Source organism: Salvia hispanica, unplaced genomic scaffold (genome assembly GCF_023119035.1).
Source record: "Salvia hispanica cultivar TCC Black 2014 unplaced genomic scaffold, UniMelb_Shisp_WGS_1.0 HiC_scaffold_588, whole genome shotgun sequence".
NCBI classification, from domain to species: domain Eukaryota; kingdom Viridiplantae; phylum Streptophyta; class Magnoliopsida; order Lamiales; family Lamiaceae; genus Salvia; species Salvia hispanica.
The window spans coordinates 1-112,000 of NW_025952342.1; the positions used below are offsets into that span (position 1 = coordinate 1).

The window sequence follows — 112,000 nt, forward strand, 5'->3', positions numbered from 1 at the left end:
TGAATTTCATTAATGATATGCTTTCCCTGTATTTGCAACAGCTTTTCGTTTATGTGGAGTTCTGATTGTAGTTTTTATAGTGTTTGAGTTCAATTTTTTTGTTGTTGGAGCATATTAGGTTTTGGAGCTTCACAGATTTGAGTTAATTGGAATAGAAGCAAAAGAAGTATATCTGTTTTTGAAAATATGATGCTTCTCACAGGCAGAAATTGCAAAATTAGTCAACATTTGAATATCTATAAGAGGCAGAGCGTTGCCTTGTTTTGTTCCTCAATTGAGATGGGCACAGAGATTGAAAGAGTTGTTAGAATGATCAGTGACCATCCTTTTCCCGATCAACCGCTTCGTCCCACCTTACAGCGCCAAATTCCCCCAACTGCCTTGTCAACCCCGTTTGTTGAACACGTGCTAGGTAGCTTGTTTGGTGCGCATACGAATGGCCTGAAAGCATATGAATTTTTCAAATATTGCCTTGATTGTAAGCTCTACGTTCCTAGTTCCGGTGCATTTGACAAAACATTGCATATTCTTGCACGTATGCGCTACCTTCACAAAGCGTGGGAGTTATTAGAGAGTATCAGGCGGAGCCACCCTTCCCTGCTCACGCTCAAGTCAATGAGCATAATGTTGTCCAGAATAGCGAAATCCCAGTCCTATGAAGTCACCATAGAAGCATTTGAGAAGATGGAGAAGGATATATTTCGAGGAAAGAAATTTGGCACAAATGAGTTTAATGTGCTTCTTCGAGCATTCTGCACCCAGCGTCAAATGAAAGAAGCGCGATCTGTTTTCCACAAGATGCATCCTCGGTTTCCTCCCAACACCAAGACCATGAATATTTTGCTGCTGGGATTTAAAGAATCCGGTGATATTACTGCAGTGGAATTGTTCCATCATGAGATGATCCGGAGGGGTTTTAAGCCAAACAGTGTTACGTATAATATCAGAATTGATGCGTACTGCAAGAAAGGGTGTTTAGGCGATGCTCTAAGACTTCTTGAAGAAATGGAACGTGCAGGTTTCTCTCCCTCGTTAGAAACAATAACCACGTTAATTCATGGAGCTGGGGTGGCTCGTAATATCTCAAAGGCTAAGCACTTATTTGAGGAAATTCTTAGAAGATCTCTACAGCCAGACACTGGGGCTTATAATGCTTTGTTGAGTTCTCTCGTCAGAACAAGGGATGTGCACGCCGCAGCACAATTAATGGAAGAGATGGAGACGAGAAACATTGAGCATGACAATGTCACTTATCATAACATGTTTTTGGGATTAATGAGATCAGATGGTATTGATGGTGTTTCTGCACTTTATACAAAGATGGTTAAGAAGAATTTCGTGCCAAAGACCCGGACAGTTGTTATGCTGATGAAGTTTTTCTGCCAGAATAGCCAGGTTGACCTGGGATTGGACTTGTGGAATTACTTGGTTGAGAAAGGGCACTGTCCTCACAGCCATTCACTAGACCTCCTGGTTACAGCTCTTTGCGCCCGAGGGAGAGTGGAAGAATCCATTGCTTGCTCTAAGCAGATGCTAGAAAGAGGTAGACTTGTGAGCGAGCGAGTGTTTCAAATGTTGGAGAGGTTTTTGGTGGAGATGGGGGAGTCAGAGAAATTAGAGGAATTGGAGTGTTTGATACAGAAGTTGAAGCAGTTGTTACCTTCAAGTCCTGCAGATAATATGAATGATCGAATATGATCAAGTTCGAACTTTGTCTGGAAGAACCTACTATTTTTCCAGAATTTTAGAAAGCAGAGGTAGCCATTCCCTCCAAAAGAACCGCCTCAGTTAACCCGGGATGGAGGCTTGCAGAACGTTCGAAAGAACAGGTAACCATTCCCCCCCAACAGAAGCACCTCAGTTAACCCGGGACGGAGGGAGTATCTGGGGAATAATGTGCAGTGATTAGTAGCTAGTTCTTTGTGACATATTAATGAGTAGAAGGGGTTGGGACATTACACCCCATTGCTTATGATATGCTTGGTCTCAACAATTTGGAAAACACTTAATATACATGTGTTTAAGTGACCCCATTGCTTATGACATGTATCTTTGTATTGGCAATGTTCAGTTAATGATCCTCGATATATATATTTCGACAATTTTGGAATTCTTTTCACATGTCACAGTGATGGAAAAACATTCCAATGAATCCATTTTTTTTTTTTTCTTTTTTCTCTCTCTCAAAATCACAATAATATTAGTAGTAGTACTACTTAGTAAAATAATATTCTAGAAAATAAAAAATTGTAAAAATAGAGACACCTAAATAGTTGAATCGAACAAAGTCAACTTGGAGGGGTGTTCGGTTGGCAAGACTAAATCTCACGATTAAATATGTATCATGTTTAGTTCATAAGATTAGTGGGCAACTGTGCTTAACTATTTGTACTATGATTTTGTTCGCATAAATACAGTACTAGCTTGATATAAAACATAAAAAATTAACATACTCCTACTACTAATACAGAAAACGGCGTCGTTTAACAATCTGTCATCAATCATATCGTCAGTTGTGAGTCGAGACACAATATTAATAGAGAAAAAGTCATGAATTCAATGGAATATGGGATTGTGAATAATTGTGATGATGTATACGGCACATACCATGTTCCCTCCCACAGTGGATCCATCAAAAACACCATAACCGCCGATGAGTGATCTGATCACCCTCTGATATTTTGTTGATGGAGACAGAAATCATTTATGACGAGAATAAAGAGAGATTGAATGTTGATGGTTTGATCAAATGGTAGAATCGCTCGCTCCACGGCCACGTGTCACCTTAGAAGCTCCATGAGATAGCCCTCAATTTTCCCTCCACTGCTGCCTCATCCTCATCCCATCCCTATCCACACACACTAATACTATTGCGTGTTTTCTGTGTCACCTTTTTCCAGTCTTCCTCGAATCGCGGTCCAACTATACCAGATAATATTGGGGGACGTGTGGATATTTTAAAATAGGAGGGGGGCGTTGAGTAGGGGAGTGGACTAATTCAGAGATTCAGAGATACGTATAGATTGGTTGTGCTGCGATGGATCACGAGGCGGATGCTTACCGGACGGATTTGATGACCATAACGCGCTATGTTTTGAACGAGCAGTCCAAGCACCCGGAATCGCGCGGAGACTTCACCATCTTGCTCAGTCATATTGTTCTCGGCTGCAAGTTCGTTTGCACTGCCGTTAACAAGGTCTCATCTCCATTTCTCTTCTTTCCTTTCCTTAATTCAGATATGGGGATATTCGCTGAAATTGGGTAGTGAATTCAGGTGATGATGAATTTGTGTACAGATATTCGGTTTTTTTTATGACCATGAGATCCATTCTCATAGAAGATTTGTGTTCCTAAATCTTCACCTAGCTGTTCTGTTTCAGCATTGTAGTTTCTTAGTGTTATAGCAATTTTTGTTCACGTATTTCACAGATAGTGAATCTGATTTTGACTAGAGTCACGTTAAAGATGAACATACGTGTTTGTGAAATCTGTTTTACATGATGATGATCGGTTTGAAACCTTCTGAATTTCATTTTATCCAGAGAACAACAAAGATGCTTAATTGATTGTTATTTGGAAAAATATATCCTCTGTTTGAATGGGAACCAGGAAATAATGTAATGCCTCATTACATCTAAACTATTGATATTGTGGTTTACAGGCTGGTTTGGCCAAGCTCATAGGACTTGCAGGAGAGACCAATGTGCAGGTAAATTTTGGCAGCAATCCTCTCGATGTGTATTACTTATAAGCTTGGTATACTATAGTCGTGTTACCACTTGTTATAAGATGAGTTGAGCTTGTCGTTTTTGTTCACAAAGGGTGAAGAACAGAAGAAACTGGATGTGCTCTCGAATGAAGTCTTTATCAAGGCGTTAGTCAGCAGTGGCCGAACTGTATGTTACTGTTGAATGTTTTTCAGTCTTGAAATATTCATGTAATTGTTTATGCTTATAAATGTGTGAATCACTGGCAGTGCATCCTTGTCTCCGAAGAGGATGAAGAGGCAACATTTGTGGAACCAGCCCTGCGTGGAAAGTGCGTACCTACACTCTAACTAAAAGATACTCCTTGTCTGTTACCATACATTGTGGTGATGTTCACTTTGAAAATGCAGGTACTGTGTTGTGTTTGACCCATTGGATGGATCATCCAACATCGACTGTGGTGTTTCTATTGGAACTGTATGATCTTGGCTACTAGTCTTGGAGAATTGTGTGTAGTATACATGATATTTTGTTAATTGTTATGGTGATGCTCTTATAGATCTTTGGGATTTATGCAATCAAAGACGGAGTTGACCCAAAGATAGAAGATGTCTTGCAGCCTGGGAAGAATATGGTAGCTGCGGGATACTGCATGTATGGAAGCTCTTGCACGGTATACATGTTATATGTTTGATATGTAAACGAAGATAGAGAGACTATTGTTTTGCATGATGAATTCTTAGCCACACCCTTGCTCTTAATGTACAGCTTGTTCTTAGTACTGGAAAGGGAGTTAATGGGTTCACACTCGATCCATCTCTTGGAGAATTCATATTGACTCACCCAGATATTAAGGTCAACATCTCCCCATGTTTGCTCAGTTTTAAGCAGTTTTGCACTTCTCATATGCTTATCTTCTTGCATGAGCACCATTAACATACTCCGTTCTAAAAATTTACTAGTACTTCGTATGGTTAACTCATTTTTGTGTCTGACTTCCATACAATACTTAGGGATGAATTTGCATTTTTAATGTTTCACAACTTTCATTTCTTCGGCAATTAACTTGATGCAGATTCCCAAGAAAGGAAAAATTTATTCTGTCAACGAAGGAAATGCCAAGAACTGGGATGGAGCAACAGCAAAGTATGTATGATTTTAGGTGTTAATTTCGTGTTGTATTCGATATATGTATCGTTCTATTTTGTGAACTCCAGGTATGTGGAAAAATGCAAATATCCCCAAGATGGATCGCCAGCAAAATCTCTGAGATACATTGGAAGGTAAATGAAAACTTAAGTCTGCTGATGATGTAAGGAAACAACTTATGTTCGTGTTTGAATATTCATCGCGTATTCTGGTTTTCAGCATGGTAGCTGATGTCCACCGCACTTTGCTCTATGGAGGCATCTTTTTGTACCCAGCTGATAAGAAAAGCCCAAATGGGAAACTACGGTATAAAGCTTGTTTAAAATGTAATCACTGATCAAAAAAGCATAAACTTATCTGGACAATTGTGTGAAACAGGGTACTCTACGAAGTCTTCCCTATGTCATATCTGATGGAACAAGCCGGTGGACAGGCATTTACAGGGAAACAACGGGTAAGATGTCTGCGTTTTCTTCATGGATCAAATCTCATATTCAGCGTCATACTTGTAATTTTGGTTTTGGTTATGTTTGGATTCGGGGTATGGTTTGTGACTTGCAGTAGAGAACAGACAGTTTGAAACAAGATTTCCTCTGAGCATCGATGTGTTTATTACAGGCTCTCGACTTGCTTCCTACGAAGATACACGAACGTTCACCCATATTCCTAGGTAGCTATGACGATGTTGAGGAGATCAAAGCATTGTACGCTGCTGAAGGGCAAAAATAATGAAGTTGTAATATCCTTATCAATTAATGAGTATGAAGATAACTCATATATGTAGTGATACATAATATTCTTTAAAATATACTACTACTAATTTCATTTGGCTCCTTTATACACAATGCCATGCAGCTCGTGTTTCAATATATTGTGTACTACTCCCTCCGTTCCCTAATGCGGAGGCAAAACTCACGCAGATTAAGAAAAATTGGTTAGGTGAGTTAAGAAAGAGGAGAATATAGTGGAAAAGAAAAAGATGAAAGATGAAGATAGAAAAAGTAAGAGAAAGAAGGTGAAAAAAAGTGTTGATTTTACTAAAAGAAAGACTTATACTAGGAACAGACGGGAAAAAAAACACCTATTCTTATGGGAAGGAAGTATAAGTTATTGCTATATGATAGTCATAAAGAGATGTCAATACAATCTAGAACCGTGAGAATCCGAATAATATGCTAATTTTAGAATTTGAAAATTTTTTAATAATGAGATTCCTTAGATTGCCTGCAATTCAAGTAAAACTGACAAACACTTATTTTTACAACGGGTTCTTGGCTACACAAATTTCAAGTCTTTTTTTAAAAATTGAAAAAAAAAAATTTAAATTAAATATCACCCTTTGTATATTATTAGTTTAAAAAAAGGGTTAAATTTTAAATTTTAATCCATTATATTTAAAAAAAAAAAATTAAATTTTTAAATTTTTTTCCCTAAACGGTAGAAGTTTATGTAAAAATCTTTTAAATAACTCAAGATTAATCAATTTGTTTTAAAATTTTTTTCCCATTTATTCCTTCTTTTTTCCCCCCTTTTTTTCCCTTTTTTCCCCCCTTTTCTCTTTTAATGAACAGACACAAAAAAGGAAAGAGAAAATTAAATTTTAATAAAAAGAGAAATAAATAGACAAAAATGGTTTTTAATTGAGGATTTTTTTTAATAAAAAAAATTTAAAATTTTAATAAAAAAATTTGCTCAAATAAATAATATCAAAGTTAATAAATTTAAAAAAATTTTTAAATAATGGAACCCCAAAAACAAAATTTTAATTAAAAAAAAAGTTCCTCTAATAATTAATATCCTATCCCTCTTATATTTTTCTCCCTCCTCTAAAAAAAAATTTTATTTTTTTTTAATTTTATCCGTTTTTCCATAATAAATTTTTTCCGTTTGCAGAAGGGATAATTTTCCCATTCATTACTCACTTTTATCTAAAATTAATAAGAAATTAATCCATTTTTAAAACTTTTTAATTTAAATTTTTTTTTTTTTAAAATTGGCCTTTAAAAAAATTTAAATTCCAAAATTTTCTAACTATCGCCAATCATGATTGGTACAAAAAAAGGGAAAAAAAAGTTCTTTTTTTTTTTTTTTTTTGATGACAAAAAATATTTTTTATTCGTGTAAATCTTTCCACATGTCGGGGAAAAAAAGGGGCCCGCTTTTTAAAATATCCCAAAATCTACAAAACGGGCCGAGCCCAAACTCTCCAACACCGACCCGCCAACTGCCACATGCTCCGCCGCTAACCGCTACTGTGGGGGCCCCCCAAATTAGTGAAATTCTCAATTCGACCCCTTTTTTCTCCCTTCCCAAACCCCCCAAATCCTTCAAAACTTTTCGCCCCCCTTTTCTCTCACCCAATCCAAAATGAGGACGTCGACCCCCAAACCGGGAAAATTTTGCCTACAATCCGGGTCGGGGCCCACCTGGGCCAGATTTCCGACGCCCCGACCCGGGCGCCCTTCCACCGCCGCGCCCACTCCGAGACCTTCTTCCGCTTCCCCGACCTCGACGACATCCTCGTCGACGGCGTCCTCGCCGACCTCAACCTCGAAACGCCGCCGTCTATGCAGGCGCCGCAGCAGCAGCAGAAGAGGAACGACGGGCTGGCTCATCTGCGGAGCCTCTCGGTGGACGCGGATTTCTTCGAGGGGCTTGTGCTGGACGGTCCGCCGTCGGCTGAGGCGGCGCCGCCTGGGCCGCGGCACAGGCATAGCAACTCCATGGACGACTACTCCAGTGCGACGTCGTCGTGCGAGGTCGATTCGAACGCGAAGAAGTCTATTGCTGCGGATAGGCTGGCGGAGCTCGCCCTGATTGACCCTAAGAGAGCCAAAAAGGTTTTTTTTTGACCCGATTTTTGCAAGCGTTGACTCGATTTTGGTGATGATTTATCTTGATCGATTGTTTGTCCCCCTATTTAGGGTTATGTTTCTGCTTTGCCTTGTGGTGTTGATGGTTTTAGATTTTGTGTTGAGAACTATGTTACTGTGATAGTATGTGGTTTGTGTGAATTGTGTATATACTCTCTCTTGTTGGAGGTGTATTGGAGTATTGATTTAGAGGGCTGCTGTATGTGCAGGATATTGGCGAATAGACAATCTGCTGCGCGATCGAAAGAGAGAAAAACGCGCTACACGGGTGAGCTGGAAAGGAAAGTTCAAACCCTGCAAAGTGAGGCCACCACGCTCTCAGCTAAGATCACATTGTTGCAGGTATGTGGATTGCTGTATTTTCGTGTGACAACTTGGAAATGATTCTGCTCACGAGCTATATATGTCATGTGGTTTAAAAATTTTAGCTTAAAAAACCTGTGAATTACTGTGAAATGTGAATTATGGTGATACTCCATTTGACTAGAGAGTTGACTGAAAATGGCATTGTGCTGCTGAAATGAAGGATAGAACTAAAAGGTTTGACACTGCTAGTTTTCTATGTTCAATGATTAGTTGCTAGCAAAAATATGACTAAGAAATAAGTAGGTTGTAAAATCTTCAAGAGCAGGGGGAATTGGCACTTCTCCGAGTGTCTTAACGTGAGGCTTCTTGTGAGAATGATGAGCTTTCTTTCCTTACTATCCTTCAACCACTAGTAGATAGGGGACATAAGATGTGAAAATGCACAAGAGGATTATAGGGAGATAGATACCTACGAATATGGGCTTCTTGAGACCGTTTGGTTAGTGATTTTGATAAGATTAAACTTTTCGGTGCAATTAGTCCCTTGTATGTGAAGGACTATAGAGCATATTGGTGCATGGTCTGTAATTCTCCTATATTTTTAGGACCTTAACTTTTTGCATTAAATGTTCTAAATAAGATCTCCTTCCACTTAGGAGTCCCAGTCTACCACTTTTGGATGTCCCACTTATAATAGTGCCCTACATTTTACTAACTTTTTTCTTCTCACATTCATTATAAACTAATATATAAAAGTAGGACTCACATTCAACTATCTTTTTTCACTAACTTTCCTTTATATTTCTTAAAACCACGTCTTGAACTCAAATGAGACTCTTAAAGTGGTACGGGGGAGTAGTATATGATATATTTCTAATGATTCATTTCATGCTATTGTTAGGATGAGAAGTGCTTCATTAATTGTTTTGTCAAATTAATAAGTTGTTATCCTTTGTTTAATATATTTGGACATTGGCACCTAATATCATGAAACTTTCAAAGTTGGGTTTTTTCCACATTTCTTTAAGCATACCCTCCAAATTTGTTCTTCAATCTATTAATATAGTCGGAATTTTTCATTGGTGGGAAATAAACTCGGGGTAAAGTTCGTGAAGTTCGGGGAAAAAACCCAACCTTTTGAAAGTTCCATGATATTAGGTGTCAATATCCCAATATATTTAAAGGCATCATAGCAAGGAACTTTGGCTGGGGCTGTTATGGTGAAACAAACTATTGTTGTGACTTCAGTTTCAGTTTTCTACAATGCTTTCGAATTATTTAGTCATATGCAACTGCAGTGTGTTGGGAAATGCACTCTAGTGTGTGTAAGACCTTAACCAAGAAATGAATAAGTTGGTTGAACAATACAACAGCTGTCGCTTTACTAAGAATGTAATTGGTACGATGCAGAGGGACACAAGTGCGTTGACAGCTGAGAACAAGGAACTGAAACTGAAGCTGCAGGCCATGGAACAGCAAGCACACCTCAGAGATGGTAAGCGTTTTTATCACTTGTTACCTCGTCTCACGATTCTTTATCTGATTTAAGCATGTTTTCTGTGTGCATCGATTCTAGCTCTGAATGAAGCCTTGAGGAATGAACTGCAGTGGCTCAAGATTGCAGCCGGCCAAATGCATGGCTCCAATGGGAGCAGCAGAGGGGCATCCTCCCCATTTTCACCACCCCAGCCTCCAACGCAAAATTATTATGCGCAGCAGCAGCACACAAGCCCCAACAACGCAAACGGAGGGTTGATGATGCCTCTGAGGCATAGTCATTTGTCAAAGAGAAGTATATTATCCGTTGTATATAAACATCTGTGTAAATGTAGTATCTACATACATGCTATTGAATGGCTATCATGTGTCATATGACCACTTACGAAATGTTCTTTGCCAGAATATGTAGCTCGTATACATAAAAAATATCCACATTACACATTATTTGAAATAAATTTAGTCTCATTCAGCTGGGATGTTAATTGGGTTGAACTCGTTTGATTTCGGATTAGTAGTCTTATCAGGCTTAGGTTAATTTTTCATTAAGGAAAACAAAGTCAGAAATTTTCGATTCTAATCAAGAGTTGATCCCTTAACTATTTTACTAGTGTAACATCACTGCCATACAATAACATATATTGTCGCTGCATATTGGAAATTCTATAACAACCACTTCAAATACTTCTGCTCAAAAACACAATCTTCTTCATTCTTATTACAAACATGACGTGATACATATTTCTAAAGAGAAGAGTTTCGACACAGAAATCAACTAAATCCTCTCAACTACAGATACATCACTTGTGAAGATCGCAACAACAGTTGTAGGTCCCAATATCTGTTGCTAGACAAGGCGGGCGAACTTTTTCGTCTTTATACCAAATCGATCGCCCTTGAATTAATTCATTCAGGAAGTAATCCAGCTTCTCAATGGTCACATTTGGCATCACAACAATATGTGCCATGTTCCTCTCACGGCAAGTTGCCAACGGCGAACAAATTCTTCATCTCGAGGCCGTTCAAACACTACAGTACTGCTCAGCTCGTTGAGCATGGCACTGATCCCTGCATCCCTGAGTCGGTCTTTCAAATAGTGAGCGTTTCTGAGGCACTTTTGGACTTCTTTTGGAATCCTTTGTAGCCTTTTCTGTTTAGAGTGTACCACAAGAAGATTGGAGCATGACCATTCCGGCTTCCCATGATTGTTGCATCTCTAGATGCAAGATATTCTACATTGCTTGAGAGAGCATTTATGTGTTTCAGCCGCGTTATTTGCACTCCACAGGGCATTGGGCATCCCACAAACTTGTGGCCTGAAACACTAACACTTCCAATTGGCTTCTTGAATGAAACTTTCGGTGCCTGAACAAGAATAGACTACTTAGTAAGAGCATTTCTAGAGAAAATGCTTACACCTAATATCAACCCAATCATAAAACTATAGCATGATGAAGAAACGGAAGCATAAAGAAATAGAAGCAAGGAGCTACAGTCAGTTCACACTTAAAATTGATTGGATTCAATTATTTCACTTCTTATGGATAGGAAAAATATACAGAATGAACAGGAACAGCAGAGTTGGCAAACCTTTTTAACAAATGGCATCATTAGACCAAACAAAGCACCATCGCAATGAATGTAGAATCTATCATGTGAAAATCCACATTCTTCAAGGGTTTTTATAACAAGATCGAGGTCATCAACAGCCCCTTTAACTGTGGTTCCTGCAATTTGGATTGTAAGGCAGAAAACATGAGACTATGCTGCTGAATATGTCGATAGCTTATGGTACATAAGCATGTGCTACTTCCAGTTTAACGATAGAGAAGAAAGTTACCTATATTCACATTAATGATCGCTGGCTTATTCTTGTTCTGAAGCAGCTGTTCTTTAAAATCTGCACAGTCAATCTCTCCAGTGACCAAAGTCGCAACTTTTACGCACTCCATTCTGTACATTCTTGCTGCTTTGAAGACGGAGTAATGGGACTCCTTTGATCCGTACAAAACTCCATCAGGGAAAACTTCTCTTCTGTTTAATGTATCAATCAACTAATGTTAGAATATGTTCATTCCTACCAAAGAAACCCCTATGAATAAAATGATAGACTCGAAGAGAAAAGCAAAGAACATACCCAACAAGGATCCCGTGAAGATTACCCTCAGTTCCACAGTTTGTGATGTATCCCCAGTAGTCATCCTTCTCAATTTCCCACAGGCGGGCAAACCAATCCTAAAACACCCACTTCAAACTGTCTAGAGTGCACACCGTAATTGCTCTCAATGAAGGGATCTCCAAGATTGTTAATAGAGAAATGCTGCAGCTGACCAAGAGCACCATAATCAAAGTCCAGATTGTATGGATATCCTGTGTAAAAAGAAACAAATTGGTGACCAGCAGAATTAACATAGTAACACAGGTAACTTATCCAGCTTATAATTTGCCAATTCTATGTACCAGTCCTGTTGAACTTCTTCTAGAAAGTTCAAATGAACACAAAACAGAGTTAACCAGAATCAAAACATAAAAGGATTAAAAAATATAGCAACTGAAAATCAGTAACTATTTCAAAAGCAGCACCACCAAAGAACACTAATTTGAACCGTCCATTTCAATAAACAAGTGAAACAAGAAATTTAGACGACAAATACAAACACTAATTAGAACGATTCACCTTTCAATAAAATAGTGTACGAAATTGACGGTAAAAAAACATACTAGCATAAATCATTATATTTCAAAGTTAACAGCACCAAAAGCAGATCAGAGATCGAGCAATCATACCTAAATGGTGCTTAGTCCTTTCCACGAGCGTCTTGCGGTACCTCGCCAACACACTGGCCATGTACGCATCCTTATCGCCGGTAGATTCGTCGTCGGCGTCGGGCTCCGTCACCTCAAAGCACGTGGTGTGCACGTTCTTCCCCAAAACGATCTCTCTCGTGATCTCCAGATCTACACCGTCCGACGGCACCGGCTCGGGATCAAAGGCTAGCTCTCCTGCCGCCGTCATCCGATCCGAAGCCTTTCCGTTAACCAAAGATCCGTTGGACGCCATCGCTGCCTCCAGTCCAACGCTGCTCCCAACCATGCTGCTCGAGGTAGGAAAAATGCTCCGAAAATTAAGGAAAAATTTAGAAATATATGGAACCAAAATTAGAGAAAATGCGGTAATAATTGAATACCTGAAATGCAGAAATGCGAGCAAATGCTTGGAAACAGCGCGAAAAGCGGGCAAAAGAGGCGGCGGAAATTGAGAGGAGAAGGAAGGTGAAGAAGAGTTAGCTTTGCAGGCTTGGATACTATATATAGCCAGCGCTGTTTAGGTAAGATGTGCCAACAAAAAAATCTGGTTCATAATTTTATTATAAATTATTGTTAAAATTAGTTAATTGCGACTCAAAATCTGATACTCGTATTTATTGTTGAATATTGAATTAAACATATATTGGGCTTGTAGTAAGAGTACCTAATTTTTATCAATTATTCATACCAAGCACACATATGAACACTAGTTAAAAAAATGTTGTATCTAATTTTGGCCTAATCTCATTTATCAAACACACATCCATATGTACTAGATAGGAAGAGTTAATTTGATAGTATAGTATTTTTCTAATTTTCTAATCCGAAAGTAACGCTTAATTTGATAGTAATGAATATTAATTAAATCAAACACAATAATTTCTCCCATCCCACGTGTATATCATGTGTTAGATATTTGAATAGAGACCCCTTGAGGTTACCAATGGCCATTTCCCTATTCACTCACGTCTCATTCCGTTAATTGCCTTAAAACTTGTAAATTTTCGGTTTAATTTCAAATAATTCCCATAATTTTGTAATCTAAATACCATGTTTGAATTACCTGTAACCGCCTAAATTATAATGATAATTTTCTAAAAAGGAAAATTATACTACAAAAAATAAAATAAAACAATACGAGCACCATGTATCCATCAGCAACACAAGAGTCCACGTCATAGACACACGATTTTTGGTTGATGATAAGGAAGACAGGAAAATATCAGACAGATCATGAAGGTAAGATTTGCGATTTAACGATTCCAAAAAGAATTTAATGTGGTCGTTTAAAATTTTAAATAAAGATTATATTTAGGAGTAGTAGTAGACTAGTAGTAGTAGTATATCATTTGAGAGGCAATTATTGGGCGCATCACGTGGTTGGGTCCATGTTGGATTTGAATATTCCAGAAGATCCACGTGGCGGATACCTTCAGATTCAAGTGGGCCCCAATTGAATCACGAGCGGATACTCTATTCTCTGCATCCCAACACTTGGCCTTTTTTTTATTACAGCTGGATGGGGACGAAAATATACTCTACCGAAAACAAAATTGTTTGAAAAATGATAAAATCTCTGACAATCGGAATGGGCCGCTTTAGCACAACACATTTCCCATTAGCCCATTAGAATATTGGCCCAGTTGGCCTACTGTGCTTTTGTTTTCCAGTTATTTAAATGTTGCACTCAGACTATTTTTTTTAATTAAAGTGGTACTATAAAAGTTCCAACTTTTGTAAAAGTTGATCTCTTCTTTGATTCTTATCGTAACTCGTAAACATGTTCTTTATTCTATCTTTAAGTTGATTTGATAATGCTTACCAGTGTTTTTCAGTAATTTTATTATTTTTTAGACTTGCTATTTTGATCTATATTATTGAAAATGGTGTTACCAACGACTCAAATGTTGTAATCAAGATTCAAACGATGTGAGAATTTACGTGGTTTGATCTAGAAACAGTCTATATCCACGGACAAGCGAAAGTGATTTATTTAGAATACAAACTAGCTATATAATCAACAGGGCAAGCTCTCAAGCTCAGCTACTCAATCGAAGATCTGAGCTTGATTTTTGTAAATCACTCTCTTAGCTAGCTAGCATGGATTGTGTGTGTATCACTCTAAACCTCCCTTTTCCTCAAAGTGTTCTTAAAACATTTCATAAACAAGAAAGAGGAAACCGGCTGAAGATTGATGGGCTGATCACTTAAGAGGACTTGAGTTAAATGGGCCTTTTACAGACTGGGCTTTGATTGATTCAGCCACACATTCCCAACAACTCCTTTCGTCCATAAAAGATTACTAAATTTATCATATTTAGATTCCATAGATAATTAACCAAAATATCTTTCATTTACACTAGTAGTGCATATGTTATCACATGATTTGACGATGGAAAATATCTTAAACATGTTGTATCTCTTAACGATGATAAAAATCGGCAACTATTTAAAAAAAAAAATTCGTTGTGTAATTGGATTGATGTGCATGACCTGTTAGGCTATTACCAAGTGCCAACAACCACTGACCTTTCAATATATATTATAAATAATTAAATAAAGTATTTGGTTCTGAAGTTTGAATATTAAATATTTAAGCTCCATTTGCATTATTAAATGTTTCAACAGAATTAAATGCAATGAATCATAAAATAAACAAGGCAACAAAATACATACGACAATTTAGTTTGACTAAAAATTAGCCCAATTGTCGACCAATTCCACGACGCCCAAATCAAAGCGAGTGAATTGGTCTCTCTCCGCCGCGACGAAAGATTCTGCTGCTTCTGCTTCCGCCGCCGATCCGCCATGGATTCCTCCCCATTCAACAATCTACCCCAAGACACCCTCCACCAGATCTTCTGCCACCTCCCCCTCCGCCAAATCGCCGCCGCCAAGTGCGTCTGCAAAGCCCTCCGCGCCGCTCTCTCCTCCGCCTCCTTCCACCACCTCCTCCACACCCAATCCCGCTCCCTCCCCCTCCTCGCCCTCAAGACCTCCCACCGCCACGTCTCCCCCTCCCTCACCCTCCACTCCTTCGACCCCGCCGCCAATCACTGGCTCAAATTCTCCCTCTCCTTCCTCCCCTTCGCCGCCCTCCACCCCATCACCTCCTCCAACGGCCTCCTCTACCTCTGGGCCTCCTCCCCCAAAATCCCCAAAAAGCCCTCGTCGTATGCAACCCCTCACCGCCCGCTTCAAAACCCTCCCCCAGCTCGGCTCCGCCTGGTCCCGCCACGGCGCCGTCCTTGCCGGCTCCCTCAGCGCCGTCCTCGTCCTCACCGAGCTCGCCGTTCTCTACTACTCCGAAAATGGAAACCCTAATTTCACCCCCAATTGGCTCAAATTCTCCTCCAATTTACCCTCCAAACCCCGCAGCCCTGTCTTGGTCTCCGATTTCATCCTAACCCTATGCGACGTGGGGTCTCCGTGGAGGTCGCAGTGGGCGATGTTCAAGGGAAGGATTGTGGATACGGACAAGGCAATGCAGTGGGTGAGGCTGGAGAGGCGCGAGTGGGGGACATTTTCGACATTTTGAAGCGGCCGCGGCTCGTCAAGGCCGGGAGCGATCGCAAGGTCTACATGGTGGGAGGGCTGAAGAGCTCCTACGCCTGCAGAGCGCGTGCACGACCATCTTGGTACTGAGGCTGGACTTGGACACCTTGGAGTGGGAGGAGGCGGGGCGAATGCCGTTGGAGATGTATAGGTGTTTCGTGGAGAGTAGTAAGTTCAAGGTGTTTGGTGGGGGCAATAGGGTGTGTTTCTCGGCTAAGAGGGTCGGGAGGTTGGCGCTCTGGGAGGAGTTTGGGGATGGCAAAACGCCTGGCGTTGGGTGGATGGCGTGCCTGGGAGCGGAGATGTCCTCTCCCGTGGATTCGTGTTTGAGGCCAGGCTTGATGCTGTTTTGTAGGTCAGAAAGATTTTCACTTTCTTTCTAATCTTGCTATGCTATACATGATTATGATGATTTGGAATATTGAATGTCTTGAATACAATGTGTTGTAGTATTACCAATGTTATTGTTTATGATCATGTTTATTTTATTTATGGGATATGCTAGGGGCTTGAATTTCTTGTGTTGAATGTTGGCTGTTGAGGGTTGGAACTACAAATGTGTTTTTGCTTAGTGCTTGTGTATGGGATTCAGATTTTAGCTGTAAGTTTGGTAAAACGACAGTTATTATTGTTGAGGAAGCGGTTGGTTTGTTTTTTGCTCGGAGATGGATATGTCAAGCTTATTTTTATGTTCTTTTTCCCTATAGATGGTTCATAATTCTAGGCACGAATTTCGTTGATACCTGTCTAGTACTTATGGATCCATTTGGATTTTATGTTCGTTTTCCCTGTAAATGGTTTAGAGTTATAGGAACGGAACTGGTTGGCTCTGTCTAGATAATTATCTGTGTAGAACTTATGGATCCATTTGATGATTTTATGTTCTTTTTCCCTATAAATAGTTATAGAGTTCTAGGAATGAAACTGGTTGGCTTTGTCTATATGATTATCTGTCTAGAACTTATGGATCATTTGATTGTTTTATGTTCGTTTTCCCTATAGATGGTTAAGAACTATAGGAACGAATATGGTTGGTTCTGTCTAGATGATTTTCTGTTTTGAACTTATGGATCCATCCGGATGATTTTGATCGACTCAGTCAAGGTCATACGATCATGCTTTTATAACTAATGGAACCATTCTTAAGATACATCAAGAGTCGAGCCCTTTTGAGTTACTAATAGCATAGTGTTTGGTTCCAATTCTCACTGAAGTGGCATTGGTTTTTGTTGCACGAAATGTGCATTCCGTGCTATAATGGTTATGGGTTCGCTTGTGTTTTGTTTTCTCACTTGAATAATGGAGTTCTAAACTGTGTGCTTTTGATTATGTACATTGTAATTGTCCCTTTATTTTCCTCATAAAAATCACTCCACAGTCCCTAGAAATTGCATAAGTAAAAGAAATAGAATAGGGAGATAGAAAATGAGTAACTTATGGTACCTCGGCCTCTTTAGACCTCTCTATAGAATCTACCTATTTTGTTTCAAAGCTTGTATATTTAGTACTAGTATACTACTAGTAGTTCATAGAATTGGAGAAACTACTACAAGGGTATCTAAGTTTGGCTATTCAATAGTTATGAGTTACTATGATATAAAAAAATTGTCCAAAATGGGCTCGGGTGAAGCTGCCATCATGTTATATATAGGAAAGATAAAAGTATATAGCATAACATTTTCTACGAGTCTTGAACAAAAGCTTATGGCAACACAAATTAAATTCTAAGTGCATGTTTGGTAGGCATGTTAAATTAGCACAAGATAAATTAGGATGAGCTTTAAGATAAGGATATGCTATCTCACTCTTTTGGGCTGATAAATAATCCATCCTTTTGAACTTATTCGCTTTGAGCCTCCTGGCGATATGGGCTTTATGGCCTAAACTGGACCTTATTTTATCTACCAAACAACCAAATAACCCATATCTCATACTCCCTCGTCCCATGAAATAGCCATATTTCCTTTTTCGTCTGCCTCATACAAATACTATATTCATTTATGGCAACTATTTTCTCCTTCTCTTTTACTTTACTATTTGTGGGCACCACTATTCACTACATAATTTTAAGTATTTTTCTCTTTTTCTCTTATTTTTCCAATTACATATTAAAACTGTGTAATCCCAAATGGCCTATTTCTATGGAACGAGGAAGTATATATTGGCCTTATCTATGCTACTCCCTCCGTCCCATGTTAATGAGTCATTTTTTCTATTTTGGGAAGTTCCAAGTTAAATGAGTCATTTCTATTTTTGGGAAAAGTAATTTTCCATCTCTCTTACATTATTCTTTCTACATCTCTTACTTTATTCTCTTACTTTTTTCACCATCCATTTAATACACTATTCTTAAACTCCGTGAAAAGAAAAGTCTCTACTAACAAGGAACTAAGGAGTACTAAACAAGGACCAAGTATATTGGTCCAACCCCATATCAATGGCACATCAGTATTTGTCATGTCAACTTTAATTTATTGTTTAAATATCCCAAATTAACTTATCGATCAAAGTAATTTAGATATAGAACACTATTTATTACGCTCTGATACCAGACTGCTGGATATGTGGGCCGCAACAAGTTAGGGCCCAATCCAAAACAGCATAAGCCAACACATTAGTGACACATTGGTAACTGTCTCGGTTCCAATATTATTTTGTATATTTATATCCTATTTTTATTGCATCATTTCACATTATATTTATCATACCTGAAAGTGAGGTTATTATTTTTAATATTATTATTATTGATAAAAAAAGTACTAATAGTATACTATTACTTTCTTGAATTAAAGTATTTTCTTTTAGGAAAGGCACAATTCTCTTTAAGTGCACACGACCTAGAGTTGGATCCACTCACGTGGATAAAAATAATTCTCCAATCAAATAGTTAGATCAAGTCTTCTTTGAACAATACTCCGTATTATATTTAGCGTGACAATTGGTGTATCGGTATAATACTAGTATTATTTTGACTTATTGTGTTAGAGCTATAACTTTATTGTGATGGCGTGATTAAGGACACCAACTATTGTGTCACTGATATGAGAATAATATTATTAATCTCTCATTCGATTGCTTTGGTAATTTGTGGCATGATATAATCCAGGACAAGTAAACATTGAATAATGACAAAGAGAAATTGTTTGGTTGGGAAAGATAATTTTTAAATAAATATGAGCATATAATTACAAATTTATTCTAATACTTTTATTTTTTCTTTTTCCTTGATTTGAAGCTAAGATTATTTTTGTTAGAGGGGTGGCTATGACTTCTTATCTATGAGTTTTAATCTCATGAATTGAATATAATACATGTTTTATCATGAACTCAGATCATCCAAATCAAACGGCTCCTATGGGAAAATTGTCCTGAGATTTATCACATTTTTGAAGATGATCAATAATGTTTCTTGTATACCTTCTAAATGACTTGAACCATCAACCAATTAAATTGATGAAAAGTGTTTTATCAACTAAATTGCACTTCATTGTTGAGATTTATCATCATAAGACTAGATCATATTTTGAATTCAAATTCAAATCTTGAACACATGTTTATAATTACAAGGACAAATAGCTTAATTGTAAGTATAAAATCTGTTTCATCCAAGTATAAAAAATATGGAATTACATCTACAACTTTCTTTTGCAAGAAAAAAGATACGTCACTTAGTTATGCAAGAAAATGACACGGAAAATACCCAATATTAATTAATTTATAGGTAGGATATTCAAAATCTGTAAATAAAATACATAAAACTTTAACAGATATATCATTTTCTCCCAATAATGTAACCGAATATATTCTCAGTCCTCTCACATTCTATATTAGCTTATTGACAATGTTTATTTCCTAACAAATGCTTTTATAAAGAAATTATACCTTTCTAAATATAAATGTACTTACTTATTCTTCGTATTTAATACCCATTTCCCGAAGTCACTTTTACTACTGTGAATCTGTGATAAAGAAGTAATGATGAAACAATTTTTATTTGATTTTCAATACATGGCATATTATTATTATTATTATTATTATTATTATTATTATTATTATTATTATTATTATTATTATATGAGTAAAGTAAAGAGTAAATGGAAATTTGACGAGGATTCATGAATCCAAATTTGAATAATGATATGACTTAAGGTAGCCTTTTACTATAGGAATGACGATCAAATATGTAAATAAAACTTTTTTTCCCTCACTATCAACCTATGTCACCTTAGCCTAATTTCAAACCACTAGATGTAGAATCTTCATAGGACCCATATTTAGCACAACAAATTTTGGGGCTTTTCCCCCTTTTTCTAATTTTTAATCCAATCAATGTCACATTGGAAGGGACTCTATCCAATTGCCATTATTTTATTTAATTAATGAGGGGGAGAATACAATTCATCCGTAAAATTTGTTTCTCCAAATTCTGACCAAATTTTATTGACAGCATGAGAAAAAAAACCTAAAAAAAATTTTAATTGCTTGAATATCAACATTGAATAATTGTCTTAGTTTCGACTCCAAATTTTTCCAAAACATTATAGAATAGATGTAATTATTAACACATTTATGTGTCATAGTGTACCCGAAACCGAAATTTTTCCCCCCAATATTAACCACTCACCCAGATTAACACACAAAAAATTTTTAAATTTTTTTGAATTTCATTGATATTCTAAGAGTTGAAATTGTATATTTTTTTACATAGTTTGTGAATTAGTATTGCATAAAAAACATGGATTTACTTAGCTAATGTTAAAAATTGTTGAAAACCATATGAAAAAATAGAATAATGTATCATATTTTCTTTATACTTTTATACTTCGCCATAAAAAATAGACAAATTTTATCATTTTGAATTGTCCCCCAAAAATTTAAAGTTTAATTTTAAAAAAAAATTTTAAAAACCAACACTAACAATACAAATCATTCAAAAGGAAACCCTTATGGTCCATAACACTACTTACACTATTTTTTTTCTTTCTTATCTTTTTCCCACTTTATCAAATGTTTTAAAAACCCCAAACCCCAAATTTTATCTATTTTTTTGCAAAAAAAGGGAAGAAAAATATATAGATGATGTCATGGTGGGGCAATATTTAATTTTTTAATTTGGATAGAAAAAAAATGATGCCCTAGCACGATTATTAGTCGCCAATATATTAAGTTTAACGCAAAAAAAAAGTGTCGAGACTTGTCGACGTCATATTTTAACTTGAAAGCTACATTTCACTTGCACTAGACAACAATAAATATTACTACCATAACCCAAAATTTTAAACATAGCCTTTTATTAAAAAAACATGATAATGTTATAATTAAGAAACAAAAAAATGATCACCACGTTAACTAATGAAACCATCGGAAGATAAAAGAGTGAGATAAAATAAATTTATTTAACTAGTTGGGTTACAAACCATCCTACACCAATATAAGATTGGGCCCAAATTTTTAAATTAAACCCCGTCTTAAGCCTTTTAGGGGATCCAAAAATAAACTTTTATGCCCCCAACCTTTCCAACAAATCAAATTAACGCCCACCTATTTTTCCTTTTAGCCTGCCCATGATGACTCAAGTTTAGTTGGATATGACCCGTTTTCTTTTACAAAACAATTTTTCTCAAACAAGAAACAACGTTTAACCGCCCCCCCTCACTTCCCAAAGAAGTATGTCGTGGAGAGGGTCACCATCCAACCCCCGCCCAAAGGTCATCTTTTCAAAGGGGGGTACTAATTGGTTGATGGATACCCGAGGTGGTATGTATTTTTGAATCATTCACTTGTCCAACGAATGCAGGTTAGTTTTTTTTGCTCAAAGGCAAGAGGTTGCGCGAATGATGTCATGGAAAAGGGGTTCTGGGGTATGCGATCGCGCTTGGGGAAAGGAAACCCCTTAAAATTTCTTTTTTCAAATCTTGTATCAACCCATATCATGTATGCCCTCATTATCAGGGATAACAGAAGGCCGGGGATGAATGAAGGACCAATTGGGGGCGATTTTTTTACGTTTGGGCCAGTTTTGGGAGCCCAAGAGCCCCCCTGGGGGTTTACCGCCCAATTAATGAGGTTCTTCGGGGGGTTACTACAATGCGTGAGGGAAAAGCCCATGGAAACCCCCGATATGGTCAGAAATTTGGTTCCATAATCGTTGAAGCTTGTTTTTGCCTTTTTTAAAAAAATTTTTTTCTCGGGGACTTTTTTTTAAGATCATGCATATTTTTAATATTGGTGTTTGAATCTTTTTATTTTGCTATTTTTATTTATTTTATAACCCAAAATTTAAAAAAAAAAACAAAAAAAAAATGGGGAAATATATTTGTAATGTTCCCCGGTACACATCCAAACCCACATTATTAGATATTGATGCGGACAAAACGCTCAGAATTTTTTTAGGGGTTTTTTAAAAGACTATACTAATAAAGTTGGGTAATCTATATATATGCATGCATCTGTTACTCTTTTCAACGTGGTACTATATTTTTGCATCCCCACAATGTTAGTTGGGGCAAATTTTGGAACTAACTTTAATTCAGATATTGGGACTAAAATTTTGAAATGGTAAAAAGGGAAAAAAATGGAGAGACGAATTTACAGGTGCGGTGAAAAAGGGAAAAAAATAGAGTTTTTTGTGATAAAACGATTTATACACGTGTCGTTGGTGTGTATATATATTAGCAAGTATTTACTATCCCTTGTTACATATCCATAAGCCTATCCACTCTCATACCCATTTTCTCCCAAACCCCACCCCCTCCCCTTTTCTCTCACACACAAACACACACTGTGGTCAGTCTTTCACCAGTCTTTGTCCAAAACCAAAAAATGACATTCCCCAAACTTGAAGCCAAAAACCTTTGGGAAAAACGTAGAACAGTAATCATCCGACAAATCCTGTCTCTGCTACAGTAATGGCTCATCAATTTACCCAAATTCACCCAATCCCTACCTCTTCTTTTTAGATTCTACCAACCCAACCGTTGGGAAAAAAAATACCGTTTCCGATGGAATTCGCGGAGGAAGAGGGGGGAGCTCCTCCGCCTGGAGCTACCACGCCCCCGCAAACAACGATGTCATCAGGAATGATGTTTACAATCCCTTTTTTCAATGGAAATGAGGAGGCGATTAGTAATCCTCATTTTTTTCCCCCTTTTTGGAAGCTCATTTAATCGCCTTCCACAAGGTTTCTTCTTTAAAGTGTATGTATAATACTATCAGATTTCTTAAAACTATCTTCTTCTTTTTTTTGCATTAATCATAATTTGAGTTCGAATAATTCATTTCCCGTTTTGGGGGTTTTGGATTTCAGTTGTATATGGGAGTGTCATTCTTCTAGACTTTGATGTTCTTTTCCATTTTGGGTTGTATACATATTGTTTATATTGAGCTTCACACTTTCCAGATGCTTGGCTATTTAATTGGGGAGCCATTTTTCATTTAGGGGGGAAGGGGGATAGAAATTTCAGTTTGTGTGATTTTTTATAGTTTGATGCTCTGTTCCCCTTTTTTGGGATTTATATTTAAGGTCGGGGGTTTTGTAGTTTATCTTGGGTTTAACATATACCTGTTTTGTTTGATTGTATGATATGTTCTCTTAGTTGCTGTTATGTCCAATCTGGTGCTGTGACTTTGATGATTTGATATTATTATGTGTTTCAGTTATGGACTGGATATCAATATGGAAAAAAGTTGAAGATGTGTTGTTACATCGGGTTTTAGTGCCGAGGATCCTGACAATCAACCTGTTTTCCACATTCGTTTTCTAGAGGACATTTGGATTCTTTATTACCACTTCCAAAGAGTATTTGTAAGTGTTTGTGCATCCTCAGGATGTAACATTAATGGCTCTAGGTTTTGATGTTATTTGAAGCTTTGGGTGCTGATTTTTAAATTGATTGACACAGAAAGAAGGGAATGGGGGGGGCAAGGAAACTATTAGTGATTATAGAAAAAAACTCATAAAAAAGTCAGAATGAATTTTGCTTCTTCTTGATATTTTATGTTTTTCCAGTGACTTATTATTTTTTTAAATTGAGAACTAAAGACAGATTTATATTTTGCTTGCTTTCCCTAACCGAGCAGAAAAAATTTTAAAAGATGGGAATTGTATCTGGTACATTTTTTTAACCAGATACAAATTTTTATCATTTTGTTCCTCAGAAAGGGGGGGTTATCTGTGTTTCGATTTTTTTTGATAACTAGTCTGCAGAGTGTTCAAGGATAGTACGTTTGCCGCAACTACTGCTTTATTGCCAATATCTTTATCATTCATGAGGACATTGGTCCACATCTCTCAAATTTGAGCCGTTTATCTGCACTAATTTAGTAATTTGTCAGCATTTCATTCATGATATGTATCTAATGTATAATCATTTTTTTACACTGAATAGAATTTTTGCACTAGAGATGATGATTTTGAGGGAGAACAGATTTCAAGTGCTCTCCTGCCTCATTTCAAGATGATAGTGTCAATAATGGCGTCCTCCTGTCAAATGATAGGTAAGTGAGATTTTGGGTCCGTTGGTAATGATTTGATTATAGATTCTTTTTCCCGGTAAAGGCATGATCTTCCAGTATAATTTGCTTGGGAACAGGAATTCTGGGGTGACAACGAGACTTTTTCTAAGCTTGAGGATCTGAATCTGGATGTTAGGAAGAATTCCAATGATGTAAACAAGGAAATTTCTCTTGAAGATTTTGCACTAAGGTAGTTTTGCAATCCCATTCATGATTTTTTCACTTCCACTTTTAGACTCTCAAAGAGATGAAACTTGCATTAGCATTTGGGATATTGTAGGAGTTAATGTAGACTTCCACCCATTGCTCGGTTATTTGATGGAGGGACAAATTGATCTAGATTGGAAACTTATGTTAAATGCATGGAGCTCGCTTTTAAGAATTACAGTGGTCAAACATAAATAGGGCTCGTTTTTGTTCAGCTGAATCTAGAATTCACTTGAAAACCATGACCTGGATCCAACTCAAGATCATATGAGATGGTTTAGGACCAATAGTTCGTGAGTTACTATTATCATTAATATACCAGGAAGATATGTAAAATAGATTCTTTCTTTTCCATCACTTTGATGAGCATTTCTTCAAGTCAACTAAGTGGTAATAGGATGAATCCATGTGCATTGCAGGGAGGAAGCATCACTCTTACCAATTCATGAGATAATATTTTCAACTCTTGACAAGCCAAAATTTTCTCAGTCAGGTAAAATTACAGGGTTATTGCTAAATATTCTTTAATTTTACCCCAACTATTTATTTTCTTGTGCCCAGCTATCTGCTTTGCTCTCTGATGCTGGACTAAATATCCGCGAAGCTCATGTTTTTTCAACAACAGATGGCTACTCCTTAGACGTATTTGTGTTCGATGGATGGCATTCTGAGGTATCTTGCTTAAGAGCTTGTGAGATGTGGCATATTTTATGTTGTGGGTTTTTTTTAACTTCTGCAATACTATGATTAGGATACAGAAGGTTTATACAACATGATGAGAAAAGCAATTGCTGAGAGTGAGGTAATTATTATATTGTTTTCCCATAACAACACTTTGAAAGTTGATATGTTTAAATTCAGTGCCATTCTTCAGTATGTTATCATGCATTGGCTCTTACGGTTTACTCTTCATATGGTCATCTAATTATTATACAAGAATAGCATTATTGTTAATGGCTAGTGGAAAATGTTGCCTCACAAATCCCTGCTTTCAATTATAAAGGGGATCGTGGTCTGGTTCTTCGCGATCTCAGTCAATTTTGGAGGAAGCTATTGCTGCACAGAGAAATTCGGAGGATTGGGAAATCGATTGGAGATTGCTGAAGATAGGGAGAAAATTGCAGCTGGATTTTGTGGAGATCTGTTAGTTCAATGCTGCTGCTCATTAGAATTTGTTGATTTATGTTAGCCCATTTTTTTCCTAGTGCTTATGTCTCTAGTATTCTCATTGACAAGTTATCGTGGAGTATACCTTTGCGAAGCCGTTGCTGTGAAGGTCCTAAAATCTGAGCATTTGAATAACTCCCTGCAGGCAGAGTTTGAGCAGGAAGTTGCTATTCTAAGGTGGTTCTAGTGTGTTTTTACAAAACCAGGGATCTTTATCCTAAATCTGCATTTAAATCCCTTTTATTGGAATGCAGACAGGTACAGCATGACAATGTTGTGCGTTTCATTGGTGCTTGCACAAAGCTGCCACATTTATACATAGTGACAGGTAAAGTGCTTTCAAGAAGAGTAGAGTGGCATACTTTAACTAGCTAGCTTTGCTCAATATTTTCGTTTCTATAACCATACTCTTCAGGGAGTTGAGTTTGCTAAATGGCTTCTTAACATATCTTGTTAAATTTACTTGGCATTCTTGTATTGATGGCTGAGTTTCCCCTAAGATTTATTTGTCTCAATATCATTTCTAGAGTACATGCCCGGAGGGAGCCTTTACGAGTATTTGCATGAGAATCATTCTGCATTTAAGCTCCCGCAGTTGCTGAAGTTCGCAATTGACATCTGCAAAGGAATGGAGTACCTACATCATAAGAATGTTATTCACAGGGATCTGAAGACTGCAAATTTGCTTATGGATACTTCCAATGTGAGTTATTCATAAGAAATTAAAACTTTCAACCTTTTGTTTTTAAGCCCTTTTCCTATCTCTAGAGCCATGATTTGTTGATCTGTGCGATAATTTGTTTCAAGGTTGTTAAAGTGGCAGATTTTGGAGTTGCGCGGTTCCAGAACAATGGTGGGGTTATGACAGCAGAGACCGGAACATACCGATGGATGGCCCCAGAGGTACAAGAAAACACATACATGTGGCTTGACTTGGGTATTTATTTTATGTCTCTTTGATTTTCTCTTTCATTATATAGGTGATAAACCATCAACCATATGACCAAAAAGCAGATGTGTTCAGTTTTGCCATTGTTCTTTGGGAGCTTGTTACAGCCAAGGTGATGTTAAATTGTTGTTTGTATAAGCTTTCTAACTACTTGTGAAGAATTTTCAATAAACAAGTTCAAGGGCAAGGCTTTATTCATCCTTGCTTCCTTTTCTTTCCGTTACAGGTACCTTATGATAACATGACTCCTCTACAAGCTGCCTTGGGAGTGAGACAGGTCCGTTTCTGTGACATGCTATTGAATTGATCGAACATAGGAATATTGAATTCTCATTCAACAATGGCCTAATCCTTAGGCTTTGATTCTAATGTGCGTAGTTCAGTACTGACTTGGTGTTTCTTATACACTTGCTAGGGTCTTCGACCAGAACTCCCGATAAATGCACACCCCAAAATACTAAGCCTGATGCAGAGATGCTGGGAAGCCATTCCTAGCAAACGCCCTTCGTTCAGTGAGATCAGAAGTGAGATGGAGGCGCTCCAGCAAGAAGTAAATGTATGCGCTTATAAATTCATTCAACAAAACGACCTCATTGGTGAATAACGTGTTGCCAAATTTGCAGGATGCTCGAGATGCTGCACCTAATGGCCCCTGACATCTATCTACAATTGACACGGTTTGATACTATCTAAAGAGTAAGTGCTTCTTTAATTTTCCACATACTAAGGTAAATGCCCCTGATATATATTTATACATGGAACTGACACTCTTTGGGAACTTTGGGATAAGCATAAGTAAATTTGTAATATAAATCAAGTAGTTGGTATGATGCAGTTTTGGATAGGAAGCTAACACCAATTTCACTACCTGTAAACAAAGTGAGTGTTTTCCACTGTTTGAGGAATGCAAATCTCTCACAATATAGATTTCACAAACACTATTCATATCTATATTTGTTTTATTTTACTATTGAATATGGTTTATGTCCAATTTGAATGATGGATGAAACACCCCATATGAATCTGTGGTGATGGATGTGTGTAGTAATTTTTTCTACTACTATAGAAAGAAAATAGCAAATTCAATCTAATTTTGAATGTTGAATTAGATCCAATCTTCAAAGTACTATTTAATAACGTTTTAATTTTCCATTTGTTGCACAAGTTTAGATATATATTTAACATAAAAATTTAAAAATAATTTGAGAGCTTTCGAACATATTGTTTGAGTTGTCCGTGTATTGTCAATTTCAGCGTCAGATGTCTATTGCAATTTTTACTTGTCACAACAAAAGATCAATATTTGGGATTTAAAGTGCAACTATCTTTTATGGCAGAGCTTTTATGCTCAAAATTTTAAATATTTACTATGTTTACACTATTGATTTAGTACACACGTAAAATGATTTTTTATGGCGTGCACGCATGCAATGATAAATTCTCTTGGATTTTTAAATTGAGCTACACACTATTATAATTTCACTCAATCACGTACAATCGCACGTTACGTTCGCTAGTACAAAAAATTACTTATAGGAATGCAACATCAACTTTATCCTTTTCAAGTAGTCAAACTTTCCTAATTTCCCAAATAGTGAAGGCTTTTACTCTTCAATGAAATGACACGAAATCAAGAATTCATAATTCTAGTTTGGGTAAAAAATAGTAATCTATATAAGGCCCACATGGAATTTAAGGCAATTGGAAAATGTTTTGAATTTCAAAATGTAAGGGTTGTCTTTGGATAGTAACAATTTAACCATACGTCTTTGGTTGCAAATAGACGAATAGGAAATTAAAGATGATAGCTGCTCTTTCTTCTTTACTTACCCCAAAATTTTCGATAGCACAAATGCAACCAAGTTGTTAGGATATTTCTCCATCTTAACTAAAAAATTTAAAACTATACTAAAACATTAACAAATTAAATTAGAGAAGATATTGGAAACAAATTAACAAGTCTTCTCAATGAATTTTATTTTGTAATTATAATATCCCAATTTGTTTAGATTTTTTTAACTGCACATGTACTCTTAACACATTTTTTATTGTTATTACCGAAATAATTATGAATGTATAGTTATAACATTCTTGATATATCGTATAAACACATACTCATTGTGTCATTTTAAAACTCGTTAGTCAATAAAATTGTTTTGTAATTGTAATATCCACGGGATTTCTCTTTCTTGTGGAATAAGAATAACTTTATTTCAAAATAGTTAGTCAATAAAATTGACAATCCGAAGTTATACTACTATAAATTTCAACACGGTTATATTTGTATATTTATACATATTTGTTATTTAGTCTTTTTTCTCCATGAACATTAATTGTCATGCAATAGGTCCACGTAGTCGATGTAGACTGTAGTCCAAATATTTAATATTTTACCAAACAAACTATTACTATTATTCAACATACACTACAAATTACTCCTATTGATTATGACTCAAATTAACTCCTGCAACAAGTCTTTTAGCTGGACTTTAATGTCTCGTCGCTTACTGGTAATATTGTGAGCTTAGTTAGTCATCACATCTAACTTCCATAAATCTTTGCTTCTTCAATGGCGTAACTAGGGGTGACAAATCGTGCGTGTTGTGTATGGTGCTCGTGTCGGCCATGATGACAAGCGATCGGCTCATTACCGATAACGACACGAAACTCATGATTTTGCCACCCCTAGATTGGATTGAATGAACTATTGAAACGATGTACAGACGAAATCACGAGCCGCTACCCTCCGCATTTTCACGAACAATTTTATTACCTAGACACATTAACAACACGAACCACTTCCGGGTCAACACGTACACGATAACAACTTACATACACGACACAACACGATAACAAAACAATAACTAATAATATTATAATATATTAATATTATTTCTAATATGAAAATTTTAATTTTAATTTTAAATTTTTTAAATTTTTAAAATAAAATAAAAATAAAATTAATATTATATATACTTAACGTGTAACACGAACACGACACGAACACGACGACGAAATCAATATTATAGTATGTCGCTAACGATGTAACCACGAACACGACCATTTTGAAATTTTAAGTGTCCTTATCGATGTCGACACGATGAAGACTTTCTACGAACTCAATAAGCTTTGATACATACCCATTAATTTCGTGCGGGTTCGTGTCGTGTTATCGTGTCGTGCCTTAAAATTATTCAGCCCTTAGCGTAACGCTTTCAACATCACATCACTTATAGTTCTGCATACTTTGAGAAGTTCCAAGAAGGATCTTGGAAAGAATGACTCATTTTACTATTTTAGAACAATCGCGGGTTAAAATTTTCTTTATTTTTTATTTTTTCATTTTATGATACAGCAAATTCAAATTCCATTAAATCACTATACTCATATTCTATTATCAGAACTTAAATATAAAAGTAGAGATCCTCATTCCATTAACTTTTTATAGCCATTTTTCTTTATTCACAGAGTCACAATTTCTTAAAACTCGTGATGAGTCAAAACATATCTTTAAATCGAAATGGATGAAGAGTATTATACATCATAAAAATATCAATTACAATTGTTTAAAAAATAGACAGGAACATCTTTTAGAGGTCCACGAACTTTGCCAAAGTATCATTTTAAGTCCGTGAACTTTAGAAAATATCATTTTTAGGTCCGTCAACTACTGAAGTTAATATCATTTAAAGTATTTTTGAACTTTTACTGGACGAAAATACTCTTAATGCCTTCAAAGGGCAATTTGGACAATTCTTTCGCCACTCGTTTTGCATCAAAGACCTAGATAAAGTCCAACAATTTTTTCTACTACTATTTAATTCAATTGCCATCCAAATTGAATTTAAATATAATTAAATTTGCCGTAAAGAAATCTGTGTTAGTTTTTCAATTATTAGATGACCAATTATTCAGGGATAGTGAATTGTCAGACTTGATTTTTTATTTTATTTTTTTCAATCTAAACTGCATTTTAAGAACTTACGTACTATAGGTGATTTGTCAATTACATTTGGTTTATTTGTATTGAAATTAGATAGCTATTAATTTGGATTGTCATTCGGAGTATTAATTATATGAATTTCAGAATGGAGATTAATTACCATCCAAATTGAATTTAAAGCCTATAAAAAATTGCCATTAAAAATTGTTGGACTCTAAAAAGTCTCTGACGGCCAAGAATGAGTGGCGAAAAAATTGTCCAAATTGCCCTTTGAAGGCCTTAAGGGCATTTTCGTTCGGAAAAAGTTCAAAATACCTCATAATCGATATTAACTTATAGTTGACGGATCTAAAATGATATTTTCAAAATTCACGTGAGCCTGTGAATGATACTTTAGCAAAGTTCGTGGATCTAAAAAAAATGTTTCTTTCAAATATGCGTTATTGTGGATATGACAAATCTTTGGCTATTTTGTTGTTTGTACGGATGTAGTCACTATATCAGTGCCTTCGGCAATTTTTGCTTTTGTATTTTGTCTAGTTTGTTGTTTTACCATCGATTCCTTGGTTCTCCATAGACATATTTTACTGAGTAACTTTTGTTACATAAAAGAGTAATTATAGTCCCAATTCTTTTACTCATTTTCTAGTTTACAATGTCATTTATTAATTTTGAATAAAAAACAAGACCTTAGTTAGCTACATTTGGTTTTTTGAATTACAATTGACTGTGGTACATAGGAAGTTAAAACAATTGCAACGACATTGTTTAAAGTGGCCGGATCAGCTTTAATTTAATTGAAAATATATTAGAAAAAATGCAACGGCGATGACCGACCGTGTAGTTTATATCAACTTTAATTTAATTAAAAATTGACTGATCGATCTTGTTATTACACTGATTTTAAAAGTCATGTTATAAACTAGACAATGCGTAAAAATGATATTGTTATATTGAATTAATCTTCAATATAGTATTCCTTAATTGCTTTGAATATTCAATATGATGGGTGTAGAAGGTTTACAAGTGGATTTGAACTAATGAGAGGTGAATATTTCTTCTTTTTGATCGTGTGACAAATTTCACCCTGCTTTCGAGAATTGAATTAAGTACTCCCGTATATTTAAAAGGTTTTCATCGGCAACTAAAAACAATGTGCTGTAAAATTGTAACACCCGTACATTTAATTTATGGGTAAGTAATCGTACTTTTCATGAAAGTTACATAATAGTACGATTAATTACCCATAAATTAAATGTACGGGTGTTACAATTTTTATGGGTAACTTTCATGAAAAAAAAATCCCTAATATGTAACTTTCATGAAAAAAAATCCCTGAAAATAACATCCATGCATGCCTTTTAACAGCCGTTATGTAATTAACTAGGAACCGTCATCTATATATAGTTCGAGAATAAAATTCCAAGTTACATTTATGCTTAGTAAATTCATCTAAATTAACTAGGAACCCTCATATAAATTACATCGATGGTCCTTATTTAATAGGAGTAGTAGGATAAAATTATTTTTATATGAGCCAGACCCTATAATACTAAGTAACTAGAAAAAAGATGACATGAAATTATATTTATTCAGGAATATGATCATGCATGAAAAACATTACAATAACAACAGCTCACACAAAAGAAACACACCATGCAACAACACTACATTACATATGAAATAAAAAGTGTCCCTTATTTTCACAAAACATATTAAGTAAAATTCCAATGTATCTCCCTCACTGCCTAGTAGTGAGGCGGCGGTGGGGACTTGTACTTGTAAACTGGTGGTGGTGGCGGAGGGGATTTGTATTTGTAAACCGGTGGTGGCGGTGGTGGAGGGGACTTGTATTTGTAAACTGGTGGTGGTGGTGGTGGAGGGGACTTGTAAACGTATGGTTTCTTCGGAGGTGGTGGAGGAGGAGGTGATTTGTACTCATAGTGCTTCTTTGGTGGTGGTGATTTGTATTCGTATTGCTTCTTAGGAGGCGGTGGAGGTGGTGGTGATTTGTACTCGTAGTGTTTTTTAGGACGCGGTGGTGGAGGAGGTGATTTGTATACGTAGGGTTTCTTGGGAGGTGGCGGTGGAGGAGGTGATTTGTAGTAGTAGGGTTTCTTTGGCGGTGGTGGAGGTGGTGGTGATTTGTAGACGTAGGGTTTCTTTGGAGGCGGGGGCGAGTATTTCTTCACCGGTGGCGGTGGAGAAGCATACTTATAATCATCGGCTGTGGTTTGGGAAGGGAAGCTAATTAGAGACACTAATACCACTAAAAGAGTGGTGATTAGTGAGGCCATTCTCTTCTCCATTTTTAATTTGGTTGTAATGAAATTTAACTTAGATTTCACCTCTTTAAATAGATTTAGATTTCACCTCTTTAACTCAAGCCTACGTCAATAAATTGCCTACATAACATACATTTTTCAACATTTGGAAAAAAGTACTACTACATATTTTAATATTAATCGGTGTGGAATGACTTAGTATACAAATTAAACAGGGAAACATTAATTCTATGGGTTTTTTTCTCACACGCATCAAAATCAACCGGCAACTTTGTCAACAATTAGCAATAATTGGAAATCTTGGGGTAGATCTTGATTAATTTAGGCTGATGTTTTTTTTTTTTACAGTTTAGAATTGTTCAAACGTCTTTTTAAATCAAGTAATTTGTTATGCAGGAAAAAAAAAAACATAATAATTGAAATTATGCTAATCGTGAACTATTCATAAAATTTAGTGGTATTTTATTTTGTTAAGTTTCTCTTGATATGAAGTAAATTATATATTCTTCGTTAATAACACTCCAATAATTTCTTGTTTGATCATTTTTGAATCAAAGCACGTAATATATCAACAACCAAGATATATAGTTGGTATTTGACAAAATAAGTAATATGAGTATTAAAACATAAGTTAAATATCGATTTGTTTACGTTGCGCATAGGTAACAAAATAAGCTTGGATTTAGAATTGATAAAAAACAACACAGAAAGAAAAAACTCACAAACTTTAGTAATTAATCATATAAAATCAATTAAACTAAGTAAGTACGTACATATGAACTTGAATTGATCATAATATTATAAATAACAAAACTAATTAACTGTAGTTATCCTACTTGCCAGTTTTATAGTGTCGTCCACTTTCAAAATTGCTGGTAGTTGACAGAATAAGTAATAGGAGTATTAAAACTTAAATTTTAAATATTAAATTGTTTGCGTTGTGTAGGTAATATATTAAGTTTGGATTTTAGAATTCGATAAAGAATAAAATTTGAATAAAAAACTCAACAAACTTGATTAATTATCATAAATTCAGTAAAACTAATTTTTGTGCCTGAATATTTTATTAAAATAAAATAAAAACTAGTAGTACTTAATAATATTCCTAGACGGTAAAATTATTAACTATGTATATACAGTATGATATTGATATGGGATACTATAATATTAAAAATAGTAGTACCAAGATTTTTTTTTTCTCTATATAAACGTACCTGTAGTGCTGGTGACTTGAAGTCAACAAAGAATACCTAATCTCAGTAGAATAATTCAATTTGTTAAAGGTGCAGTCTATTTACGTACCTTTATTTCTGTCATGTAATTTAATGCATTTTTATTTTCGCTATATATTTTTTTGAATTTTAATTTTACTAATTCTTATCTCATCTAGAATATTTTTGTTCGGTGGCATCAAAGCTTGACTACGATAATTATTAATCAAAATTTCCGAGATCAAAGTAATGTATTTGAAAGTGTAAATTACTGTCATAAAGATAATTTGAGAAGCTTTGCAACTTGTATGTTTTATAATAGGAACCGTTTATATTGGAATCTTTAAATTTTATCAAAATTCATTTCGCTGTGTCTGATTATTTATTAATCATAGGTAGTAAAACTGGCTATATTATCATGATCCAATCAGAAGCTAGTTGCCCAAATAATTTCTTCTTCTCGATATAATTGAGTCAATTGACACTTTCAATTAAAATAGTTGTGTCAGCAGACAATTTCAGCAAGGTCACTTTTCTAATTGACAATTTCCTTAATTAGGTACGCATTCTATTAATTTATTTTGGGAAAAGGAGGGAAAATAAAACTCGCACTTATACTTAATTTTGAGTTCCACCTTTATTTTATCTCCTTATCTTTAAACAAGAAATTTCATTGGTTTTTGTTTGATGTTTCTTATTTTCACTCCCATAAGAACAAATTATATGGAGTAGTATATAATTTTTTCTCTACGAATAAGAGAGGAGATCAAACTGTATATTTGTAGACGTTTTATTTCATTAATTTTAGTCCATGATTTTCATTTCATTGGGAGAATATGTTGTTAAAATATATAAAAAACTTTTTGTGTTTGTTCTATTTACTTGTATTCATATAAAATAATTGAAACTTTGTGATGGATCCATGAAATGAAATATGAAAAGTTAGAAATGAAAATAGAAATGTAAAGTTACCAATGACACACATCCACACCCACACAATGACATCCAACCAACTCGTAGATTTTCATGATCAAAGAGCTAAAACTGTTTCGATATCTTAAAATAGAAATTAGTACTTCGTGTATATTTATTCAATAGAATAAAATTATCTTGGAAACACTTTAATGATTATTTTAAAGTGGATGGGTAAACTACTCTGTATTGATATTTGTTTTATATTATATAGCACTATTCAGGAGTATCTAATTTTCAGTCAATAATTTCCCACCGTTAGTTTTCATATCCTCCAATTTAAATCATCTTGTATTTATTTAGCCAATTGATATTTCATTATTGTCGTACTTTTGGGAAATATCCTTATTAGCTTCTTTGATAACAATAATCCAAGCTAATTTTCAGTTAATTTTAAACTTATGTACCTTCTTATTCTTTAAATTTTTTATTTTATATTTACTTGTCTCACTTCAATTTTGCATCATTTGATAGTATTATATTTATAATTAGCTAGATCTCACAGTTTATTAACACATTCCATAATTTACTACATTTGTTATAAAACTAGTAGTAATATATAAAATGGATACTCATATTAATTTTATTAATTTGTTTGCTAACTATTCTTCATATGTGTAGCATGTATCGATTCAAATTGGACATTTAATGCGAGGAAGTAATTTGTATGGAGTACTACTATTTAATTTATTTATCCCTTATTTGTTTTCCACTTGATGACCAAGGAGGGGACTGCTCATTCTATCAGGAAATTTTATTATTTCCACGTGTACAAGTGGACTGAGTAATTTAAAGAATAAATTAAACGTTGACGATGTGTTCATTAACAAGCCATGAAGCCATAATAATGATATTATGGAGCCGGCTTGCAAACAAGCCACTTGAATCAAATTTTAACAAAAATTCTAGTGTATGTAAAGAAGCTTATATATTAATGAAACCAGTTTAGTCTATATATTTATTACTCCATGAAAGTAACGTAATTCAATATTTATGTTATTTGTCAATTTTTTAAATATATTTCAAATATATATAAAATTTAAAATTCCTATAAATTAGATTTTTGATTTATTAATAGCTGTGGACTTAGTACTACTACTACTTAATAGACAAAATTTGAAGTTCTGTTTATTTCATCACTGCTAGTAATATATATGGAGCAACTTTTTTTACGATATACGGTACGTATGTAAACTGTAATCCACTAAAATCAGAAGAAAAGGCTTCGTAATATTGAAAATTGTGAATTAACTTTATACTCGTCTTCCACCGATATATCTGTTATTCTAATGTCTAATATTTTCATCATTATAATTTAGCTTCGTATATTTATGGATTAGACGTTTATTAATTTTCACTGATCAGTACTATTTAATACTAATAGAAATCGATTTAATAGAGAGAGAGAGAGAGGGGGGGGATTGAGAAAAGTAGAAAAGGAACACCTTTTATAGAATTGATGAACAATATAGCAAAATATGAAATTACAGAAAGATGGGAACATTTTGCGCTAAACATCAAACAAACACACAAAATAAAATCTGGAAAGAGCGTCTGCCTTTGGCTTATTTTCTAATAATATAATTTTCCTCATTTAATTTTTCTTCTCCTCATGCATGGATCCATCTCTTTCAGTCCACAGCCACGTTGTCTTATTCAGACATTCCCATTTCCTGCATAGGTAATAAATTAATCCTTTCTTAAAACATCAGCTTTTTTAAAGATATACTCTATTATCTTAATTTATGGTAAAAGCAACTTACATTGGAAATGCGCTGATCAGTAGTGGTGAGGAGGAGGTGGAGATGAGTAGTAGTATGGCTTGTGCTCCGGCGGAGGAGGAGATTTGTACTTGTAGACCGGGGTTGGCGGTGGTGGTGACTTGTATTTGTATACAGGTGTTGGTGGTGGTGGTGATTTGTACTTGTAAACTGGAGTTGGTGGAGGAGGAGACTTGTATTTGTACACTGGGGTTGGGGGTGGGGGTGACTTGTACTTGTAGACGGGTGTTGGTGGAGGAGGGGACTTGTACTTGTAGACTGGAGTTGGGGGAGGAGGAGACTTGTACTTGTACACCGGGGTTGGGGGTGGGGGTGACTTGTACTTGTAAACTGGGGTTGGTGGTGGTGGTGATTTGTATTTGTACACCGGAGTTGGTGGAGGAGGAGACTTGTATTTGTACACTGGGGTTGGGGGTGGGGGTGACTTGTACTTGTAGACGGGTGTTGGTGGAGGAGGGGACTTGTACTTGTAGACTGGAGTTGGGGGAGGAGGAGACTTGTACTTGTACACCGGGGTTGGGGGTGGGGGTGACTTGTACTTGTAAACTGGGGTTGGTGGTGGTGGTGATTTGTATTTGTACACCGGAGTTGGGGGTGGTGGTGATTTGTACTTGTACACGGGTGTTGGTGGGGGAGGAGATTTGTACTTGTACACGGGTGTTGGTGGTGGTGGTGACTTGTACACGTAAGGGTGCTTAGGTGGCGGTGGGGATGAGTAGTGGTATGGAGGTGGAGGGGAGTGCACTGGCGGTGGCGGGGACGAGTAGTGGTAAGGAGGCGGGGGAGAGTGCACTGGTGGCGGTGGGGACGAGTAGTGGTATGGTGGTGGGGGAGAGTGCACCGGCGGTGGCGGGGATGAGTAGTGGTATGGTGGTGGAGGAGAAGTGTAGTAGTAGTTAGCATTGGCTATTGCCGGCAAGAAGATGGCAAGAGCTGCCACCACCAAAGTGGTGGTGAGAGAAGAAGCCATTTTTGCCTTTGTTCCCATCTTTAGGATTTTGGAGTTTGTTGGTGTTTCTACTTCACCACTTCCACCCCTTTTTATAGCTTCGGTTTAACCATTGTTAATTTTATTTTTATTAGGTGAATTGAGAAAATCTGGGTGATACTTTATTTAATTGTTTAAGTTAATTTATTGATTGGCTGTCGATAAATTATTTTATAAATTGACTAGGAATAGTTTATGAAAGTTCCTTGCGTTTGTTTGTTAGTTAGTGACATTTCCAATAATTCACACGGAAAAGTCTTCACATTCTTCTTTTTATACATATATCACTTGCTCTATTTTATTTTCTTTATTATGCATATTCGGAGTATGTACTAGTACTACTATATTATGAGATTAGATATTCATAGTTGAGCATATACATCGTTGAAAATAAAATTGAAGGGAAATTTGGCTGATCATGTAATTTAACTAAATATGTGGGAAGGGGGACCAAATTGCCAGTGGGTCGTGCTATTCATATTTGCAGGAATTTTCTCCATGGAATAATGAGAAAAAAGTTTAAATTTAAACAGCTTTGTACTTCCATTTCTTTTTATCAATATTAATTAGCGGAATAATTCATTTCGGGATTATTCTCAAAATCATCCTTGCTTAAAAGATATGTATATTGATAATTATAACCCTATACTAATTTTTAGTATTGTCATAGAGCAATCAATATACTAGCTATATATTGAGTGAAATTGATCATATATAGATTTAACATCATGGAACACAATCTTGTTTCTTATTCCCAAGATAATCCACAAGACAATATAGAATATGAAAATCCAAATTTTCTTATTAAATCCTCTAAAAGGAGTATCACACCAGGGTTAAAAAAAAACACGTCATCGGCTCTTTGGGTATGCAAAAGGACATACCCAATCGATTACAGCACTAATATCATAATCTGCTAGAAGGTCCACACCTGAAGAATAAATGTTCAATGGTCTCTGGTTCTTCTTTGCAAAAGGCACATCATACAATAACAAAATTCGGAAAACAGTAAAATGACGTTCTCGGAGTGTTCAGTTCTACCCTTTAACCTGTTTTGCAAGTCACGTGCGAATTTAAAGTAATTTAGAGTGTTCAGTTCTATTCTTTAACCTGTTTTGCATGTCACTTGCGAATTTGAAGTGATTTTAAGGTTGTAACCTTTTCAACTTCGTCGACTCGAAAAACTAATTACAAATTGATTAGTTGGTCATATAGGTCCTATGGATAATTGGGATGCTTGGAATCTTGAATGCCGGTTAATATTATATTCTCACACTTTCATGACATTCGATTTAACTAAGATATAAGGCTATTGATCAATATTGATATCATTACAAAGATTAGGTGTATTATGTACCAAATCATATTAAGCTTCTCACTCCCGCAATAAAATAATAATAAGGTCAAAGCTTGATTAATAAACTACGCTTACAATAATAACCGAACATATCCCATGCTTGACTAATTAATCATAAAATAGTAGAATAGCGTTTGATAATGTATTGAATGTTCTACTGCAATTTATATTATATACGTAATTAAGTCTTACATAGTGAAAATATTTTGACTGTGACGCATATTTGGAATTCATGGGTGAAATTTCCACATATGACAGAACTGATATGCTAGCTAATTAGTTGTAGATTAAATGATTAAATAAACAAGGTGATGTATTGAATGACGTTGAAAGCAGCCCTTTTTTTCTAATTAGAAGAATGCAAATGATATTAGAGTAGGAAAACAGTTTCACTAAAACAATCAATTTTATCGACAGATCATTTTTTACGATAAATCGCAAAAATCCATTAGCTTTTTATCAACAGATTATTCGGTCAGCAAAATTCTACCCTGTAATAGTTAATACAGTGTCCGATTGGTGCCAACATATTATCAACAGAAATTTCCATTGGCAAATTTCATATAATCATATTTTAAAAAGTTTAATTGAGGAAATATATTTCCCTCACTAAACTCAAAGGTGAATTTGACGCGAAACATAAACACTAGCGTTTGTCGGAGATCTGTTAGAAAGTTTACCAATAGACAATCTGTCGAACACTGAAAAATGTATATGATTGAATGGTTGAAAAAAGGACATTGAAGAAGATTTGTGTGTTAGGTTCTAATTTACGAAATAAATGGTGTAATTGTGTTTTTAATTGGAATATTTGCACGTTCATCCAAAAACATCCCTTTTTGTAACATGATTGCATTCAATAGTCAATGCTTATTAGATCATGTATGCACGTTAAATTTAATTTTATGAGAGCAAGATATTTTTCTAATTAAATGTGATAATCCTAAGAAGAGGGTGTGTGAGTTGTAAAAAAAATATCTTCATACTATTCTGTAAAAGAATTAGGGCACTTAATAAGCTCACATGGATCTTTTTAATTTGAGAAGATTTTCTAAATTTGAAAAGATTTATGTAAATTATGTGTGTGTAATATTATTTATTTGTAGTCATTTGTTGATATCATACAGAATATACAAACTTCATACTGCGTAGTTTGTTGTAATGTGGTACTCCTACAATGGAAATAGCATAGTAATATTACAAAAGCAATTACTTCACCTTACTTAAATACTATGTCTGCATATGAAAATGGGAAAACTTAAATCATAATATTTCGTTTAGTAAACCCACACTCTACCAATTTACCAATAATACTCAATAATGATAATGTTTTTTCGAATTTTAATTCGATTGTATACTATGCATACATGGTAGATCTCGTGTGAATAGAGGGGGTTTGCTCTTAAGCCATTATTTTTGACCAATTTTAATAGTATTCATTTTCACTAATTAACTAGCCGCTGATTGTAATTCAGATATGTACGCTACAAAAAGTTTATCTATTAAAGAACACAAAAAATTGAGACGCAATTACTTGCGTTTGAAAATTTTAAAAATAACAATAATTTAGGACGCAACAGAAAGCATTTCTAAACTAATAACAATTTAATTTAACATTTTTCTTTTTATGATGCTTCTATTTGCGTTCTCTAATTTTAGTTGGGAGACTAACAATAAAAGTATTTTTTTAAGCGTTTGGGGTATATTTGAAAACACGAATTAACGTTCTTAATAGCATTTAAAACGTCCTTAACGATATTTTCTGTTGTGGTGATAAATTGTTTAAGATTTAAAAAATAATTCATTCTCATTTATCAATGTGACTGATTGTTTATAGTTGGAGTTTACAATTATTAGAATTGAATTTGATTTCTGCATTGACTGATTACATTAATTACGCTTGATTTAATTTCTTCATGTTTCTTTGCTTTGATCCAACACAAATATCAGTCTACATTCATTCTTTAAAATAATCTTAGTAACATAACATAAATCAGAACAATTAAGTAGTACAAGTGCACGAGATCTTTCGACAGCTAATCGATACTCCAGGATCGAGGCATTAGTCATCTACTTCAGGTAGATAAGATAAGTGAGAGTGCACGATCTGTTGCTGCCTAAGCATTTATATCAATAGAGCTTTGGCTCTCGTCTTGTAAAAAAAGAAAAGAAAAAAAAGTAGTATAAGGGCACCATAATTAAATATGTAATTAGCAGTGTATTGCTGAAGAAGTAATTGATTAGTGAATTGAAGATGAAAGCGAAAGATCCAAACATCGACTTTTTAGCAGTATATGTGTATGTAGAGCTGTAATTAAGACAAAATATGAAAACATTAAAGTAATTAAACATCAATCACTTTTACAAGGATTAACACGAAATTTAATTTCCTCCGTTTGACAAAATAAAGCATCCAAGAAAAAAGGACATTGATTCTTGTACAAGTAATAAAGCATCATCGACCGACAGGCTCTTCAATTTAATTTAGATTCTGCATTCTTTTTTAGTACTTAATTGATATTGGATCCAATAAAACTTCTAAATATGCCATTATAAAAAATTTTAAAAATTTATATGAACACGATGTATATATTTTACTTGCCTCATTGTGCTTGTATTGTCACTCCACTTGAATCTATATATATCGATAACTAATTGTTGAAATTCAGTCAAATTCTAATTAGATAATGAAATTTGGTAAAATTCTCTCATATCATAGTACGTTTAAAAAAATTGTATTGTAAATGATGAAGTGATAAAATTAAAATTTAGTCAAATTCTAATTAGATAATGAAATTTGGTAAAATTCTCTCATACACGTTAAAAAAATTGAATTGTAAATGATGAAGTGACAAAATTATTTAACTATCCAACAACTAATTACGAGCAAACGTAGAAGTGTACAATTTTGGCGACGTGAATGAAATAGTGGTACAAATGTGTTAATGTCTCAATATAAATAACTAAATGACGTTACAAAATAAAAACTATGCTGTAATAAATAAATAAATTCATTTCTCCACACTATAATAACCTATATGTTGTCGGTTGTCTCCTCCATGCTCCATGTTGCTACCTACCCACCGCTTCACTGACGGACCCAGGTGGGGTCGGGTGGGGTCGGTCGACCCCACCGTCGTCCGCCGAGAGCTGCCGGAGACTCCATTAAAGGACCTTCGATGCGCAACTCAACCTTCGACCCTCGGAGCTCCGCCTTGACGCCAAGAGACATAGCTCCACCGCAATTCTTCATCTTTTGAAATAAAAGAGAGAGATAGGTGAGAATAACAAAGAGATGGAGAGGAAGAGGGAGGGGTTGCCACTGTGGAAAGGAGCGATGGTGAAAAAGTGTTCTAAAGTAATTCTTACTTTTGAATGAAATGGGCTGAATAATTGAGTCTACTCTTAAAAGTGATAGTTATAGATTAATTAGAGTAATTATAATTATAATTATAATTATAATTATAATGTTCATTTTATTAATGACAATTTCATCATATTTTTTATTTATTTATTTTTTTGTAAAATTATTGATAAATATCAATAAGATTATTAGTTTTAAAATTAAAGATAACTTAAAAAATTAAGTCAGAAAATAAACTATTTAAAGTAAATATTGTCTTAAAAAATAATTATTTAAATATCATATTTATTATTATTTTCTAGTGTATTCGATCCCACGAGTTTTAATTCCTGCATCCGTCATTGCACCGCTTTCATGAATTTTTTTTTCTATCAACGCAACTTCAATTTTCTTAGATTTGGATGAAGGAAAATTGGAAAATTTTAAAGTTCAAATTTATCATTTAAAATTATCAAAAGTTGTAAAATAAATTGAAAAATAACTTAGTTTTTGTGATTTTATACTTAACTCAGTTTTTAATAATATCAGCGTTAGATTGCCTTAATTAAATATTTATATTTCTAGATGCAAGGATAAAGACTATGGAAGCCCTAAAGCCGTAATTGACTATTTAGGGTAAGTTAGGCAAATGTTTAATTAGAGATATCATAACTTTACATGATAAATTAAATTGAAATTGCAAAAGTTGAAAGAGAAAGAAAAGGATGGATGATCCACCAAATCCACTTTTTTTCACGAATTCATGAAGTGATTTCACACGTACTCCATTTTTTTCATTTTAAAGTACAATTAAATGATGGGAGAGTACTCGTAATTTTTTTTTTTCAAAAAATTGAAATTGATGATGATAATGATGAGTACTTTAGCGAGTAATGATTTTATGTCGAATAAAAAATGATTTTTCACATTAAATCCCTAAAATCTGTACATCATTAGAATTACAAGTTGAAGATCATTACTATATCTTTAAGACAAATTATATAAGATGTGAGCCATGTAGTAGACAGTATGTATATTGCCCATAAATCGTCCAAGTTCAATCATTTTTTTTATCAATCTGAGAATTTTAAAAGATACTAGTAGTCAACTAGTATATCATAATTTTCACATTAATATTGTTTAAACAGCTGAGCATTTTATCTAGTATACTTATTTTTGCACTTATCACATCATACATAACTCCCCCATATCCAAGATTAGAAGACATTTAAGAAAAAAGTATCAAAATTATGATATAATCAATCATTGTTGAAACTTATGAAAATGATTAAATATTGAATAACTTAATGATTTTCTGATTGCCTAAATATTATTTATGACATTAGAATGGTCAGTCTAAAATTATAAACTTTCCAAATACTATTGATGAGATGGTTGTCCTCTTAATTACCATTTGTTAGTCCACCTTCAGTTCTCTTATTTATTCACAAGTTAAAGAATTAATTAAAGACTTCTCTAACAAACATGACAATATTAGTAAATAATTGCAAATATTCGAGTTGTGTTTTAGCATAACATGGGCGATGATAAACTTAAATCGTGGAGATGGAATACTGTTTAATGGTAATTTTATACTATAAATTGCGGAAAATTGGTCGACATTGAGAGCGACCAAATTCAAGGTTTGTTAGGTGCAAAAAAGGAGCTATCATCAATGATGTAGTTTGTCTCTCTATATAATTCAACTAATTAACACATTTAAATAGCTAATTAACCTACTAGCAAGATTATATTTAAAATTCGAATTTTAAGGAGTATTTGAATTCAACTATGCGTGCATACCTTTGTATAAACATTTTTTTCACATATTACTATCATATAAGTCGAGATTGAGGGCATCCGCGTCACGCCCCCCTTGAACGTAATGCTCGTAGAACGCGTTGCAAGCTCTTGGGGTACGGGCACTTAGGCATCACTAATGCAATTAATAAAAATTTTAGAAATGAGATCCGTGAATGAAAACATCATTATCATGAAAAATGAGATCCATGAATGAATACATTATTATCTCATAGTACTTTAATTAGTGTTTTTTTTATTATAGGCTCTCTCAATTTTACTAATAAAATAAAACTGCGTAAAATCTTATGCTGAATAGAAAATGTTTCATCTAAAGTGGGACATAGTACTTAAATAATGTCGATTTTAATGTAATAGACCATCATTTTCAATCAAGTATTAAGAATTTTCGTCTTGTTTTGCAGCCTGGAAATTTTCATTGACCTTAAGGTTTAATTAATTTTGTCACAATTATTTATATCGGCGAAACAAAAAAGAAAATAGAGGTAAGTATATTTTCTTTTTTATTGAATATATTTGCTCTCAGTGGTTTCCACGTACTCTAAGAAAATAGACAGATTTTATTTTTTTGTCACTGAATATGATATATTGCATTTAAAGATGGAAGGATAATGTCTAATTATTGTTGCATATGCGTTGAAGTTACCTAATTTTTTTTGAATATGATTGATTAATATCATGTGGGGCTTATGATGAGACTTTAATTTATAGGTATTAACTTTATTAATTATATAAAATAAATAGGGTTTTAATTGTTGTAAAATTTATAAAATTAATGATGTTAATGATAATTTTTAAGTTATCTGTATCACACTAAATATTTAAAACAAAAACAAATAGTATCAATATGAACTTGCGGATATTGCTAGCTCACATAGTATTGCCTAATACTCCATTAATCTATAATTATATACGGAGTATTACAGAAAATTAATTTTTCTCGTTCTAATATTATCCTATAATTATATACGGTGTACTTGGATGTAATTTAATTATATTATGTTAGTACATAGTAATTTACTTTTTCTCCACAATCCGCTAATATCCCTTTTTTATGTTTGAGACTCATTAAATTTCAGAAGCATGCATCTATTGAAAAAATTATAGTAATGAATTATTATGAACTTTTTGATGGTCCAAACAATGGAAGAAAATAAATCTCTAGATTTTACCTCTAACTTTACACATTGGAAAAGTAACAAAGCGCCTTACTTTTTTATTTTTCTGCATGCAGGTTAATTAGAATAATTGTGTACTACTTGAGACTTCTAAGTCTTAAACTGTTTCTGATTGATTGACGAGTAGTACATGATAATTTTCAACAATTTACTAATAATTGGTGATTACTGATTAGGTATATTCAAAGGCTAGTTGATTATTACTCGATTTTGTTGATGATGAAAGCACCTAATAAAAAAAATATAAACATTATTAAAAATATAATTGTTTTAATTCATGTTCAAACGCATCGTTAATCATGATCAGTCATGTAGAGACTTAATATTGTGATTTGTATCTATAAATATGTCACGGAATATGTCTACAATATGGACGACAGTATAAATGGAACTATTTATATATTTTATTTCATATTTATCCTCCACAATTCAAAATCTAGGTAAAACATAATATTTCAGGTCATTATAGAAGAACTACTCCAATTTACTCTTTAAATTAGTACTCCATATAAATGGTCTTACATTAATGTAAGACGAAAACATCAAGAATATTCGCTTAATTTACTCTTTAGTTATTATTAAAATCGGGAAATATCTTTACAGTTATAATTCTTTACTAATATATATAGAGTAGTGATATAGGACAATCACTACTTAAATACGTAATTAAAGAACACAAATTTAGTTCACTATAAAAGCAATTTAGTTCACTAGCTATAAGACATTTTTGTTCACAACCCAATTTTGAAAACACAAAGTGAACCAAAATGCCATTATAGTGAACTAAATATGTCACGGAGTAAATATTTCACTATAAATTATAATGAACTAAATCTCTCTTATAGTGAACAAAAACAATTATTATAGTGAACTAAATCCGTGTTAGTTATGCATTTAAGATTAGTTATACTTTTATCTATCTCGTATATATTTTATTCTAATTAAAATATCTTCCAAAGTCAGTAGATCTACTCATCTACTTACCATACCGCGTGCTATACATAAAATTAAAATTAATAAAACAACATCATTTCTTTAAAACAATAAAATAAACTACTACTAGTCATCTTGAAAGAAATAGATACAAACTTTCTTATAACAATAAATCATGTAGTATGTATTTTTTAAAAGTGTTTCATGTCTGATTTGATTCCTTCCAAAGTCTATGATTAATTACACGAATATTTCAAGTGTGGGAAGCCACCACCAACATGCAGATCATACACATTTCCTCACAATTTCCCCTCGTCAAAAATATGGAATATGTCACTGAGATTCTGCATTGTATTAATTATTATCATACTATAAACATAACAATATATATTAATAACAAATGTTTTTAAGACTCTCGAACACGTAGTAATCTCTATGTGACTCAAATCTTCGATCTAGAGGAAAAACGTATTACCATGACTGAGTTGTGCTTCGTTGCTAATTCATTTAGTTGCTATTATTCCATAAGTTTGCCTAGCAAATTAGCCAGCGTGAAATTATTTGTTTCTAGGATCCAAGTTGAGAAATTTAATTCAATTTTTGAATATCTATTTCTTAAGGCAATTATTTTGTATATTATAAAAAAATAGAAAACCCGAATTTAGAATGTGACAATCACGTTGGTATCGTATTCCAATGTGCATTGCAGTTGAGAGGAGACTTCAGACTTGTAGGTTGTAGCCACATTCTAATAAATCGTAATTAAATAATTAATAAGTTAAATTGTTAATGAATTAAGTAAATGATTTGAGAGGTTATCACATTTGGTCCTTTTTATTTAAGAAAAATGTTCCTCACCCTTTTCTATATTTCAACCTTCCAAACTGTGCTTATTTATCCAAAAATTACTCCATTTTTTTTCTAGGTACAGGGAATAATATGTTTCTGCTAAAGAGAACAGTGCCGACTTTACCCACATAAATGACTATTGATCCAAATCCATTTGGATTAATGGGTTTGAAACAGTTGGATTTGATGAGATTATCAATTTAGGTAAAGATTTTATTATTTCTTCCTGTTTTTAGGCCTATTAATTTGGATTCGGATTTTAATGAGCTTTACATTGAATTTAGCCCAAATGTAGAGATGTACATATTACATATTGGGCCACACAATTCTTTGAATATTCTTGATTTTTGTGTAATTGATTTCAGACTCAATTAGGGTCAAGTCCATTGCTATCTGGTAAATAGGTTGTTAGATAACGTTAAGTTGTGTGTTGTTTATTTATTTCTGATTTTTGGGGTTCATGAAATCTATACATTGATCGTATTGTTATTTAATTTTGTCCCGAACTGGTTGGTTATTGGTATATAATGCTACTTTGTTGCTTATCAATTTTAGGCACTAAAAAATGTTTATACAAAAAGGGCTAATTATTTTGTGACAAATAGTCAAAAATTAATTTGGTAATTTTCTATTTGTTTTGATCTTTTAGCTACTGAAATTCTCAGATAATGTTACTACATTACTTGTTAGAACATGTGACCCATTTGGCAAGTCGTCACTGCTATATATCGCAATTAATGGGATAACGATAGGTTGTTGGTAAGTAATTCACTCCTATATTTAATTATATTACACAACTGATCGACATTATTTTAGAATATAGTGAAATGATTTTTATATTTATTTTTTTCAATGGAGATAATATTTTATTTTAACGTATTTTGGCTAGCTATTTTTCGGATGCCTAAATAATATATATAGTCCTAAATATAATAAACTAAGTGGTGACAGACATATATAACAACATTTGATTTGATTGAGATTTTAGAATATAAACTTTTATTATTAAAAATGTAACAGCATCGCATGAACTGTACGTTGCATGTGTCGTATTAATTCATATACATGTAAAATTAATATCTACTATTGTAATTAAATACTATCATAATTGCGTGACAGCTTAAGTGGCATGAGCACAACATAGATGTAAATATTTGGGGCAATAATTGTACGTGGATGGAATAAATGGGACAATAAATGTACCAAGGATTATATGTGCATAGATTAACAAAAGTATTTTAATAATTTTTTAAAAGGAGAAAAAAATTTAATTTATTTACTTACACCTCCGGAGGCTAAGGTTGTTGGACTAAAGGATGATAGTGTTCGGAGTTTCCTTTAGCCCAGATAAATGTGCAAATATGTGATGACTTGCTTAAAGTTAGAAGATGAATGTTATATAGAAGAACCAATTAGCTATGTGGCATTTTTTGCATCTTCTTCCATTTTGCAAGTTTTTACTTTGAAGATTCTGATGAGGGTTTATTTTGTTTTAACTCTTATGTTTTGTTTGGAGGGTATCTCTTTTGGACTTGTTCGTTTGGCTACATTCTGATTAGTTTTGTTTGGTTTGCTTTGATTTTTCATCACCGTATCTTTGTTCTTGTACGTCTAATCTTTTACTAAATTTCGTTTTTCTTTGATTATCGTCTTCAAAATGGAAGGAGACTCTCTTTTTTATAAAAGAAATGTCTAATATGGAGTAGTTAATTAACCAATAGATAATTCGTTTGCATATTTAGGAAAGCACACTTACACAAATAAACATAGTGGGGCAATATAGTTGGTAATGTCATTTCAAAAATCCCTTTCGAACTTTAAAATTTGGCTTCTTTCTCCAACAAAGTTAGTCTTTGTGTATGTCTTTAGATTGCTTTCTTCTTTACATTTCTTTACTTTTTCTCTTTCTTTTTCATCACATATAGACATATAGTGTTATTTTGTCTCTGGTTTTCTGTTTATTAATCATTTCGGCTATTTTTCGCACTTTATATATATAGCTCTCTTTCATTACTCATGCACAAATCACAATGATTGCAGAAACACAAGGCAAAGGCGGCTTTCAAATGAGGGATAATTATATAATGACAACTATGATTGCCTTATGCTATCATTTACTTAAATCCCTTTCCCATTATATTGACATGTAACTTTTCATCATTATATTTTTATATAATATACTTGAACAGTTGAATGTGTTTAGTAATTTTCTATCGTGAAAAATAGAAAGTAGAAATACCATAAAGATTGAATTGAATGTGGAAAATCATTTCATTCGTAATGAAATTAAATGCATTTGAAATAGTAATTTAAAATGAAATTTCACTGTTCATGGGTTTCAGACCGGCGATCTATGCACTATACTCATCAAGTGAAGAGACACATCATACATCAACCTTATATTTTCACAATTAAAGAATATCTTTTTAAGTTTCTATAAATGCAACACATTAAAAATATAAATTTTATTTTTATTAGCTAGTCTCTTAATAATTGATTTTATGCGTTTGTTTGTGGATTTTATATGTTTGTTTGTCATTCGTTGATATCATCAATAGATTGATCCGGTACAAACCTTTTCCCTACGTATGTAAATTATAGTAGTAATACACAATGTGGTATGATATAGATTTATATAATGTACGGAATAATTTATAAAATGCATATTTTGATAAAGATTGTAAATGATTACATATGAAAAGAAAAATTTTATTTATCTTCTACAATATCAGTTCTTAACTTCTTATATTCACGAATAACTATGAATTATAATAACATACTAGTAGTATTTATCTTGAAGAGAATATAAGTTGGAAAAACAACGTTAAGTCCATTTATTTTAATATAACTATCACACACAGGAAGTATTATTATGTTCCTCAGTTCCACTTTATATGTACGTATTATGCTTTAAAAGCGTCGATATATATACTTCTATTAATAAATAAAAACCAAAGATAATATTTTTATTCCGAAAGCTGCATTTTCTTGTTCTATGATTATTCTTTTTCTCAAGCAATTAGTTAGTGGCTACACTTTTGTATTCGAGTACTTTAAAATTTATGTCAAAAGTTACAAACTCCCTTTATTTGGTCCAACACTTTTGTGAGATGGTTTTTCCCATTTCATGAACAAAAGTGAGTGCTCTAATTAACCTCCTCGAGTTCAAATATTCATCAGATGTAACCAACAAGGTCAAACAAAAAAATCAGTGTCACACTGACAATCCATAAGTTAAAAAATCAACGGCAAGATAATAACCACAAAGTAAAAATCAACATAAGTTTTGGACATCCCAGATAGGGCATGATACAATATAACACATAGGGATCCAAATCGCTTGTCAAAATCTCTAAAGGTGTACTACACCAAGAGAAAATACATGTCTTCGGTTTATTAGAAAGACATATGGATATATTCCATCGTTTGAAACAAGAGTACCGAGAGTTTTTGATATATTTTAAAGGGAAAGAGATGTTCGATAGTTTCGGTTCCTCCTTGCACAACACACATCAATCATCATCAATTATATCCGAAATACTCCATACATTTGTAGCATGTTTTTAGTATTGAGTCTTCCTTGAAAATAAACTACATTTGAAGTTCCCTCGTGGTATCTATGCAAATTTTTCTAGTGTGGTAAAGAACTAATGATCCCCCGATAGCAGTTAGCATGCAAAATGACGTAGTAGGAGATGAAGAAAATAACACCAAGTTTATCATCACATCAAATCCCGCATCAGCATTTTTAATTCATAATTTTAAAAGTTGGAAGAGAGGATGGTGGAGATTGTAACTTTAATCTGGCCATCAATACATAGAATATTCATATTTGGATATCCTAAAAGTGACTGTGATATCTTTAATTTAAAAGTTGCATTGAAGAGTATCTGAAAAACCATTAGTAAAAAAATTTGATATTTAACCTTTTTACCACAGATTATTCACACGAAGTCATTTCCTTGGTGATTTACTACTATAATTATAGTATATCTAAAAACATTTCAAAATCAGATATTTCGACTATTCCAAAAATTGAGAAATAAAATTCAAATATAAATATATTAAATAAATTAATAAAATCAAATCAAAAATAAAAAGTCAACCAAATATGCGGCTTAGATTTCATAGCATTTAAAGAATATTGGAACTTCCTGTCTTCAAGAAGTTCACATTATAGGCCCTATCTGAAGAATGGTGTTTTATAGCTACGCTGTTCCCCCACCTACCAAATCCTAACACTCTGACACAATTGTTTAATCATGTTCATAATATTATGTGGCATTTTCAATATTAACTTCTTGTTCACAATTTTAGGAACTTTGCCAAGTTCATTCATATCTAGTGCATTTGATTTGAATTTATACCATATGAGAAAGTCATTTTATGTTTGGGTACAGTTCATACTATTAGATGCATAATTTGTTTTTTAAAACAAAATTTTCCTTAATTTAACTTGTGAGTGTGTTTAGTGTAATTTTTGTTTTCGTCATTTTCTTCAAATATAATTGATAGAATAGTGTTTATGTTGGAATCTATGCCCGGTCAATGGACTTTGACCAATTATAATTTTCAACGGACATTTAATTTTGTGAAATTAAATGATATAGCGTCGATCTACGTTCGGAGTAGATGACCGTGTATATTCATTTTCTCAAATCCGATTCCGTGAGTGAGAAATAAGGGATTAAAGTTGTGCAAAATTGCAAACTTAATGAGCTATGATATAAGCTTAGGAATAATTAAGAGAGTTAATTATCCCACATTGGAAGTTACAACCTTATTAAACTAGTATTTAATAAGAAGGATTATTACATGGAATAATTGTAGATGGACTAAGATGGGCTAGAGCCCACATGCGCGCCCCTCCTCCTGTAGCCTCGCGCCCTTGTCCTTGTCCTTCTAGCCGTCTTTGGGCTTAGTTGTGGCTTGGCCCAAGGCTAGTGGGTCTAGTTCTTTTAGACCACCACCGTTTCACGTCGCGAGCCAAGCGGGATGCCACCCCGTCGCATGACGCGGTAAGCCAACGTGGCTGACACGTGATAGTCCACGCATGAACGAATCTAGAAGCTTTAGATTCGACTCTCACTTCCGTAACGCTTTGTAACGCTACGTAACCGACGACGCTACGGTCAGCATGACAAATTATAGGCCCTATCCTCGAAGAATAGTGTTTTATATGCTACAACATTATAGGCCCTAAGCCATTCTAGCATTCTACACTCATAAACTAGAATCCACACTTTGCATCATACACTCTCTCCTCTCTCTCGCATTGTTCTTCCGTCGAAGCTCGCCTCTCCTCCATCCAACGCGGAGCTCGTTGATAGCGGTGCGCTTCACCGAGACGCAGCCGTTTTATCTTTGGGGACGAAACGCCAATCCGAAGAGCACTAGGGCGTATCTCGTCTTGCGGAAAGAGGCCTCCTCGACTCGCTAAATTCCTTTTCGCTTACTTGTTTCAATCTTCCTTGGTAATTTCGATTCAGTTAGTTCTTTGTATTCCTTCTTTTGGGTTGTATTACACCCGTTATATCTTGTAAATCCGAAACCAACTGTTTATACACGACTTCAATGTTCCTATATTTCTAGGGGTGGTGTGGTGCGATTGTTGGACCTTCTGAGAAGTGATGGCGGAAGTAAATGGTGTAAGGGAGGCAATGAAGCTCACATGGTCTTGAGGCTCTAACACGATAATTTCAAATATTACATGTTTCTATCTATGTAAACTAACAATGCAAATTGACAGACAACCGATCAAAAGGATCAACAATCCTAGATATGCTCTTAGAAATTCAAAAATATTGTTTATAGATCTTCTCTTTGTAGATGAGAACATGCAACACAAATCTTCTAGCCACTTCCTTTATTTTAGGTTTGAATAATGTGTCTACAACATTCTATCAGATCCTAAGTTTATGAAAAAAAAAAATGTCACAATTAAAAAAAAAAAAAAAGAGATGAGAGATTGAAAGCCTGCAAGGGAGTAGGAGCATCAATTTTTGTGGGTGCAATACTACCCTACTTATAGAATATTGATGAGCTTGGACTATAGATCTGAGGAGATTTTAGACTCGACCTTCTTTAATGATTTATAATTTATAAATTGAGCTCAATTGAACTAAAGTTCATTAAGACATTAATGTTAATATAGTATTTAATATTGACTTACTTTCAAAACTGAATTTCCAATAATCTAGACTCTTTTTGATTTACTTCATTTATCATGTTTAAGATAGGGCGGGGGAAAATATCGAAATACCGAAATGTTGGCCTTATCGTAGAAAAAATACCAAAAATATCAATTTTTGGTATACGTGACTTTCGTGACGTAATGATACCTACCGAAAGATTCCTGTAAGGTAAACGTGAATTTTAAAATACCGTGGTATACCGGTGCATACCGAAAATTAAGATATATACCGTAAACTAAGGTATATACCACAAAAATATAAATACAATTATATATAAAATATATTTTATATATTTTTAAAGTATAAAATCTATTGTGAAATATACATATAATTATGAATAAATTATATTTAATAATATTCTAAAAACTCGATTTTCTATTTTAATTGATGTTGAAAGTCGTATACCGCAAAGTAAGGTATACCAAACTTCAAGAAGTATACGAAAATGAGGATGATATCGGCATGAAAATTCGTCATACCAAAATAAGGTATACCGAAGTTCGGTATACCGAAAACTTTGGTAAGATAAATACATGACTTTTTCGATACCGTATTATCGGTAAGGTATACGTATGGTGGTTTCGGTAAGATATACCGTACTTCCCACCCTAGTTTAAGATATTCTATATCTATTAATTTTTTCTAAGAGTATTAAGCTTTTGAAGTTTTGATTATTATATTACATTCCATGTTTCCAACTAACTATGCTTCGTGTAATAAATTTGTTTCCAAAACATCTATTGTAGATATTATAAACTCTATTGTACTGCGATACGATTCTACAAAGTATTCTCTCCGTTTCACTCAAGGTGTCCACATTCTTGAGTGACTGAGATTTTAGAAGAGTGTTAAGTGAATAGTAGGGAGAAAAAGACAGTTGAATATTTTAATAAAGAGAGAGGAGAGGTGATTTATTTCCAACATAGAAAGTTTTGACGCCTTGAAGAGGACAAACTAAAATGAAAGTGATATCTTGTATTGACAAAGGAGTAATAATATTAGCCTTTCTCAATACTCTACTATCTAATATACCAAGAATATTGGGTTACAAAAATCTACGCTCTAATATATCATAGTAGTGCATAATCAGACTATATATTTAAGATTATTTATATAGATTTTAGAAATAAGGTATTGATAAAAAAAAAAACTAAATTTATCTAGATGTCAAGTCTCAACCATTTCATAAAAAATGAAAGTATGAGATTAATTAATAACATGGAGATCATGTTGAGATCCATTTAGTTCATATAAGGGGTATGTATAAAATAAAATAATATAAAAATGACCTCCGTGTTATGAACGAAGTCGATTTAAAATCATTTGATTGGTATCTAAAAATGATATAGTTTGTGTTTTGTTATTTAGTTATGCATTAGTATTTGTTTTTTTTTAACACCATGTATCCTTTAGAAATAAATATTAAATAATTCAATTTAATGATATACCACCAATATCGATGAAATTAAAATAACTAAAAAACATTTGTTGATTACAATTTAGGAATCAAATTGCAATTTATAGTTTGCCCCAACACTCTACAATGCTACCACGTTTGAGACCGCACCGTCCGGCATGCCTGATTTTATGCCACAAATGCGGTCCTAGGACCCTTGCATCCCACAATGCACAAGGTTGGAACCCACCGCAAATTTTGAGGTTTAGCCCCATTAATTTGGAGCTTGTGTTACTACTGTCTTTAAGCAAAATTATATGTGAGGGCAAAATTAGTACGTACGATTTCCTTCTTTAAATCTACTAATCCAAAAATATTAAGGAGTCGTTTGCTTTCTGTGAAATAGGGAGTTAGTGAATTTTATCCGTGGATTGCATGTGTTTGGTTTTCCATCATTTATTACTCATTGGCACAAGAATTGGGAGTAGGTCCGTGGTAATTGTATAGATAGTTGTTGTTTACATATCTTAGAGTGAGGCTCCGATGTGTAAATTGTCTCGTTCTCCACACCCAACAAAGAAGCTAAAATTCTTATTTTATCCCTTAATTATTGTCTTCACCATTACATTCGTTGTTTAGCTTCTTCAACGCTGCTTTCCTTCTTCGACCATTGATTATTCACCAACACTTTTTCATCGGCGTTGAAAATTTGGAATTCGAAAATTCTTTTCTTTGCTCCACATCAATTTGAGGTCAGTTCCTACTCCACGAGAATTTTGAGTTCGTAAAATTTCAAAATTTCGAGATCCGTAAAATTGATTGGATTGTTTATGTTACAAAATTTGTCATGCAATATGGACCACAGATTATTCACCAACATTTCTTCATCGGCGTTGAAGATCTGAAATTCAAAATTCATTTATTGTTCCACATCAATTTCAGGTCAGTTCCTACTCCATGAGAATTTGGAGTTATGTAAAATTTAGAGATATGTAAAATTTCAAAATTTTGGTTGTAAAACAAAACCATCTAACCTACATGTCCATATGCACGTGATGGTAATAACCAAACCAGGAACTACCAGGATGACAAAACTACCCAAATAAAATGAAGAACAAAATGTGGAAACGGCTGAACAGGAAGCCGAGAAGCACTTACTCAAGGGTTTGCAGTGACTTGCAATTTTCTCTATAGTTTGTTGAAGGTAGTGAGAACAAGAATGAGAGAATTCCCTTTTATATTTTGACTCCTAGAGCGTGAAAGGTTATAAGCATCGTTTCCTGAATCGAAGGAAGACAAATTCGTCATTGTAATAATTTATCAGTTATTAAACATGTCAAACCAAACATGTGCTGCTGTAATACATAATTTAGTTCATGGAAACCAAACAGCTGACGCGAAAAATGGAACAATAGTTTGGTCAATTATTTTTACTGCCATTGTCTTAACTTATAATTGGGTTTCACCAAAATCAAACGACTCCTAAGTCAAAGAAAAAAATAAACTCAACTAACTCACAAACTTGACACTTTGGATGTGTGCAAAATCAGCGTCATGACGTTCGACTTGTCCACGCAATTTCTCCGAATGTGATTTTCATTCATTTATTCGTTTTAGAAATTTAGGTGCTGTCCTTCTAGATCATTTATATTTATTTCCATTTTTTAATCATGATTGATGTCAAATTTCTGACTATTATTCATTGACAACAGAAGTTCGAAACCGACCCTCAACCGTCAGAATTGATTGATCTATTAATATTATTAATTACTACTAATTCATCTTCGAATCAATCTATTTAGGGCATTAGCAATAAGGATCCTTCTCCGGAGCCCATCTCAAAGCCTATCTCTGCCAACGTTAGTAGACTCATCCTAGAGCCTATCTCCATACAATGAAGAGCCCATTCTAGCTAGAGCCTATCTAATTTCATTTCAAAAACAAAAAAAAAAAAGCATAAATATCTAAATAATATAAATAAATCACATAATAAATTCATTCTTCAAGTATTACAATATTGGAAAGCGAAATACAACGAGAAACGAATTTAAATAAAAATTGTGGGTGAAATTAAACATTTGGACAATGATGGGGTTGCTCGCCGACGTTGGAATCCGAATCCGAATTCGAATTGTGGGTGAAATTAAATATTTCTAGTGAGAAAAATTGTGAAGTAAAGCATGTGAGTGTGTGAAATGAAGAGGATTAAGGTATTTATATAGAAGAAGAAAATTAAAAAATTAATTAAAAACAAGGAAAATCGGTTCCGCCATCGGCTCGAGCCTCCGCAATGAAGCTCACTTCCCAATAGTGACCCATGGGAGACGATGGGGTCCCGATCTATCAGCTCTGGGGATTGCCCCCGGTGCTAATGCTTATAGCCCACTTGATATTAGTGAAAAGAAACATATGTAAATAAATTGTGGAGCTATGAAATATCCGTTACAAGTTAAAAGTATGGAAAACATGAATATGAATCTTTGATATTGATAAAATTTGACATATGGTGTTTCTTATTTCAAAATTCAAATCATGATTGGCCTACTAATTAAGTAAATGTTTATTATCTAAAGGATAGCACTTGACAGTTAAAAATCAAATCCCGGACTGGTCAAATAAAGGAATTTTTAAAAATTTTGACACATAAGTAAGACAAGAATTTTTAATTTGGGAAACATAATCAAATGTAGTAAGGTCTACTGAATATTTCACATCCAACTAACATTAGGCATACATTCTTAGGAAAAAAACCTAATAGAATAAGGTCATATAATTTTAATTTTGGTAAAAAGATCAACTTTATCCAATTATTGTGGCATTTATTTAAAAATCTAAGCAATTACTATTAGTATTCATTTTGAATAAAATGTTCTGTAATAAAATTTGGTGGTGGGAGTATCATTGTTTTGATTAAAAATACATTCCTTAATGTCTATATGACAATCGTGTGTGGTGTGAAATTTCAAATAAAAATGTTGGAACGTATATTTTCAATTGCTAGAAAGATATCTTGAACATTGGAAATTTTTATGGGATAATTTATTTTTTAAAAAACAATTGATATTAAATGATTATCCAAATAATCCTATTAATTTTTATTACAAACAAATTAATAATTTTAGCGTAATAAATAGGATCACTTTTCATTAAAATTCCTAAATTTATTATCAATCGTAATAAAAGTTAAAAAAAAAAAGAGTTAAGAGAGATGCAGGAAAGCAGTGGTACATCTTCCCACATATGATCAGAGCTTAAATTTCTCGATTCTCAGGCAAAGTTTTGGAATTGCTGCGTTTCTCCCTCTGCTTTTTCCTCATCTTTGACTCATATCTCTCTCTCTCTCTCTACGCCAACATTTATTTCTCATTTCCTTTTATAGTTTTATTCTCTTCACACGTCATCTTCACCGGCTTAATTCCGGCGGTGGACGGAGTTTTCCGTATCGCCGACTTACTCAATCGGACTCCGTCGGGAGGAGGTAAGACTTATTTTGACTTCGGAGAAACTGAGGAGCGTTGTTTTTGGGGGAAAAGTTATCCAGATCTGCAGGAGAGAGAAGGCGAGGGTTTTATTGTTGGATCGTTGAAGGCTTTGCTTTACTTAATTCGGAGGGGGAGGTAGGGAAGTTGGTTGGCGGTGTGGATGGTAGTGCGCGGAGGAGGAAGAGGTGGCGGAGTGGTGGCATGATAATGAGTGGAGTCGGATGGTGGTGGCGGTGGTGCTGGTGTGGAGGTGAGTGCTTCACATGGAATGGCAGATCTTGTTAGCTATAGTAATGCCGACCGTGACATCGAGCAGGTATACTTGCTCTTTCATTTGTCTATCTACCTCTGTATTTATCGTGCTTTTGTTCAGGAGGTGTGATTCTTAGGGTAATTCGTGTTTTGCTTCATATTTTGGCGATCAAAGTTGATTTGTTTTGTTAATGCGTTTTAGGAGAATTCTGTTTGTTTGCCAGTTAATTGATAATTTACGTGCATAATTACATATATGTAAATGCGTGTGTGTGTGTATTTAATTTAGCAATTGAGTTTGTTCTATTCTTTTGCACATCCGTCTTTAGCATTTGTTGATAATTTAAAACACGTGGCTCCAAAGTTGGAATGTGATATTTCTGTATGCGAATGTGCAGTTCTGAGCAGGGCTTTTCTTCATACACGGATAGGCTTAATTCGGAGCACTTAATCTTGTTTTTATTTGCAGTGGATGTCATATTCCAGTAGAGATTTCGAGTCTTATCTATATTCTTGCGTTTGAGGTGTCACTTCTTGTACTTTTTTTTGTTCTTTCTGAATGTTTGGTCATTCTCACATTATAAAATCTGACAAACCATTTAACATGTGGGTAACTGAGTATAACTTGAGTATTTGCTTTTCATACCCTCTCTCGTTTCCTGTCACTCTCTCCTCCCCAATTTTTGATCTGTTGGAGAAAAATGTGATTAATGTCTGGATTTAAACCTGGAAGTGCTAAACGTAATGGTTGGGGAGTAAGGGAAACCTTTGGTAGGATGGTCACAGTATTTCCTCCTCAGTACATCACCCTCCATTTCTTAACATCTATGCTTCTCAATTCACACTGAATTTGGCTGGTTAATTGTTGATTTAGAGTGTTCTGAAACTTGCATAGTCAAGCTCTATAATGTGTTTGTTTAAATGCCGATATATGTTTTGACAATTCATTTTCACTTTGTGTAGGCGTTGGTGGCTCTAAAGAAGGGAGCTCAACTACTTAAATATGGCCGTAAGGGAAAGCCAAATGCTATCCGTTTAGACTATCCAGCGTAAGACTAACATGCCTTATAAAGCCTTATCCTACTTTTTACTACCTTATATGATCTTGCAAGATTTGCTTTGCCATTATCATGTCTGCAGTTGCAAATCTTTTTTTTCTTTTTTATGGAGTTGAGTTTCTTTGTGAATTGATTATTATATCTAGGCATCATTAATGCTATAAAAGAGGACAAGTGGTGCTTGATTCTTACTTTGCTTACCGTTGCTTGTGCTTTAATATTGCATTCAGTGCAAAGAAGTTGCATTGTTCTAAGCTTACATTTGTCTTGCCTTTCAACTTTCTTTTTATGAGTTTGCAATTCTGATATTCAGGACTGATATATGTTTAGGTATGTAATCCATAGTACTCCATCCGTCCCTCTGTAGTAGAGGCGTTTCTTTACGGCACGAGATTTAAGAAAACTTGTGTTAAGTGAGTTAAGTAAATGAATGATAAAGTAGGAAAGGAAAAAGGTAGAGAGATGAAGAGAGAATAAAGTAAGAGAGAAGAAAAGTTGTTGCTTTTTGCCAAAAAAGAAACGACTCACTACAGTGGGACAACCCAAAAAGGAATACGACTCAGCCACAGAGGGAGTATTTGGTATCACATATAGATGTAGTTAATTACAAGTACATATTTTAAAGATCTGCATTTCACGCTCATGTTTGCAGTTTTTGCTTTGAATTGTTGTTCGAGGTTTGCTGCTATCTCATTCCTTTCTGGGATATTGCATATAGTTGATCTGTTAGCCATTCTTTGTAGTAAACTCTCAAGCTTCATTTGGCAAAAAGCAATTTTCTGGAACATTACAAAATACATTGAGTAAACTGGTTATAATTGGAATAATAGCATAATTTGTTGATATGTCTACACCTTTGTATCTAGCTTTACATACAAGCCTACACTTCTGAAGAATCAGGACTGCCTGTTGCCCCATGCTTTGAATGGAGTGTGGATCTATCTTGTTCATCTGTTAGCTCATGTTGATTGCATATCTTAATATCAAGTACCACTTGTAAAAGTGTCTTAGCATCATATACTTAAGTAAAGGGAATCATAAATTTAAAACAAACTGATAATAAAACAAAATTGATCTAAGCTGAGATCATACAATAATTGCAGCAATTAATTAAAACCACTTTTAAGTATGACCATCTAAAAATTAATATCAGAAATATATCAAGCGAGTTAAAACTTGTTTCCCTCAAAGAACTGTGATTTGAAATTTAAGATTGCTTATATCGTTGGTGGTTGATAAAACTCCTAATGGACTTCAGGGTGGCCTGTACTGTAATTTGAAATCTCAAGGATGGAGTCCTCACATTACTATCACCCTCTCTCATAGACAATTTGTGAAATTTCATTGAAGTTGAAATATTGTAGTCGTTCTGTTAAAGCCCACCAGAATTCATCATATTTCAAAGATTAGTTGTAAAGTGGAGAGACGGGATGTTATATTTAACTGTTATATTGGTTACCAAAATAGTTCAAGATTTTTCAACATTACTCCCTTTTACAAAGTCTATTATTCTTGTGCTATTTACTTCCATTTTAATGGTTGTTAACTTTTTGCAGGACTAAACAACATTAATTTGGATTTCTAGTAGTGGTGATAGGAGTTTGAAGTTAGCTTCAGTTTCAAGGATTATCCCGGGACAAAGAACTGTAATATTTTAAGGAATTTGTTTCACTCCATTAATCTGCTTTATCTTGCTTGTATTCATTTTGGTTCCTTTATTACTGATTGTGTTTTCCCCATATGTTGGATATTTTATCTACATTTTGATTTTAGAGATTGCCTTGAACTTGTTCTCCAGGCTGTTTTTCAAAGATATCTACGCCCTGAAAAGGAGTACTTATCCTTTTCTCTCATATATAACAACGGGAAAAGATCTCGACCTGGTTAGTGATGAGCTAAAATTCCTTGATTCTTTTTAAGTGGGCTGTTTGCTCATTTTATTGCATATTACTCCACTAGATCTGCAAGGATAAAGTTGAGGCAGAAAATTGGATAGCTGGACTCAAGGCATTGATAACATCAGGACAAGCTGGGCGCTCAAAAATTGATGGCTGGGGTGATGGAGGCCTCTACTTTGATGTGAGTTTTACAACCTTGTATGATCACTTTGTCGTCCTCCACTGCTGTTATTTGCTTAGTTTTAGCACCAGCTTTCTTGCTTCGTCCAGTTATTGGTTTCAGTATTGATTTATATTATCTATCTCGCCATTTGAAACAGTTAACAAATGATTTGTACATCTGTGACAAACTTTTCTTGAAAAACACCTTTTTAACTAGAATTTTCTTGAACCTAGTTTCAAGTTGGTATTTGTAATTATCTGGGAACTTAGTCTTGGATTCACAAGTACTATAAGAAAGATTGCCGTGAAGATATATGATAATTGTCAAAGCCACTCTTGGTGGAGTATGAGTCAAAAAGGAATTGATTGCAAGAACTGCAGAAGTAACCTTTCCTTGATGAAGTGCTTGACTGATGACTTTTGGTGACTAGCTTTCATTTGTTAGTTTCTGATGGGTAGCTGATTTAATTTTGTGGCTGATGACTCTTAGGTTCTCTACTACACTGCATTTTCCAAGTAACAACTTATCATTTCGAGATAGATTCATCCTCTTCCAACTTGATATATTGCTCATATTCAAATTCATCGATATACCATCTATCTTCAACTTAATATAGTTGCTAATATTCAAATTCATCCAAGTGAAATGTGATTAGTTATATGGTGCCATTTCTGAACCTGTTTCAAATTTTCAATCATATTCATTGACTAAATGTTTCCAGGAAAATAGAGATTTGACGTCAAATAGTCCAAGTAACAGTTCTGTAAGTGCTACACGGGAAGTTAGCTCACCTGAGGCTTCCGTTAGTTCAAACATAATTGCTTCTCCTAAGAGCTATCGACCTGATAATTTTGTCTATTCAGAAAGGTCACATGTAGCTTTGGATCAAACAAATATGCAAGTGAAAGGATCTGGATCAGATGCTTTTAAGTTAGTGTATCTAGTGCCCCAAGCACATCAAGTCATGGTTCTGGCACCAGATGATTGTGATGCACTAGGGGATGTGTATATTTGGGGTGAAGTTATATGTGATAATGTTATCAGGTTGGGCCGAGAAGAATGCTAGTTCAATTAGTACCAGAGCTGACGTTCTTCTACCCAGGCCATTGGAATCAAATGTAGTTCTGGATGTGCATTATATAGCATGTGGGGTACGACATGCTGCTCTGGTCACTAGGCAGGGTGAAGTCTTCAGCTGGGGTGAAGAATCTGGTGGGAGGCTTGGTCATGGAGTCAGGAAAGATGTCACTGAACCTGTCTAGTGGAATCATTAACTTTTGCAGCGTTGATTTTGTCGCATGTGGTGAGTTTCACACTTGTGCAGTTACAATGGCTGGTGAACTTTACACGTGGGGTGATGGTACACATTATGCGGGCTTTGGGTCACGGCACTGATGTCAGCCATTGGATACCAAAGAGAATTGCTGGCCCTCTTGAGGCTTCAAATTGCAACTGTGACATGTGGTCCATGGCATACTGCATTGATATCATCAACTGGACAGCTTTTCACTTTTGGAGATGGAACTTTTGGTGTCTTGGGCCATGGCAATAGAGAAAATGTTTCATACCCAAGAGAGGTTGAATCTCTAGCAGGTTTGAGGACGATTGCTGTTGCATGTGGAGTGTGGCATACTGCTGCCGTGGTTGAAGTGATTGTAACCAGTCCAGTGCAAGTTTTTCATCTGGAAAATTGTTCACTTGGGAGATGGTGACAAAACCGCCTTGGACATGGTGATAAAGAACCAAGACTGAAACCTACCTGTGTGCCTGCACTTATTGATTACAATTTTCACAAAATCGCCTGTGGGCACAGTTTAACTGTTGGCCTGACTACATCCGGGCGTGTTTTCACAATGGGAAGTACTGTGTATGGTCAACTTGGAAATCCTCAGTCCGATGGAAAGGTACCTTGTTTGGTGGAAGACAAGCTTGCAGCTGAATCTGTTGAGGAAATCTCTTGCGGTGCATATCATGTGGCTGTGTTGACATCCAAAACGAGGTTTACACTTGGGGCAAAGGAGCTAATGGGAGGTTGGGCCTTGGTGATATGGAAGACAGGAAAGCACCCACTCTAGTTGAAGCTTTAAAGGATAGACATGTTAAATTTATTGCTTGTGGCTCAAATTATACAGCTGCCATATGTCTTCATAAATGGGTCTCTAGTGCTGAACAGTCCCAGTGCTCCGCTTGTAGACAAGCTTTTGGCTTCACAAGAAAGAGACATAATTGCTACAACTGTGGATTAGTTCATTGCCATTCTTGTCAGTTCCAGAAAAGCACTACGGGCTGCATTATCACCCAATCCCAGTAAACCATATCGTGTGTGTGATTCATGTTTTGTGAAGCTATCTAAGGTGGCAGAAGCTGGAGAACAACCGGAGAAATTCTGGACCACGGCTTTCAGGAGAAAACAAGGATAGACTGGACAAGGCTGACCTTAGATAGCAAGTGCCATGCCATCTAACTTCTGATTTGATCAAACAATTGGATACAAAAGCAGCTAAACAAGGAAGAAAAGCTGATACATTCTCTTTAGGTCGCTCCTTCAAGTATCTTTATCGCAGCTGCGAGATGCTGTTATGTCTACTGCTGTTGATGTACGTCGAACTGTTCCTAAGCCAATTCTCACAACCCGAGTGTTAGTTCAAGGTCTGTATCACCTTTTCGAGGAAGCCTAGCCCCCAAGGTCTGCAACACCAGTTCCACTACATCAGGTTTATCTTTCTCCAAGAGCATCACTGATAGTCTAAAGAAGACAAATGAGCTTCTGAATCAGGAAGTGCATAAGTTACGGGGGCAGGTATATCACTAAATTCAGTCTGTCCCTTTTTTTTTGTTCTAAGGTAATTGGGTGAGTTACTGGGTTCCTAATTTTTGTTATCATAAACTTGTTCAGGTAGAAATCCTTAAAAACCGGTGTGAATTGCAAGAACTGGAGCTCCAGCAATCAGCCAAAAAGCTCAGGAAGCAATGGCATTAGCTGCAGACGAATCTGCTAAATGTAAAGCTGCAAAAGAAGTATCAAATCACTTGCAGCACAGGTTATGGTTTTTGGTCTTACGTGCTTATGCTTACTTACATATATTTGTCAATTTCTTTATCCAAGTTATTGTTACTCCTTATGTAAGGAGTCAAAATACAATATGTTCTCTTAATAAATTGACTTGCAACCTACGAATTTTTTTCTACATGTGGGTCATTATGAAAAGTATCTGATTGTGTTCGTCACATGGTGGATCATTACATATCTGATTACTTTATGTTAGCTCTTTTGTAACATGGTGGGTCATTAGATACCTGATTTGTCACATGATGAGTCAAGTTCTGTTTTGTTTTTCTGTCTGATGTTTCTAAAGAAATTTTTATTAACTGCCAATTCATTTGTTGTTGATTTGAGCAATTTTGTATGTCCAGCTTAAAGATATGGCAGAAAGGTTGCCGCCTGGGCTTATGACCCTGAAAGTCTCAAACTAGTTTACTTGCCAAATGGTTCGGAATCAAATGGTGTACACTATTCGGTGCAAACGGAGAAAGGAACTCAAGATCAGATGATATCAACAGCTATACTCTGCTTCTCACCTGACACAGACCAGGTGTGCAAATGGAGTGCAAGGTCCATCTCAATTGCTCCGAGATCCTACTGGAAGCATTGGAAGTGTCTTAGATGCTCAAAGACTTGAACATGGCTCCTCAAATGGAACAAATGACGCTGGTTGCTCGACTTCCTAATGGTGGGGAGCTCTTCATTCCTACAGGAGCAGCGTGTCTGAAAGTCTCGATGGGCAAGAATCAACAACTAACAGTGAAGCTGGCTCAAAATCTAGAAACTTAGCAGTCCCAGGCAATGCCAGCCAAATCGAAGCTGAATGGATTGAACAGTACGAACCGGGTGTGTATATAACACTGGTAGCCCTTCGAGATGGAACAAGAGATCTCAAGCGTGTACGCTCGTGTATTTGCTGCCCTCTCGCTTGTTCTAATCGATATCTCCTTCTTCGGATCTGATATGGATTTGTTTGCGTATAAAGCCGGAGGAGATTTGGGGAACACCAAGCGGAGATGTGGTGGTCGGACAACCGAGAAAAGGTTTACGAAATACAATGTGAGAGGATCGGACAAGTCATCGGTTAGTGGGCAGGTGGCTCGTAGGTCGGAGGGAGGTCTTTCACCTTCTTCGCAGATGTAGGTAATAACAGAGGCTATTTAGAGGAAACAGACATCCGATTTTGGCCCTTTCGCACATTCCTCGCCCTTTACTTTTATTCTTTGTTATTTATTTTGTATGTATTTAAATGTTTTGGTCGATTTCCTCTGCAAGGGAAAGGGCATCCACCTGTTTTTATGCTCATATTTTGTATATATCAAACCCTCAAGTTATTCTAATTTTGTTTTATTAGTATGATATTTTTAATTAGAAATTAGGATAAATAAATATATACCATTACAAATGATTATAAAATAAGAATGCAAATGTGAAATGAGATAGTGATAATGTTATGGATGTTCACTTATACTTGGAATGTGTAGACTTTGTTGTTTTAATAGTTTAACATGTTCACTATCCTCGTTTAGTGACTAATCTTTCTTTGATAGAATACGACGTGGGTCGATTAAATTCATTACATTAGATTTTGCACTATTTCGATCAACAATATTATAATTTATATAGATATATAGAATCTAATTTTGGAGCCATTGTTGGGGAAGGCCACAGGCATGTATCTGTGTTATCTGTTTCCTAATTTTATTTATTTGTTCCATTACATTAGATGTCAATGCGATAACAACAAAGTGTACTTTTGTTAAATGATATGATCCAAATCCACTCAACCATTACCAAAGATGATCATAATTCCCAAGTATGTTATACTCTCTCTGTCTCGCTAATAAAACACTTTCTTAGCTAAGCAGATTTTAAAGTTATTGGCTAAGTTTTAAATTTGGGAGAGAAAAGAGTGTGTGTAAGTATTAAAATAGAAAGAAAAGAAAGATGAATTTTTAAATAGGAGTGAGGAAAAGTGGTTGGATGTATTAATTGGAGAGAAAAATTACCAAATAAATGAAATATGTCATCTTAAATTTGGGAAACAAATTAAAAAGAAAAAGCATTACGGTAATGGACAGGAGTAGTATTTGATTTTGCCGAGTCATGTCTTATATAAGCACTTATACAAAACAAAGTCGTGACTATCTAACATTCTTAATAAGAAACATACTAAAAGACCTTGCTTTGAAGATAAACTAGAGATGCTTAAGAAAAGGAAACTAATCAATACAGTATGTCTAGTGCCATAAAATGGCATACATGCCATGACGAAAATGAAATACTATTATTATGCAATTGAACGACTTCTTTCATATTTCTATATTAATAAATTTAAACACAAGCTAACAACAAATCCGTTGTAGTCTAGTTGGTTAGGGTACTCGGCTCTCACCCGAGAGACCCGGGTTCAAGTCCCGGCAACGGAAACTTTTTAGAATTAATAAATTTTAATTAGCCCTCATTTAGTAATGGATTAACTAGTTAACATGCATCTAAATAATTTCAAGAATTGTTTGCAGTAAATCCCCTAATATTAATAGTGTCCCAAATTTCTTCTTAGGAGTAGTTTTTTTAAAAAATTAATTACTAGAATACCGCACTAAAAATTAAAATAATTTTAGAAAGATTTTACTCTTTTTAAGATTTTTTATATATTAAAGTAGCAATGATATGATACGAGTAAGAAGCAATACTCATGTTGCAATTTTTATTATAAAAACTAGAATACTGCCCTAAAAATTAAAATATTTTATAAAGATGAAAACTAAAATATAGACTAAAAATTAAAATATTTTTATAAAGTTTTCCCGTTTTAAAACTTTTTATCTATAAAAGAACCATTGATATGAGAAAGCACATAAACTCGGTCATAGTTTTTATCGAATGGGACATTTTTGTAGTAGGCAAATTTTCTCAAACTATCATCTTGGTCCGTAATATTTGAAAATTATCTTTTGAGAATTAACTTCAACTTAATATCATTTGAGTATTTTCCTTTTATTTTTTGGACAAAAATCCCTATGAATATGAAAGGTAATTTAGTATATTTACTTTCTCTTGTCCTTTAAAAAATATTTAATTTCTTTCAAGAACAAGTTTAAAGGGATTTGCTATTTCTAGGACTCCACTTAGACAGCCAAGCAGGTGCATACAAATGTTTAACACCAAAGGAAACACACCCAATAGATTCACAAGAGTTTAAATGGGTTAAACTGAAAGCCTATCTAACACCAGAACCCTAGCAAGACGATTTTTCAGCTTGCAATCACTCGTTCCCGAGAGTGCATGGGTACTCTTTAATTAAGATTTTATTTGTTTTTATAAAAATTTTTGATAGTCTTCTATTTTAAAATTGAAAAATAATACTCCATCACTTTTGTACTTTTATATAATGAATCATGGTAGGTTAAGTAAATGGATGAGTGGATCCGGTTTGGTTAAGCCCCGGGGAAAATATTTTGAGCCGGGTCGGTTTAGATCCATACCGATCAGATGGCACCCAGTGGCAGGCGCGCTCCTATTTATCAAAGGCCTTCAATTAATTGTATCAAAATACACGCATGTCTCATACATGGTGTGTCTAATTTCTAAATATATACACTTGTAATCTATACAACCAAGAGTATCTCATGGTATTACATCGACAAAATTCCACCTAAAATAAATATACTTATAAATGTGATCAAGCATAGGAGTCCACATATGTAAAGAGCATCGCACGCTTTGATTAATTAATTTAAGCGTGTTAATGTCAAACCAATGAAGCATGTGCGATAATTAATAATGGTTTAATTTGATGACGATTTTCTACGTATAGTTGACACTTTCATCTACCTCATACAATTATTGAAACCAATCCCCATATATATTATTTTACACAATTAATCAATTACTCTGTATTTGATTTTTTATTTTTAAGATGTATAATTAGGGAACAAATGGACCACGGGTTCTGATATAAATTACAAGTAATTAATTCAAAAGTAACGCACCGGCAGCAAAACTAAGTTCGACATATTATAATTTTATTTGTTAATCTTATAACTGTCTTTATTTAGTTATTATAATATTCTTGAGAGCATAATTTTATGATCAAATTAATAGTGCCTTTTTATAGGTTGACCGAATTGGGACTTATTAACAAAATTAGATAGAATATGGTTTAATCATTTAAAGTGTTTAGCCATCAATATCAGTTGATTAGTTTCAGAAAAAATAATAGGAAACTTTAATTGACCTTCCATAAACAAATTTAAATGGGAAAACTTGAAGATTTCAACCAACGAGCGTTGACTTAAAAGCTAGACACAGACAATGTTGAATAGTTTGAGGATTTGGTAAGAATGTTTGAAATTATAGAGATGGATGGCATGTGACTTGGAAAGGGCGAACACCTTTTCATTTTATTTTAGGGTGTTGTATCTTTTCATTCATCTCATGGTGATCTTTTGATTCAAATTTACAAATATTGTACTAATATATTGTGTACTCATCTTTTTCTTCATTAAAATTTTTCCAAATTTTTTGGTCAAATAAATTTAATGTTTTTTTTGGAAAGTTGATTTTACAATATTATCATTCTTTTCTTTTTGAAAATTTTTAAATTTAAAAACAAATAAAATGACCCCCTAAATACTTTATATAAACATTTTTTTGAAACCCCTTTTTTGGGAATAAAACCCCCCAATTTTTTTGGGTCACTTCCAAGGGGCCAAAACCAATTGAAATTGGGGGGGAATTATATCTCTTAAAATTTCCCCTTTTTTGATGGGGGGCGGGTTTGAAACCCCAAACAAACCTCCCCTAAAACCCAAGGCCCCGGACCAAACCCGAAGTTTTTAAAACCCCCTCTCTCATTGGGGGGGGGTTTGAACTCAAAAAACCTTCCCTCAAACCAGGTTCATTTCCCCGAGTTTTTCCCAAGACCCAAACCCCGGAATATTGCGGACAATATCAAACTAATGTTCGGCCGATTGTCCTAACAAGTGGTATGGGCCCCCATGTGGTTTTGGGGTTAAGCCCGCACGGATTTTTTTTTTGGGTCACCCCAAAAGGCCTCAAACAAATTTGGGTTAGCGAAAATTATAGGCCCCTTTTAACTTCCCTATCTCACCCAATGTGGGAGGGTTTTGAAACCCCCAACATATATCAAGATTAAAGGGTACTCACTACTCATGCTACAATTTTCCCCTAGCTACATGATGACGTTGTTTTGCAACTTTGGACGATAATATTGCTCGGTTTGATATAATTGTCGATTATCAAAAATCATTTCTCCCATAATAGTTTAATCTTTAAATTTCTTTTTTGGGGCATATATCACCCCTATAAAGGGGAACTTAATTTTTTTTTGCAAAAACAACACATCTCATCTCTTTTTTCTTTTTTTGTTTTTATTTTTTTCCCCTCTTACGTTATTTTCTTTAAATTTATTTTCTAAACCCAACTTTTCTTATCACAATTTTCATAAATTCTATGTCAAAAGAAAGTCTTTATTATAGAGGAATGGATGGAGTACTATTTTTTCGTTTTTTTTCGTGAATTTTAGTTCTTGATGCTTATATTGCTTATCAATGCTGCGAATTTTAGTCATAATGTGACCATAGATTGAATTTATCATTTTCCATATTTCAATCAATGTGATTTTATTTTGAAATGAAGAGACTATTGCTAAATAGTAGTACAAAACTACAACAAAGTTTATTAGAGTTTTTGATGCTTTTGTGGGTGATATTTCATCGTTTGGATTTTCATTTAATATTGCTTTGAAATAATTGAAAATATGGTCCAACTTGAAATTTTTTTAAGTTGTGGTAGAAAAGATAAGGATAGAATGATGAATGGGAAAATTTGGTATTTCAAAACGACAAACAAGTTTAGTACACAGTTGGGAGACGTTTTCTCAATTGTTTTAAAATTTACGTCTCTTTTTTTGTCAATTCTTTCCAACATTTCAAAAAAAAGTTAAAGACCCAAATTATTAATTTAGTTACAAATTCCTTTCAGAAATTATTTGTTACATATTCATTCCCTATTTAAATTGTCACTTTTTTCTAAAGTCTCATTACACAGTTTAAAACAATAATTGTTTCCCGGGAATGCAATATTGATTTTAGTTTTCCCCGCGTTTTCTAATTATCAAACTTTTTTTTTTAATAATTGGCTGCCAGAAAACTTTTAAACCTCAATATTAGTAATCAAATATTTTCATGAGATTTTTTAGGAACTTTTACTTTTCGACAACCTTTCTTAATAAAATTTCTCAAGATTTCACATTTAAAGTATATTTGACTCATAAAATGGTAAAATAGAAAAATTGGTCTTTTTACTAATTTTTACCACAACAAAAACATTTTTCAATTCCCCAAGCAATGAATGCAATTTAATAGTACTACTAAAATGTACCTTAAAATTCAATAATAACGAATCTTGTGTGAAAGCAACAGACTCTAACACGAAATATATGAAATCAAAATTTAATGGCTTTGTATGATTATCACCAGAAATTCTAAAACAAAAAAAATTTATAGCTAGAGATATAGTTACATCTTCATGCAATAATGTAGTTTTAGGAGAATCAAAACATGCAACAATCAAAATCAACATATACTATAAAATTTTTTTCTCCTAAAAAAAAGAAAAAAATTCTATTACAATCAGTATAGGTCTCACAACTTTGGCCTGAAATTGATAGATCAAAAAAAGAAAAAAAAATTGACTCCTAAAATTATCATCTCTCATAAAAATTTATACATATACCTCCAAGACTTCACGGAAGGCCCCCTTCGCCTTCCAAGCCGATGCTATTGTGCCTTTTGGGGGTGGGGCTATAGGCACGCCCGGTGAAAAACCCTAGAAATCCTCCGGTGAGGCGCCGTTGGGGCCTCACTTTGAGAAATTGTGTGTGCCTTGCTCCATTTGCATCATCAATACTAAAAAAGATGCATAACACTAGTATGATTATTGGTATTGCTTGGGCTTCCTTTTCCCCATCTTCACAACAAGAAAATCTTAGGATTGGAGAGAGTGGGATGGATAAGAGAAGAGAGAGAGGGGGAAAGGTTTAAAAAGGGGAGGTGATGTGTGCAGTTGAAATACTAGTGTAATGTGGTGTTAGTTGGAGGAGGGGGGTTTTTCTAGTTGATGTTTGAAATAAATAGAGTTGTTCCATTTATTCACTAAAAGACATGAGGGTAACTTGTGTCTGAAGAATATGTGGGCATGGAAGAACACAAGGGAGAGGTGTAGGCATGGGGCTTTGACTCCTTATTTTTTTGCACTAACTTTGGGGTTTTAACACCCTAGTTAATTAACCCTCTTTTAAGTTTTAACTCATATATATTGTAATACTCCATAATTCAACATCCCACATCAATTCTGTAATATAATATATGTAGAATAAATAAAACTAAATGAATTCTATCTGATCTGAAGCCTAATGGCTCGAAATAGTGGCGTATAGCCTAAAATCTGACTGGGGGGCTCAAGATTCAGAGTGGTAGCCCCTGACCCGGTGGCATGGGAAAGGAGCTAGCTGCAAGATGGGCTAGAGTAAGTAATGAAATTAAGGTATCCATAAAGAATAGTATAAGGAAGAGGAAAGTGAGGATTTGGATGTTTGAACGGGTCTTGGGGAAAAGTTAATTGGGTGAAATTAAATATGGTAACATGGAAAATGGAACAAGATTGCATACATACATGAGGAAAAAGAGGCGCAGTGTTGCATGGTTAGGTGGCCATGTGGGCCCCATTTGGCCGACTACTAGTTGCTCTGACAAGGCAAATTGTCAGATATGCCCCTTTGAATATTTACAATTATGCTATTTTCTTCTTCTAAAAGTTCAAGAAATGTATCTACTTCAATATTGCATTTATGATGAACGACCTTTTCTATTTGGGAAACAATTTGCTAAAATTGTCGGCTAAATTTATTTTTATTTTTCTTTGCTTTATCTCTAGCTTAAGGTGGGTGGGTGTCAGTGTTGCCGGGTTCATATTTAACCCAACATTTTTGGGTTGGTTTTCCATAAGCTTTGGGTTCAAAATTAATGACTTTCTAATTTTTTTTTTATATTTTGTGTTTATAAATAAACATAATATGATATTAAAATAGAATATAGAACAATAAGTAATTATTAACAAGTGAAAGAGAGAATATTTGTATTTAAATTTATTTAAAAATGAAATATTTACAAATTAATACCTCTTTGTCCGAAAAAAGGGACACATGTAAGACTTTTTGTTTTAATGTAGAATTTGGGAAAGTAAGAGAGAAAAGAAAAAGTAAGAGAAAAATAGTGTTAGTGAATGGGATCCTATTATTAAAGAGAAAGAGAAAAAAGTAAAGAGATAGTAGTGTTAGTGAAATGTGGAGTTCATATTATTAGTAAGAGAAAAGATAAAAAAGTAAGAGATGAGTGATGTTATTAGAATGTGAGGTCCATATTATTGGTAAGAGAGAAGGGGGAAAATGTGCTCTATTAGACAACTTCTCTCTTACTTTTTAGAGAGAATGGGAAAAATAGAACACTTTTAAAAAAAATTAAAAGTTTTCAACAACTTTTTTCTTATTTTTTTTCCACTCTTTTACTATAAATGAGAATATGGTGACATAATATTAATTAAAAATTTTCAAGCCCTTCCATTCCATGTGATGCACCGATTACGTAGATTTATTATCTTAAACCCCACTAATTTATTGACATTTCACAAAAGAAACACAAACCACTTCTCTTAAATAAGGTTGGCTTGACACAATCTCATTAAAATGAATTAGTGACCTCCAATTTAGATGTGACATTTCAATCACGGAAATATTTATTTTGTCTGAAAGGTCAATCAAGAAAATATTATGTGTGAATTATCAAGGATATAAGCATTCATATATGAGATAATCATAGGTGACATAAGACAGACACTATTAGACAATCGACCCACTCAAAAATTTTACTACATAAATAAGAAAAAAAAGTTTTTACATTACTAAGCATTTATAAATAAATGGCTATTCTTTGTATGAATGAGGAAATCAGTGATCGCAATATGAAATACTTTTTAGATGATGAGCGAAATAATATGCCGTTATTTAAAAGGCGTGATGAGATTCGCACTTAAAATCTCATCTTATAATTACTCAATCCACGTCTACATCATCTTAATATATGAGCAATTTATAATTTGACTTTAATGATATAGTAATTTTTTTATGGCACTTTCACACTGAATACTTCTTAATGTGGTTCAACACTAACAATACTATAAAAGTCACAATTTGTTTAACAATAGCAATAGTGGCAACTTTAAATTTATTTAAAAGGTAAAATATGCTAGATTTATCTATTAAAAAAAAAAAAAGCTTTGCGTGGGAATGCTTGCCTAGTTTTATTGTTCTTTAAAATATATTGCTATTGATATCATTTTGTACCCACAATATAATCGCCTCACAATCTATGCATGTGATTTTTATTTTTTTTTCACATATAAGACATTTTTTAATTAAGTTAAATCAAATAAAGAAGATTTTTGTTTAAGGATATTATCTAGTATCAAATGCGGAGTTAGGAAATAGAAATTCATAGCACGCCAATTTTCAATATGGAATTGAGCTACAAATGTGACATGATCACTCTAAAAGAAGTACTACCACTACTACTTATTTTTATCTTTACAATAAAGAAAATATTTGAATCTTTTCATCTAAACAAAAGAAAATATATCTATATGTAAAAACAAGTTACGAGAGACCTACTCAACTACTATCTTTTATAATGGAAGAATTATCGACGATAAGGACTCAAAAAAGTGACTACTTTCGTTTTTTCAAAGTGCTACTTTTCACATAAAAGAAAGCATGCCATCTTTGGCATTTCTCTGAATTATGGACACAAAATTGAAGCCATTTTTTAAGCTTTATGAGATTAAGATAAATGTGGACAAAATTCTAAAACATAAGAGACAACAGAGAGAGAAACAATAGGAGTAATAAAATGGTGTATATAAATACCAATAGAAAAACAATAATTTTTTGCATCGATTGTTCACTGTATTTTCTACTTTTGAATATTAATTGTGCTGTTTTACGTCGTTGAATGGACTCTTTTGCAGACAATTATAAATATACCAATAATTTATAGTTTAGTATTTTCGTAACTTTTTTAGGTACATTATAATCTAAATTAGTATTTTTTTTTTAATTTTCGTTTTTTGAGATTGCTTCTTTCAAGAATATTGAAATATCCTATCTAGTGGAAGACAAATATGTGTATATTTAATTATTTATTGAGTTTATATGTATATTTTGAAGTTAAATCAGCTTATTAGGAATTTAAATGTTATTGAGTCCATTGACTTTAATTTCTGAGTCTCAAACTAAATATTTTTAGCAATAGTGTCGAAGAGGTCCGTTATTTGATCTAAACGCTATTTCACATTTATCAAACACTCCCCAAAATATAAATTTTGTCAATTAATGGTAATAGAGTTAATATATATGGACCACAAATATTGATCTCTCTTCAAAAGAGGTCGAAATTCATTTACCCATTCCAAATAAAAGAAAACAAGAAAATAATAGTAATGCTAAAGGTTGATTTTGGATATATATTGGGCCTGGGCCACAGGATACCAAATACTTGGGCTGAACGTCACTTTCCATTAATCAGCTCAGCTTTGAAATTATTGCACTATATGACGTATTATTTTGAGGGGAAAATAATTTTATTAAAATGTTTGGATTATCAAAAACAAGTTCATAATTAAGACTGAATTGGATTGCGATAACTAATGATTAATTTTGTGAAGGAGAAAGCCAAGACTCATAAGTCAAGGGCTCAAGGCTAGTCCTTTGCAGTATTATTCTGAGATTAAATATCTTATCGATCATTCATAAATGTTAGTGTAATAAAGAGTCTTTATGACAATAATTTATAAAACTCAATTCTGTCTAAATCCACCAAGAAAACTAGCGTGCGTGTGGCAAAATTCATTACATGGTTATGACATTAATTGGAAATGTTTATGACAACAATTATAGCAATTAAATATATGCTATTTAAATATTTCTCCGTCCGTGAAAGTATGAATAAATTCTTTATTAGTATATTTTTTTTAAAAAGTATGAACTATTTAATTGTGGATTACAAATACAGTATTACCTTTATACATGATTTTATTTACAAATTGTACCATTACACTACACTATTAGATATTAGACCATCTCCAATGATAAACTAAAACCTAAAATGAGATAGGTATTTAGCTCTAATAGTACTAAAAATCAATCCTATTTTTGGTTTTTGAGAAAAAAAATACCTATCTTTAGGTTTACACTAAACCAATACCTAAAAATTTTTTAAATTTTGTGAGTAAAAAAAGCATAATATAGAGAATATTCTTTTAAGTTTGAGTTTAGTGTAAATGGTTGGAGTAAAATCAATATTTAGTGTGAGATTTACACTAAAATGAGTTTGAGTTTAGTGGAATGGTTGGGGATGCTCTAAGGAGATTGCAGTCAACGGCGGAATGTGCTAATATGTTGGAGACAATTGATCGGCGGCGAGATTGAAGGAGAGAGAGAGAGAGAGAGAGAGAGAGAGAGAGGAGGGACCTGGAGGGAGGGAGGGAGGAGGGAGGGAGGGAGGGAGGGAGGGAGGGAGGGAGGGAGGGAGGGGAGGGAGAGAGAGAGAGAGAGAGAGAGAGAGAGAGAGAGAGAGAGAGAGAGAGAGAGAGAGAGAGAGAGAGAGAGAGAGAGAGAGAGAGAGAGAGAGAGAGAGAGAGAGAGAGAGAGAGAGAGAGAGAGAGAGAGAGAGAGAGAGAGAGAGAGAGAGAGAGAGAGAGAGAGAGAGAGAGAGAGAGAGAGAGAGAGAGAGAGAGAGAGAGAGAGAGAGAGAGAGAGAGAGAGAGAGAGAGAGAGAGAGAGAGAGAGAGAGAGAGAGAGAGAGAGAGAGAGAGAGAGAGAGAGAGAGAGAGAGAGAGAGAGAGAGAGAGAGAGAGAGAGAGAGAGAGAGAGAGAGAGAGAGAGAGAGAGAGAGAGAGAGAGAGAGAGAGAGAGAGAGAGAGAGAGAGAGAGAGAGAGAGAGAGAGAGAGAGAGAGAGAGAGAGAGAGAGAGAGAGAGAGAGAGAGAGAGAGAGAGAGAGAGAGAGAGAGAGAGAGAGAGAGAGAGAGAGAGAGAGAGAGAGAGAGAGAGAGAGAGAGAGAGAGAGAGAGAGAGAGAGAGAGAAAAAACAACCTTTGAAAAAAAAACCCGTTTTTTTTAAATTTATTCGTCTAATTAATTTCAGAGTCACACACGTATCAAATTAAATCTTTTTTTCAAGAAATTTGACTTTGTTATTTGATACCTACCCCCTTTTGTTAATGTTCAAACCTCAACAATGAAAAAGAAAAAAAACCATCGCCACCAAACAGGGTTTTAAATTTTTAAAAAAAATTTTTTTTTTCAATAAATAATAAATCAAATGATAAAATCGTTTTCATTAAAATTTATTATTTGATACGATTTCAAAAAAATATAGAGTAAAAAGATATCATGATATATTTTTTTTTATAATAAAAGCAATAATTGCGTTTTGTTTTGACATTAATAAAAATAACGGGAAATTTTTAAATTTGAATTTCCTAGTGATTTTTAATTGATTTTCATCCACTCACCATAAGTGCTAGAAAAGGATAAGCAAACTTTGACTTTTATTTTTCCTTCCTATTTCAGTTCATATTAAGCTAAGTGTTTATAGAGGGTTTAAAAATTGGGTTGATCTAAATTTACATTTAAATTGTATGTTTCGAGTGTTTTCCCTTTGGGGGTAGTGATGAAAAAAACTGTCACCTAACTAAAAAAATTGGTTAATATTTTTTACTAAAAATATTTAAATTAATTTGTATTTATAAATATACCATCAATGCTTAAAAAAAGCCCTTTTTTATAAAATGTTTTAAGGTCTAATAAAAATTTGAGGATGTAAATAAAACGCTATAAAAAAGCAAAAAAGTAAGTTAATTTTCATTAGTTTAAAGACAGTTTTTTTTTATAGTTAGTTATTTTTTAAAAAATTTTCAACAAAAATAATTTCAGATTTATGTATTCTTAAAAATTTGTTTGCATTGTTTTAATTGAAATAGATACTAGGGTCGATAAGATTTAGAATATTTGACCATCTGAATTAAGTTTAGATTTAGGACATTGAGTGTAAAAGTTGAAGTTTAAATTTTGAATAAATGAGGGAAATTTAAGTTTTGATTTAGGACTCGGGGATAAATTTGTGAGTCAGATTTAGGAAACTTGAGGGGAATTTTAATTTTAATTCAAATTGAGTGTATACTTGAAACTCGAAAGCAATATTTATTCCCAAAAAAGTTAATTGAGATGGTTTTTTTCAATGAAATTAAAGAATTTAAAAGATTAAAATATAGGGAGAATAAAATAGAAAAATAATAAATATGAGAGAGAAAGAGAAAGCAAGAAAGAAAAAATATTAAAGTTTTTTTTCCTAGAATTGAAGCAACTCAATTATCTTAAAGCGGTCCAAAAGAAATATTACCCAAAGTCTAATCATTCAATTCAAGATAGAAGCATTTTTCTGAATGAATTATACTTCAAATTAAAGAAAATGCCTAAGGATATTTTTTAGTCAATTAAAAATACTAATTTGTATTTTTATATACACCACCTACGTTTTAAAAAATACATTATCAGTTTTGGAATCCCAATTAAAATTAAAATATACAAATAAAAGCATTCTAAAATATAAAATATTAAAATGCACTAGATAATTATGTCCTCAACTTAAAGAAGATTTTCTTTTGTGTTTTCAATTTTGGTCATTTTTCAACAATAACTCGAGTAGTACTATATTTTTAAAATCACAGAACGAAAAAGCAACTATTGAATTAAATTGGGACAGAGGATTATCATTTGTTTGTGTGGATATATATGTGATCCGATTCAGCAGCTAATTCCGACAAATGTGATGGGAAATTTAAAATTGTGAAAGTCTGAGTTTGGACCAACTAATAATTGTCGTTGAACACATAATTGTGAATATGCTTCGTGCAACCAAAATTTGCATATATCACATGTTTGCTTAGTTATATCATTATTCTCTTTTATATGTGCGCACTACAAATCATAACAAGGTCAAATTATACATATTTGTTCTTCAATTACTCACTTTTTTCAAAAGCTATGCCTCTCTAATTAGCCTACCGCATTACATTTTGTCTCTCGAATATTTTCTCTCTATATATATATATAGATAACCGACCTATCATAATAATTGAAACGTATGTTCTCTATTAATATAGAATTTATTATGAGTATATTCATTCTCAATTATTTTGTCAGTGGTGTTATTCTCATTAATTTTTTTGTCAGTTGTGTTATTGATAGGCTAGGAAAATCTTGAATTGATTTTCCAATCTGCCTTTCAAATTGTTCAAAATTATAACCATAATCATTTTTTTCATATGCAATATCTTTGTGTTAATTTGGTATATTGTTGATTTGAGTAATTGGTTTTGCTGATTTGAGTAATTGGGTTTGGGAGCAGTTAAAGCACATCAGAAAGACTTTAATTGCAGCAACAATAAATTAATACTAAAAACTCGGTTTATAAAATAGGGTAAATATGAATGAGATTCAAACATAAGATTTATGTCATAAATAGTGGCCGGTCTTCCTTATCCTTACCCATTTGATTTTTGACCCACATCCACCTCTTTTATACTACATTTATTTAATTTTCAAAGGTTAAATTAGTAATTTACAATTTTTAATGATGGCTTAAACAAGTTTTAATTAAAACTTATAAATTTAAAAATTTCTGATAAATTGAGTAGCTTTTTTTTTCTCATAAATAACTGTATTAAAAGAAATACTACTCCTACTACATTCCATCTCATTAATTTTGAGACACTTATTTTGAACATGAAAATTAACAAATAAGTAGTAAATTGATCGAGATAAGAATAAAGTTAGAGATAGAATAAAGTATATAAATAAAGAGAGAGAATAAAATTATAAAAAGTAAAGTATTTCATCCGCTTTTTAATAATTATCTCATATTTAATTTTCCACTATCCAAACGGTGTTCTTATTAATATATGAAAGTATTTAGTATAAACTTATCTCACACAATCTAGTCATTTTCCGTCTTCTAATAATTATCTCACACAATCTAGTCATTTCATTCGCATTTATTCTCGTATTAATATATGAAAGTATAAACTTATACTCCTCTAATTTTTTATTCAATTTCCATTACATTTCTAATAATCCTAAACCAAATCAAAGTATATTATCAAAAACATAAATAGTTAAGATTAGAGTTTTAATACATTAAATATATAATTAACAATTTAACACTATTTAACTATAGTGTTTACCACTTTTTAACCACCTTTTGCAGCCATTAATTTCTTAAGTTTTTTAATCCTTCACGAGGAGCTTGGATTCTTCCATCACGCAACAACTACTTTACCCCTTTCTTCCGTATTATCATCCTCAAATCCAGTTCTTTCACTCAATAATTAATCGTCCCACTTCTTAATTTTTAAATGACAATCATTGAAAAATCAAGAATAAACATAGAAATTAGCACACATGAGTTTGACTTTACCTAAATCCATGCAAGAATTTCATGCAAATATCACATCAATTTCTTCAACGCCGGGCCCCTCCACTCCCTTTTTGTCTCATCTCCACATTAATTTCATAAACTTAATTTAGAGAATAAATTTTTCAATTTTCCTGTTTACTTAAATCAGACTCCATTTTCGGATTTTTGACCAAAACGACGTCACTTTGACTCTCTCCTCTCTTATAAAACTCGCTTGAGAAAACCAGAGAGATTTGTGCGAAAATGGCGAGAGAAAAGAGGAGGGAGGAACTGCACGTCACTGTACCGAATCTCTTCCGCTGCCCGATTTCCATGGATGTGATGAGGTCTCCGGTGAGCCTCTGCACCGGCGTCACCTACGACCGGAGCTCCATCGAGAAACGGCTGGCGCTCGGCCACAAAAACCTGCCCGGCGACGATGCAAACCCTTCCGTCCACGCTCACGACGCCGAATCTCACTCTCCGCCGCCTCATCCACCTCTGGCTCTCCCACACCGACCCCGCCCAGGCGCCGCCGCCGCCGTGCGCCGTCTCCAGGCATGAGGCGGCGGTGATCATCAAAGGCGATGCCGACGCCGCTTCCTTGCAGAAGCTCGTCGATTTCATGAAGGCGTCGCCGGGGAATCTGAAATTCGTCGCGCATTCGAGCTCCGCGATTCCGAGATTCGTCGAATTCTTCGCCGAATCCGACGAGATTCGGATTCGCGAGCTGATTGTCGAGGTTTTCGATCTGATCTCGTCGGAGAAATCCGTGAGAGAGAGGCTGAACGAGCTCATTCTGAGCTCCGCCGATTGCCTATCCTCATTCGCGGCGGTTTTGCGGAAAGGAAACACCGAATCGAAGGTGAAATCCGCGAAGATTTTAGAGCTAATCGCGTTAAATCCTGAATCGGAGAAGAAAATCGCCGATCAACCAGATCTGATTAAAAATCTATACAACCTAACCACATCAGAGAGCGATTCACCGGCGGTGGAAGCCGGATTATCAGCTCTGGCAGCGATCGCAACAACCAGGACGGCGAGGAAGGATCTGATCCGGTTCGGAATCATCCGAACCGTCAGCCGGATCCTATCCAAACCGGATCTGGTGGAGAAAGCGCTGGCGGTGCTGGAATCGGTGGCGACGTGCACGGAGGGGAGGAGCGCGATCGCGGAGGACGGCGAGTGCGTGGCGGAGATCGTGAGGAGGCTGATGAAGTGCTCGGGTGCGGCGACGGAGCACGGGATCGCGGTGGTGTGGAGCGTGTGCTGCTTGGCGAGGGATGAATTGGCGCAGGAAACGGTGGCGGGAGAGAATGGGTTGACGAAGGTACTACTGGTGATGCAGAGCGACTGCTCGGGGAGTACAAGGCAGATGTGCAGGGAATTGGTCAAAGTGTTGAGGGCGAAGAGCAGTAAGTCTAATTTGGCACCTTATGAAACCAGGACCACTCACATTGCGCCTTATTGAATTTTTAACTTATCAATTTTTTTAAGTTAGGTAGAGATGCATTACAAATTCAAATCTGTACATCACATTGGAGGATACAAAATCAAAATTTTCATTTTTCTTCTATTGGTTTTTTAGAATGGTTGTGTTGTGTTTTGTTATATCTTAAATTTTTTGTTTATTTTGAGAAGAGAAAAATAATCAATAAAATCGAAATGCAGCAAGAAAAATTGCGGATTGAAAGTTTTGGTTTTAAAGCGCGATTAAAAGAAAAAACAAGGACAATGGACGAAAGGGGTTTAACGTGGTTCGACTCCGCTACATCCACGGAAAATCTGGGTTGAGCTACTTTTTTATCACACTCCCACTTTACAATGTTTGATGAAAAAGGGAGAAAGAATCTCAAAATCTATACAATCTAATCTAAAGGGGTTGATCACCAAGAGGAAAACTTCATCATTTTCTCTCTTCTACAAGATCGAGTGTTGTTCTGTTTATATGAGCATCTAACTACTTCTCATCTTCTGATTCCCCAAAAAACGGTTACAAAAAACCGATCATTCACGGACCGCCCCGGCATGTCACGTGTGCCTCGCAAAACCCAACCCCGGGCCCCTCGACCCCCAAACTTAAAATTTCCCCCCTTGTCGTGTAAGCCACCCACCCCCGATTCTCCAAACACACCCCCCTTAATGTGGTAACACCTCCCCACCGAATTTTTTTGAGTTTTGAAGGAAATCCTTTTTAAAGCCCCGAATTCTGGGGTTCCAAACCTTTTAACACCCCCCCTTTTTCTTCTAAACGGCCCCATGTAGTGAAGTCTTACATCAATGTGTTTCCCCCTTTCAGGGAAAAATTTGATGCTTGAAACATATTGATTATTATCGAAAAAGCCCCCACAACCTTTTGTTAAATTCCAAAATCATGAGATCCCTTTCAACCAAACCCCTTTCTTTGATGCCCTGTTAGCTATATACTCGCCGGAGGGGATAAAGCCACCACAGTTTAATGTGGACTTAACCGATTCCGTCCGTGCGACATATCCGGAGACTTTCAGGTCAAGATTCGATGATAATCCGCACACAATATCCAATCAATATCCCGAAACCCATTCCCATCTTAAAAAAATCCCTACATTATCCTTCTCCTTTATATACTGAACCTTTTAAGGGACCAAGCCCCCCCATATTCCTTCATGTGGCTAGAAGACCCCATTGGATCGTCTGATATCATACAATACATCACACTCCCAACTATTTTTGCATAGGGAACTTTCATCATCTCCCCCTTTCCTCATTTGTTTGGGGTCCCCGCCCAATAACTTGAAATTTTAAAGGGGCCCGCCATTTCCCTTTAAACCCCGATCAAAATTTCCCCCGAAGAGCTTTCGAGATAATCCATATGAAGTAGCCAAATTTCTCCTCTTTTCCTTTCAAAGGATTCCACCCCAAGAATTCCCCCGCTTCACCAAGTCTTTCATTTCAAATTCTCTCATCCTATTCTTTATAGCTTTGATTTCTCCCATGCCCAAACCCCACAACATATCATCAACATAAAAGACCAAATAAGAATACCTTCCCATCAACTGCCTTGAACACAAAAAGTCATCCGACTTCATGAAACCAATGTTTAGAGAGATAAACTTAAGATACCAGTACGCTTTCCCAATCCATCAAAATTTTCTTCAAGGGCACCTTTTCATCCCCGGGGACCTCAAAACCCCTTTTCCCTCCATATATATGGTTTAACCAAATTCCATGAAAACGGCCTTGACATCAATGGGGTGTAATCCGGGCCTTTGTGCAACCACGATAGTAAAATCCTTAGGGAGGTGTGCTTCACCACGGGCAAGATTTCGAAGTCATCCCCTTGCCGGTGTACCCCCGGCCCAACCTAGTTTTTCCCGATCTTTTTCCATCGAAACTCCCCCCTTTTCTTAAAGACCCACTTCCCAAAATTTTGAGAATTTGGCCTATCTACCAAACCCATGTCTTATTTTTCAAAAGGGGTCTATCCCCTCAACCTAGCCTCCCCATTTCCCCCACTCAACCTTTTTCTTCCTCAAAGCCCCCGGGTTCAGAGCTCTATTTCTCTGCCACACATACAGCAAAAATGCCATTTCATAGTCGAAAACTTAAAGGTAGTTTCCTTGTCCTCTTTGATTTCCCGGTTCCGCGCATAGGGGGACCTTTGTCCTTGTGGAACTGAGAACATCATAAAGACGTTTACCCTACCTCTTGTTGTGGCTCCCCCTCCACTAATGTACTAGTATCTTTTTTACCAAACAAGGCATTAAACTTTCATCAAAATAACATCTGCCACTATCAATTTCATTTCCTTGATCCTACACCATAGCCCGAATCCAGCGGGCCCGTACCCGTCATCTAATAGCTCTGCACGCTTCCCTTTCCCTTTACATGTGCTATCCCCCAAAAGATCTCGTAGCAAAGCCCGGGCATTCTACCATACCGAGATTATCGGGATATCAAAATTGATAGGGGAGGAGGGACTTTTGTTAAAACCCCGCCCGGGAGTCCGCCCCCCCCCAAAACCTCTTTCCACACCCGGGGCGGGGGCATACATTCTCTCTCCATGATAGCCCCTTTCTCCCCTTACTCCATTCGTTGAGGATTTCTAGGGGCCGTTTTATGCCTTTTTATGCCTCCCACCCTTTCGAAAACGAACTCCCAGAGATACTCAAGCCCATTGTTAGTCCCCAAAGATTTGAGGTAGTGCCCTTTCCCTTTTCCCCCATAGATGTCATTCCTTGAAACTAAAAGCATCGACTCTCCTTGGATCTGTATCCCCCTTTCCCTTTAATAATCATCATATAGTCATGAAATACCATCTATTCATAGTAGGTGGTTGAGAAGGCCCCAAAAATCACATGGCATAGGGCACAAATAGAGTGTGCTTTCCTTTGGGGAAAGGTAATTTCGCTTTTTCCCCTTAAAATTGCTCCCCTTTTTTTAAATAGCTTTCCTCTTGTTTAAACAAGCCCCTCTTAACCGCCCTTCATCCCCCCTTTTTCCCGGTGACCCATCCTTTGGTGCCAAAAAAATCATCACTTGCCTTTTGTTCATTAATAACACCACTAACAACGAGCATCAAGATAGATAGAGTTTTCTTTTTCACGCATTCATAATCTTACGGACTTTTATATCCCGAGATGACCATTATCGATATAAAACCATAGCCCTTTGACTAAGAACTCCAAGAGAGATCAAATTTTTTTTCACCTCTATAAGGGTATCCCATGAAAAATAATGATTTATATTTAGCCTTAGTCTTATGCTACCTCTTCCCCCTTTTACACAAACATGATTGTTTCCCAACAATACCCACCCGAGAGGGGTAAAATCTTGAAACCATTCCTTGTTGGGAAATAATATAAAATTGAACCCCCGTCAGATCCAACAAAAAATTTAAACCCCTTTCCCTGATGTTCATAATCTTTTTGAGGGTTTTTCAACCCGCCAATTGGGGGCCTGATCATTTTCCGGCCTCCTTCCTTTTTCCCAAAAGAAACAATTCTTTTTTATGGGGGAGGGGTTTTTTCAATAATGGCCTTTTCTTTCTTTTCTTTCTAGACTTGGTGGGCCCTTTTGTAACTTCGAACTTCTTCACATTCAAGACCTCGATCGCTGGTTTATGTCAAGCCGAACTCCTTTTTTCTGACTTCAAGGAGAGTGATGTTTTTTCGCCTATAGCCCCATCTTCAACCGCTCATCGTGGAAGGTTTTTGGGAGAACTAGCCTTATCTTCCTTCCAATTCCACATCCACGTTTTTAAGATCATCAACAAACTTTGAGAATATCTATTGCTCACTTAAACTTTTTCCATCGAAACATGGGAAAAAGGCCTTGTTTGATATAACCCTTTGCGAGATTTAACCATATAAAGGCCTTCGAGTTTTCCCATCCCAAAGTAGTTTCACCCGACTTCCCCCAACACTTTATCATCAAGGGAGGATGATCGCACCCCGGGCCCCCAAAAATTTTTGCCGTTGGGCCTTTTTCTCCCCTTTTCTTGACAAACCACAGCCTAGGATCAAAGCCTTCATCTTGATTCTCCAGGCCAAAATCTATTTTCCCGTTGAATTTTCCCCTAAACGCGCCATCGCCATAATCATCGATTTTTTTCCCACAGACGGGGTTTTTTTGGATTTAAGCGCGATTGAAAGAACAAAAAAAACACAAGGACGGGTTTTCGGGGACTCACGTCTTCCCCGGGGAAAAAAATGGGTTGAGCTACTTTATTGATCACACTACATCACTTTACAATGATTGATGAACAAGGAGAAAAAACTCTCAAGAATCTATACAATCTAATCTCAAGATCGTACTCACTCAAGATGGAAAACTCGATCACTCTACTTTCTCTCTTCTACAAGATCGGGCGTTGTTCTTTTTATATGAGCATCTAACTACTTCATGCATCGGTTGCTAGACTCCCCAAAAACGGTTAAAACACGGTACATTCACATGGACCCATGCATGGCATGTCACGTGTGCCTCGAACCAAAACCCAACTCTCGGCTCGGCTTATGGCCAAAACTTACGAAAGGGAAAAGAAATGCAGCTCTGATTATAACAAGGAAGAAAGAAGATGGCGGCGCGCATTAGGTTTCGATTAATTGGGTCTTTCGTAAATGGATTTCGATTAATTGGACTTTCGGTATGAGTTTTAAGATATGTTAAGAAAATTGGTAAAAACAAAATAGTGTAATAAGTATATGTCTCACTTGTATATGTTAGTTAAATACGATGTAAAATGAATAAAATCGGACGTCTATATCGGGAGAAGAAGAAAGAAGAAAAATAGAAAAATTGGAAATTGGAAGAAGAAGAAGAAATGTTTTACCATAAGGAGGAGGAAGAAGATGGCGGTGCGCATTAGGTTTGGATTAATTGAGATTTTCTTATATGGGTTTTGATTATTTTGTCAAGATTTATTAAATGATTTGGTTCATTAATTCATACTCGTTGAAAATTTAATTAATTATTTCATCCGTGTACTATTAGGAGTTTCATTTTATTTCGACACGAGTTATAGAAATGTTAAGAAAAGTGTGTGAAACAAAGTTAGTGGAATAATTTTCACTTGTAAAATAATAATTTTATTACAATGTGAGAATAAAAAGAAAATGAATAAAATCAAATTAACTACATTGGCGAAGAAGAAAGAAGAAAATTTGCAAATCGAAGGAGAAAGAAATACAACTCTTACCAAAAGGAGGAAGAAGAAGATTGAAACGCGCATTAGGTTTCGTTTAATTGGGCTTTTCTTAAATGGGTTTCCCAATTAATTTAATCAAAATTGGAATAAAATAATTGGTTCGTTAATTTGTTACTATATGAAAAGTCTACTAAATTACTTCATTCGTCTATAATTAAGAGTCTAATTCCTTTTCAGCACGAGTTTTAAAAAATATTAAGAAATGAAAGTAAAAAAACAGTTAATGGAATATATGTTTCACTTGTATATACTCTCTTCGTCTTAGACTAAGTGAAACGATTCTATTTTGGATAGACTTTTGGGTGTGGTGTTTAGTGAATTGAAATATAAAGAAATAAAGAAACAAAGAGAAAGAGATAATAAAGTAAAAAAAGAATAAAGTAAGTGAGATAATATGATAAAGTAAGAAAGAAAAGGGGTTATTAATCATTGGCAATAAAAAAAATGTTTTAGTTAGATTACGACATCTAAAAAAGGAATACATATCACTTGGTTTTGATGGATGTAGTAGTTATTAATTTTAAATACATTGTAAGTAAAATGAGTTAATGAAATTAAAGCTTATTATCATTTTAGTAAAAATGAACGCATACTTTAAAAATAGATGAAGAGAGAGTTGTTTGGTTATGATACTATTAATATAATTTATTCAAATCTTTATATCACTTAATTAATGTGCTATTGAATTGAACTGGATTCACTTAAAATAAATGATATGATACTGTAAAAGTTGAACTAAAATTTAAATTATACTTCATCCAGTTTCTGAGAATATCGACTCTTTTTTTTGATTTTCCACAAGAATAAGTACTTTCTAAGTTGGAAACTATTTTCTCTTTAATGAGTTTAGACTCATTCTCTAGTAACAATACTTTAGTTAATTTTCTTTATACATCCCTCTCACTTTACTAATTATGCTTTAAAATTTGTCCAACTAAAAGTGTATATTCTTGGAGATGGAGTGGGGTATACAATAAAATTAAAATAAAAAAAATTAAATTTACAACAATTAAATTAATGTTGATTCTGCACCTTTTCATAGATGCATTTTGATTATACTAATAGTTTGCATATTTTTAATTTTTGGTTGGTTTGATTTTTAAAAGTCGAACAAAACAATAAATCGAATTAAATTCTAAAACTGACAAATTTTTGAATTTCTGGTTACTTCACGGCGAACACAATGAATTTTTGGGGAATGTAGTGGACTACGGGTTTTAAGATCTAAAGAAAATATATGCTATGTTCTTTCGACTATGTTTTTTAGTAAAATTGTAATTATCTGAATTATTCTCTCTCTTACTTTAGTTTTCCTTCACTTTACTATTTATTACTCCTCTGTTAGCATAATAGAGCCATTTTGTCATTTTGGTATAGTAATAGAGTCTTTCTTTTTAGTAAAAGTTAACACTTTTCTCACATCTTTACTCTCTCTTAGTTTTCTCTCTCCATCTCTACCTTTCTCATTTTCACTTTTTTCTTTCTTTACTTAACTCACCTAACACAACTTTTCTTAATCTTGTCGAAAAGTTTGCCTCCATTACTATGGAACGGAGGGAGTATGATTTTTACAAAACACGTGTCAAAAGAAAAAAAAGTGTTACATAAAATGGACGAGAGAGTACTAGTACCAGACAATAAAGGCTAGGATGATCAAAGTGTGTTAAAAAAACTAACAATCGAGATCACATCAAAGTAATATTGGAATGGGTCACTGAAATCTATAAGAAGACACCGAACAGCCCATACTTATATATTTGAGATATGATACCATAACTTATCAGTCAACGGATATCCCGATTCAGGTTGTATTGGATCCAGAAATCTAACATTTGCCTTTTAGTTTTTTTTAGTTTATGGAAGAGTGAAATCAATTTGCCATTGTTACTTTCACTATGGAACCAAACTTACGGCAATACTTTTAGGCGGCAACACTATATTCATCCCGCCAAAATATTTGGACTTGTTTTGAAGATGGGATATAGCAGGATTAACAACACTAGTTCTTCTACTTCCATTGTTTTGTAAGCTCGACATTTTATCCTTTTGACTGGATTACATACAATGTTTTTTAGTAAAATATTTTGTGGTGTGGTTAAAGAAACAATTCTCTTAATTATTTCCAAAAAGTAGATCAGATTCAATGACGACTATTGACTACCGTTTCCATTCACAGCCTCCAACCTCAAGTAATTTCCATGACCAAAACCAAACAAACAAATGCGATGATTGAGATCCAACGGTGGCGTTGGTTTCGGGAATTTCGGGGGACTTTTAAGAAATTGGGAGGATTATTTTATTGGAGGGGGGGGTATGTAATTATCTGAAACCCATCTAGGATTAAATTGAGGGGGTCAATTTATTATGAACCCATAATACATATTTAATTGAATTTAATCTTGGCAACCGGGAAACCCCAACGTTGCTAAATTCCCCCTTCGCCCTTTAGAGAATTTTCAACCATTTATACTATACTCAAAAATTTTTTTTATTATAAATATTACATCAAATAATGATGTTACTCCCAACCCTTTTTACTACTAAACTCAAAATTAACAAAATATTCTCTATATTACCTTATATTCCTTTTTCCCCAAAAAATTTAAAAAAAGATTGTTTTTTTTAATGTAAACCTAAAAAAAATATATTTGCTCAAAAATCACAAATGACATTGATTTTAGAGTGCCTAATTGTCTACTAGTACATTTTAGGTTTTAGTGTAATTTGATACGGTCATAAACAAATTTTTGGAACGAAACAATTACTCTAAAAATTGATTTAGAAACATTTTACACACTTTAAAAGTTCATCAAGAGAAATTTATTCAGAGACATTTTTTCATGAAATTTTTGGACTGGTATCGAATTGACATTGTTTCATTTCCACCGTACAAATTTAATGATGAAAAAATTACTCTCATTTGCAAAATTTATATTTATTCTTGCTTAGTAGCTAAAAAAGTATGCAGTAGCAAATTATATAACGATGAATGATAAATGTTTATATCCCTGTTTTCAAGATATACAAATTATAGAGAAAAAATAAAAATATTTAAAACTTCTTTCAAACTGGTTAAGTCAAGAGCAATCAAACAACGCTTTGAACTAAGTGGTAGGTATCATCAATCAATCACGACAAGCAAGAGATGCAATTCCAAAAAGACAATAAAAAAAATCTTCTTACCAAAAATGAAGAGATTCTAAGCAAAGATGAGTAAGATTTATAACAAGGTAAATGAAAAAACTCAAGTAAGGTTGCTGCTTCAGCAAACTGAATCAGTTGGAAATTTGGAATGAAGAGCTCTTTAACAAAGTACTACTAGAAAACAGTAAGATCACATAGTATTAATCTCAACCCATATAAGGATATCAACATAACCAAGGACGAAATTCAAACAAGCAAAACTAATCTTTAACAGGGCAACAATCCAAAATGTAAAATTCCATGACATAATTCCACAAACTAAACGAAAATAAAAGTCAGATAGCATGAGAACCCTTTAGTGACAAAAGCCTCACATAGCTACAACTGCTTCAGTTGAAATGACCAAATCAAGAAAGGATTGATCTTGAACATGCCATCCGAACTGGCAAACTGCAGTACAGTAGCTGCAACGAAAAATGAAATGGATAAGTGATCGAACGTAACAAGGACTGTCACAAGGTGACAAGATTTGGTATTTATGTTAAAAATGATTGAAAGGTGTTCACCATAGGTGATCAAGGTATGTTATTCGTGCACATAAAAGACACATGCCCATTATGAATGAGAGGAAATGTGACATACCAATCATGAGCGAAAGCTGCCTGATGCAGGACGCTCATAAGGTCCAGATCGATCACGACCATATTTGTCACTTCCTGATCCGCCACGATCTCTGCCAGAGTCTCGCCCAGAGTCGCGACCAGAGTCTCTGCCGGAGTCACGACCAGAGTCTCTACTACGCCCACTATACTTATCGCCATTACGGTCAGGGCCATAGCGACTGCCACCTCCATACTTATCATCCCTTCCACCATATCTACCACCCCTCCTCTAGCTCCTTCACCAGAGGGCATTCTCGAGCAAAATGGCCCGGCTTTCCACATTTGAAACAGTCTCCACCTGACCCAGCCCTCCCCCACTGTCACGATTCCTACCCCTATCACGATCACGCCCCCTGTCACGATCCTGGTCTCTGTATCCATCCCTGTCTCTACCTCCCTGGTTGGGTTGAGCTTTATCAACAGTAATGTCCCGCCCATCCAAATCCATTCCATTCATTGCTTTGATGGCTTCTTCCATAGCTCTCTTCTTCAAATGAAACAAACCCAAAACCACGAGAGCGTCCAGAAACCTTGTCAAGCACAACCTGGAAAAGAACCATATAAATTTACGGAGCTTACTATTCCAAAAATGAAAAGCTTAATATGTGAGATATATTGCATGAAATAGAAGGATGGACCTTATGATGCATCTCATTCCAGCTTACTCACAAGTCACATCCCAGTTCACTGAACATAATCTTTTTAAAAGGAACCTCTTTTCGAAATATACATGTTACGAACTTCACTAGTCAGCAATATTTAACACACGGTCATCATCGATACCAGTACACTTCCTTTTCCTTCCCTCAGTAAATTCAATAAATAATTTTGTCATGAACAGTGATCAGACATTCCCATTTTTTCCTGCACCCAGCTTTCAAGAAAAAAACAAACTTTAAAATGGGAGCAACACTATAGTCAACTAAAAGCTGGTAAACGGTTCACCAGGTAAGTTGACGACTAATTGCTTGCAATATCTGACATAAATTCACAAAATTATTCAGGTCACAATCCAAATGCAAGCCCACTAAACCTCATAAACAAATATACAGGTCACTATGTTCTCACGGAGGGCTGTCAAATACTTGTATGATAGTAAACAAAAAGACCTATAATATATTGCAATCAGGAACTGTATCATAAACAAAGACAAGTAAGAGATGTATATATAATGTAACATATAGGACCAACAATTAAGTAAAAAATCTATGTTTTTCATTCAGGATTCCAACAATATATTATATTGGAAAAGGAAGCAAAAGGTGTAACAAGAAAACAATAATCGGCCGTATGAGGGAACAACAATCCCCAATAAAACACAAAGAAAAACTGATTTTCATACCTTTGCCTCCACAAGATGACCAAACTTCTCAAATGCCTGCTTCAATCCCCTATCTGAAGTTGACCATGCTAAATTACCAATAAAGCAGCGAAATTCATCCTGATCCCCCATATTTCACTGGTCATAAAAGAAATTAAATACTGTAAAAACTAATAACAGCCCAAGCAAACAGTATAACAAATTTTCCTACATTCTTCAAGTTAAGAGTTAAACAAACTGACCACATGACCCAAAATATGCAGAAATATGTGCACACATACATAATGACATATTGTAGTACACACATAGTGAGTAGCTAATCTGAAATCCAGATGAGTAAACTGTAAACCAGCTAAGATGTGGTTTTTTTTACCTCAGCATACCAGTTTATAGCATTGCCTGGACCAAACAGAAAAATCTTTCCAGATACAGAAAAATTGAATTCACTCGCAAGCACAGGGATTAAAAAAAACGAATTCTCGACATCAAATTCGGCCGCAGGGGTGAATTAACCCCCAAATAAACAGCAATAACAAAAAAATGGAACCAGAGCGCAGATTTCGCAATTATTTGTTTATCTTCGACACAATACAGTCATGAATCAAAATTACTGTGACGAATCAAAAACTGAAATTGATTAAACAAACATACAAGCACGGTAGGAATACAATCGAAAGTACGGTTGTTAATACGAACGAGAGGAAAATCGAAAGAGCAGAGTAAGAGCAGCATTGAAAGCGTAGAGCGAAATCAAACCTGCGCGGCTGCGATTCGGTATTGGAGTGAAGCAGCTTCTGGGCTGAGGAAGTGAGGATTAATCGATTCAAAAAACCCTATATTCTTCTTTGGTCTTCCATTTATTCAAAATTACATGTGTACCCTTCAGATATTTTACCATTCCACGTCACCAAAATAGAAGAATGTTTCTTTTCTTTTTCAGTTTCAATGATCTATAGTTTTTTTTATTTTCCACTCAAACTAAAATCTAGTTATATACTTTCACCGGTCTTAAAATATTTGGAGCATTTCTTTTGGGCATATAATTTAAAAAATTGATATATTAAAGATTAAAGTGAAAAGAGTATATTAAAAGAAGAAATAAAGTAAGTGAGATGAAGATGAATAAAGTGTGGGGGATGATAAAACTTTTGTCAAATAACAAATGGCACAACTACGTTAAGATAACTCAAAAAGAAAAAATGACTCAGCGACCTTTAGACGGATGGGGTATGAAATTTTGGTTATGCATGACATACGATTACAATTAGACTTGAATATTCGGTTTTTGGTTCGATTTTTTGCAAAAAACCAAATTAAAAAATCGCATGCTTTTAAATATGGGACAAACCAAATCGAAATTCGAATAAAACCGTACCCGAAAGAATGAAAATTGAATAACAAAAATAGAATCAAACTGAAATGGTATGACAGTATCCAAAAATTGAAAATTCAAAAATTCAAAAAGTAGAATCAAATTTAAAAATTCAATTTGGTTTTGTTCGGTATTCGATTTTTGGATATTTTGCTCAACATTACTTATAAATGCATGCGGGACTGGCGGATCCACTCGTCACCCATCAAAACACTTCCTTAGATGGCTAGATCTAGGAATGACAATTTTGGCACGATACGATAACACGAAACGAACTGCACAAAATTAATGGGTTTGGGTCAAGGCTTATCGGGTTCGTGTCCTATCGGATCGACACGTTAAGAACACGAAAATTTCATGTCGTATTCGTGTTACCCGTTAAGAAATTATGTTTTAATATTTTTAATTTTTACTGTTATTTTAAATACTTAAACTTCGTGTCGTGTCGTGTTCGTGTTGGATTTTGTTGTTATGAAGTATGAATCTATTCATCAAACTAGATTGTGTAATAAGATTTTAAGTTCCTAATCGATTCAAGGTTTTATAATTTTTAAATCGTGAGTAGTTGTTATCTTGTTGTTATTATATTCTTACCGTGTTATCGTCGTGTAGTTATAGTGTCGTTATTGTGTCGTGTCATATTCGGTTTCGTGTCAGTGAGATCTAGCCGCTAGACAACGAAATGCCGCATATGACATGATCGAACACGATGTCCTAAGAAGACGAACCACTTGTCTCAAGGTGGAACCGGCATGAAGAGAAATACGTGAGCGTATTGGAACCTTCTTCGATGGTGACTGCAAGTTTGCTTGGTATAACAAATTCGAAGTTTGTGGGATTTTGAGAACGACGATTTTCTTAGTTCAACAAATAAGGTGATTTGTTCTTTGTGTTTCGACCCGAAAAGAGTACCTTGTCGTTGTTGGGGTTTCGAAGAAGATCAAAATATTCGAGTTTCATTCACTATTAAATGATTATGTTGATGTTCGTATCCACCACTACTTGAGATGTCGAATAAATCGAAGTTCACTTGTATTTGCTTGAATTACTACATCATAAATCATTTGGCTCACCTGACTATGATGGTGAGGTGCGAATATTTCTTAACATCATGCAATTAAATTTGTTTTTGTGTGATTAATTATCGAGTTGCATTGTTTCTTCGGCCTAGCTTGTAATGACCGGTTTATAGGCGCGGCTATCTCCACGGACCAACACAAGTCTTTCCATCGTGCTTTGTCCTCACTTCACACGCTCCCGGAGTCACCCATCTTAGAATTACTCCGAGACAGCGCGCTTAACTTCGGAGTTTTATAAGATGGATGCCGAAAGAAGATGCATCGTATTACGAGTAGCACCTATCAAATCATTAAGCTCTCTCGAATATGTAGTCCCATACCGCATATCTTCGTAATCCCTCACGTTCGGGTGTGTTTCGGTTCATTCATGTCCCCCTCCTTAAGATGTAGGAGTGTTCTTTGTCCATGCCTCGCCGACGTCCTCCTACTCTTGCCCGGCGTTACAAGGTATTAAATATAATCAATAATACATAGTATTAATATTATGACCTCAACATTGAAAATTATCTCGTGCAATTTGCAAATGAATTCTTGATTTCTAATATTAGAGATAAGCTTTGCAAATACTCACATACCAACATATATCTTGATTTTCACTTGTAGTGAAAGGTCTAATTATTGGGCTTGCTATGGAGGAAAAACAAGATGATATTGTTGCAAATGAAGCTACAGGGTTTAGTATGAGAGATTCCAATATTCCTACCAATCCTAGTAATAGTAATAGTAATTGCCCTAAAAGTTCAACTCTCACTCATTTTGATAGTTTAAATAGAGGTGAAACATTTTCAACGATATCACACCTATTTTGAGAAGAAGTCCTATCTGGGAAAATGATTTGGGTTGGTCAAGTTCTAACGATATGATAAACCATGATCACAAACAAAGGGTCTCAATCAATTGGATGGACATGGCAAAATAGTAGGACACAGAACAAAGAAATTGAATCTCGTAGTAAAGATTCATCAAAATCATGCTCATGGAAAGATCTAAAGAGGGCATTTGAGAGCTTAAAAATGTAGAGTTTTCACCAAATAAGCAAATGAATATGGACTCTAATATATCTCTGTTTTTGCTAGAAGGCCCAAACATTAGGAATATTTCTTCTCTAGCTTCACTAACTTGAGAATGGTAAGAATCCAAGGGTGGTGTTGATGCAAGCAAGAACGACAAAATGCTCTTGTTCAAGCGGTCGTGCAAATAGTGAGTGTGTCGACATTCACGGCATCGCCATGCTAGAACTCAGGCCATCTTCGTTTATTTTGTTAGACACCAGGGATGTTGAATACATCGGTTCCACGCAGTGAAGCAATGTTGTGTGCAAGATTTTTAATGGGGAAGAGGTGGTCGACTTATCGATATGTTCGGCTTGAAGAGAAATTGTGTGCTTTCCCTGAAGGTTTCAAAACAAGAGACTTACTTTCACTAAATGTTTACTCTTTTGGACTTCATTATTTGAGTTTTTGTGCCATTTTGAATCGAATGAAGCGCATCTTCCCTTATGGCAGTTGCACCATCGTATCTTGCCTCCGAGTTTTCTTTCCGGAGATCACAAGGAAGCTGGATTTTATCTTTGGCCGCTTACCCCGAACCTTCTTCTCGACATACAAATAGTGAAATCCTGCAATTTGATTTTTGTTTGGACTTGAAACCGCAAAAAGTCCCAACAACTAGGAAGCATCATGTGTTGAAATGGTTGATGATGTTGAATTTGATCTCTTGATTCATTTTCTTGTCAAACTAAAGGAATAAAAACTGAATAAGGCCTCCGGTTTTTTGATAACTTTGAATTTTTTAGATTCGATATCTAGATGGTCGAGATGCGAAGTTGTTCAGGTCAAAGGGTGTTCGAGAGCCCATCTAGCTCGGTTCGGGATGAATATGCTAAAAAACAAGTTGTTGGGAAACATGATGGAGCTATAAAGTGCTTACTTTTCCGTGAGATATAACCGCTAGACAACGAAATGCTACATACGACACGATCGGACGCGATGTCTGAGAAGATGCAACCACTTGTCTCAAGGTGGAACCGGCATGAAGAGAAATACGTGGCGTATTGGAACCTTCTTCGATGGTGACCCAAGTTTCTTGGTATAACAAATTCGGAAGTTTGTGGGATTTTGAGAAACGACGTTTTTTTATTACAAATAAGGTGATTTGCTCTTTGTGTTTCGCCCCGAAAAAGAGTACCTTGCCGTTGTTGGGGTTTCGAAGAAGATCAAAATATTCGAGTTTCATTCACTATTAAATGATTATGTTGATGTTGGTATCCACCACTACTTGAGATGTCGAATAAATCGATTCCTTGTATTTGCTTAAATTTTGCATCAAATCATTTGGCTCAAGTGACTATGATGGTGAGGTACATATATTTCTTAACATCATGCAATTAAATTTGTTTTTGTGTGATTAATTATCAGTTGCATTGTTTCTTGCCTAGCTTGTAATGACCCGCTAATGGTAGGTGGTATAAAAATTCGAAGTTTGTGGGATTTTAAAGCTTGAGATTTTCTTAGTTCAACAAATAAGGTGATTTGCTCTTTGTGTTTCGACCCAAAAAAAGAGTACCTTGTTGTTGTTGGGGTTTGAAAAAATCAAAATATGGTTTCATTCACTCTTGAATGATTATGTTGATGTTCGGTATCCCTTACTTGAGATGTCGAATAAATCGAAGTTAATTTGTATTTGCTAGAATAACTCCGAAATCATTTGGCCTCAATGCTATGATGGTGAGGTGTAGGTTTTTCTTAACATCATGCAATTAAATTTGTTTTTGTGGTGATTAATTATCGAGTTACATTATTTTTAGTGTAGCTTGTAAAACCTAGCTTATAGTGCATTGTCCCCACGAGACCAACACAAGTCTTTCCAGCGTGCTTTGTCCTCACCCACCGCTCCGGGGGCAGCTTTGTAGGGGTACCATCTTAGAATTACTCCCGGGCCAAACACGCTAAACCGGGTTCTTATAAGATGGATGTCGAATAGAAGATGCATCGTTGTTATGAGTAGCACCTATCAAATCTATAAGCTCTCCTCGAATATGCGGGCACGTAACCCATATCCTCGAATCCTCACGTTTGGGTGTGTTTCGGTTCTCATGTCTCTCGCTCGGATGCGGGAGCCGCTCCTTGTCCCTTTCCTCTGCCACACGTCACTCCCTACTCTTGTGTTACATGGTGAGTGAGTTTCTCATTTCATAACTTGATTTTTAATAATCAATAATACATAGTATTAATATTATGACCTCAACATTGAAAATTGTCTTGTGTAATTTGCAAATGAATTCTTGATTTCTAATTTTAGAGATAAGCTTTGCAAATACTCACATACCACATATATCTTGATTTTCACTTGTAATGAAAGGTCAGTTTGGGCTTGCTATAGAGGAAAAACAAGATGATATTCGCAAATGAAGTAAATTTAGTATTAGAGATTCCAATTTACCTACCAATCCTAGTAATAATAATAATTAATTCCTAGAAGTTCAACTCTCACCTATTTTGATAGTTTAAACGAGAGGTGAAACATTTTCAAGCGATGTCACACCTATTTTGAGAAGAAGTCTCTATCTCGGAAATGATTTGGGTTGCTCAAGTTCTAACAAAATGATAAACCATGATCACAAACAAGGGTCTCAATCAATTGTCATGGACATGGCAAAACGGAGGATAATAGGGAAAAAATTTGAATCTCGTAGTAAAGATTAATCAAAATCATGCTCAAGGAAAGAGGTAAGGGGGCATTTATAAGCTTAAAAGATGTAGAGTTTTCACGAAAGCAAATGAATATGGACTCTAGTATATCTTCGATGTGATAGAAGGCCCAAACATTAGGAAATATGTCTTCCGTAGCTTCCTACTTGAGAGAATGGTTAGAATCCATGGGTGGGTGTTGATAACAAGAACGACAAAATGCTCTTGTTCACGATCTTGCAAGTAGTGAATGTGTAGCACGTTCGGGCATTGCCATGCTAGAACTCGACCATCTTCGTTTATCTTGTTAGACACCGGGGATGTTGAATACATCGGGTTTCCCCACACGGAGGAGCTTTGTGCAAGATTTTTCTACGGGAAGAGGTGGTCGACTTATCGAAATGTTCAACTTGAAGAGAAATGGTATGCTTTCCGAAGGTTTCAAAACAGAGACTTACTTTCACTAAATGTTTACTCTTTGGGACTTCATTATTTGAGTTTTTGTGCCATTTTGAATCGTTTGAGCACATTCTTTGCTATGAAGATTTGCATCATCGTATCTTGCCTCCGAGTTTTCTTTCCATAATTCACAAGGAAGCTGGATTTTGTCTTTGGCTACTTCACCTCGAACCCTCTTCTTACCCTACAACTAGGGAAATCTTGCAATCTAATTAGGTTTGTTTGGACTTAAAGGCCAGAAGTCCAACAACGAGGAAGCATCATGTGTTGAAATGGTTGATGATGTTGAATTCGATCTCTTGATTCGTTTTCTTGTCAAACTAAAGGAAGAAAAACTGAATAGGGCCTCCGAGTTTGTTGAAAACTTTGAATTTCTTAGATTCCGATATCAAGATGGTCGAGAGATGGCAAGTTTTTCAGATCCGAATGATCGGTTCGGAGCCCACCTACCTCGGTTACAATATGAATATGCTTAAAAACAAGTTGTTGGGAAACACGAAGGAGCTAGAAAGTGCTTACTTTTCTGAGAAATAGCTAGCTAGACAACGAAATGCTACATATGACACAATCGGACAACGATGTCTGTGAAGACGACCACTTGTCTCGAGGTGGAACTCGACTTGAAGAGTAAATACATAAATCATATTAGAACCTTCTTCGATGGTGTTTGCAAGTTTGCTCGGTATGACAAATTCGAAGTTTGTGGGATTTTGGTCGCGACGATATTCTTAGTTCAACAAATAAGGTGATTTGCTCTTTGTGTTTCGACCACGAAGAAGAGTACCTTGTCGTCTTTGGGTTTCGAAAGATCAAAATATTCTAGTTTCATTCACTATTGAATGATTATGTTGATGTTCGTATCCACTTGAAGATGTCTAATAAATCGAAGTTCACTTGTATTTCCGGAATAACTACATCGAAAATCATTTGGCATCAATGATTATGATGGTGAGGTGCAAATTTTTTTTAACATCATGCAATTAAATTTTTTTTGTAGTGATTAATTATCGAGTTACATTGCTTTTCGGCCGTAGCTTGTAACGACCTAGCTTATACGGCGTCCCACGACAACACAAGTCTTTCCAACGTGCTTTGTCCTCACTCAACGCTCCGGGAGTCACCCATCTTAGAATTACTCCGGCCAAACACGCTTAACCGGAGTTTTATAAGATGGATGCGGAAAAATAAGATGCTTTCCGTTGTTCGGTAAGCCTATCAAATCATTAAGCTCTCCTCGAATAGTAGCCCCATACCCGTATACCCCTGAATCCCTCTCTTTCCCGGTGTGTTTCGGTTCATTCATGCCCCCCTCCGCTTCGGATGTAGCCGCTCATTGTCCATGCCTCGCACCGGCCAATCCCTACACTTCCCCGGCGTTATGAACCGAAATGGAAAAGAGTTTATTTTTAGGGGACGAAATGAGTATTTGTTGGAATCTAGTCCGATTAATACGGACGAAACACCGTGTGAAAAAAAGATTTGATTTTGAAATTAAATAATATAGAGTTGATTTACACTTGAGTAGATGATCGTAGTGTATCAATTTTTTTTTAACCGATTCGTGGTGAATGAGAAATAGTAAATTAAAGTTTGTCGCTTAAATATGAGGTTATCTCAAACACTTTAAATACTGATTATTCAATACTAAATTTGAAAACTTTTACAAATCAGAAAACTATGGAGTACAAAATATTGAGAATTTAGTATAGTAAGACCGTTCCATATTGGTACAACTATGTGTTTCTCTCTAGTCCAAGACTATGCCCCTTTTATTTCTAACCAAACTCATTAATGAATTTTTACCAAACACGCCCTAAACCCCATCCCCAATCCCCCATCTTTCCTATCACCACCAACGTGCTTTGAATAAACAAGCAAACGCTGTAAATTTCCGAAAAAAAACAAACTTAATTCTCAATGGAAACTTCGACCGGCAATGCTCTCCTCCTCCTCTCCCCAAATCCACACCTCACCGATTTCAATTCATCATTTAACCATCTCAACATTCTCATTTCCTCCTCACCTATCTACTCGCACACCGGTCCCAATCCAACCGCAGCCGCACGCAAGGTGTTTGCTAAAATCCCCAAACCAAAATTGACCTTCTCATCCACCACACTTTCCAGCCAGGACCTCTCTCAAACACCACAAAAGCGTAATTGGCTCAAGCCGGCCGCTAGAGGATCGCCGGCGGCCCAAGCCCTGTTTAAGAATCTCTCCACTCTTGAGCGGGCGGTCATCGGCGCGGCTGCTGGTGGGATTGCTGGTGCATTTACTTATGTGTGTCTTCATCCCCTCGATACGGTCAAAACCAGGCTGCAGACAAAGGGTGCATCCGAAATTTACAAAGGCGCATTCGATTGATTGTCAAGACTTTCCAGAGTAAGGGGATTTTAGGATTCTACAGTGGCGTTTCCGCGGTTATTGTCGGATCGACGTTCTCCTCTGCAGTTTATTTCGGAACTTGTGAGTTTGGGAAGTCGTTTTTGTCGAGAATTGGGAGCTATCCGCCTCTGTTTATCCCTCCCAAAAGCTGGGGCAATGGGGAACATTGTTCGTCTGCGATCATGGTGCCGAAGGATGATCACGCAGAGGATGCAGGCGGGCGCCACAGGCGATCATGGGAGGTCTTGTTGAGGATTTTGGAGAAAGATGGAAAACTTGGGGCTGTATGCTGGATATAGTGCCACATTGCTTAGAAATCTGCCTGCTGGTGTTTTGAGTTATTCGTCGTTTGAGTATCTGAAAGCTCGGCGGGGGAGACAAAGCAGGCAAATTTTGGGACCGTTGAGTGTTGGCTGTGGGGCTTTGGCCGGGCAAATCCGCCTCTTTGACAACTCCTTTGGATGTAGTGAAGACTAGGCTGATGACACAGGGCCACGGGGGGGTTTTAACAAGGTTTCTGCTGCCATGTAGGGGAGTGAGGGATACAGTCAAGCAGAACAAGGAAGAAGGGTGGGTTGGTTCACACGGGGAGGGGGCCTGAGTTTTCTATAGTGCTTGCTTTTCTGCTATAGGGTACTTTGCATTTGAAACAGCTCGGCTTACAATTTTGAATGAGTATATAAGGAGAAAGGAGTTTGAAGTTGTTGTTGTTCCTGCTGATGCAGTAGCTGAAAAAGTGGCTGGATATTGAGCGCAGTAAACCTGCAAACTTGATCAAATTAGTTGAAAATGAGGCTGCATTGCTGCAGGTTATCTCACCTTCTAATGTAATGGTGTTTGTTTAAGAAGGGTTCCAGTTATTCAGCCTTTGAGTCACTTCAACTATTTTTTGTACTTTATATTTCTTATATCTGTTGTCTATTACTGGTGTATATCTGAAGCCTTGACATTTTCAATAACAGTCATAGCATATTAGTATGGTTTTCTTCCCAATACTGCCTTATGGATTTACCTAATATGTTATGATACATAGGAATGTTGTATGGAAACTTTTGTTCTTTTACTGGATGTTGTAGAGTAAACTCAGTTTGAATTGTAATAGCAAATGAAATGGATGTGTAGAAATCATAGTTGAATGCTTATGAGCTGCATTTTGGAAGATAAGTAAATTTTTTCTCGTAGTTTAGATCCATGTTTTTTTGTAGTTTCATTTTTACTGGTTTAGGGAATCCTTTTTGAGTTGCTCTTCTTCATGTGGTAATGAGGTTTATTACCGTTTAACCCTCATCTAATGTTTTGTCACCGGAGCCCCTTTCCCATTGAGTGTGTATTTCTTACATCTTCAAATTCTTTTTCAAATTTGGTCTTTTATTTCCCATTTCTAGTTTGCTTTATTACAGTCTCACATGGTTGTATTACGAATCTGAGACTGTTGGAGAACTTCAAGAATCAAATTCTGTGCAGTGAGATGGACATAAACGGAGATCTGTTAGCAACCTTCTCTCTTAAATTAGCTGTGTGTAATTTGATTTTCAGAAGCCATAGTACTATCTATATATGAAAAATTTTTTTATATTCCGATTCTTTATTCTTATTAGAATATACTATCATGTTTTTACACAACAAATTTAACGACAATCTTTATTCTGATTGGAAAAATTAAGATCATGTTTTTACACAACGTATCAAATGACAAACATGGTGTGAAAAATAAAAGGGGTAGTAAACACTCTAAAATTTCTCATTCTACAAAAAAGTAGTAACAAAATATCTAACAAAAAAAATATCTCATTAGTTTTATACTAATAAAATATCGATTTTTGGAATGTTGACTTTATTTACCGTTTTATAGTATGAATATTGCACTAATATCATGAAACTTTTAAAAATTTTATTTTTACGAACTTTAAATTTGGCAAATAATATCACAAACTTTCCATGGGTTTGTTTTCCCATGAATGAAAAAATTCCCACAAATAATATAATGATACATATTTTTTCATAATTTCTTGACAACAATTTTGAGGGCTTCAAGTTTTCAATCTTTGAAGATATTGTTTCTTGAAACACCCTCCAAAATTGTTTAAAAGTGAAATAGGACTCTTAGAACCCATTTAATAAGAAAAGTGGGATATGAGAAGATATGTAAAAAAAAGATAAGAAATGCGGTTTCGTGTCAAGATATGCATAGAAAATAAATTATCTAAATTTGTATAGTACTCCATTAAATAACATTGGCTTAACTTGGCAAATTGGTGAGTTACATAAACATGATTAAAGTTATTGTCTTATGTAGAGCTTTGAGTTAAGCTAAAATAAAATATCAACAATTAGAAAATGTCAATATGATTCCATGTTGGATTTTTATCATATCAACAACTACGTCATTATTATGAGTTGGTAAGGCAAAATATGATTCTGGGGACGGGAGGGGAGTACCAATCATATTTGTTTAATTTATAAACCACAACACATAGTAGTCCATAGTCCATATACTGGAAGGAGGGGAAAATTTTTGGGTTTTTAATTTCTGCAGTATTTACTTCTCAAGCTTCCCCCAAAAGAAAAACCACCTTCCGTATTCGGTATTCCCTCCTAGAAAAACCCTTCAAATCTGGATGATTTTCCCTCCAAAAATCACACCGGAATTTCAAGAATGCCGCCGTCTCCTCTCAATCTCCTCTTCCTCCTCCTCCTCCTCCTCCCATCCATCTCCACCGCCCACAACGTCACCTTCTTCGAAGACGCATTCTGGAGCAACCCCCAGCTCGACTCCTTCTCCCTCACCAAACACAAAGACTGCAGCGCCCCCCCTCCTCCCTCCCCCCCCTTCGGCCGCCCCCCTCGCCTTTCTTCTTCCAAGCAAAACTGCTTCCTCGACCGCTCCACTAACGCGACCGCCACCGCCTCCTTCGCTTCCTCCTTCGACCGCCCGTGGAGCATCCCCTCCAAGCTGCCGTCCGATCCATAAACTCGCCTACCTCATCGCCTCCTCCACCGCCGACTTCATCCCCCCAAGACTCCTTCCTCGCCGTCGAATTCGACTCCAACACCAGCCGCGTCGCCATCGCCCTCGACAACACCACCCCCGCCTCCTCCGCCCCCGCCGGCTTCCCCCTCCACCACGCCCGAGAGGTCACCTCCTGGATCGAATACCGCCACTCCGACACCACCATCCGCGTCTGGATCAGCCACTCCAACCGAATCCGCCCCCGCCACCCCATCCTCTCATCCAAGATCGACCTCTCCACCCGCTTCAAGGACCTCATGACCGTCGGCTTCACCGCCGCAAACGTCAGAGGCTCCTCCGCCTACACCGTCGAGCGCTGGCGATTCAAGACCTTTCTTGGAATCGTCCCTCCCACAATTTCAATGGACGGCCTCAAAACAGGGGATTGCTTTGTTTGCTCCCAATTCGACACCACCATCGAATTCGGCTCATTTCAGCCTCGTCGAATGCGGAAGGAGATTCTGATCCTAATCGTCGTTCTCACGACCTTCGCTGCGCTCACCATCTTGTTTGGAGCAGCTTTAGTCGCCTGCGTCTGCGCTGTCAGGCGCCACGGGAGCAAGCGGGCGCAGAAACAGAGGAGGGCGTATCGTTTCCACGAGGGGAGGACCGTGCCGATGATGCTATCCCTGAGCGAGATCAGATCCGCCACCAATGGATTCAGCCATGATAGGATCATAGGGGAAGGTGGCTCGGCTGTGGTGTATGTCGGAAAAATCCCGCATTGTGGGACCGTGGCGATCAAGCGTTTCAACCACGAGAGCCACTACGATGAGTCATCGTTCTCCCGTGTCCCTTTCAACACCGAGTTTGCTACAATGGCGGGGTGTTTAAGGCACAAGAATCTTGTCCAGATGCAGGGGTGGTGCTGTGAGTTGAATGAGCTTGTGCTTGTGTATGAATACATGGCTAATGGCAGCCTTGATAAGCTCCTCCACGGGCGAACGCCTTGCTCGAGGCTCCTCACGTGGGAGAAGAGGCGCAACGTCGTCCTTGGCGTCGCGTCTGCGTTGATCTACCTTCACGAGGAGTGTGACAGCCAGATCATCCACCGAGACGTCAAGACCTGCAACATATTGCTTGATGTAGAGCTGAATCCGAAGCTCGGTGATTTCGGGCTGGCTGAGGTTTTCAGGCAGAGTTTGAGGGGTATGATAGAAGGGGGGAGGGATGGGGCAATGGGGTACCTAGCGCCGGAATATGCCTTCTCGGGCATCCCCACGGTGAAGACGGATGTGTACAGCTTCGGGGTGGTGGTGCTGGAGGTGGCATCAGGGAGGCGCCCGGTCGATAAAACGGGGTGTCTCCTGAGCGAGCATGTGTGGGGGATGTGGGAGAGAGGGGGTTGGTTGAGGCGGCTGATCCGAAGCTCGTGAGGGAGTTTAGCCGCGGGAGATGGAGAGGATGCTCGTGGTGGGGCTGGCGTGCGCGCACCCTAACGAGGAGATGAGGCCGAGGATGAGGGAGGCTGCGCGGGTGCTGAGAGGAGCGCCGCTCCCGGCCTTGCCTACCAAGAGGCCTGTGGTGATGATCCAGTCAGTTGTGCCTCAGATAGCTGAGGAAATGGTGTTGAGTTGTGATGATACAGATACACAATGGTCTACTCCTAGAACACATTTTAGCAAGAACCAATACCACCCTGATTTTAATGCTTGAGTTGAGTCACTATCTACCAACTCTTTGCTTGCTTTCTCCAGTTTCATGACTCATTCATTCCTACAAGATTGATGTTGATGTTGTAGTATAGTTGATAAGAAGTACTAAGCCCAATTTCTCATTTTGAAAAGGCAAATTTGGGTCAAGTGCTGCTTGCTGTATTCAGTGAGAAGATTAATGATAGTAGTACATTTTTTCTCAGACTGTTGCAATTGTTTTGTGAGACAAATTTGGGCTAGTTAATATAAAATTAAATTCACGATTGTTACGGTTTAATGTGGTATTAAATTCACTATTGTTATACTCCCTCTTCCATGAAATATTTTTAGTTTGACTTAACACGAGTTTAAAAATTGTGAAGAGAGTGAATTGAAAAAGTTAAGAATGAGGGTACCACTATAGTAGTATTAGTTTTATAAAAGAATAAGAGTATAAACGTCGTGAAAGTGAGGGTAATTACAATTTACATAACAAAATGTTTCACCAATATTTCAATTGAATACAAAATGTTTTAAATTAACAAATATCATGCAAAAGTTTAATTAGTGTCACGAATTAGTACATTCTATCTAAAATCACTAACCCTATTACTTTTTTCTTATTTTTCTCCAAAATTATCCTAAAAAACATGATATTATTTCTCTAAATAATATCTTATGCATTGCCATATGGGCATTTTATCAAGCAATGCATTCACATTTAACTTTCAGTTAATATTTGTAGCTAATTTTAGAGTCGAAAAAGATGAAAAATAAGAAAGAGTAATGATGTTAGTGATTTTTAGATCAAATGTACCAATTTGAAACACTAATCTAACTTTTTGTATGATATTTGTTAACTTAAAACATTTTGTACAAAATTGAAACATTAGTGAAACATTTTGTATATAAGGTGTAATTACCCTGAAAAGTGAGATCAATCTATCAAAAATAGACAAAAAAAAATACAGTGGATAATTTTTCACGGATGAACCAAAATGGTAAAATTGGAGAATATTTCACGGACATGCGGAGTATATATTGAAAAGCAAGAGTAATAAATTTGGGCCATATTTAAAACGGATCAGCCCATTTAATCAGGCCCGAGGTCTATACAAACAATCCCCAATTTAAGGAAAAACCTCTTGCGTTGAACCCTAATTCAGTACACGCACAAATCAACCATACCTGTGCAGTTTTTTTTTCTCAGATTTGTTTTCGGTTTCATTTCAAATTTAGCAATTTTGCGTTAATTTTTGTTCAATCTATGCAATTTTCATTTATGATTTTGAAGAAAATGCTCGATGATGGAAAATTTTAAACATTGAAAAGGCGTGATGATGGTTCCGGATTCATCACTGGCCTCGGTGCATTACCTGGATAATCCGCCGCCTCCGCCGCCACCACTACCACCGCCATTTAAAAATCAAACACATTCACACACGCGCACGCGGAGGTTGGTAGATTGTCCGTGGTGGCGCGTGAGGCCTTTGATGAATCTGTCTCATTCTTCTAAGCCGCTTGTGATTCATAAGCTATGAGATCTGAGGGCTGAGTTTTCTGGATCTGAAAATTTTAATTATTTTATAGAGCAATGTTGTTTTCATAATTTATAAGGCTTGGTGTAAATTGTTTGTGTTTTTGTTAGTGCCCTGTGATGTTTAATCCGATATGCGGAATGGTTGCTTTGTTTGCCATCGGTAGCCTCCACTCGCCTTCAATGTTCATCACCATCACCATCATCATTGTGAGTTAGCAGCTGTTGCTGTTACTCTGATTATTATTGTTATTATTATTATCAATCCAGTAAATCTATGTGACCAAATTTTGGATTGGGTCGATGGACTGGCTTTGTTGGTATCAGCGACCATTTACGCATATTTGGATTCTGAGGGCATGCAATTTTTTGATGACTGCATTTTCATTTGGATTGTTTTGTTTATACTTCATTCCTTTGTTGTATAATTTCAATATGATGTCTTTTGAGCTACTTTCATTTTTTTGGTATTTCATCTCTTTCAAAAATTTGTGTTCAACTATTGTGTAATGTGTGAACCCGAATTTTACTACTGGGATTCCATGTAATAGGCTATCGCCATCCAATGAATTCACGCATCATTGTAGTGTGATCGAAAATATACTTGCAAACGGTAGATATAACTTTTTATTATTATTCTTTAGAATTCAAATACGCTTAACATTCATTAAAAATAGGAACGGTATTTACATTAAGTTAATTACATATCATACTAAATATTATCAATAATCCTAAAATCAAATATTTTACATAAACAATTAAAATTGAACAACATTTCATCTCAATGAACTGGCTTAATTGAAAATAAAATGTGGAACTAAGAATATAAATTTTAAAGGTCACATAACAAATACTAGTACTACTCATTTTCTTAACATTTTTCTTTCATAGAGGCAACACGATGGGCTTAAGCTTTTACTATATGAAAAAATTTCCTTGTTTTATTTGATACTCCACTATCGAATTTTTGGTATCATGACGATGATATACTACAATGTAAGTAACAATTTATGCATCAAATGATCCAATCCTGACAGCTTTTATTTGAATGACTTTCCATTGCGCTTGAGCCATGAAGTTAATACTCCACTTAAAATCTGTTAATTTATAGTTCCACTAATTACAAAAGTTTTTTATTTTGAATGGTGCAGTGGTATTGCGGGTTTGTAAATTCAAACAATACACATTTTTAGCTGTATTTTTTTATTGAAAGTGAATTACATTTCCAAGGTATATACATTATAGTAAAAGTTAATCATATGGTTTGTTGATTGTAAACTAGTATAGTCGCACTCAATAATACCGAGTTAATTGCTTATTAATTAAAAGGTCTTTTTTTTTCAAATTCTAAAATGAGAGAAGATAAATGTACTTATATTGTACTCCACATGTCTAAAATTATCATTTACAATATTGTAATATCATAACTTTTTGATTGTGTAGCAAAATGGGGATGAGTTTAGAAATCTACACACCGATCGAAACAGAAATTGATTGAAAAAAAATCCATCGTCTTAGTTGCTATTCTGTTGGAGTGAATCTGAAGTTTTTGAATAACCAAAAGGCTTTAATATTTTTAATTTGGATTCATTTTATAAAAAATACAATTTTTGGGATTAACTCTGTAATTAACAACTATTAGCAGGTGTCAATGAAAATAAATGTAATTCCATCAAGGTCTGTAGGGGTGGGAATACGGATATCGGGTTTACCCATACCCAACCCGATATCCGCCGGGTATTGGATACCCAATATCCAATTTTATGAGATTTGGTATGAGATTGGATATTGAAATTTAAGATAAATCGGGTATTGGGTAATCCAAACAGATTTTACTCGAATATCCAATATATTATTTAAAGCAATTTTTTAAATTAGGTTTAGCCATTCTGGACTTTAAGAGCTAGGCTAATTTATTTACTAATTACAACTTACTAGGTTAATTTTTTATAAACTTATATAAATAAGTCAATCTCTCTTACTTTAGGTAACGGCTTCTCCAAACTCTCAAGTTTTACTTATTGCATAACCAACTCATATGATTTTTATATTTTAGTTAATTATTTTGACTTTTGAATTACAGTATATTATAGATTGCTTCTACTATTTAATTAAATGTGCAACTTTTATTATTTTACTGACATAGTGCATAACCAATCCCCATAAATATAATCAAATATTTAAAAATAAAAGTGACCCCATTTTTTTATAGTTTTATACTACAAAATATATACATTAAAAATATTAGTCAATTTAAATATTTCTATATTTATATTAATATATAAAATTTGATTTTTTTTTTATTAGTTATTAACACATGTAAAGAGTCGGGTATTTAGGTACCCGATACGTCCGGATATGGATACCCGGGGCAGGTATTGGAGTACCCGAAAATATATCGGATCGGGTTTTGGATAGACAATTAAATGATTTTTGGGTTTGGGTACCCGATTTTTTCAGATCGGGTATCCACGGATACCCATATTCTCATCTCTAAAGGTCTGGTCGTATTTTATGAATAAATAATAAAAAAAGGGAAAAAAGAAAATCGGAAGACGGCGGTAAAAAGTGTGAGAAGAAGAAAGAAGTGAGTGGCGCGGCTACCTTGGCCGGAAATTGAGTAGAGAAATAAGTATGTTGGAAGCAAAGAGGCTGAATAAAGCAGTGGTTCCTGAATCCCTAATCCCTCACCCTTCTCCAGCTAACCTCCAGCCCACCCGCCTTGCTCTCCATGTATCTCCTTCTCTCTCTCCAATCATCCCTTCCTCACTTTCTCCTCATACATTTTACATTTTTTGTTGCTGTTGATGCAGCCCAATGGCGACGCCTCATCTTGCTCCCTTTATATCGCTTCCGCCTCCCACATTTACAAACTCCGGGTTAATTCATCAATTCCCTTTCTAATTTTGTGTTTCTCTAAAAAATTAGAGACCAAACACTTATTTTATCTAAAGTGAGGGATTTAATTTCACTTTTCATTCATTTGAAATGAAATAATATTGTTGGAATGTGTAGAGCTTAAGATGGTTATGTAGTTGGAATGAGTTTGTGGTGTTTATATATCTTTCATGTATGGCTCAGATTGCATTGGAGGATTCAGTTGTTGGTCAGGGAAAACAGAATCTCCTAATCCCGGAACGAACAGAGGTACTTCTTGCAAGGGATCAATGTGTTTTAGTAATCCAAATTTTTTGATTCACCTGATTTAAAACTGATGTTGCTCAAGGTATTGGAATCATTCTTAGTGGATCGATGCCCTCATAGGTCGGAAATCCAGAGTATTGCGCTTGCTGAAACGGAAAGTCAGGACTTTTTTTCCTCTTTAACACTTTTCCCCCTTTTCTGTTCTACTCATTGCTCTAAACTTTGTGCCAAACATAACAATTTCTCTTTACATTCAAAACAAGCTTTATATACATATTTGGAATGCCTTATTGCTATTATGCTTAACATAAACTCTGAAAATATTGAATATTGTCTGGAAAACATGAAACCTACAATTTATAATATGAGGGGACTATAGTTTGGCGAACATTTCTTTACTCATAATCAATATATTGAAGGTGTAATCCCTTGGGAAATAGTTTTTGGAGGCAATGCTGCATCTGTAGGTTTTGTTAGTGTAATGTTTCCATGCTTTCAGGTAAGGGTTGCTCACTCTTGGGAAGTGTAGACTCTCACGGTGACCTTATTGTTTCTCGACTGGATGCTTGCAATGCAGGTCAGAATTCATTCTACTTTCTCGTCACAGAGTAACTTTTTTTTTGTCCACCATTGTTTACTGGTTCTGTATATAATTTTTTATGTGAACTCGGTATAATGCACTGTTGCACTCTTTTCCTTCTCTTATGTACTCTTGTTGATTATATTAGAGAAACCTGGTCAATATGAAATTATAGCTGAGGTATAGCTGATTCGAGCCCCGCCAAGTAGTGCTAAGCTCGAGCTTGAGTTGTTTGTTATCAAGTCGAACTTGAGCTTTATTTATTAACAATTAACAGCCATGAATGTACCCCATTTGTATGGTTATGCGTTCATCATGTGACGGAGGGAGCAATGTTCTACTTACATAAGTCACTTTATGTTAAAAATAAAGTGAATTGGGCATTTATTACAATTATTACTAATTATAGGGAAAAAAATAAGCTTTACCAGGTTAATAATTTTATATTTTCAAGTTAGTTTACATAAAGAGAGTTTTCATATGCTAACAAATCGAGTGGTGTCTTGCCGAAAGCTCAACGCATCGACAGCAATAAAGTTGACAGTCAATAGTAGTTTCAAGAGCTCATCATTTCCTGATCATACTTTATAATTCCTTTTCAAGCACAGAGTTGTAATAATTTAAATTTCCTTGAACTTTTCTCAACGGAGGGCTGCTAAGCCAATTAGTTACTTGATGTTTTAACTAAAATATGCTAAAAGTCCACTTAACTGAAATCGACATTTTTCCACTGCCAAGTAAAGTTAGGGGCATAATATTGCATCCAGGCATTTTTCAGCTGGGACTTACTAATATAGACATATTGTTCCAGATATAGATGGGT

The 112,000-nt window shown here is 35.1% G+C and overlaps 5 protein-coding genes, 1 long non-coding RNA gene, 1 other non-coding gene and 8 pseudogenes across 7 annotated transcripts; 10 read left to right on the forward strand and 5 right to left on the reverse strand.

Moving 5' to 3' along the window:
• The first annotated feature begins 31 nt into the window (after positions 1 to 31).
• On the forward strand, positions 32 to 2,110 carry LOC125199614 (pentatricopeptide repeat-containing protein At3g61360-like). The gene has a single exon (XM_048097582.1). It carries the CDS (start codon positions 187 to 189, stop codon positions 1,696 to 1,698), a length of 1,512 nt encoding a protein of 503 aa, XP_047953539.1. The 5' UTR covers positions 32 to 186; the 3' UTR covers positions 1,699 to 2,110.
• Positions 2,111 to 2,347: 237 nt separating this feature from the next.
• Positions 2,348 to 2,725, reverse strand: LOC125199616. The gene is made up of 2 exons (XR_007172608.1): positions 2,608 to 2,725; positions 2,348 to 2,491 (listed from the first exon to the last, which is right to left on the reverse strand). It is a non-coding gene; the product is annotated as an uncharacterized LOC125199616 (long non-coding RNA).
• A 157-nt stretch (positions 2,726 to 2,882) lies between these two features.
• Positions 2,883 to 5,681, forward strand: LOC125199615 (fructose-1,6-bisphosphatase, cytosolic-like). Its single transcript, XM_048097583.1, has 12 exons — positions 2,883 to 3,196; positions 3,662 to 3,709; positions 3,822 to 3,896; positions 3,977 to 4,038; positions 4,118 to 4,184; positions 4,267 to 4,380; positions 4,476 to 4,562; positions 4,783 to 4,853; positions 4,925 to 4,990; positions 5,076 to 5,162; positions 5,235 to 5,310; positions 5,475 to 5,681. The coding sequence occupies exons 1-12, from the start codon at positions 3,038 to 3,040 to the stop codon at positions 5,583 to 5,585; spliced, it is 1,023 nt and encodes a 340-aa protein (XP_047953540.1). The 5' UTR covers positions 2,883 to 3,037; the 3' UTR covers positions 5,586 to 5,681.
• A 309-nt stretch (positions 5,682 to 5,990) lies between these two features.
• On the forward strand, positions 5,991 to 10,027 carry LOC125199613 (transcription factor VIP1-like). The gene is made up of 5 exons (XM_048097581.1): positions 5,991 to 6,011; positions 7,229 to 7,696; positions 7,922 to 8,071; positions 9,446 to 9,530; positions 9,612 to 10,027. The coding sequence occupies exons 1-5, from the start codon at positions 5,991 to 5,993 to the stop codon at positions 9,908 to 9,910; spliced, it is 1,023 nt and encodes a 340-aa protein (XP_047953538.1). The 3' UTR covers positions 9,911 to 10,027.
• A 146-nt stretch (positions 10,028 to 10,173) lies between these two features.
• LOC125199612 lies at positions 10,174 to 12,829 on the reverse strand (annotated as a pseudogene).
• Positions 12,830 to 14,996: 2,167 nt separating this feature from the next.
• On the forward strand, positions 14,997 to 16,409 carry LOC125199610 (annotated as a pseudogene).
• Positions 16,410 to 25,104: 8,695 nt separating this feature from the next.
• On the forward strand, positions 25,105 to 27,707 carry LOC125199617 (annotated as a pseudogene).
• Positions 27,708 to 31,980: 4,273 nt separating this feature from the next.
• On the reverse strand, positions 31,981 to 32,984 carry LOC125199618 (extensin-3-like). Its single transcript, XM_048097584.1, has 2 exons — positions 32,499 to 32,984; positions 31,981 to 32,010 (listed from the first exon to the last, which is right to left on the reverse strand). Exons 1-2 carry the CDS (start codon positions 32,982 to 32,984, stop codon positions 31,981 to 31,983), a joined length of 516 nt encoding a protein of 171 aa, XP_047953541.1.
• Positions 32,985 to 36,572: 3,588 nt separating this feature from the next.
• Positions 36,573 to 37,945, reverse strand: LOC125199609 (extensin-like). The gene is made up of 2 exons (XM_048097580.1): positions 36,907 to 37,945; positions 36,573 to 36,816 (listed from the first exon to the last, which is right to left on the reverse strand). The coding sequence occupies exon 1, from the start codon at positions 37,910 to 37,912 to the stop codon at positions 36,923 to 36,925; it is 990 nt and encodes a 329-aa protein (XP_047953537.1). The 5' UTR covers positions 37,913 to 37,945; the 3' UTR covers positions 36,573 to 36,816; positions 36,907 to 36,922.
• Positions 37,946 to 58,252: 20,307 nt separating this feature from the next.
• Positions 58,253 to 66,219, forward strand: LOC125199619 (annotated as a pseudogene).
• A 1,016-nt stretch (positions 66,220 to 67,235) lies between these two features.
• Positions 67,236 to 67,308, forward strand: TRNAE-CUC. Its single transcript has one exon. It is a non-coding gene; the product is annotated as a tRNA-Glu (tRNA).
• A 13,395-nt stretch (positions 67,309 to 80,703) lies between these two features.
• On the forward strand, positions 80,704 to 82,049 carry LOC125199611 (annotated as a pseudogene).
• An 8,428-nt stretch (positions 82,050 to 90,477) lies between these two features.
• Positions 90,478 to 93,130, reverse strand: LOC125199608 (annotated as a pseudogene).
• A 7,674-nt stretch (positions 93,131 to 100,804) lies between these two features.
• LOC125199620 lies at positions 100,805 to 102,023 on the forward strand (annotated as a pseudogene).
• A 1,905-nt stretch (positions 102,024 to 103,928) lies between these two features.
• Positions 103,929 to 105,938, forward strand: LOC125199621 (annotated as a pseudogene).
• The last annotated feature ends 6,062 nt before the right edge of the window (positions 105,939 to 112,000 follow it).

What these genes read in the sequence shown, in the direction of transcription:
- LOC125199614 (XM_048097582.1), top strand. Translation starts at nt 187, where the DNA reads ATGATGCTTCTCACAGGCAGAAATTGCAAAATTAGTCAACATTTGAAT.
- LOC125199615 (XM_048097583.1), top strand. Translation starts at nt 3,038, where the DNA reads ATGGATCACGAGGCGGATGCTTACCGGACGGATTTGATGACCATAACG. An exon ending in TTTGCACTGCCGTTAACAAG is followed by an intron (nt 3,197 to 3,661) that starts GTCTCATCTCCA and finishes TGTGGTTTACAG; the next exon opens with GCTGGTTTGGCCAAGCTCAT. An exon ending in TGTATGGAAGCTCTTGCACG is followed by an intron (nt 4,381 to 4,475) that starts GTATACATGTTA and finishes CTTAATGTACAG; the next exon opens with CTTGTTCTTAGTACTGGAAA.
- LOC125199613 (XM_048097581.1), top strand. Translation starts at nt 5,991, where the DNA reads ATGTCAATACAATCTAGAACC. An exon ending in TGTCAATACAATCTAGAACC is followed by an intron (nt 6,012 to 7,228) that starts GTGAGAATCCGA and finishes ATCCAAAATGAG; the next exon opens with GACGTCGACCCCCAAACCGG. An exon ending in GCAAGCACACCTCAGAGATG is followed by an intron (nt 9,531 to 9,611) that starts GTAAGCGTTTTT and finishes CATCGATTCTAG; the next exon opens with CTCTGAATGAAGCCTTGAGG.
- LOC125199618 (XM_048097584.1), bottom strand. Translation starts at nt 32,984, where the DNA reads ATGGAGAAGAGAATGGCCTCACTAATCACCACTCTTTTAGTGGTATTA. An exon ending in CTCCACCACCGCCACCACCG is followed by an intron (nt 32,011 to 32,498) that starts GTTTACAAATAC and finishes TGTTATTTTCAG; the next exon opens with GGATTTTTTTTCATGAAAGT.
- LOC125199609 (XM_048097580.1), bottom strand. Translation starts at nt 37,912, where the DNA reads ATGGGAACAAAGGCAAAAATGGCTTCTTCTCTCACCACCACTTTGGTG.